This window comes from Amphiprion ocellaris, chromosome 12 (genome assembly GCF_022539595.1).
Source record: "Amphiprion ocellaris isolate individual 3 ecotype Okinawa chromosome 12, ASM2253959v1, whole genome shotgun sequence".
NCBI classification, from domain to species: Eukaryota; Metazoa; Chordata; class Actinopteri; family Pomacentridae; genus Amphiprion; species Amphiprion ocellaris.
In genome coordinates, this window is record NC_072777.1 from 35,683,998 (window position 1) to 35,828,176 (window position 144,179).

Genomic DNA, 144,179 nt, shown 5'->3' on the forward strand with positions numbered 1-144,179 from the left:
TTGAAGGTCTTTTAACCCTCCTGTTGTCCTCATTTACAGGCACCAAAAAATATTGTTTTCTTGTCTGAAAAAAAATTTAAAAATTCAGCAAAAAAATCCCCAAATTTCTGAAAATTTGCAAAACCTTCAGGAAGAAAATTCCAATAATTCCTTAAAAGTTTCCCTTAAAAGTTAATTTTTTAAAAAAAAATCCCCCAAATTTGGCAAGAAAATTCTTGTAAATATTTTCAAAAAATATCTAAAGTGATTCCATATATATCAGTAAAACTTCTAATATTTTCTTTAAGAACATTCACATAGAAATCAACCAAAATCCAGTGAAATTCACAAAGATTTCCCAGAAATGTTGAAAATGTGGACATCAGAAGTTTCACTGTGAAAATATTTTTTCCCCCACATTTTCAAACTTTAAAATGGGCTAATTTTGACCCGCAGGACGAGACGAGGGTTAAACCATCTAGTCTGAAAATGAGGCTTTTAGGGCAGCGCTGGCTGGTTTGTAGTGTTTCCACAGTTGATCAATACTTAATTAATGACCACTGTCCTCATCAATTAAACTAATAAAATCAATGAATAAAGTGTCTCATGATTAAAGCTGAAGACTATAATAAGTAAAACTAATATTTTTGATGAAAACACACATGCACAATGGTTTATTGGATGGTTTTATGAATGTTTTTATATCAAAGGTCTTACTTTTTTTGTTTGATTTTGTTATGTGATTTATTTTATCATGCACGTTAAGGACTGCACTTTCGATTCAAATCACAAAGACATTCTGATTCTGATTTTTCAGCTATATTGTAAAAGAATCCTCCATACTTCAGGATACTCTGATGTTAAATTGTGTAAAAACAACACATCTTGATATGTGTTTGCAATAAAATTACAATAATTTTGGTTAAAACACAAAAAGCAAAATGCATTCCAGATGCTTTATGATTAGTTAGTTCAGCTGCACACACTTAGACATCATTTACTTTTGCACACATGCAGATAGATACAAATTTAAATTCTTAATCTTTCTCCAACATGCTTTCTGTTGCATTGCATCCACCTCCCTCATGTATACAATGTCTCAGTAAGTCTCTATTTATTGTCAATATGTGCAGTTTGTACTGAACTTTTTAGCAATTTAAACATGCAATTTAGACATATCTACAGATGTACATGGCAGCTAAACACTCATTTCCTTTCTATAAAATGTTGGATGCAAGGGATCTGATAGCAAACCAGAATCCAGTTTCTTGTCTGTGATCACATAAAGCTGATTTAGTTTCTTATTTGACATTATTTCCCTCATTCGTCCACTGATCGTCCCACACATGGACGCCTCTAATTAATAACTAGTCTTGTTGCTGCAGCCTCTGTAGCTGCAGCGCTCGGGTCTGGCAGTCATCTGTCATTTGCTCTTCCTGTGAGCCCCTTCAGTCTGTCTGACATCTCTGAGCAAACACAGCCCAATACACAAGCCGAGGCCGGGCCCTCTAGAGCAGCCCTCTTCTAATGTTTGTGTGACAAAAAAGGCAAGGCAAATCCTCGCAATGGAATCAGATAATCACCAACCTGTGAAGAGCCTGCCCCAATCCACATCCACGCCGGCCCCGGATTAACTGTCTGTTTGGCTAATAATTTTAATCTGCTGGAGTGGGCCAAGAATGGGTGACAGAGCGCCGAATAAACATCAAATCCTCTGCTCCCCTCCTCCCAGCACTGTAGCACACATTAGAACCAAACTGCTGCTTTTCAGTCCCAAACTTCCACCAGAAGTGCTTTTTACAGCAGAAATAAGCCCACAGTGTGACAGACTGCTGCCAGACCGGCCCGGCCTGACATCGTCCGGTGGAATGCTCACCCTGCAGAGGGGAGGGAGTAGACAAGGAGAGGCCTCTTCAGGTTCACAGGGTCAAGAGATGTCTGTCTGGGACACGTGCAGCAGGAAAGAGGTCTAATTCAGGACAAATTGAAGTGTCAAGATAAAGAAACGAAGCACTAGAAATGTGTTCAGCTCCATCAAATAAACACTTAAATCGCATCAATCACTGGTTTCTGATTTAACTGAAAGTCTCACAAAAATGATTTCAGTTGGTAATGCTACTTATTTACATTAAATGTGCTAAATTTCTGCCAAAAAATCAAATAATCCTTCAACCCGTGTTCTTTTTAAGGGTAGGAAAACTCCTAAAAGAGATTCAAAGGAGTTTCCGTTGTTTCCATCATCCAAACATAATATGCATGAAGTAAATATGATTATACATATACTGTTTCATGTTTCCCATATCAAGATAAACCAACCCTGCAGTTTTTATCATTATTATGCATCCAGTTGTTTCCTTGTTTTGTAAAAATTCAGAAAAAAGTCTCAAAGGTCAAAGTGTCACCAGCCCAGTTCTTACTCTGTATGACCAATAACCCAAACATCTAATTTACAGAAAATATTGAGAGGAAAATCAGAACATTTAAAGAGACTGAAGCATTCAATTTTGCCCTTTTTGCCCTTAGAATAATCACCTGTACTTTGATCTTGATTCTGGCATCAGATACATTCCAGAACACATCAAACATACTTTTAGTGTAACTATGGAGAAATTATAATACAGATGACACTCGAGTCTAACTGCTGCTGTTTGAAGTATGGCCACTTAGATATCCTGCTCAGGATGGGGCTATAGGTCTATTGTCGCACCTTTGTTCTGATAAGGGTCCCTGCCCCCATCGACAAAGTGCGAACGACTGGGAGGGTCGCAGCAATATAAGAGGCCGGAGGAGAGTCGGGGGGGACTCTGTGTATGTAGGGTGACCTGTGCTACCGTCCTGCTGTTTGCCACGCTGAAGCTTCTCCTCATGGATTTCCTCCGCGCTTATCTCCTGGGCACCGTTCTCTTCGGAGTGGCCAAAGCTTTTACGCATGAGGATATGAAGGACGCACTGCTGCAGAAACTGGGGTTGGAGGAAGTTCCAAAGATCCATAAGAGGGATTTGGAGAATCTGGTTATTCCGGCGCATATCAAGAATAAGTACTTGTCCATGCTGAAGATGCACCACAGCAGAAGGCGCAGATCCTTACCCAGTTTGGCGGGCATCCTGAGAGGAATCCCTGGCAATGCAGGTAAAAATCCATCCAATGTTTAACAAAATATAACACGCAAACTACATAAAATAGTTTGAAAACAGTTTTGACACAGGTAATAGCTGAACCTAGCAGTCAGTCCCGTGCGTAATTGTGACGCTTGGTGCGTAAAGACACTTTTACGCACCAAAGTAGATTCATCAAATCGCTATTTTACACTATTTTAAAACAAAAACGGACTAAAATTGTTGAAATGTTTTGTGTTTAGATATTTCTGGAGAGTATGTGTACTCTGATGCCACCCGGCATCGCATGGTGTTCGACATGGAGGCGAGGATCCCGGATAACAGCGAGGTGACCATGGCGGAGCTGAAGCTCTACCAGCGCGCTTCCTACACCAAACGCTTCACCATGGAGAGGAGGCACCACCGGCCCGTGAACAACGCCAGGGTGAGCATCTACTGGGTGGAGGTGCTGCCCAACGGATCCAACCGGACGTCGCTGATAGACTCCCGGTAAGAGATCATTTCAGTCACATTACCGTGAACGCAGTGGGTCACCTTAATTATAACTCATCTGTGTTGGTCTCCTGGAAAGATCGGGTTTTAATTAATCGTCCTCATCATGTTCACAGGTTGATCCCCATTCACGAAACGGGCTGGAAGAGCTTTGATGTCACCCAGGCGGTGCACTATTGGTCCAAGACGCAGCAGAAGACACCTATGCACCTGGAGGTGTGGATCGAGGGCGAGAGACCCGGCAGCTACGCGGCAGAGATGGCCAAGAGTGTCCGCTTTACCACCCAGGAGCAGACGGACAACACCTTGGGGAAGCCCGAGCTCATCCTCTACACACTCAACCTCGAAGAGTACGGGTAAGGGCGCGAACTTTTGATATACAGGATATTGTATCAGCGTGACAATTAGCCCTCTTCTTGCTTTTTACCTGAGAGTGGCACAGGGGCGTTAGTTTGCTCATAAATTAGCAGCAAATTAGTGGCAGACACTAGAAAACAACCTGCTTGTGTGCTCTGTTTGGGTGTTTTTACCAACTAAAAAGACAAATAAATGCTTATAAAGTACAACTGTAATGCAAGCAAGGGTGCAGCTAAGTGATTCAGGGCCCCTTAGATCTTCATAAGGCCACCCCATCCCTCAGTGCCATCCCTTTGTTTCTTTGTCCAAACTGCTTTCTGGCAGCCAAACTTGCACCTTTGAGCTCTGACTTGACTATATAATCTTTAGTCACTGAATTCTCCTCATCATTTTTTCCTCAGCTCTCGTGGAGACTGCGACGTCCACCAGAACAAAGACACCTGCTGCAGAGAACAGTACTTCATCAACTTTCGCTCGCTCACCTGGACTCAGTACTGGATCATTGAGCCAGCAGGTTACCAGGCCTTCAGGTGCACCGGAGGTTGCAAGCAGCCGAAACGCAACTACGGCTACGGAGAGCGGCGCTGCACGGTGTCCGAAAGTGCACCGCTGCCCATCATGTACCTGGTGAAGAAGGGAGACTACACCGAGATCGAGGTGGCTGAGTTCCCCAACATGATAGTGGAGAGGTGTGCGTGCACATTGGACAACGTCTCCATAGTATGAAGTCAAGGGAAGCAGCTGTAGTTGTCCTGTAATCACAGAGTTATAGGAAGGTTATGGTGTTTTTTTCATTTGGGTGTTGATATATTTAAGGGTTTTGAACAACACGTCTAGTACTTTATATTTAAATCTACTGGGAGACGTTCTGCTGCCACTAAACTCCACCTCCCTCCACAAGCACTTCTATATAGTTTGTAAATTCTGATATTTTTTTAATTTGGATTTGTGTGAGCCGTGCTGCTGACGTCATTCAGATTCTGAGTTTTACTGCTGTACATAAAATGAATGAGTTTATGTTTGGAAAATAAACTGTTTAGTTTGACGTAAAGCTGCTGCCCCTCCCTGCTGCTTCTGTCTGCCTCCATTCACATTCATGACCACATTCAGATGCATCCATACAGCTGCCCGTGTCTTTCACCTTGTGTTTGCACTTATAGGAAATTGCAAAGCCGAGTAAATAATTTGCCTAATGACTGACAACGCTTGTTACGCTGTGGAGGGCCAAACCTGCTGTCATGCTTTATTTGCAGTGGGAAGGAGCTACACGGCGCCTACAGAGAAACATGAAGTGGATTCACATTAAGCCGAGCTCTCCATGCGTTTACATCAGGCTTAGGCCGGTAATCAGAGCCCATACCTAACGCCCTGTTTGCTGTCTGAGTGGGGGGTCTCGTCGGTCGCTAATATGCTGCAGATGAAGGTAAACGTACCAAAGACCAGCAGCTGTCTGTCTGGGAGGGACGTGAATTCCCATCATGCAGCGGTGAAAAGAGGAAATGCAGGTAGTGATGCAAAGAGACAGAAATACAGGAGTGAAGGAAGGATTCAGATGCTCAACTTTAGTAATAAAACGCTGTAAAGATGCTCCACTACAAGCAGAAGTTCAGCAAAAGTTTGTAAGTTTGGTTTAGAAAATGCAGTTCAACTACTGAAAGGATAGATAGATAGATAGATAGATAGATAGATAGATAGATAGATAGATAGATAGATAGAAACACGATACTTTTTTTGCACTGCAAAAAAAAAAAGTGAGTCTTCTACTGTTACAAGTTACATCATTACTACATCATTAATAATAATGAGTGTTTTTACAAATCAGGCTTCAGCTAATGACTATTTTCATCATGGATTAATCTGATTACTTTCTGAAGTGGTTCATTGTTTGGTTTGTTGCACCAAATGTGCAGATTTTTGGTTAATTAACCAGATGTTTCGGCTCTATTTCTATAAACACTTTAAGCTGTGACAGAGCAAATGCAATATTTCAGTAACTCTGCATGTCTGTTCTATCACCATGTGCCGTATTAGATCTAGTTATTTAAGATATGTTTCAATTGGGGATGTTATCGGCCCGATATTGGCATAAAAATGTAATATCGGTCAATATCGTTATCGTTTTTTTTTTGCCTATCATGAAAACAGATAAAAAAAGATGCCTGGATTTCACCGGCATTTACCGACTCATAGAGGGAGGGAGAGTGTCAACTGTTGTTTGAGACAATTAAAGAAAAATAAATGTCATTTTTTCGAGCTAACAAGGCTAATGCTACTGGATGCATTAATCATTTCAACTGAGCTTAAAGGATTTTAATGTTATTACTAATTTAGATCATGTAAGAAACTATGATGAGATTTTTTTCATGTTGTGTACTTTTATACGAAATTTACTCCCAAACGTCTACCTGACATTATTTCTGCCAAGTTAGTAGATGAAACTAGCAAGCATTAGCTACTTAGCAGGCTAGTGGCTAATGTTAGCTAGCACTTTAAACTGACTTCAAGCCAAAGAATTCTGCTTCAAATTAGCTTAGCAAAGCTGTAACTGTATCACCTAGTTGTATCTTTACATGTCCAGCTGTTTTGGATGTTATTTTCAACAAGTTGAACTTCATTTCTGTTCGTTTTGACTTCAGTTGAAGTAGTTTTCTTATTTTACAATGTTTCCATCTGAAAGCCTTGTTGCATCTGAGAAGGCATCCAATGGGGCATCACAATAAAATGAGGCCTGACGTGTTAATTCCACCACAGCAGAATTAGTTAAATAGCCCACAGTTATCGGTATCAGTTGATATCGGAATCGGAAATTGAGAGTGGGACGATATCGGCATATCGGCTATCGGCAAAAAAGCCGATATCGGACATCCCTAGTTTTGGTAATGAACACAAATGTCACCAGGTGTCGTCAAATTCAGTAGAATCAACCCTTTGTTGGCTTTAAATGTAGTAAAAGTAGCAAACTTTTTTGAGGAATCTTAAATCGGGCGGTTATTGGTTCTTCTGAGACCAACTTTTTGGTAAACATTTGGTTTGGTAAATCATAACAATCACGAGCATGGTGCTGGCGGCATCATTCTGTGGAGACAATTTCCTGCAGCAGACCTTGGAAGGCAAAATGACTGAAAACCAGTGAAATCCTGGATTAAAACAATTTGCAAACTTTTTATGACATTTGTCGTCTAGCAGGACCAAAAGCAGCCGGGAAAGGACTGAAACTTTGGTAGAGATCAGTTTGAAAATAGTTGAGTTTCTGTCTAAATTCTGTTGAATTAAAACAATTTCTAACTTGTCAGAGGTTTTTCAGAAGGTTGTTTTCAAATCTCATCATGTGCATCAACTCTTTTCTTGAGAAAGTCACATTTTCTTGCAAAACTGAAGAATTTTCTTTAAAATGCTGCCATTTCTATCAACTTTTTCTGATGCAATACTTGGAAAAACGTTCATAAAATGATATTATGACCAAAAAAAAGTCACATTAAATCAACTGAATAATGGCAATGAAACACTTAAAAACTCATACAGGCATTGCAACAAATCACAACTCCACTGTATATCAACTTCGTTAACTTTAATAGAGACAAATAAAAAAAAAAAAAAAATACAATCCCAATTTTCTTAACACAAATATTAAAAACCGTCAGATAGAAAAGACAACAAATCTGAAAATGTCTCAAAGCTTTTGCGCTGTTGGTTTAATAATAAAAGACCTGATATACAACCTGCAACACAAAGCGATAAAAATATAGTGTCTGTTGTATTATAGATTATACTGTAAACCCAAAGCTTGCATTCAGTTAGATTTATGTATCCAGAACAATAAAAAAGGAGGGCACAGACTCTCCAGACAATAAATAGAATCGACAGTTCATCACACAGCAGTATGCGGGCAAACCGATACTTCCTTAATCACAACACATTTATTACTCAATTAATTCATGGAAACTCGTGCATGGTTGAATTAGTGGTAAGTATTTACATGTTTATTGGGCATGTAAGAAATAAAAACACGGACACACCAGCAGAGTCGTAGTGGAAACGTTTGTTTTCCGTAGACATTATGGGCCGTTTGAATGGGGAGCTGCCGTTATTGTCGGGCCACACAGTCACCAACACCAACTCTACAGAGCTTCTAAAGGAACGACGGCGTCAGAGCTGGAAAGCCACAGAGTTTGAGAAGGTTTGAATGAGCGGTTGGTGGAAGTGTCGCGATGCCGTGTAGCCCTTTAGGTTTGCTGGTGAAGAGAAGCTACCCCGCCTTTGTGCTGAACTCGTCAGAAACTGAAAAAGTGGTGTCAAATCTAAAAAAAAAAACTAATCCATCAAACTGACACTGGGTGTACTGATCAGTGCTCGGCGTTTCTCAGAAGTCTACTGCACTAAAGGAACCGTTGATAGACAATCTAGAAAACATACTTCCTCCTGAGAATCAAGCGTCATCAGTGCCCCAAACTCAGCATAAATTAAACATACATGGATTAAAAAGGCATAATGCAGTACTAAAAATGGCTTATTTCTATCCTTAAAATGGCTTGGCCAAAATACTTTCTCAAAGCAATGTACAGTGGAGTAGCTAGAGGACTAGAAATGACATAGAGACAAGACAGTCGAGAGGAACACTAGTGGAGCTCGTAGCCAGGCTGAAGTCCGTACGGTTTGAAGTAGCAAACCGGGCCGTCGCCCTTTCAAAGGTCTGTTACACACCTTTGAACTGAATCAAAAGTCATAAACCAGAAAGAATGTAAAAAAGCCAACGAGTCGTTTATTGTAGGTCTATGGAGTTTAGGTTACAGGATCAATAGTGGCAACAAAAGACAGAAACTTGCCGGAATTAATCTGCTGCTTCAGGCTAACTGCTGGACTCTACGGACAGTCTAACAACATGATCAGCTATCATCCGGCCCAGAAGCCAGAGTTCCTTTCAATCATCAGGGTTTCTTAAACTTCTCATACAAACTAAGCACAAAAAAAAATGTATTTACAATTTGTAATAAAAAAAGCAAAAAAAAAAAATAAAAATCACAGCACAGATAAAATGCACAACCCTGAAAAGAAAACCTTAACATCTGCCTGACTGCTTCCTGATATCACAAATAGATCTTTTCTCCTTTAAAAGCATGTCATTTAAAAGTGGATGAGGTGGAAAGAGAGAATGAAATATACAACAAATAGAAAGGAAATAAACAGATGATTGAACGGAGCTGAACCCACACTGTACAGGTGAATAGAGATTATATAAAGCTTCCTTTACTCCTGCTCTCCTCTGATGGAATGTCGATCCACGTTGCTTTAGTCTGGGTTGGTGGGTTTCAGGTTATTAAAAGTGGGTTCTAAGAAAATTAAAAAAAAAAAAAAAAAACTCAAACAGAGGGGATGTTCCGTGGCTAGCGGTGGATCTCAGAGTCGCCACCAGTCCATTAGAACAAGAGTGTTAGTAATATCCAGGCTGGTACTGCTGGCTCCACAGCTTCTGGTTCCAGAACTGTACAGAACAGACAAGCAAGACTTTACACCGAGAACATGTTCCACAATTTACAAGACTTTACACTGAAAACATGTTCCACAATTTACAAGACTTTACACTGAAAACATGTTCCACAATTTACAAGACTTTACACTGAAAACATGTTCCACAATTTACAAGACTTTACACTGAAAACATGTTCCACAATTTACAAGACTTTAGATCATTCACCATCAGGGGAGTTCAGGGAAACACTACAAGGTCAACTAAAAGTCGCTAAAAGTAGGATTATTTTTTTTTGTATTAAACATTTTGTGAAATTTTGTTCAAAAATGCTAGAAAGAGTTCCACATTTAGAGTCAAAGGTTTTTAGGTTTCAGTCAGAGTGGTGGGAAGTAGTACTTTATAACTTTGGTGTACAGTGGTATTTATGCTTTAAAATGCGGTCTTCTTGTGAAGTGTGGAGAGCAACTACACGCATGTAGAAAACAATCACTCCGTTTCATCTGGGATGAATCTAACATTAGAACGCCCTAGTTTAACTCTTCAGAAATTATTTTTGGTCACACACCTGCCTGAGCACTACGGCCACCAATCAGCGGCTGCTGTAATGTGGGGCGTTTAGGGAACATTTGTAAATTGTGTGTCTGTCCATAAGTGACGTGTTCTGCCTGTGACCAGTTGGGAGGTGAAAAAGTTATTCTGGAGGCCTGAATGTTAACAGGAAATATTTGAGAAAACAATCCCTTAAAATATGGATCATAACTGAAATATAGCAAAACAAACACTCAAATGTGTATTTTGGATGTTTTCTCTCCACTAGTCTGAAAGGAGACATGTTAGTATTAAGAACCTGAATATTTACTGCAGAGTTTAATCCAGAAATTCAAGTTAAATCAGATTTTATTTCACCTAATGAGTCTTCAGAAGTACTGACCCCTTGTTGCCAGCTCTGGTTGAAGGCCTGGGCCTTGTCCATGCCGTTCCTGTTGCCAAAGTTGCCGCTGTTCCTGTTGTTACCAAAGTTTCCATTCTTGTTTCCGAAATTGCCACGGCCTCCACCTCTCTGCTGAAACTGTAGATACAGAAGATCAGACGACCTTTAGCAGCCCTCAGTCATGTTCACGTGTTCTCCACCAGGTTTTAAATCTGTTGTCAGAGCTACAGCCTGGAGGCATCAAGTATGAGAACTAAACCCACCTGGCCGGGGTGGCCCCTGTTTCCACCACGGTTCATGCTGGCTCCGCCTCCTCTGCTCATGTTCCCTCTGTTCATTGGACCGCCTCTGTTCATGGGTGCTCCTCTGGGTCCCATGTAGCCCCTCATCGGTCTGCCCCTGGGGGAGCCGCCCAGGCTGGGGATGGGGCCGCCCCGGTTGAAGTTTCCACGCTGGGGGAATCCTCCTCTGAAGGCTGGAGGGGGCAGGAATCCACGAGGAGGGCGGTTGAAGCCACCGCGAGGTCCAGGAGCTGCAGACAGATCAGAGAAGAGGGTAGAATTAAAGGCTCTTAGCAGCATAATGAGCTGTATGTGCTGCTAGTAGAACCATCAGACCTCCTCTGAAGTTGCCTCTGTTCTGGAAGCCTCCACGTCCACCTCCTCTCTGTCCAGGTCCACCACCACGGCCAAACTGGTTCTTTCCTCCCCGGCCGCCGCCTCGCAGGCCTCCGCCTCTCTTGGGCGTCGTGCTGCCCTGGTTGGGCTTCTTCTCAGCAGGAAGAGCCGTCTTGCTCTCCTCTTTGTACTGCTCCAGCAGCTTGGCCGCCTCCTCCTTCTGCATCTGAGCGTAGATGACCTCGTTGAAGCTCTCGCCCTCCTCAGGCAGAGAGTAGAAGCCTGCAACAGTAGGAAAACAAAACAGAATCAGCAATCAAAGCAGATTACGGATCGACTGATATGGGTTTTTCAGGGCCGATGGCAGCTGTTGGGAATCCAGAAAGGCAGAGAATGTAATGTTTTAACAGCATATGATAGTAGAGAAGCTGTCATTCATAACTAGACCTCTTCATTAATAACTAAGGATGTAAAATAGAAATAGGAGTGATTAAATTAGGGCGTTCATGTGTGATAAATTGCTGTTTTATCACTTTTACTGGCCACCAAATCTCAGCGATGATAACCAGTTAGGCTGATAATCCGTCTATCCCTACTAGAAACAACTGCATCTAACAGCTAAACCAAGGATTGGTGTGAAGCCCAGCTTGTTCTTTACCCTTCATCTTGAGCACAGCGTGTTCAGGCACTTCCTTGCCGTCGGTCTCAACCTTCTTCTGGACTCTCTGCTTGTAGTCGTCGTCGGAGGGACAGACCACCACAGCTTTACGCTGGAAGCCTGCAAACAAACACATCTTCCTCTTCTGGCCTGGAGCAGACAGGTTGGTCTGTAGACAGGAGGAAGAAACTCAATTAAACCCTGGGTTTTAACATTTGATTGTGCAGACGATGGTCAGATTCATCATACATGATCCAGGATGTAGTTCCTCTTTTTGCGGGCAGCGATCTCAATGAACTTTCCCAGGAAAAGCGGTGCTCGCTGGGAGATGGCGGTCAGCTTTGTGATGTCCTTCGACTGGCGTTTCAGGCTGTTGATCTGCATTAAGAGAGAATGAATGAAATTATTATGGAACAGAAATTAATATTTCCCTGAGATACCAGAGAGGTGGGATCAGGGCTCACCATCATCTTGTCCACGATAGTGTCGCTGCCCAGGATGTAGTACTTCCCAGGGTTCTCCTGGACGTGGTTCTTCACCCATGTGGTCTTTCCAGAGCCTGGCAGACCAACCATCACTATGATCTACAGAACAGGACAGAACTCAGATTACTGTGTTCAAAAAGACCGACATTTAGCTCTCCATTCTATTCCATCCTGTCTTTACCTCACAGTCGGCCCTGGTCTGGGGCCCCTTCAGGCCTCTGACTCGGTCGCTGACAGGAATCTGCTGCAGGAAGGTGTATCCCTGAGGCTGAGGGAAGTATGGAGTGTCCATCTGGCCGAAGTTGAACTCCACGGCACAGTTGTGGCATATGATGTGGGGGAAAAGGGCCTGGCCATTCAGGGAGTCCTTGCTGATCTGGAAAGCGACGGCCGGCTCGCCGCCATTCTTGGCGAAGGACATCTCCACTTCATCGCCCTCAAAGTCCTGAGCAAAGAACACAAGATGGAGAGTTAGTCTTTGTGGAATAAAAAAAACAGGGTGAATGAAATGAAATTAATTTTAATAAAAATAAAAGGTGTCAATTTGCTGCCATGTGTCAAAGTAAAAGTTAACCTATGAATGATTAAAAAGCTGCCTGTGCCTGTTTTAGACTTAAAAAAAAAAAAAATAATCAGATTTTCAGTTTTCTGATGGCTCCAAAACAACTTATCTGTGAGAAAAAAAAAACATTTCATCAAAATCATTCAGTTCTCCACGTCTCCTTTAAAAACTCGCCAAGAATAAACTGTTTGCTCAAAGTACAGTTTTAAATAAAAATTAAGAAACAAAGGAATTTGTGTACTTCAGCACAAATGAGAGGCCATGACGACCTTGCTAACAGACATGGGACAACTTTCAAGAACTTTCTGACTGAACTGCTGAACTGTTTTTGCAGAAACTCAGCTTTTTGTGTTTTTAAAGAAGTGGTTTGTGGCATTAAAACTTAGTCATTCTGCACTAAAGTCCTCTTCACTTCTAGCTATGGTTCTGTGTTTCTATAGAGGAACTGTCTAATGTTTATATTTCATTTGGTTTCTTCCCTTTCTGATGTACATTAAGTGAAGGAGCTTCAGAGAATAATTCGATTATCCTCCTCCATCTACATCCCACAGTTCATCTGACTGTTGGAAAACACTCCTTCTAGTAGGATACGATCAGAATTATGTCTCACAATCAGGCAGCAGATGACATCGTTCTCCTCAAAGGTTTCTCCAAAGTCCTCCGTCACACAGTTGGTGGTCTTCTTGCCTTTCCCAGAGTAAGCATAGGAATGCTCCTCCTCACCTAAACGATAAAAGGACGGCACATTAACCGACAGGAACATTTGTGACGGCTAACAGAAGCATAATATTATTCTAAATAAGACCACATTTCACTTGGATAAGCAACTCTTCTGCGTTGGCATAAGACCAGACGCGATGAAGTCATTTTATAAGAACATGCCATGCTGCTTATTAACCACTAGAGGGACATCTTCAGACAGACTATCAGAGGATCACAGCAGATTCAGATGTTTGAGGCAGGGCTGTCAAACTCATCTTAGTCCAGGTTCCACATTCATCCCAGTCTGATCTCCAGTGGACTGGACCAGTAAAACCACAGCAGAATGACCTATAAATAACCACAACTCCTAATGGTTCCTTTGCTTTAGTGCAGAAATGTTCACATTTAAGGAATTATTTTTTTTATAAAACATCATGAACAAACTGAAACTTCACAAGAAAAATAAATTTCAGCAACATTCAGCCTCAGTTCATCATTTCCACATTACAACTTCCAGATCAGAGAGTGTCTACAAAGGAACACAACATTTAGTCATCTGGAACTGAACCATAAAGGATTTACTGGAGGATCAAAACGCCAAAGTCAGACAAAAAAAGAACAAGACAAAATATTACAAAAATGAGACACAAAATGACAAACAGCACGAAAAAAATGAGAAAAAAATTAGCAAAAAAATTATAAAGTGACAAAAAATGGACAAATGACAAGAACAAGACAAAAAATTACATCAAATGAGAACAAAAATGACAAAGAGAGAAACAAAACAACAAAAAGTACACAAACAACTCAAGCAAGACAAAAAAAACAAATGATACACAAAACAATTAGAGTAAAACACAAAATGAGAAAAAAAAGACAAAAAAGAAACACAAAACAACAAAAGCATGAGACAAACGACAAAAGTCAGACAAAAAACAACAAAAACAAGACAAAATATTACAAAAACGAGACACAAAACGACGACAGAACAATGAACAATCCAGTATTTTACTTCTGATCCAAACAACTTGTCATGGTCTAGAAATGATTTTAAATTTATAGTTTTACTAATTTACAATCTGCAGTTAATGTCTTCTGTGGAATTTTTACACTTTGAGGACCGGATCGGACCCTCTGGAGGACCGCTTTTGGCCCACGGGCCGCATGTTGGACAGCCCTGGTATAAGGCGTGTAATCTCCATGTAATAAATGCCCAGTAAAACTGAGTGTGTCTATGTTTTTTACGACACCTAATGAATAACATGCAGTAAATGTTTAACCCGACAGTATTCAACATTTAATAATCAGTATGAAATTGTGAGGAATGACAGCCAATAAGATTTAAGTCCTTATGAGCTAAAAAGGTCACAACTGTTTTCTGTACACAACATGTGACGTAACCGATCACAAAGCGCCCTGGCAGCGCATTAAAGAAACGCTGCCAGGAGTAAAGGGAAAGTTACTGCTGACGTGACTTCATTCCAGAGATAGTGAATGGCGACAGTATAATATCTACAGAGCTACAGCGAGTAGAACAGCACTGACCGAGGAGCAGGGTGCCAGCAGCCAGGGACCAGCCGACCTGCACGTCATGAATCTCCATGTTCTTGGAAATATGCTTCACTGGAATCTTCTCTGTAATCTGCACAAAAAGCAAAACACACGAACTAAACATCAGAACTCACTAGTCTAAATTAAACCTTAACCCTCCTGTTGTCCTCATTTACAGGCAGCAAAAAATATTGTTTCCTTGTCTGAAAAAAATACAAAAATTCAGCAAAAAATTCCCCAAATGTCTGAAAATTTGCAAAACCTTCAGGAAGAAAATCCCAATAATTCCCTAAAAGTTTCCCTTAAAAGTTTTACTAAAAAAATCCCCAAATTTGGCAAGGAAATTCTTCTTCCAAAAATTAGTAAAAATCTTCCAAAAAAAATCCTAAAAACACCTAAAGTGATTCCATATATATCAGTAAAAGTTCTGATATTTTCTTCTTCTGCACATAAGCAGCAAAAAGTGAAACCATCTACCTGAATGCAGTGTCACTTTTTGCTGCTTACGTGCAATTTCCTGACCATATGTATTCTATTTTATTGGTTTGTATTTCATTTCATTTACCTCCCATATTGTATATATCTGGCCTCCTTTGCATATGTTGTCATTTTTTATATTATCTTGCTTTACATGTACATTTGATTTTATTATTTAATGTCGACACGTTATTTCTTATTGCTTGTTATTAACGCACCATCCAGCGGAAGCTATTTATATTTTTGTCATGTCTCCATGTATGATGACAATAAAGCCATTCTATTCTATTCTAAATATTACTTGTGTTACGTTAAACACATGAATACGCGAGTACAGTTCTTATACCTTCATCTCGAAGCAGGCTTTGCCTTTGCTCACGCCGTAGGTGGCTTTGCCTCCAGACCAAAGGTAAGCGAAACTCTCCATTGTGAGAGACGAGGCGCTGTAACGGTCCCGTGACACTTTAAAGTGCAGGTCACAGTTGTCTGGAGCACAAAAAAAGACACTCGTAAGCTTCTGTCAGAGCATATATCAAATAAATGTGGTTCCAGTTATGGTCACGGATGTTAAAAAACTTACAGGTATCCAGACAGACTTTTGTGTCGTCAAACTCTTCATCTTCCTCCTCCAATGGGGGCACAGGAGACTTAAATGAGGCCCTGAAAAGAGATGCCAACAAGTCAATTAAAGGACTTACATGACGCTGCAGCTGCATGGAACAAATAGATGCCTTGGGTACCAGTTGCTGAAAAATACAGGGGGAAAGAAGCGGAAAGACAGACTAGGGGGAAATAAAATAGAAACAGTGAACTGGGCAAGTGTGCCTCCAAACCTTTTGGATAGTCAGTTGTATTGTGGGCCTCAGCAGGACAACACTTACCTTGCAGCATCCAGCGAAATCTGAAACGTGAAACATACAGATAGAAAGCACCGTCCACTAGCTGTAGCATGCAAGGCTCTCCGTTAGCCAGAGTGATAAACTGGAAGCAGACCTCTCCCCTTTCAGATGAGTGTGTTTGTGGGGTCAGTCACTGCAATATGGGTGAAGTTATATTTAACTCCCCATGTGTCTGGAATTCTAGATGAAAAGGTCACGACTAACTTGCATGTCTGTCCAACTTTACAGTACAAGCTGTCACTGACAGCCACAGCAACTTACCAACTCTGTAGCTGGAGAATACGAACCCTACATCTCTAATGATTAATTCAAGAAGCTATTCCAGTTATTGTTAATATTTAAATGACGTTTAAGCACTGTTTCACCTGAAGTAATGTTGCAGCAGAGTAATTATTTAGCTGGTGATCCCATTCAGCCTGAACATCTCCCCAAATCCAAAGACATCTGTTGTCATATTTGCTCCAAAACAGCCCTGAATGTTTCACAAATAGCTGCTGCTGGGAGATTTCTAGTGGTTCTGGACCACACACTGCCGGAGCTGGAGCATATGGTCAAAGTAGCTGCCAGCAGGTCACACTGGCTGGCAGTCTATTAGGGGCCATTGGTTCTACATAGAGTAGATTACAGCTTAACAAGTTAATTAAAGGGGAAAAAAATCACCAATGGGAGAAGTTAAAAACTGTATTTTTAATTGAGAATAAATGGGTTCTTAACCCTCGTGTCGTCCTCCGGGTCAAAATTGATCCGTTTTAAAGTTTGAAAATGTGGGGGGAAAAAATATTTTCAGTGAAACTTCTGATGTCCATTCACAAAAAAAATCAACCAAAATCCAGCAATTTTCGCTGTATTTTGGTTCATTTTTATGTGAACGTTCTTAAAAAAAAATATCAGAAGTTTTACTGATATATATGGAATCACTTTAGATATTTTTAGGATTTTTTTGGAAGATTTTTACTCATTTTTTGAAAATATTTACAAGAATTTTCTTGCCACATTTGGGGGCTATTTTTAAAATGAAACTTTTAAGGGGAACTTTTAAGGAATTATTGAAATTTTCTTCCTGAAGGTTTTGCAAATTTTCAGAAATTTGGGGAATTTTTTTGCTGAATTTTTGGGGGTTTTTTTCCAGACAAGGAAACAATATTTTTTGGTGCTCATAAATGAAGACAATAGGAGGGTTAAAAAAAAATAGATATGAGGGGGGAAACCCACCAGTAGTCCCAGACTTCTAGCAAAAAATCTAAAGAAAAAGGAATCCACTTTGTGCCCGTCGATCCTTACAGCGTGTCAACAGCGCAATGAGAACGAAACACTGACCAGGAAGTAGGTACATGTACACACACACACACTCACTCAAACATCCGTGCACGCCATGCATGATGTCACCTACGCAAAGGTAGAAGAAGAGCCTTGCAAATGCACACGTCCGCACTCTCACGCCATGACAGTACACATGATACACGAGACAGAAATAGCATTTTGACATCATACAACCAGTGAAATCAAAAACAAAACAAACAAAAAAAAAAGACTATTGCGAGGCAAAACGATGGACGGTCAATAGCGAGCTCCTCCGTGGACGTAGGGATTGTTTTTTGTTTTTTTTGTTGCTATGTCCTTGTGCGCTACCCTGCAGCAGTGGACCCCTCCTTCCACGCCTCTCAGCTACCCCCCCCCCCACCCGCCCTCCATTCAACAGTGCACATCTGCTACTTTCCTTTGGGTTCTTGTTTTGTTTTTTGTTTTTTTGTTTTTTAATTTGAGCAGCCTTGATTCACCTTGAGGACACAACGGGCTTTTCCAAAACAATAAGTGGCATGAGGAACAGATGTGAAAATTCATAGAGACTTGATAGATGCACTTCTGCTACAGAATGCAGTCCATTAAAGACACAATGTGAGTGGGTACTGTAAGAAGGATAAATGGTAAGGCTCTTTAAGTACTCAGGGATGACCCTCAAAGCATGTGTGTGAAAGTAATGTTAATTATAAAGTAGTATAATACTTGAAAATGAGGGTTTTTCCGCTTGCTAGTTATGTGCATTGGCACTTAAAGCCAATACAGTTCAACAAAGCTATGGATGGCGTTTCAGGGATGCTGAAGGCCATTTTGCTCTGTCCCATCCTTACCAGCTGTATTTGTTCTCTTCAATAAATTCAAAGTAGCCCCTTCCATGTTCCTCCCGGCGTCTCTTAACACCCTTCTTATTCTTCTGATCAGCATTCGTGTCTTTGTCCGCATCCCCTTTGAAAATAGAACAAAGATATAGAATGAGGTGCTCCTTTTTGTGAGAGAGAGAGGTCGGACTGGCTGTGGGGTTCTGGCCCACAAAGCCCGTTCATTAGTCACATTGTGTCGACCATAATCATCATTAAAATTAAGGCTTCTAAGAGGCAACACCTCATGATTAATAGTTAATATAAAACAATACAATCATAAAAAACAGCTCTTAAAAGACCAGGTAGTAGTCATTACAATAGCAGCTGGCCCAAATGAACATCGTGAACAGTGTCTGCTGGGGCTGGAAAGAACAAGTCTCTGCAAAGTAAAGGGTCAATAACCCTGCAATAAAGGGCCTCAAATATAATGTGAGGTTCAGATACACATCTACTATATTAAAGGAGGGCAAGTCTACTGTCGTCATGCAGGGAGATCTACTCAGACCTGGATTAACCCCCCTCCCCAGTATGTTGGTACACTTACCTATGTGACTACCGCATCGTGTAAATCCATGTTTTCTATGTTAATCCAACAAAACTTGCTATTCAAACCACGGACATGCTAACCACGTGCTAGCTAGACAAGCCGGTCTCTTCTGCACAACTTTCCGTTAGCTGGATCAGACGTTCCCGGTCCAAGTCACTCCAAACACCCACTGATGGCCAAACCATTTGCTAAAACCAAAGATTTTATCATTTATTTGTGTGTTAACGAGACAGCAATGGAGGCTGCAACAAGGACGCTGAAGTTAGCTCTCCATCAGCAGCTCTCTATTAAGGGAAAGTTAAAGGAAAAGTCACTTAACCTGAAAATGCAACCAAGGGGGTCTCTGTTTATGCATCTGGACCACACCAGACTAGATCTAAAAAACCACCATGTTTAAATGATATAATCTGGATTGGACTGTCTGTAAGGGTGCATAAAGTCTTTAAAGATCATATTCTGGTTCTTAAATATATTTCATTTGTGAAAATGCAGAAAAGCAAGATTCCACAGATGTTTTTAGATGAGGCCTAGTTTTAAAACTCTTAATCATGGACTAGTCACATCTAGACTAGATTGTCTCAAGAGAGGTTGACGACTCTTCAAGCCTGATTTCAAATTTGTGAATCCTTTATTCAATACAAAAAAAGGGAACATTTTATTGCTTTTCTGCATCTGAACTACAGTAGAACAAGATCTAAAACCACTTCAGTTAAATGGGTCAAATCTGCTCTGCACTGTCTAAAAGAGGCAAAAGATTTTCCCAAACTTAATCTGTGAAAATGCAACAACATGGGTACTAATGGACTTAGATGAACTGAGCCTGGAGTAGGTCGCCTCAGAGTTTACAACATTCTTTAAATGTAACATTTAGTCAATAAAACCTTTATTTTTCCAGCAAATGTGCAAAAGAGGGAGATCTCACCTGCCTTTTCTAGCTTCAGGACCACATTGGATCAGATCCAGATCTTAAACCAGTACACTTAGATGGGTAAAATCTGGAATAGATTGTGCTTGACCGGATGTAAATTCAACCATTTTCATCAGCAAAACCGTTTTTCTGTTGGTAAAAGTGCCAATAAGGAGGATTGCACTGCTTCTTTTATCTGGAACTGGTCTAATGTAGTACAATCTCCTATTACTCCAGTCATAAAATAAAGGTTTTATTCATTTAAAAGTAGATGTGGCCTACTTTAGACCAGTCCAGATCTAAAACCACTTCAGTTAAATGGGTCAAATCTGGACTGCACTGTCTAAAAGAGACAAAAGAATCTCAAAAACTTAATCTGTTAGACCAGGTTCAGACCTAAAACAGATATACTTACATAAACCGAACTTGGAGTTGGTTGCCTCAGAGACTAAAGCATCCTAAAAATATAACATTTCATCAATAAAACCTTTATTCTTCCAGCAAATGTGCAAAACAAGCAGATTTCACCTGCCATTTTTAGCTTCAGGACCACATTGGATCAGATCCAGACCCTAAAGTATTATACTTAGATGGGTGAAATCTGACTTGAGCTTGACAGGATATAAATTCAACCAGTCACGGTTTTTCACCAGCAAAACCGTTTTTTGTTGGTAAAAGTGCCAATAAGAAGGACTGCACTGCTTCTTTTATCTGGAACTGGTCTAATGTAGTCCAACCTCCTATTACTCCAGTCACAAAATAAAGGTTTCGTTCATTTAAAAGTACGTTTCAGACAGGATTTAAATGTCTAAAAGTGTCACACAACTGAAATGAGAAGAACACGTAGAGCATCGTGTGGTTCTGTAGATTAGATTTCCCTTAACTTCACCCTTAACTGCAGAAACGGAAACTGACTACAGCGTCATCACTGCGGTGGCCATTTCAAATATTTCTCTGTCTCCTTGTGCCATTTTAAGTGGGTTGTCACAGCAAATGGTTTTTCCTTTACGCATCCCCACCCAAATATCTCATTCGTGGCCAAATGCCAATGTGGGAATCTCTGAAGGAGCTAAGTGGCTGATGGGCTAGTTAGCACTGCACCACAGACAAAGAAAATGAAGCTAGCTGGCAAGCTAACGCGCTAACCAAACGAAAGGAAAAGTCGGCCCAGGCCGATTTAATAGCTCATACCTCAACTCGTTCACGTTAATAACTGTAGCTACCGGTGTTCAGTTCTGATATAATAAAGATAAAATGATGGTTTGCGGACTTAACGTGACCGAATGGCTCGCTAGCCGGTGTGGTGACCGCTGCGGCCGAGTTAGCTGCCGGGCTAGCGGTGGCTAACGCTGGCTAGCCTGGCGGTGAGGTCACGCTATCTAGCTCAACATGGACGCCGCTATGTGGCTCCTATCTGCCCGGTCCCAGCCGCTCCCTCCCGCGGCTGCTTTACCGTTACAGCAAAAAAACCGACACCCAGCCACAGGCCATCCACCCAGCCACATTTTCATGAGCAACTCGGCCGACTCACCCTCAGCAGCCTGGTCTCCGGGCTCACCGTCCTCTGCCTCTATTTTCTCCATGTCGTCTACATCTCCCTTGAGCATGGGATCCATCTCGTCGTCCTCGTCCCCTTCCTCTTCCCCCTCACCCATCTCTGCGTCCTCGGCAACGCCGTTTCCGTCGTCCCCGTTCTCCGGCTCCCCCTCGTCCTCGTTGGCCTCCATGCTTTCTTCAATGGGGCCTTCCTCTTCCTCGCCCATGCCCTCTTGGTCGGCGGCTTGGTCGAAGCCGTCGTCGGCCGCGGTGTCCGGGTCTCCGCTCAGGGCCTCCTCGTCCAGCGCGGCCTGCAGGCGGTCCATTAGGTCGGCCTTCAGCCCCTTGTCCGACAGATTGCGCTTCTTCAGCTCGTCCTTCAGCTCGTTCACTTTCAGCTTTTTCACGTTGATGGAGCTCATTGTGAAGCTTTGACGACAAAATGCGACGGTAAATAAATAAATTGAACGCCCTTTGTGAACGGATGTAGCTCAGAACTGCGCCAAATGGCCCCCACTGTCCGACACTGTTTCACCGGCAGAGCGCTGGAGGGTGGGTGGGGGAGGAGCGGCACCGGCTACCGTAACGACCAGAAGAGAAGCGCAGCCTGCAGCCCGCCGACCATCTGGCGCTGCCATCCACCCCCACAGAATGCATTGTTGTTGGAAAAGTGGAACAAAACACAATCTTCACAATGAACACAAAGGATTGTACTTAACTTATCTTTACTTAGATTTCACAGAAATTTACAATTGTCCCACGTCGTGCTTCTAGGAGGAAAGGGGGAATAATAGGATGTAGAATACCGTAATGTAGGGATGAACTATTTGAGGGAAACATTTAATTAGAAGTTTTTAAAGCTTCTTTTAATCATTAATTTTTTTATAGTGGATTTAAAACGTTAGATGAATCATTACCACACGGGGCACTATCAAACTGATACATAAATGAAATTATTATTATTTATTTATTAATAACAATATTATCCTTTGCACATCTCAAACATCCAATAGTGTTATGTGAATTATTTTCACATTAGTGAACACAGTATTTCTATTACTTATCCTTTGGAATTGCTAGACTTACTGTTTGCTGACTTGCAGCACTTGCTTAAAAAATCTTTATACCCTTTTAAAAATTCTTCTTGTCAGTGTTTACTGTTATGCAGTCTCACAAGTTGATGGAAGTGGAATACTGAATAAATTACTGATATTTATATGTTTTAAAATACCGGCTAAAGACAGACTTCTCTTTGAGATGCCTTTGTGTTACACAGGTCAATATCAAATGCTTAAGAAACTTTAGTTTTTTTCATTTTTTGTGCATTTAAAAAATTTTTTAATGTGCAACATGTCAATATAATACTCACTAATTAATTTTAAGGTGCAATATTTAATTTAATGTTCAATATTTCATCATCATATGCAATAATTCAATTTGATTTGCAGTAATTCTTTATTGTGTGGAATACTTCAACTCTATTTGCAATATTTGTTTATCATGTGCAGCATTTTAGTTTAATTAAACATATTTCTTTATCACGTTAAATGTTTCAATTAACTTTGCAATAATGCTTTATTGTGTGTAATATTTTAACCCTCCTGTTGTCCTCATTTATGGGCACCAAAAAATATTGTTTCCTTGTCTGAAAAAAATCCAAAAATTGAGCAAAAAAATTCCTCAAATTTCTGAAAATTTGCAAAACGTTCAGGAAGAAAATTCCAATCATTCCTTAAAAGTTTCCCTTAAAAATTTTATTTTTAAAAAATCCTCCAAATTTTGCAAGGAAATTCTTGTAAATATTCTCAAAAAATGAGTAAAAATCTTCCAAAAAAATCCTAAGAATATCTAAAGTGATTCCATATATATCAACTTTTGAATATTTTCTTTGAGAACATTCACATAAAAATCAACCAAAATCCAGCAAAATTTGCAGGATTTTGGTTGATTTTTATGTGAATGTTCTTAAGAAACATTTTTAACGTTTCTTTTTTTCCATCAAAAAATGTTCAAAGATTTCCCATAAATGTTGAAAATGTGGACATCAGAAGTTTCACTGGGAAAATATGTTTTTTTCCCCCACATTTTCAAACTTTAAAACTGGTCAGTTTGACCTGCAGGACGACACGAGGGTTAATTCAGTGTGCAATATTTCATTATCAAGTGTGATATTACTTTGCTGTTCAAGTATCATTGCCACTATTACTTTTTGTACTGTAGTCTTATTTTAGCTTACTTATTGTCATTTTCACTAATATATTACTCCTTATCTTTTTGCTTTTCTATTAGGCACTGCAGTTCACCTTATGTATTTTTATTTTATGAGCAATATCAGGTAACAGAATTTGTCTTAAAAAAAAAAACCCTTCTTATATTAGTTCCTATTTGAATACTATCAAAGTGACTGGAAAATTAAAAAAAAAAATATTGATAGTGAATATTATTATGATGCTTTCTGGTTTTATTACAGGGATTTGTCTCCTCACCAGCAGCCTTAAAGAACTGTTCTGTTGCAGTAACATCTGAGGAACAGCAGGAACATGGATTGTTGATGAATCATGTTGAGAATTTCTCCCTCATCCCTTTCCTTTCTGCTCCTTACTGCCTCCCTGAGGAGGTCCTGATAACAACCCGAGCGGTTTTATGAAGTGTTGCTCCTCAGTGCTCCTCCAGTCTTCTCTCCTCCGCTCACATCTACAGCCTCCAGCTTCTCACTTTGTTCTGTTCTTCATCTAAACCTACCATGAGTGAAGTGTTTTTGCTTTTCATCCAGGGAGCTTTGGTGAAATTACTGAAAGATGCCTTCTGCCTTTGTTCGGATATCTTTTTAAATATTTACAAGTTGTCATGTCATCTCTGACTGGAAGAGGAGAGAAATTTGCCGCCTCCTCGCTCTGGGTGAGTCACATTTATTCATCATTATGGCGAGTTTTGGTTGAAAAGATGAACCAGAGTTGCGTGGAAGAGTGATCTTGTTGCACAGCTTGAAGGAAAAAAATCAGCTGGGTGTGGTTGTGGATTGATATCTGCCAAAGCCCACATGCATCCTCCTCATGACCATTTATTCCTCAGAGCCCAGAAGTGCAGCATCACTGTGAGAAAGTCAGTTTTCCTGCAAAAGAGAAGCCAACCAAGGAGCGTCCCACTCCGGAGGGCTCCAGGAGCGACCCGAGGATGTGCCAAAGAGCGCACGACGTCCCGTACAAGTCGCTGCCCGGAGCCGTGGGAGACCGCATCAGGACGTCCTTCGGCGGCGGGACTTTGTGCAGGAGCTCCCAGTCGGTGAATCCGGGCTTCGGGAGGTCTGATGGGAAAGTTGCGTGCTGTGAGAAGTGCTCTGCGACCCTGGTAGCTCTGAAGAAACAGGCGCTGAGTCTGGCTGTTCACCATCACTTCTCCTGCAAGGTCAGTCCAGAGAGGATTGAGGGAGATCAGGGATGGAGAGAGTCACAAATGGGGCTAAATGCACCAAAAATAACTTATTGTGATGTGCTTTTTGCGCAAAATACACCAAGTATAATTGAAAAAAACCCAATCTAATTTCAGGAATCCTCAGCAGGCGGTGGTATAGTGTCAGAGCTGTGCGTGTAAAACGTCCAAAATGAAAATATCCTTAGTTTTTTCCTCATATGATCACTACATATGACCATATATAATGAGAAATGTAAAATATATAAAAAAGGAAACCATTTCAGTAATTGTTTAAGCAGAAATGCTCATTTTTGGTTCCAGAAATGTGTTAACTTCCTGGTTTTGCTTGTTTCCCATGACTGGAAATCAGCAAAATTTGTAATATTAGTGATGATAAAAGAGGAAGTGTAATGATTTAAACTTGGGCTGTGCAAAAATCATTCGAAACATTTACTGTTTTCTGACATTTAACGGGCTGAACATTCAATAAATCCAAAGAAAATGCTAAGAAATCATTATATGCACCTGTGATATAAACCCACACATGCACACGTTGTAAACAATTTGAGTACATTAGATATAAAGCAATGTGAAATATACAAAAAAAACCCAATCAGTTTAAAATAGTTTTTAAAGCAAAAATGCTCATCTTTGGTTCCAGAAATGTGGTAATTTGCTGGTTGTGCTTGTCTTCTGTAACTGAGAGTCTGAAAAATGTGAGTATTTTAACTTGGGCTGTGCTAAAGTTTATGTAAAATTGTATCGTTTTCTTGCATTTAACAGGCTAAACATCCAATAAAATGTCAGAAATCCACCAGTCGTATAAAGACGCTTGCAGGCTTTGTTAACAATACAGACACTTCTGAAGGCTTTCTGACGAGTGCTCTACGTTCCAGCCTATTACCAAGTGTTTTAATGCTCATGTGGCCACATCACTGCCTCCTTTTAGTGGGATCCACATCCATACGTTCATCACCGCCAGCATCCATCACTCCCATTGACAAAGTGAACCAAGTGACATTCCTGCGCGAGTGGTTTTAAATGGGCCTGAATATTTCATATCGACATCCCCGTGTCATCTCTAACGGTCCTCTCCACTGAGGGAAGGCTATTTATTTCTGTCCTCCTTAAGTGGGATGTGACACAGTGTTTTTAGAGAGGAGACCACAGCGGGAGCAGGACGGAGATGATATCGTGGTCAGTAGAAATCTGATAAACCGGATCGCTCCTTGCAGGTTTATCGACCCAAAGCAAGCGTGATTTCTCTAAAAGCTCAGTGATATCGTGTTTTTAAGATGCTGGTCTGGCTTTTTCTTCATGAACTGGAATCAACCTGAAACTGAAGTTGATAGAATTTGTTTAGTTTGACTTTTTGGTATAGAACAGGGGTGTCCAACATGAGGCCCGTGGGCCAAAAGCGGTCCTCCAGAGGGTCCAATCCGGCCCTCAAAGTGTAAAAATTCCAGAGAAGACATTAACTGCAGATTGTAAATTAGTAAAACTATAAATTTAAAATCATTTCTAGACCATGACAAGTTGTTTTGATCAGAAAGTAAAATACTAGATTGCTCATTGTTCGTTTGTCATTTTGTGTCTCATTTTTGTGATATTTTGTCTGTTTTTGTTGCTTATTGTCTGACTTCTGTTGTTTGTCTCATGTTTTTGCCGTTTTGTTTCTCGTTTTTGTCGTTTTGAGTTTCCTTTTTGTCTTGCTTGTGTTTTTTGTCTAATTTTGTCATTTTGTGTTTTGCTGTATTCATTATGTGTATCATTTGTGTTGTTTTGTCTTGTTTTTGTCTCACTTGTGTCGTTTGTCTACTTTTTTGTCGCTCTGTTTCTCGCTTTTGTCATTTTTGGTCTCGTTTTTGTCATTTGTGTAATTTTTTGTCCCCATTTTGTCGTTTGTCAATTTTTTTGTTGCTTTGTAACTTTTTTGTCAAATTTTTTGTCTTTTTTATTTTATCGTGTCATTTCTCATATTGTTTGTCATTTTTTGTCTTGTTTTTGTCATTTTGTGTCCCATTTTTGCAATATTTTGTCTTGTTTTTGTTGTTTTTTGTCTTACTTTTGTCTGACTTTTGTCATTTGTCTCACATTTTTGTAGTTTTGTGTTTCGTTTTTGTCTCGTTTGTGATCATTTTTGTCATTTTGTGTTTTTCTGTATTCGTTGTTTTGTGTATTATTTGTGTCGTTTGTCCATTTTTTGTCGCTTTGTAACTTTTTTGTTGAATTTTTTGTTGAATTTTTTCTTTTGTATCCTGTCATTTCTCTCATTTTTTGTCTTGTTTTTGTTGTTTTGGGTCTCATTTTTGTAGTATTTGGTCTTTTTTTGTCTGACTTTTGTCATTTTGATCATAAAGTAAATCCTCTATGGTTCAGTTCCAGATGACTAATTGTTGTGTTCCTTTGTCGACACTCTGTGATCTGGAAGTTGTAATGTGGAAATGATGAACTGAGGATGAATGTTGATGAAATTTCAGGTTGTTCTTAATGTTTTGTATAAAGATAATTCCTTAAATGTGAACATTTTGCACTAAAACAAAGGGGAAAAATGGAATTGTGGTTATTTATAGGTCATTCTGCTGTGGTTTTACTGATCTGGTCCACTGGAGATCAGACTGGACTGAATGTGGAACCTGAACTAAGATGAGTTGGACTCCTGTGGTGTAGAATATCAGGGATGTTTATGAGGCTTTAATATTATTCTATGAAAGAAGTGCATTGAGTAGCTGCTGCTTCAGCGTCTTTGGAGTCTGACTGTGTTTTATAGCTGAGAGCCGGGATAGAGCTCCTCCAGGGGAACATGGGTCAGGACAGTTTTCTGGAAGCCGACAGGATGGATTGGAAAAGGCAGGGAGGGAGGAGATTCTGGATGTCGGTACATGACTCTGGAGCGTTGCTGTCAGGATAAAAAGCAAGACGACAGTTTGATGTCTGATTCCATTTAGTTATATTTGACAGTCGAGGTCCAGAATGGGAACTCAGATGTCAAAAATCTCTTTTTAACTCGTGTGATTTTAATTTTTTCAAACCTGTTGTCTGAGCTTGCTAAATTGAATCAGATTTTGACAAATGACAGGATTCTACTCAGCCATCAGTGACAGAACATCGGTCTCCTGTTTATGTTTTACAGCATGTTACTGATAAAAAATGAACATTTAGTAATTTTTCCATGCTTCTGTGTTGTTCTTCAATAATTTGCGTTGAGATTTATGACACGTTCCATCCATTTTACATGTGCAGTGAATGCATTTCTTCTTTCCCTGCACTTTTAAAGATCACAGGGCTGGCATTAATCAATAAAACTGACTCCATGATTACTCCACTAAGTGCTAAGATTGTTCACTGAGCATTATGGGATGGATCGGTGGGAGGAACAGCAGGCATTCATGTAATTCTAAAGCCACAGATGAAACAAAGCAGATTAGCTTTATTATTATGTCTTCAGTGAAAACTTGCGCTGGATCCATGATGTCATCGTGAAATTTGTCATTTAGACCAGGGGTGTCCAACATGAGGCCCATGAGCCAAAAGAGGTCCTCCAGAGGGTCAAATCTGGCCCTCAAAGTGTAAAAATTCCAGAGAAGACATTAACTGCAGATTGTAAATTAGTAAAACTTTAAAATCATTTCTAGACCATGACAAGTTGTTTGGATCATAAAGTAAAATATTAGATTGTTCATTGTTCTTTTGTGTCTCATTTTTGTAATATTGTCTCGTTTTTGTTGTTTTTTTTTGTCTTTTTTTGTCATTTTGTTTCTGGCTTTTGTTGTTTTGTGTTTCCTTTTTATCTCATTTGTTTTTTTAGTCTCATTTTTGTCATTTTGTGTTTTGCTTTATTCGTTGTTTTGTGAATCATTTCTGTTGTTTTGTTTTTTTGTCTCGCTTGCATTGTTTCATTATTTTCTTTGTCGCTTTGTTCCTTTTGTATCTCATTTTTTGTCATTTTGTGTCTCATTTTTGTAATATTTTGTCTTGTTTTTGTTGTTTTTTTGGTATTTTTTGTCTGACTTGTCGTTTGTCTCATGTTTTTCACATTTTGTGTTTCCTTTTTGTCTTGTTTGTGTTTTTGGTCTCATCTTTGTCATTTTGTGTTTTGCTTTATTTGTTGTTTTGTGTATCGTTTGTGTTGGGATTTTTTTGTCTCGCTTGTGTTTTTTGTCTTATTTTGTAGTTTTGTTTCTTGCTTTTGTTATTTTTTGTCTTGTTTGTCATTTATGTAATTCTTTGTCTCGTTTTTGTCCATTTTTTTGTCGCTTTGTAACTTTTTGTCTAATTTTTTGTCTCTTTTTGGGTTGTAATGTGGAAATGATAAATTTGGGGATAATATGTTGAAATTGATCTTAATTTTCTGCAGAAATTTCAAGTTTTTCATAATGTTTTGTAAAAAAAACATTTTTTAACTTGAACATTTTCAGAATGTACTTTTTTGCACTAAAGCAAAGGAACCATTAGGAGTTGTGGTTATTTCTAGGTTATTATGCTGTGGTTTTACTGGTCCGGTCCACTGGAGATCAGACTGGACTGAATGTGGAACCTGGACTAAGATGAGTTTGACTCTCCTGCTCTACAGGAACAGAAAAAGTCATTTTTCCAACCTCTAACAGTTGATGTCTTCTACCATTTTCTCATATTCTGCAGGACTCAAGTGATCTGTCAGCATTTCTTCATGACAACCTTCGTGTCCATAGTCGGTCCATTGCAGAGTCCAGGGAAAGAGACCGTGAACAGGGCGAGTGTGGATCCTGCGGTACGAACCTGAACCAGCTCAAACAGGAAGCCGTCCACCTGGCTCTGAACAGGGGTCAGTCTTTAGCTAAGCCTCCTTTTGAAGCTGCTGCTTCACTGTGGGGACAAACTGAGACAAACTATGGAGACAGGGCTTCCAGGGAGGCTCTGCACCAACCGCACAGTCAAACCTGTAGTCCTCACAGTCCCAGAAGCCCCAGGACGCCTCAAAGAACCCCCCAGACCCTCAGACGAAGGGGTCCCAAGCCCCTAAACCCCAACATGGATCGATGGGTGGAGGAGCAACAGCAGCTGGTGTCCAGAGCTGATGGTGTCACCACATACCATCAGGTAAAAGCCTTCTCTCAGCATTAAATCACACATAGAGCATCCCCCGGTGTGCACCCCCCTTTTAATGAGCCTTACGGGTAGCGTATGTCTTTATGGGCGCACATGTCAGCGAGCAGATGATCTACGGAGCCTAATCAGAGCCTGTTTCGATTCCTTGGCTGGTTGTGCTGTTTAAAAGTGCTTTTGCTAATGGAATGGATTTGGGTCATGATTTAGCCTGTCATAAAAGGCAGACAGTCAAAAAGCACTTGTGATCAATTGGGGGGGGGGGGGGGGGGGGGCATGTTTAACACTGTGGCTGGTGAAACGTGCATTACAGTGATGGAAGCCACTCCAGTTAGAGTCCACATCACTGCATTTAAAAAAGGGTGCAGCTGAACCTGAACAAAGGGACTGGGAACGGTTTCAGGTTTTTTAACCCTTGTATCATCCTGCGGGTCAAAATTTTAAAGTTAGAAAATGTGGGGAAAAAAATTTTTTCACAGTGAAACTTCTGATGTCCACATTTTCAACATTTTTGGGAAATTTTTGAAAATTTTTTGGTCGAAAAAAAGAAATGTTAAAAAAAAAAAGTTCCTTTAAGATCATTAAAAAAAAAAATCAACCAAAACCCAGCAAAAATCGCTGGAGTTTGGTTGATTTTTTTCTGAATGTTCTTAAAGAAAATATTAGAGTTTTTACTGATATATATGGAATCACTTTAGATATTTTTAGGATTTTTTTGGAAGATTTTTTATAAATTTTTTGAAAATATTTACAATTTTTATGTTTTGAATTTTTATTTCTTGCTAAATTTGGGAATTTTTTTTTTTTTTAATTTTTAGGGAAACTTTTAAAGAATTTTCTTCCTGAAGATTTTGCAATTTTTTTTTAGAAATTTGGGGAATTTTTTTTGCTGAATTTTTGGATTTTTTTTCAGACGAAGGAACAGTATTTGTTGCTGCCCATAAATGAGGACAGCAGGAGGGTTAAGATGTGTGCATGGGGCCAAACTGCACGCAAAAAGAGTATAGGTGGTCTAGCATACACTGTCAAAATAAAACTGTTGTTTGTACGGTAAAATTCCAGCAGCTGTGGTCGCCAGAACGCCACCGTAAAATTACACAAATTTCTTTTCTTTTTTATGGTAAAGAAAAGCATTGATACTGTTGATTTTACGGTTTAAAAATTTGCTTACTGTAAAAAAAAGTTCTAACCTTTTGAAAAAAGTTTGTTTTACTTGAAAACTTATGAAAATATCATATAAAATAAAAGTTGTGTGACCCATAATAAATATTACAGCATTTTTCCATTATCAGCACAACAGTTAGTGGATTTAACATTAAATATGTGTGTTTTTAGTGATGACATACTGTATATACAAAGATTCTGGTTATAGCTGTCATAAAAATTAAATAATATGTCTGTTATTAACACAAAATTGCATCAATTTTACCAGGACAAACTGTATTTTTACATGAAATAAATGCAGGAATATTACTTGTTATAAATATTACGGCACATTTTCGTAATCAGTTCATACATTTAACTGTGAAAACTCGACAAATTAATGCAAAAATGGCTGTATTGAATGTTCTAACATATTAAATAACTGTGCAAGTGTAGTAAAATTTTAAAAATAATAAGTTTTCTTCTGATTAACTTATTTATTCAGTGTTAAATAAACTGGATCTAACTGTTTAGAGTTTACAGATTTTTACCGTCATGCTTTGACAGTTTTTCACTGTAAAATTTAGAAGCATTTTTTACAGTGTAGGTGTGTTAGCTTCTGCTCTAACAGAAGTGTTAAACTTTAGTATGTCCACCTAAAACCTAAAAAAGTAATCCAGAGTTAATTTGAAGGCCAAGCAGCCAGATTTGTCCCACTTTGTATTGAATTTGGGGCAAGTTTACATTCAGATAAATCCATTATGTCCAATACTGCTGCATTTGCCAAACACATTAAAGTTTGTCTTCGTCTTAAAAGCTTTTCCACTGCCCAGTAATGTGAGCATCATCATCTAGATTGAAATAGCATCTTAATCTTACATATTGAATACCAGGATGAAATTAAAAAGTAATGGCAATGCTTCCATGTTTCCTACACCATCATTTCATTGTTTTTTTCCTGAGATGTGCAGCTTTACCCTCAGTTTTCTATTATTATATCATGTATGTAGATGTTGTACTTAGGTAAAAGTACTCTATTACAAGTAGAAAGTAAAGCATTTATATTTACATGTAAGTAAAAGTTAAAAAAAGCTAAAATATTAGCATCAAAATATATTTAAAGTCCCAAAAATAAAAGCTCTCTTTGTTCAGAATTGTTTATTTCAGTATAATGTTTATTTTAAAGGTGATTAAACTACTTAGTAGCTCATGAATTTCCCCTTAAGGATCAATAATGTTTGATTTTAATGTATAATGTCACACCATGATTAATTTATTGATTATATTTTGGAAAGTTACCAGTAACTTTAACTTTCAGATAAATATAGTGGTGTAAAAAAGTAGAATATTTGCCTGTGAAATGTAGTAGTAAAGAAGAATAAAGTAGAAGAGAGTAGATGTAGTTCAGTAAAGTTAAAATAACTAACAGTTGTACTCGATCACGGGGCTTGTGTAAATGTATTCAGTAGTTTTGCACCACTTGCAGCCATCTTCCATTTATTTAACAACCTTTTAACGGGATCCTGATTTTAAACATGCATTTAAATGTAACTCGTGGATCTGGAAATGAGATGTTTGCTTTTTTCTGAAATCAAGCGCACATTGTCTAAAAAATTACTAATAATTTTGGTGTCTTTTCTACCACTATAAAGTAGAATAATAACTGTGTGTCCATGGTGTCTACAGCTGTCCACAAGAGAGCATAATCAGGGCTTAAGTGAGCCGGGTGGGGCTTAATGAATGCTCATCTGGACTGAAAGAGTCTTGAGAGATTCTTGCCCTTATTGTAGCTATTACTGATAATCGATTTGCCTCATTTAATGTAACAGCAACAATCCAGCATCTTATTCAAATGAAACCATCCTGTGTGGCACAAGACTGTATAAGAAATGAGCCAGGAGGGTCCAGTTTGAGAGCAGATCAATACGGGTTTAATGTGGCCGAGGTGACATAAAGACAACTGGGAGAGAAAGAGTGAGGAGAAGGGAGAAGCGAGGGGGGAATTAGTGTGCAGATGGGAAGCAGGAGGAAAGGATGGAGGGTGGGGAAAGAGAGGAAAACGAGAATCAAAGAGAATATGAGAGCAAACAGAGAGAAAATAGAGGTTATTACAGAAGATATGAGTCACAAAGAAGAGAACATAAGAGGCAGGGAAGTATGTAAACATCTTCCGCATTACCTTCTACTGCACATCTCCTCTGGCACTAATTGGCACTTTATGGTTGGATGCTATTAAAGAAAACCAACTTGACGTTGTTATTTCGCCTTAAGAACGGGGCTGAGACGCTGACGAGACCTGGAGCCTGAGAGCCGAACACAAAGATGTGGGCTCCAAGGCCTGCAGCGAGCCTTGGTGACTTCATGCTGAGCTGCAAAAGACTCATGCTGAACAGCTCACACACGCACACGCACGCACGCACACACACACACACACACACACACACACACACACGCACACACACACACACACGCACGCACACACACACACACACACACACACACACACGCACACACGCACACACACACGCACGCACACACACACGCACGCACGTACACACACACACACACACGCACGCACACACGCACGCACACACGCACACACACACGCACACACGCACACACACACGCACACACACACGCACGCACGTACACACACACGCACGCACACGCACACACACACACGCACGCACGTACACACACACGCACGCACACGCACACACACGCACGCACGCACACGCACACACACACACACACGCACACGCACGCACACACACACACACACACACACACACACACGCACGCACGTACACACACACACACACGCACGCACACGCATACACACACACACACACACACACAGTTATGAATGCGCGCCAAACACACACTTTGGAGCTGCGTAAGCGTTGGGATATCTTTACATAAGGGTGCTTGACTGACGATGTGTGTCTACGTGCATCGACAGCAGTGTGTTCACTGCTCCTCTTCAGCTCTTGAGTCATACTCTAAACTCAGACAGCAGTCACTACATCCTTCACAAGCTATTCCTCACACTCCAAACGCAGCTCGCTCCATCCGTGATGTGACTAATGGTGTATGCTTAACCCAGTGTCCTCTCGGTGTGGATGTCCTACTTACACACACACAGCCCATGTTCCTCCCCACAGTAATTCCCGTGATAATAGCCCCTTATGGAGTGGGTGCTGGAGTACAATTACAGATTTGGATTTTTATAATGAGCTTTCCCTCCCCGGCAGGCTGCAGATGATGCCACTCTGAGCTGTGGTGATGCCGGGACTGTGCAGACGAACTCAAAGATCCCTCACATCTCCAGAGTGGTCAACATTGCCAACACTGCTGCTATGTCCTTTCTGGCCAGGTATGTATGGACTCCTACAGACGTGTGACGAATGAAAGGAAAAACCTGAACCCTTGATGCATATAATGCAGGGATTAGGTGTTGGGGGTATTTTACTGGGAATGTTTGGCTCCAAATGTCCCCTTAGAGGAGGGGTCACTGCAAATCAATGTAAAGCAGTACTGAATGACAAAACATTTTTATCCTAGAATGACAACGCCTCCATCCATGAAACATGAGGGGTCACTGAAATGATGTGAATCAAGTACAAGCTGTTCACAGTCACCACATCTCAACTCAGTTGAACATCCACTGGACCAATGTATGGACCAATATGTTAGACAAACCTTGATCAAAACACCAAATGAGGGAATATCCTTTGGAAAAATGTTGTTCTTTCCCGTCCAGTAGATTTCCAGAGCCTTGGAGAATCAATGCCATTGTGCACCAAAGCTGTTTTGGTGCTCCAAAGCCTTACAAAGACACTTAAAGACATGAACATTTTTATTCTAGAATGACAATGCCTCCATCCATAAGACACAAGGTTGATGAAAATGATGTGAATCAAGTGCTATGATGCTCACAATCACCAGGTCTCAACCCAACTGCATCTCTATGACAAATTTAGACAAACCATCATCAAAACACCAATTAATGGAATATCCTTTGGAAAAATGTTGTTCTTTCCCTCCAGTAGAGTTCCAGAGACTTGGAGAATCAATGCCATCAAGGCCTGAAGCTGTTCTGGTGGCACATGGTGGTCCAACACCTTACTAAGACATTTCATGGTTTTTCCTTGCATTTATCAACCTTCTATGTATGACGAAAGTTAACTGTAATTGTATAAAAATGGTCTTTTCTGGCTACACCAAAGGTTTCAGTAACATGACATCCCATCTCCCTCCTCCCTGTAGGGCAGCTGAGAAGCTCAGCTTGACGCTGAGGAAGAAGGGCCAGGCTTCTGATCCAGCTCCCTCTCACTTGTCCACCTGCTTCAGGGAGATCATCCAGAAAAACCCTCCACCCGTCCCCTCCTGCCTGCTTCAAGCTGCCACCAGAACCAAAGACTCACCCAGCGTTGGCAAGGTGGATGTCAAATTCTCTCACATAGAGATGCTGGTTTTTCCATTTTACAGTGGAACACAAATTTCACAAATTGAAAATTCCAATATTTCCTTGAACGTTTCCCTTGTAAATATTTTCAAAAAATGAGTAAAAACCTTTCAAAAAAATCCTAAAAATATCTAAAGTGATTCTATATAAATCAGTAAAACTTCTGATATTTGATTTAAGAACACTCACATAAAAATCAACCAAAATCCAGCAAATTTTGCTGGATTTTGGTTGATTTTTATGTGAATGTTCTTAAAGAAAATATTAGAAGTTTTACTGATATATATGGAATCACTTCAGATATTTTTAGGATTTTTTGGGAAGATTTTTGTTAATTTTTTTGAAAATATTTACAAGAATTTTCTTGCCAAATTTAGGGGATTTTTAAAAAAAATAAAACTTTTAAGGGAAACTTTTAAGATATTATTGGAATTTTCTTCCTGAAGGTTTTGCAAATTTTCAGAAATTTTTGGATTTTTTTCAGACAAGGAAACTATATTTTTTGGTGGCCATAAATGAAGATAACAGGAGGGTTAAAATAGTAAATCTAAACTGTGTAGAAACACAGAATATGTCAGGATAGGATCTTTGACAGGACATACTACCATCCTTTCCCACAAACACCACCTTGGAAGTGTTTCTACCACCCATGTTGCTCAGTAAAGAGATCACAGTCAATTTGGAGGAGATCTTATATCACTCCTCCTTCACGATACACTGTAATGTGGTGCTAATGTCTCCATCTTGGGCCTCCCCGCCCTCCTCCTCGCCTCCTTTGGGAGGGAATGTAGGGGGATCAATATGGCTGCCTGCCCTCCCCTCATCTCGTCTCCTAGATGGCCTCTTGGGTTTGGTCTAGAGTTACAGATGAAGGCTCGGATAGACCCGACCACCAGCCACACCTGCCTCAGCTCTGAGCCGTGTGCTTCTGCGTGCAGAAATATGCACGCCTGTGAGAGCGGAGGAGGATTTCCTCTGCTTGCAAATGAATCATTTAATCCCGGAAAATAGAGTTTGACACATGTTCAATAGGGTTAGGGAGCAACTTCTTGCATAAAGGTATTAAAATTATGAGGAGAGGAGGGTTAAAATCCTTCACAGACTCCGGGAAGTTATCGTGTGGCAGATGGAATATGGCTTTCAGGTTTTCAGATTCAATCAATACGGGATGATGTCATCGTGGTGTACTGCAGCGCTGCACAATTTCAAGAAAACCACAGTCGATTGGGTGTCATGGTGAAGCTCAGAATCCTGCAGACCTAAATTCTGGATGGAAATAATTTCATTATTGGCTTATAAACCTTATTATTGTGTTTGGTGAGGTGCAGGTTGGGTTGTCTTTCTGCAGACTAAGACCTGTGAGCCATGTTAATCGGTGGTCAGAGTCAGGATCTAACTTAATTTAAGACCTTAAAGCCTCTAAATCTCAGACTTTCTGAAGAGAACTAATGGAATTAATGCCACGACATGTGGAAATGCAGCAGGAGGTGTGCATCGTCATGCAGCTGTAAGTGGACAATGGAAACATGTGGTCTACTGCAGCCTGAAGAAATTAGGTTTTTGGTTCAGGTCAACCGTTTTCTTTTTGCAGGAGTTTTAAGTTCTTTTGTTCAGACATAAAGACATAAGGTGAAAGTAAAGATTTTATTTTCCCCTTATGTCTGAACAAAAGAACTAAATAAATAAAATCTTTATTTTCACCTTATGTCTGAACAAAAGAACTTAAAACTCCTGCATTAGTAAGAAGACATGATGAACATTTTTGAGCTATTTTTCTGTTTGACCGTCGGCTCATTAAAGTTTAACAAATGAGTTATGAAGCAAAAGGACAGATCACCAAAATGTTGAAGTGATGGTAGTTGTTTGAAACGGCATCATTAGCTCACCATCCTAAAAGTCAACCTTAATCCTTTATGACGCTTACCACTTTGTTCTGCCGAGGTTCTCTCAATGTTTGTCACCATCTACAATGAATAAAACAGTTCCTCAGCCTCCCTCTGCTGAGCAGCAGCAGCTCAGAGCTCAGGTCGGACTATCTCTGCGCTCTTTAGCTTGTTATATTTGATGCCAGACTCCAGAGCTAAACCCCCTGTTCTGGTAAACACAAAGTCTGAAGCCGCTACTCTTTAAAAATTAACATATAAATAGAAGTAACACCCCAAACTTTTCTCGACACGGTGTTCACAGATTCCAGGATGCAAGGGGTAAAACTTGCTGAATTTGATATGAGGATATTTTTATACCTTGCCGTTCTGAAACTCATTGTTTTTTCATAAGTTTCCTTTTGCTGCTGGGATTTATTTTCAAAAGTTAAAGCTACATTTTTGCTTCTGGCATTCTGAGATGAAGGGGTCACGAATCAGTTACATACGTGATGCTCAGGAAGAGTGCAGCACCTGTAGTCGTACATGTATTTAATAAGTCATGGAGTCTCAGAGGGGTTCAAAGTGTTTGGCCTTTTCAGAAATGTATATGTACACAGTATGTACACTCGACTAAATGAAAAAGTTCTGCTCAATCTTCCTTCAACAACTCCTGTAAAAGGCATTTAGTGAACTCCCTCCACCTGTAGCTGTCCACTGGAGGACTTTACATTAGACTGGTGCAGTGGTATGCTAGCACAATGCTAGGAACAGGAGTGCATGTTTTCTAACTGGGACAGAGCTGACCAGTTTTTCTTTAGATAATACATGAATGCTATACAACAGAAGTGAGTACACCCTTGTGCAAAGTCACCTAAATGTCAACTGATTCAATGGCAACATACTTGTTGAATTTTGGCAGTAAGCTTTGGATCATTATCATGCTGGAATATTCCTTTTTTACTAATCTTCTACAGACTTTGAGTCATCTTTATCAGCCAGTATTTTAGTACAATCACAGATATTCACAGTGCTATCTATAAAGCTCATCTCCCCAACACATTTTGCACTCAAGTGACCCAACATCACAACACTCCCACCTCGATGCTTCACTGTCAGGACTTTGCATTCACTGTGGTCATCCTGGCCATGCTAACGCCAAACAAGCTGGACCATCTGAACGAAACACATCTGTCTTGCTCTCAAGAATTTGCTCTCAACGTCCATTAGGCTCTTTTGTCCTTTAGCAAAGTTTCATCTTACAGTCTAACAAAATCCATGTTTAATTAAAGCTGCTCAACAACCAGCCACCAGCTCTGTAAACTTGTATTTGCCACACTGGTGCTTTGAGCTAAATGCTAACATCAGCATGCAACCAGGCTCTCAATGACAATGCTAACATGCTGACACTTTGTTAGGTATTTTCAAATGTGACCAACTACAGCTGAGGCTGACGGGAGTTTTGTTTTGGTCATAAATCAAACATCACAGATCAAGGTTTAAAGTATTCGGCTATAGTTTGTCCTCTGAGGACATTAATGTAAATGTGACTAGTTTCTAATATACTGTAAGTAAATGTCAACATGGTTCTCTTTTCCATTTCCTTTGGTTTACAGGTCAAAGTCGTGCTGAGGGTGAACCCAATGCTGTCGCAGGGCCAAAGCCAACCACCTGTTCTCTGGATCGACCTGTCCAAGAAGAGAGTCACCATCATGGAACCAGTCACCAGAAGCCAACCGTTCACCACCATGACGCTGGGCAGGGACAGCAAGAGTCTCCTGAAGACCTTCAACTTCGACGCTGCCTATTCCCAAGAGTCAAGCCAGGTTTGGTTCCTTCTGAACATAATTCAACCCTCTGAACCACGAAACCTGCCAGCTGGTATGAGAGACATACTGCCTAGTTACTAGCTAGCTAGTTATTAGTTATCTAATATTAAAAACATTTTTCTATTCAATGAGAAAGTCATATGAGCCTCAAAGTGTTTTTTAAACTTGAAACCTATTTTATTGGATTCCTTGACCCCCAAAATTTACACTTTGACACCAAATTCGTTATTATACTGATAACAGAAGCAAAGATATGGGCTCTAGAGTATTTTCGGTGCAATGATGGGCATTTTTGAAAAAAATTCCAATGCAAAATGTAATCTCACTTGTGTCTTAGGATAAATTTGTTTCTATGACCGTAAGGTACTTCCACACCAAAGGACACCTTAAGTCAAAGGCCTTCTTTTTGGGCTTAACCTCCCTACTAAGTGTGTATTTTTCCAATATCAGTAATGATTGTGGAAACCTGGGAAAACTACAAGTACATGTTGATTCAGTTTTTTCTGAACTTTTTAAAAATAAATAATCAAAGAAAGAGATTTTTTTCTTTATGGCATTATAAATATGCTATACTGCACAAAAGATATCTTTGAGCTTTTGACTTGCTGTTTTTATGGAGGTGCAGGACTTTATATTGCAGTGAGATGTGACAGAGCAGAATAATGGGGTTTGGAGGGCTAATATGATTTCACATGTTTCTATTTGTGCCCTTGATACCAATCTGTCTCAATGAACGTGTTTTACACCGACAGATACGTGACGGTGTAGCATTAGTCTGGTGCTTCGTGTGTTTTCTCATGTATTTAACCCTCGTGTCGTCCTGCGGGTCAAAATTGACTCGTTTTAAAGTTTGAAAATGTGGAAAAAAATAATGATTTTCACAGTGAAACTTCTGATGTCCACATTTTCAACATTTTTGGGAATGTTTTGGTGGAAAAAAAGAAATGTTAAAAATGTTTCTTAAGAACATTCACAAAAAATCAACCAAAATCCAGCGAATTTCACTGGATTTTGGTTGATTTTTATGTGAATGTTCTTTAAGAAAATATTAGTAAAGTTTCACTGATATATATATGGAATCACTTTAGATATTTTTAGGATATTTTTGGAAGATTTTTACTCATTTTTGGAAAATATTTACAAGAATTTTCTTGCCAATTTGGGGGACTTTTTAAAGAAAAAACTTCTGCAAATGTTCAGAAATTTGGGGATTTTTTTTGCTGAATTTTGGGATTTTTTTCACACACGGAAACAATATTTTTTGGTACCTGTAAATGAGGACAACAGGAGGGTTAAAATGAGCCCACAGTGAGATGTGACAGAGCAGAATAATGGGGTTTGGAGGGCTAATATGATTTCACATGTTTCTATTTGTGCCCTTGATACCAATCTGTCTCAATGAACAGATATGTGATGGTGTGGCATTAGTCTGGTGCTTTGTATATTTTCTCATGAATTAAGTGCATATTTTGCCCGTCTGTATGCTTCCAAACCATGATCGGTTCACTCTCTCTCTGTCTGATGACCTGAAAACTGAGAGGGCCTGGACGGCCACCGCAATTACACAGTCCATCAATTAGATTCAACTTTTCTCCGAGCTCTGCTTACAGTGAAAGCCCAGGGGAATGTACAGAATCAGCATGCGTCCCTCCGCTGCTTCGCCTCTGTCCATGTACTGGATGCACTTGTTGGGATGAATCATAAGACGCTGGCTGTCCTTTGTTCTGTCCGTCCAGGCCGAGGTGGGTGCCGGTGTCCTGGCTGACGTCATCCGCTGTGTGCTGAGCGGCAGCGATGGATGCGTCCTGGGTCTGGGATGTGCTGATGTGGGTGAGTAATGGGACGCTGGAAGAGGCCACAGGTTCAGATCTCAGGATGGGAGTGGGGCTCTTTTATCTCTGTTCGGGGCCCCTCCTCCTCCTCCTGCCACTCCTTTGTCCCAGTCCTGCCATCATTCGCCCTCTTCTTTATCATTTAAACTCCATTTTCTCTCTCTGTCCTTGGAGCGGTCTTAATCCACATCTCCTTTCTCTCCCATTCCATTTATCTCCTCAGCTTTTTTTTTTGTACAGTAGTGACAGTAAAGTGTTGCCGTTTTATCCTCTTCCTCCTCCGTCATTCATCTCTCACCTGTTACCCCACAAATAAAAGCCTATTCATCAATTATAAAACACGTGTGCTTTTCTAAAAGCTTCCTATTGCCTGAAATATCGACATACGGCACAAAAAGACACAAATATTTTATTGTATGTTGCTGTAGCGCTGAGCTCAGAGGGGACTGTAAACAAAGTGGACTGTAATATGTTGCTATTAGAGAGATGGAACCCTGCACTTAGCGCTGCTGGAGGGCTTTAATAGATCTGTGGTGCACACACACACACACACACACACACACACACACACACACACACACACACACACACACACACACACACACACACACACACACACACACACACACACACACACTAAGGACAGGGTCTCCTTGGAGCTGCTTTTTCACATGACGCCATCCTCCGTAAATCTGATTGAATTAGTTGGCCGATGCAGACTCCATGTGGCCCACAGCCAGCAGGACATCAATCTCTTCCACAGAATACTGTTCACTCTGAATAACGGCAGGCAGCTCGGCCTTTAATTGGAGTAAACCAATTCTCTTATCCTCATTCAATTAGAGTTTGGATAAGACCAAGAGAAGGTAAAACAGGCCCATAACTCAAAATGAATGTGGGGCAGAAGGGCAGTAGGAGACACAACATGGCACCGGTCCATAAAGACATCATTTGTGCTCTGCTGGCAGGTTACGTTTGTGGTTTGTTCTTGTATTTCCATATTTCAAGACTGCCTTACAAATATGCATTCTTCTATATCTATGTGAATGTGTGTGGAAAACAGATTTTTTTTTTGTAAATGTTTGTTTTCACCTCATATGAAATGATCATATCTACGTGCACTGCTAACTACTACTGGGAGGTTCACTCCATGCCTCAGAGGCTCAACCACAACTATGCAGACAAATTCAAGAGCACCAACCCTGACTGACTGATGACCTGTTGTGTTTTCTAGAACAAGGGATCCCAAACTTTTCAGCTTTGAGCTCCAAAATATCAGCAACTGAGTCACGCAACCTCAACTGTCACCTAAGGCAGCTAAATTTACCAACATTGAAGACATAACTTTACTTACAGACCAGAAATGCACAATCAGAAACAAGTGTCTACCATCTGCATCGTATAGTGTCTAGTGCCTGACTCTGGTTCTACCTGGGCTGCAGCATCCTGCATGTCAGCAGCCTGTTGTTGTCTTTCTCTTTGTGTGTCATTTGAAAAAAGTTGGACTTTAAGGTGGTTCTTTTATAGTCGCTGGTTAAAGGAGTGTCTTTGTCACGATATCTGATCATTTAAAGCCACACTTGACAGGATGTGGAGCAACTCAGTGGTCGAGGATTTTCCACCAGTTGAGCACAGTCATAAACAGTTTGCTAAATTAAACCCTCTTCTAACTGTAACAATAATAAGAAGAAAAGCATTCAGAGAGCGCAGTCCTCCTCCAAGACTGCTCATTCTCCCATATGTCAGAAATGCAGAATTTGTTTATTAGTTATTGATGATCAGAAATCACGGCAACATATAATGTGTCCATTTAATGTAGATGTACCCACAAACTAAATGACCTTGCACTGAACACAGGTGTGTGTTCTGCATGTGTACGTTATGTATGGATATCGAATCACGTGACCTAAATATGTAGCGGAATTGATGGGACTCAGAAACACCTCCACAATTTAATCAGTTGTTCCTTGGATCATTTCTGACAGATAAGTCCTGATAAGTCCTCAGTGGTGGATTTGTGGATTTTGTTGATATTTATCTCATGACCCACTGGGGTGTAGACCCCCATGTGAATGACAAAGTTGGAGGAAAAATATTCCCACGCTAAATATCTGCAGGTCCTACAGATGTTACCTCGCTCCACCTTAAATCCTGCACTATACGATGAACTCTTGATTTATCACTAGTTAACTTCTGCATTATCTTTTTCTTTTGCTCATGTGATCTCAAAGATGGGACTTTTTAATTTGTTTCATATCTCAACTCACCCATAATATTGCAGATTAAGAATCAACAGCATAACGAGAAAAAAAGCATTTATCTTCATTCAAATTTTAATATGTGAATAAATGTGCTAAAAGTGGGTTGAAGGGCAATTTAGAAATAAAAAAAATTATATATCAAGCCGCAATATCGTAATTATCCTTTTAAATTAAAGTATAAATTTTTAGAGAAATCAGACGTGATCAAGCAGACATGATTTGAGACGGAATAACCCAACTTCTAAATGTTCACATTTGTACTTAAAAGCATCACACAGAATAACTACAGTCTGGTTTACCATGTTGGGCTGTTTATAGAACTAAAATAGGTCCCATGCATTGATACTGTTCATCTGTGTGCATGTGTTTGTAATATAATATTATATATGGAGGGTACATACATCTCTGTGCTCTGTTTCCTCCACTAGGCTCCTGGTCCAGCATGGTGGGCAGCAGTGAGAACATCCAGAAGCTCGGGCTCATTCCTTGTGCCATCTCCTGGCTGTACAGCGGCATCGAGCGGCGCCGGGAGAAGACCTGGACCGACCTGACGGTGTCGGTGTCGGCCGTAGAGCTGTGCTGCGGGGAGGAGGACACGCTGAGGGACCTGCTGGGGGAGGTCGTCCCATCATCAGGCGGCATCCAGGACAGCCCGAAGGCTCGGATTAGACTCCAGGAGGACCCGGTCTACGGGGTGCAGGTAGGAGGACAGAGGGGGGTTAAAATCACACAGTGGTTCAGTGACCTACACTGATCAGAATTAAAATCTGGTGAGTTATTGTTTGTCAGAAATATGAACAGTCTAGTCCAGTGATGTCAAACTCATTTCAGTCCAGGTTCCACATTCAGTCCAATCTGAACTCAAGTGTTCTGGAGCAGTAAAAGCACAGCATAATAACCTATAAATAACTCCACATTTTCCCCTTGTTTTAGTGCAAAAAAATGTTCACATTTATGGAATTATATTTCTACAAAACATCATGAACAACCTGAAATTTCTTAAGAAAAATAAATAATTTCAGCAACATTCAGCCTCAGTTTATCATTTCCACATTACAACTTCCAGATCACAGAGTGTCTACAAAGGAACACAACATTTAGTCACAGCTATCTGGAACTGAACCAGAGAGGATTTTACTTTATGATCAATATGACAAAAGTCAGACGCAAAAAAACTACAAAAATAAAACTAAATATTACAAAAATGAGATACAAAACAACAAAAAAGAGACAAAAAAATTAGACAAAAAGTTACAAAGCAACAAAAAATGAACAAAAATGAGACAAAGAATTACATGAATGACAAACAAGACAAAAAAATGACAAAAGCAAAAAACAAAATGATAAAAAAGTAGACAAACACAAGCGAGACAAAAAACAACACAAAACGATACATAAAAAATTAATAAAAAGAAACACAAAATAACAAAAACAAAACAAAAACACAAGCGAGACAAAAAAGGAAACACAAAACAACAAAAAAATTACACAAACAACAAAAGTCAGACAAAAAAGACAAAAACATTCAACAAAAACAAGACAAATTATTACAAAAATAAGACACAAAATGACAAAAAATGAGACGAAACAAAAAACAGACAAAAAATTAGACAAAAAAGTTACAAAGTGACAAAAAATGAAGAAACAACACAAGCGAGACAAAAAACAAAACAACAAAAACGATTCACAAAACAAAAAATAAAGCAAAAACGCAAAATGACAAAAATCTGACAAAAAACACAAGCAAGACAAAAAAAACCACAAAACAACAAAACAATGATACAAAATCAGACAAAAAAAGACAAAAAACAACAAAAACAAGACAAAATATTACAAAAACGAGACACAAAACGACAAAAGAACAATCAGAAGTTTCACTGTGAAAATATATATTTTTTCCACATTTTCAAACTTTAAAACGGGTCAGTTGTGACCCACAGGATGTCACGAGGGTTAAGAGTTTGTCTTCTTTCCTTGTTCCAGCTACGGAACCACAACCGAGTGAAGGCCCCGACGGCTGAACGGGCAGCTTCCCTCCTGGATGCAGCCATCGCAGCCCGTCGACACAGCGATTTTGTCACCTACTTGTCCCACAGCTCCATAATGTTCTTCACTCTTCACATCCAGCCTCCTCGGACAGAAAGCAGCACCATCGGGAAAGGTTGGAATGAAACTTTCAGCTATCAGCTTCTGCCCTGGTCAAATAACAAGTTTCACCACAGTTACTACAAACAATCACTGCTTCTATAATTCACTGTAAATTCCTGTTCTTTTTGCATTTGCACGCTCCTCTGCTCTCTGATTTTTCATCTCCAGGTTCACGTGGCTCCACTAAGTTGACCATGATAGATGTGTGCAGTGGAATGAGAGGGATTAACAAAAATAAACCTCCTCATGCTGAACTGGGTCCGATAGTCGTGTCTCTCCTGAGTGGACATAAAACCTCCTCCAGCAAGTAAGAATAACTCCAACATGACATAAACAGCTGGCACAGAGTTTGTCAGTGACTTCAGGTTTACTCTTACTGTTGTCCTTGCAACTCGATTTCTTAACCCTCCTGTTGTCCTCATTTACAGGCACCAAAAAATATTGTTTCCTTGTCTGAAAAAAATCCAAAAATTCTGCAAAAAAATTCCCCAAATTTCTGAAAATTTACAAAACTTTCAGGAAGAAAATTCCATTAATTCCTTAAAAGTTTCCCTTAAAAGTGTTTCCACATTTTCAAACTTTAAACCGGGTCAATTTTACAATGAAACTTCTGATGTCCACATTTTCAACATTTTTGTGAAATCTTTGAACATTTTTTGGTGGAAAAAAAGAAATGTTTCTTAAGAACATTCACATAAAAATCTACTAAAATTCAGTGAATTTTGCCAGATTTTGGTTGATTTTTAAAGAAAATATTAGAAGTTTTACTCGTATATATGTAATCACATTAGATATTTGTAGGATTTTTTGGGAAGATTTTTATTCATTTTTTGAAAACATTTACAATTTTTATTTATTTATTTATTTATTTTTTAAATCTTTATTTCTTGCCAAATTTGGGGATTTTTTTAAAATAAAATTTTTAAGGAGAAACTTTTAAGGAATTTTTGGAATTTTCTTCTTCTACTTTCTTGTTTTTATAAATTTGGGGAATTTTTTTTTGCTGAATTTTGGGATTTTTTTCAGACAAGGGAACAATTTTTTTGGTGCCCGTAAATGAAGGCTTCCTTCGTGTCCGGAATGTAGAGTAGTTGAGAAACAATTCAACTACAGGAGGGTTAAAGTAGTCGAGTTTTGCCCATTTATGTTGTCTAAAAACCTCCAATGAAACCACATAAGAATTTGCTTGACTGGACTGTTTCTGCACAGGGCTGGTAAGTTGGCGATGCTCCTTAGAGAGTCCTTGGGTCATGCTAACTGTCACACCGCAGTGATCGCTCAAGTCGCTGATTCACTGGTAAACCTTCAAGAGACCTTCTCCACCATCCAGCTGGCTTCTCGCATTCGCAGGACGCAGAAGAGGACAAAGGTACTGTAGATATCCAATAACTCCTTTTTACAAATTTACCACCTTCGAATGGCGTCACAGTGTTGAAGGTCTTTACGTAAATGTAATCTGACTCACCGCATACTGACTGTAGGTATTTCTGCTGTGCATTTCATGTTGCATTCTTCTCATGTCTGCATGTTACCATTTCAAAATAACCTACATGCTGAAAATGGCAAGTTTTGGCAAATATTTGGGTCATGCCATTGGTTCTGTCTGATGAATTAACCATTTTCATCACCATGCTTGCCTCCTGATTTGTGAGGGACACCATCACTGCATCCTGGGCTTAGTGCCACCTAAGTGACTGTGATTGGTTAAACAAAATACAAACAGGCCAATGTATTGTTTTCTGCCTATAGCAGAATAATAATGAGGTGAAGCCAAAGCATTTGCTGGTGCTAACATGCTACTGTGGAGATCCATCTACAGCCTGGTATTGAGTCACTTTGTGTGTTAGAGGAATGCATTTTTTTAGGGCTGTCAAAATGAATGCGTTAATGCGGATTAATCCATCATGATGATTAATCTGACTAAAAATTTTAACGCAATTACGTCTCTGGCAAGGCATTTTGGGCAGTTTATCCAACATACCGCATGTGCGCAAATGGGCAGTTGATCAGCAGTGGATATATTATATAATAACAGCTACTTTCAAAGCTGTTTTGTAACCATAAGAAAACTTTGACATTGAGGGAGGGATTTTTGACCTTTTACACTTGGTATTATCCCGGGCACATTTGTGAACATTTGAATGAGTATTTGAGAAATTTGATAGCAGTCTTTTGTATCACTTGAAGTGAGTAACATTCCACATTTGGGGTCATTACTGCAAAAACTTAAAATCTTACCAAGTCTATTTGTCTTATTTTTAGTCAAAATGTCTCATCCCACTTGATTTGAGATAAATTCTCCTAAAAAATGACATTTCAGCAGATGGAGGGACTTGTTTTAAGACAATGTGTTTTAAATATCTTGTTTAGTCAAACAATCGTGAAATTATCTTGTTTTGAGTTGAATTTTACAAGAAAACTCAAAATAAGTTTAACCCTCGTGTCGTCCAGCGGGTCAAAATTGACCCATTTCAAAGTTTGAAAATGTGGGAAAAATATATATTTTCACAGTGAAACTTCTGATGTCCACATTTTCAACATTTTTGGGAAATCTTTGAACATTTTTGGTGGAAAAAAAAGAAATATTAAAAATGTTTCTTAAGAACATTCACATAAAAATCAACCAAAATCCAGTGAATTTTGCTGAATTTTGGTTGATTTTTATGTGAATGTTCTTAAAGAAAATATTAGAAGTTTTACTGATATATATGGAATCACTGTAGATATTTTTAGGATTTTTTTTGGAAGATTTTTACTCATTTTTTGAAAATATTTACAAGAATTTTCTTGCCGAATTTGGGGGATTTTTTTTTCAAATAAACCTTTCAAGGGAAACTTTTAAGGAATTATTGGAATTTTCTTCCTGAAAGTTGTGCAAATTTTCATAAATTTGGGGATTTTTTTTGATGAATTTTTGGAATTTTTTCAGACAAGGAAACAATATTTTTTGGTGTCCATAAATGAGGACAACAGGAGGGATAAAGCATCTCAAATTAGGAGGTTACATGAAAGCAAAAATCTATTCTTGAGTGAAAAAAATTTTTTTTTTTTTTTTTTAAAAGCATATCTGGCTTATTTTACGACACCTAAGCTTGACAATCCTGGTAAAACAGAGCTGAAAACAAGTTTTCCCAGCTAATTTTAAGATCTCAATATTCTAAATATCATATCTTATTTCAAGAAATCTTACCAAGCCATTTTCACTTGTTCTATTGGCAGATTTTTTGACTTATTTCAAGGTAAAAGTTCCTTGAAATAAGTATTTTTTTTCTTGTTTTGAGAGGATCATATTTTCCAGTGATTTGAGTGTCAAAATCCAGAACGGGTCAATTTTGACCTGCAGGACGACACAAGGATTAAAACTTGCTGCACAAACTGTCTCATCAGTGCTTTAGTACTCCCTTAATAACATGGTTTCTCTCTATCCAGCAGTCCACATCATGTTCTCCATACGGGAGGAGTTTGACCAAAGAAAAGAAAGGCCCTCCATCTTTCTCCCTGCGGACTTTCCACTCCACCGATGAGGTTGATGTCGACATGCGTCCTTTCCGCCTACGTGGGGAACTAGACGAACGCTCCAGCAGCGACCAGTCCTGTGACACAGTTATCCAAATAGACTGCGATGGCTTGGTTAACTCTAAAGTAGCCCCAAGGCAGGTGCAGCCCGAGTTCGTGCCCATCATACCTTCACTGCATCCTAACAAAGCCGACTTGGACGACCCAGAGTTCACCGCTCTGCTTCAGGAGCTGCTGAGAATTCCTCAGCTGCAGGCAGAAAAGAAGACGGAGGAAACAGTTCAAGGGCATCTTGAAGCTCTTAAAGCAGAGAGGAAGCAGCCAGAGAGGGACTGTCTGAAATGCGACACATTTGCTGAACTTCAGGAGCGTTTAGGTTGCATTGATGGAAGTGAGGTCATGGATGTACTCAAGTCTTCCTCTAAAAACGCTTCTCTTAATAATACCCCAACCAAATCCCAGGTCCAGAAAGACTCAGGGAAACACGCAGAAGCATCAGAAGCACCGCAGACGTTGTTGAATCAGGGGTTAGGTTGCAGCCAGACCTCTGCAGGAGAAAAGCAAACGGATGGTGCTTTCCCTGGAGACACTTTCCAGAGAGAGGACTCAGGTCTGTACGACTGTGAGGAGTGTGGTGCAACCAGCTCCAGCGAGGAACTGCTGAATCAAACTCTCAGTCGTAACATGACCTGTCGTACTGAGCCTCCTAAGACTGGAGCTCCTAAACCAGGTGATGAGCTCTCCTCCAAGGGCTTTAATGCAGATGCTCAGGGCAGTCAGCCTTCAGGAAAACAAGGAAGTCCTGAAGCTGCTGATTGGTTCAAACCGGACAAAAGGACCTCACCAGTTGGAAAGAGCACCCCCATATCTCCTTCCTCGTCCTGCTCGGCTTCAAACACTTTAACTAAAAGTGTTATACTTGGAGATGTGCTGCATAATCACCCCAAAGAGGACATTAAGGAAATGAAAGCCACGATTACAGTGACTGTTCAACAGCCGCTGGGCCTAAAAGGTCAAGATGAACTGGTCTTCTCTATGGTGGAGGAGGTGACCATTAGTGGAGCGTATGACCGAGGGAGAACAGGCGGAAACATTATTTGTATCAGGGATGCTGCCCAGTCTCAGGCAAATACTGAAGGCTCCGCTGGCTCTCAACCAATCAGGATAATCAGCAACATCAGCGAAGAATCTGCTGCAGGTTCCTCTAACACAAACAAAAGCTCAGGTATTCAGCCTGAAGCCACAAAGGCTGGCAATGAAAAGCCCCAACATCAGTACAGGAGGGAGAAAGGGTTCCTGCCTTCATTTATAAACCACATGTTGATCGACACGGATGTGGATTGTGGTTTGGACGGTGCCAAAGAAAAAGACAGTCGTCACGAAACTGAGCTCAAAAGATATAATGTTAAATGTCCAGAAAGTAGGAAGATTCTTGAGAATAAGAACGGGAACAACACTTGTTACTCATCTAGCCGCCAGATCTCTGACAACCCGACTATCCTGGAAGATCCGGGTTTCTGCAACAAATCAGCAGAAAGCAAAATGTTTGAAAAGAAACAGGTAGACAAGCATCACCTTAGAGATGGTGAGCCTGTTTGTTCCACTCAGAGGGTCTCGGAGGGGGGAGAAATCGTTAGCAGAGATGTTGGGAATCCTCCCAGGAGAGCTGGCTTCTCACCTGGTTGCCATGAAACCACCCTGGCTTCCTCTAAAACAGGCAGTTTACCTCGAGGCTGGCAACACACCAGCTGCCTGGACGGCCACCTCGGCTGTCACGTGGCAGACGACCGCAGAGACCCAAGGGGGGTGACATCATCCAGTCCTTGTAGCCCCGGGGTAACTCTGGAGAGGAGGCAGGGCAGACAGCACTCCCTCCATATGTCCTCTCCTCGGAAACACGGAGCCGAGTTTAAACAGGAATCTAGCGTTGCTCTCAGAAAGGGTGGTGGGTCTTTGTATGAGATGTCAAGTCCAAAAATGAAACACAAGAACACAAGTGGCAACGAGGACAGCGGCAGGCTTTTCAGCGCCAAACTGGAGCAGCTGGTTAGTCGGACTAATTCACTGGGGAGAACCCCGAGGGACTTCCCAACTCTGCAGAGAGGCAGCAGCAACACTTCCATGAGCTCTAAGGGGAGCTCCAAGGGAAGCGTCGAGGCTGGGGCCTGTAAGTCAGGCCATAAAGGAAATAATGAGCGGGACTGTACCTTTCCTAGAGCCAGCAGGAGCCCCAGGAAGAATCCTCGTTCAGACCAGAGTCACCACTTCTTCCCTTCTGAAAACCATGCGGCTCATTCCGGTCGGCATTCCAAGCTCTCTGCTGTTGGGAAGCTTAAAATGGCCGGCCCCAAAGTGCGCCGCCTGTCCGCCCCCAGCATCAAGAACCTCAGCATCTCCCACAAGAACCTGCAGCAGTCCATCAACCGCAGCGCCAGCCTCTCCCCGGACAATAAGTCGGTGAGCTTTGAGCGGACGTCCTCGTTTTTCTCCTCCTCCCCTCCCAGATCTTATCACTCCATCAGCCGGACTCCGAGTCAGAGCTCCACGTGTTCGTCTACAAAATCTGCCATCCAGGGGTTCGTCAACGGTCGGATTTCTGACCTTCTCAAAGACAAACCCTCCAGTCCGACAGCAGCGGCAGTACCGGACCAAACGACGGCGCTGCCCTCCCCGTACAGCCAGGTGACGGCGCCCCGCATGCCGGACCACATGAGCGGACACGCCAGCGACACGACCAGCGTGTTGAGCGGAGACCTGCCGCCGGCCATGGGGAAGACATCGCTGTATTTTTCCAATAGGAACAGTCTGGTGAGCAGCGGCTACGACAGCATGGTGAGGGACAGCGAGGCCACGGGAAGCAGCGCCTCCGCCAGAGACTCGGTCAGCGACAGGAGCGGCTCCATGCTCAGCATAGCTCGCAGCAGCAGATCATCCCGGAGACGAGGAAACACAGGTAAAACACCTGGTTAACAGGCTTTTTAGAACATCCATCCATCATTATCTGTACAACACACAGGGAGAACATGCCAACTCCATGCAGAAAGATCCCGGGAACGCCGGGACGTGAACCGGAGGTCTTCTAGCTGCAAGGCCGATCCACTGTCCCTCCATCAACCCTCCTGTTGTCCTCATTTACTGGCACCAAACATATAGCTTCCTTGTCTGTAAAAAATTTCAAAAATTCAGCAAAAAAAATTCCCCAAATTTCAGAAAATTTGCAAAACCTTCAGGAAGAAAATTCCAATAATTCCTTAAAAGTTTTCTTTAAAAGTTTTATTTAAAAAATCCCCCAAATTTGGTAAGAAAATTCTTGGAAATATTTTCAAATAATTAGTAAAAATCTTCCAAAAAAAACTGTAAAATATCTAAAGTGATTACATATATATCAGTAAAACTTCTAATATTTTCTTTAAGAACATTCACATAAAAATACATTTTTTTGTGAATGTTCTTAAGAAACATTTTTAATATTTATTTTTTTCCCATTAAAAAATGTTCAAAGATTTCCCAAAAATTTTGAAAACGTGGACATCAGAAGTTTCACTGTGAAAATATTTTTTTCCCCACATTTTCAAACTTTAAAATGGGTCAATTTTGACCCGCAGGACGACATGAGGGTTAATAACTATATTTATACGTCACCTTTTGAAACAGACTTTACATCGTGCTTTACAGACGGGTCAAAAAAGAGAAGAAAGGTCAGTTCAAACAGAAAGACCAGAGAATTAAACACGGTAAAACACTTACAAAATGAATCAACACCAGATAAAATAATAAAAGAACCAAAAATCCCACATCCGAGTAAAACAAAACAAAAAAAAAAACAGCAGGTAGAAAAAAAGAAAATAGAAGGTAAAACCATAAAGACAAGAATAGAAGCAGTAATAATAATAATACTAGTAATAGTAAATAAATAAACAAATATGTAAGCAAGTAAATAATAAAAGGTAAAAGCAGTTAGAAATAGACAAAAATATGTAGATATTGCTTAAAGCAAACTAAATAGTAATAAAAGAATCATTTTTTGTATAGGACCTTTTAGAAAACAAGGTTACGAAGCGCTATACAATAAAACACGTCAAATTAGACAGATTTACTAAATAACATCGCAAACATGCAGCCTAGCAAAACTAAACATTGTTTTTGTGACATTTAACCTGTGGTTTTACACGAGTAATTTACATATTAGGTTTAAAAGGCTACAAAATTGATATAAAAAACTACATATAAAAGGCTGAGACCCTACAGTGTTATTGATTATGTAGATTAACCTAACTGATGTAAAACTATAGCTAGACAAGAGAGCGATTTGAAATCCACCATGAATCCACTCCTCTGCTTGGATAAGGGGAACTATTTTTATGAATTACAGGTATCCCAGTCTTACTAAACCACATACTGAAGGTCTGATCTGGATGAAAACTGAATTATGCAATTTAATCTGATTTCTGAAGCCTTGTTTTCTTTTGAACAAACCATTTCCAAGATTTTATCGAATTCAACCAACAGGAGGGTTAATTGCACGTACCTGTATTGACCCAGATTCGATAGACTATATTGGTCTTTATTCTCGTACAAAATTAGATTTCAATTCATATTTAAAAAAAAATAAAATGAAATCCAATTTTGATGGAAATTTGAATCCAGTGTTAAAGTGAAGTTTTTGCATAAATAGATAAACAAATAACGAGACACTACAGTATGTGATGTCTACACTGGAAGAATTCTGCTTAAATTAGCCCCTTCTCAACACACTCTACCAGCACCAACAACAAACCTCTGACACCATCCTTACATGAATGACGGTCCCAGCTTGATGTTTCTGGCCTGTAACGGACCACATAACATATTAATGTGACATTAATTAGAGATGACACACATCTGTAGAATGCAGTCAGACCCAGTGTCCTGACTGGCATTAAAAGCCTGATTCAGTCTGCAGGAGCATCATTAACACATGAACACTCAGTAATGCAGAGACTTAATGTGAATGTTTGTCTGATACAGTCGGTTATACAGACGGGTGTGTGGATATGAACTGTCCTTCTAATGGAATCTCATACTGAGAAACCTCTGGAAGTGTTTTAGCTGGTTAATATTGTGTTACTGCTGCTAATGGAGCGATAAAAACAGAAAAAACGGCTTGTTATTGATGAGGTTATGGATTTAAAGTCCCTCAGAATAACCTGCAGCTAACTGGGTGATTAAATTCTATCTGTAGTTATCTTAAGGTCATAAAGCACAAATATAGAGCTACTATTTATATTCTCTGAGTCAGCCCAGAAACAGTGGCAGAAATCACATCTATTGTCTTGAATCTCATGAATAATGTCAAAGCTGAGCAAGCTGCATTCATCCCGAGGCTAATATTTAGCTTCAGTTTCCCAGGAGTAAACACAGCCTCTGAATTAGAGGTGAAGGAGACACAAACCTTCAGTTATCATGGATTTATTCTCACTGTAGCTTTGACTATATGACTCTATATTCAGCAGATGATCCAGCAACGACATTTCAAGTTTAATCCTAGTGCAAATTTTTTATTAAATTAGTTTTTTATTCATTTTATTTTGTAAGGAGTTCCAGTCATTAGCTGCTGCAAAGTCAAAGGAGCTACGGCCACAAATAGTAGAAGTACTGGAGATGGTGAGCTTCATGTATTCACTAGACCTAGTGTGATATGAGTTATACGCGAGGTGAAGAAGACAGGACAGGTAGGGAGGTGTTTGGTCCAGAATTGACTTCTAAACTAAATGAAACCAGTGGTGAAGCTGTCGGTATGAGAAAGGGACACCACCAGTTTATAGAGATCACAGTGATGAGTGTGGAAGGGTGGGTTAGTGGGAAAAGCAGATGGCTGAGTGATAAAGAGTGTCCAGGTTTTAACACATCATGCCTCATTTTATTGTGATGCCCCATTGGATGTATTCTCAGATGCAACAAGGCTTTCAGATCAGAAAACTACTTCAACTTAAGTTATGGAAAAAATGCCTTTTTTTTCAAATCTGTGAAACCCACTGTTGCAAAAATAAAACATCAGTTTTATTTTGTTAAATTATTACTTTCTTTTATACAGAAAAAGTTGAGCAAAAAAAAGCAAAAATTACACACACACACACACACACACACACACACACACACACACACACACACACACACACACACACACACACACACACACACACACATATATATACACATATAAAATTTATTTATTTATTTTTTGCTAAACTTTGGTGTATATATAATTATTTTTTGTTTGTTTTATTTATTTATTTTTTGGCTAATTTTTTTCCCCATATTTGGTTCTTACAGGGTTAATTGTCTCAAACAACAGTTCCCTCCCTCCCTCCCTCTGAGTCAATGTAAATGTCGGCAAAATCCAGGCATTATTTTATCAGAGTTCACGATAGGAAAAAAAAAAACAATAATGATACTGACCGATGTTACATTTTTATCCCAATATCGGTCCGATAATATCGGAGGGCCGATATTATCGGACACCCCTAATTAAAATTCAACAAAAATGTAATCCTGCATTAAATACTGTTTGATTTGTGGTCTTTTTTTGACTTGAATAACTCAGAAAGTGTCATAAAGGAAACACTGCTGTGTTTCCACCAGGTACTCACCAGCGCCGTCTTTCCCATGATGCTCCTCCGACCCTGAAGCGCTCCACCAGCGGCCTGAGGTCCCGCTGGATGGATCGAGGAATCCCAGAAGCCTACGAGATCAAAGTCTATGAGATCGACAACATGCAGAGGATGCAGAAAAGAGCAGGTGCTGGCAAACAGGTGCTGCATTTATTTTGATTTTTTAAAAAAGAGGTTAGGACCTTTATGAACCTCTTCTGGCAACCAGCTGGAAACAGACGAGAAGGATCCTGGACACAGATTTCACTTTATTAAACAGACGGATTCACCTGAAAAACTAAATCTGTTGGACAAACTTAAATTAACTGCTTCAATTAGCGACACACAATTGAATTAAGTTCATTCAAATTAAGTTAACGAGTAAAATCAATGCCACTGGTTAAATTAAATGATTTGATTTCATTGCTGCAACTTCATTCTGAAGAAGATGCTGTTATTTAGCTGAGATTATTGTTGCCAATCTGCCTAACAAGTTTAAATATTGAGGTTATGAGTACAAAATTATTAATTATTTGATTTTACCCAAGTAACAGTGTCAGAGAAAATTAATTAAAAACCTGTGAAATACAGTAATGTTGAAAAGCTGTAAAAATAATGGCAGATATCTGTAAAATAATGATATTTTTACCTGATTAAAATACAGTAAAACAGTGTAATTTTACTGTGATGTTCAAGAAAAAAAAATCCTATTTGTATACAGATTTTTGCACAGATTAGGCCTGAGTCATCATGTAATTTCATAGTTTATTTAGCTAGAAAATAGTGTCATTTAACAAAACACAGACAATTTATAAAATATTTAACATCAATCTTTAATATACATAATTTTAATAATAATCAATTATCTGTCATATAATGAGACTTTTTGCTGATTTAAACAGTACATTTAGTGTAATTCTATAGTCAAAGGTTGGTAAAGAACTAATTATTTATGAAAATGATCATGTTTGATGTGGACATTATTTACAGTTTTGGCCTTTTTAAAATTAAATGAAATTGTTTTGTAAATTAGTACTTTTTCTGTGAGTTATTATGTGTAATTTTACAAAATTGATTGTTGAGGAAGTTAGAGCCAAAAAACAGTAATTCAAGTTCATAAAGTAGTGAGTTGTGAAAAATAAGATCTAAAAGTGAGTAGAAAAAATTAGAATTATTGGCTTAAAGGTTGTAGATCATCATCTGCTGTCAGTCTAAGGAGGAATCTGTCTGGGTGAGTTAAAGACTGACTCTAATCTACTAATAAAAAGATAGTAGAAGCATCACGTTGCTGAGGAAGAGAGTTCTTAAAGAAGTGACCCTGAGTAATGAAGAGACTCCAGCTGGAATAAAGCTCCAGAGCAGAGCGTGGTGCTGAGGATGAGGAGGGTGAGGTGACGTCAGGTCCCCATGATGAGAGGTCTGGCCTCAGGAGACGACTCTCCGCCTCCTCCAGCCTCCAACACGCCAACTTTGATGCAATTTTAATGACCACATGGGGGGAAAGTGGGTCAGAGCTGCAGCCGGGAACAAAGACAGAAGCAGGACAGACACGGTGTAGGGAAAACATACGGCAAGATTTAAAAAAGAAAATGCACACTTTGATTTAATGAAAGTATCTGTTTTAGTTATTGATTGTTTGTCCTTTGGGAGGACAGAATTACTGAAATATAACTCCTGGCTCTGCAGCAATGCTTGCGTTATATCCTTTATATTTAGACGTTCTTTTTTATTTCTCTGTGAATAATGGGCATGTAGTGACCTTTAAAATAAGGTTAGAATAATCCGACTGTTTTATTTGCCCCTCCAGAGGTCTAATCTCTGCCCTAACATGGTGTTTATGAGTGTGAAGACAAACCAAACAAACCAAACATCATGCTCCAGCCCAGACACCACACACTTTATATTTAATGAGAACAAGAGAAAAGCCGACGTGGGAGGCGTTTTATTCTGGAGGAAGCTTTTTAAAACGACTTATTATTTACGAGATGGATGTTAATAAAAGCAGTGAAATGTGTGTGTTTGTGTGTGTTTTAGGGGCCAACATGCTTCAGTGCAAAGCTGAAGTTTCTGGAGCTTCGTCAGCAGAGGATCTCAGAGGTTCGATCCAAATATTCCAGCCTGAGGAGGGAGCTGGAGGAGGCCAAACACAACCTCATGCTGCAGCCCGACAAGTGGAACCGAGAGTGTCAGTAGAGTCCTGCTTCCTCCGGCTTTTACTAAACAGATCTACTGTAGAGTGAGTGGAGACAGATCAGGAAAACACAGTTTACCGCAATCTTACAGCTTTCTCATGTTTGTTACATTACAGATAATAATTAGTAAAAATAACTAAAGATGTTGACTGCAAAAAAACAATTCCACTTAAAAAGTCAGGGCTAAAAAACACCCAACCCCTCCTTATTTAGCTAGAAAGTTGTGTAATTTAACAAAACAGACAGTAAAATATTTAAAATCAATCTTTAATATACATAATTTAAATAATAATCAAATATCTGTCATATAATGAGACTTTTTGCTGATCTAAACAGTAAATTTAGTGTAATTTTATAATCAAAGGTTGGGAAAGAATAAATTATTATTTATGAAAATGATCATTTTTGATGTGATATATATATATATATATATAGATAGATAGATAGATAGATAGATAGATAGATGATAGATAGATAGATAGATAGATAGATAGATAGATAGATAGATAGATAGATAGATAGATAGATAGATAGATAGATAGATAGATAGATAGATAGATAGATATGTGTATTACAGTGTTTATGTGGACATCATTTTTTTTAAAAGCGGATTGTTAATAATAATAATGGTAACAATAACTATTTAAATATACTATTAATATTATTTTATTTTATTAGGTATAATAAAATATAATGATCAGATATTAGATACTATCCAATTATTATATTTATTGTTTATTCCTGATCCTAAATAACTAGAAGAAATCTAAAATGCAGCCAAAGCTGGGGTCTTACAAGGTTAAATCAGCAAACGTATCATTATTATCATTATTTTACAGGTATTAGCTTTTATCAAAAAGAAAAATTATGTATATACATTTTTTTAAATGGTAAAAAAAACCTTTTTGAACTGTTATTTTGCTGATTTGTTTTGTTTAATTACCAAGAACAGTCACAGAAAAAAAAATAACAGGCTCCACTGAATAATGTCTATATTAAAAAATCTATAATTTTACAAACAGTAATTTGTTCTTTTACAATGTGTGACCATAAAATTATACATTTCTACTACAAATATTATTATTTTGCAGATTTTTGGTATTATTTTCATTGTTTTCAGTTTTTGAATGTGATCGTATATTTTTAAAGTTATGTTTTTAGTGTAGTTTTTCCACAGTTTGTTTTTTTTTACTTTTCTTTTTAAGGTGCAGTATACAAAAATCTATATCACTTAGGACAGCTACTAATAACTTTTCACATTTATTTTAGTTAATCTGACAATTATTCTCTAATTGTTTTGCTATGAAATTAAAACTCACATAAGTTTCTCTTGACAACATTTTTAAGTTGTTTTTTTCCCCAGATGTGTTCAGAACATTGGACTAAATACTGATGAACAAACAGCAGAACCAGATCTAGTTCAGATCTAAAGTCTCATGTCAAAATCTCAGAACATGAAGAGCAACTGGTTGGTCAACCTCAGTACTCTAACTGGAAAATACCATTTAAAAAACAACCGAGACACAAACGATAAAATCTAAAAATCGATCCTGAAACAGACAGCAAGCCAGTGGAGAGAGGCCAATACTGAAGCTATGTGATCATGATGCCTTTTGTGCTAAAATAGAAAACAAATTGTGAGTTTTGAAATGAAGAATTCTCTGTGTCCTGAGCAGCCGTCATGCAGAAATACTACAACAAAGATCTCCCTAAGGTCCCTGTAGTCTGATCTAAACCCTACAAAGCAGTGTTCCCTACAGTACAGTGGTGTCTCAGGAGAGGTGTTACCTTGTTTTCCTTCCCCAGTCGACCTGTGGCAGACCTTCGAGGTGGATTCTCTGGAGCACCTGGAGGCCCTTGAGGTGGTGACGTCTGGACTGGAGACCCGACTGAACATCTGCAAGGCCAACGTCATGATGGTCACCTGCTTCGACGCCACGGCCAGGAGACGGCAGAAGAAGCGACGACGCAAAACGCCGGAGCAGAGAGCCATGAAGATGAAAAACTGTGAAAATTAGGACCTCTTTTAAGACGGTTATCATTTATTATGTACACTGATCAGCCACGATCCTGAAACCACTGAGAATGAGGTTAACGCTCTGGTAAATCTGGAGTCGATTTTATTCACGGTAACATTTTCTTTAGGGATGTCCGATAATATTGGCCCGACATTGGCATACAAATGTAATATCTGTCAGTATCGTCAGCGGATTTTTTTGCCTATCATAAAAACCGATAAAATTCTTATTTTTCTCAGACAATGTTTCCATCTGAAAGCCTTGTTGTATCTGAGAATGCATCCAATGGAGCATCACAATAAAATGAGGCATAATGTGTTAATTCCACCACATCAGATATGTGATGTTACCTAGAATTAGTTAAATAGCCCACAGATATCGGTATCGGTTGATATCGGAATCAGAAATTGAGAGTTGAACAATATCGGCATATCGGTTATCGCCAAAAAAGCCAATATCGGACATCTCTAATTTTCTTGGTAAATTGATTGGCTGTTTGGTAGATAAAATGTCAGAAAATGGGGAAAAATGTCCAAAATTGGTGTTTCCCAAAGGTCAAAATGGAAATCTCATGTCTTGTTGCAGATTACTGTCATGAAGAATGGAATACTCAAATCCAAGGAGCTGGAATCGGAAGATCTAGACCGATCAATCATATAGTTGGTGACTGGACTAATAATTAAACTAATAACGGATTAATAGTTGCTGCTGTGGACACCTTCTCTTGGCAACGATCTCTTCCACTAAACTGCAAAAAACTGCTCAAGAACGACTCAGGGAACACGACCAAGAGCTCAAAGTGCTGACTCAATCTGTTGGAACATACAGGAAGTAGTCTGATCCACGGGACCCAAAGGATCCACTGCTAGCCCCAAATCCACTGCGGGTCCCACACAATAACATGTAGCTGGTTTTAATATTGTGTCTGATCACTTTTAGGATGAAAGATTCAAAAAAATGTGTCTGTATTTTTCACACTTTCACTTTATGCACACCTTATGTTCAATGTGCCACACTGTCTCTGATCCCTTTAAACCAGGAGAGTCAAACTGATCTTAGTCCAGGTTCCACATTCATCCCAGTCTGATCTCCAGTGAACTGGACCAGTAAAACCACAGCAGAATAACCTAGAAATAACCACAACTCCTAATGGTTCCTTTGGTTTAGTGCAAAAATGTTCACATTTAAGGAATTAAAATTCTTTACAAAACATTATAAACAAGCTGAAATTTCTTTAAAAAAATAAGTTCAGTTTCATCAACATTCAGCCTCAGTTTATCATTTCCACATTACAACTTCCAGATCACAGAGTGTTGACAAAGAAACACAACATTTAGTCATCTGGAACTGAATCATATAGGATTTTACTGTATGATCAAAACAACACGTCAGACAAAAAAACAACAAAAAAACTAAAACAAGACGAAATATTACAAAAATGAGACACACAACATGAACTAAAACAAAAAAGAGACAAAAAAATTAGACAAAAAAGTTACAAAATGTCAAAAAAATATACAAATGACTAAAAGGAGACAAAAAATGACAAAAGCGTGAAACAAAACAAGGAATAAAGCAGAACACAAAATGACAAAAATAAGACAAAAAACACAAGCGAGACAAAAAGGAAACACAACAACAAAAAGATGAGACAAACAACAAAAGTCAGACAAAAAAAGACAAAATATTACAAAAACGAGACACAAAACGACAACAGAACAATGAACAATCCAGTATTTTACTTTATGATCCAAACAACTTGTCATGGTCTAGAAATGATTTTAAATTTATAGTTTTACTAATTTACAATCTGCAGTTAATGTCTTCTCTGGAATTTTTACACTTTGAGGGCCGGATTGGACCCTCTGGAGGACCACTTTTGGCCCACGGGCCGCATGTTGGACACCTCTGATCTAAAACTAACAGAACCAGTACTGTTACCTTCCTGTTAAACAACCTGCTGTATGTCATAAACGTCATCATTTACTGGAAGCTGATGAACCAACAGACTCCTGGTTCTTCCTTTGGGTTAAATCCTGTACAGAATAAACACTGGATGTGGGATTTCACTACAACAGATGTTTGTAAAAATCTGTGCAGGGCTACAACATGAAGCACTTTTGTAAATGTGTTCATAATTCTACGTCACTCCGTCTTTACGCTGGAAACTTGATGCATTCATCACCTACATTAGGACACCATTCACGACAAACTTTTACATTTAATGTGACGTTTGTGTTCTTTTGGTTGCTTATATTTTGATATTTCTGTCAGCCAACATTCTGCACTTTGTGGTTTGTTTGTAGTGAAGCTTCTTAGACTGATGGAGTCGTCTCTGACAGGAGGTTTGACCGTCACAGTTGTTCTCCTGCCACCTCTGATGCCATGTTGTAAATAGATTTTGGTACTGAAACTATTCCAGTTGTGTATCTGAAACCTTTAATGGGTTGATCTGAAGGATGCTGTTTGGTGAAGAAGCAGGATTGTGAATCTTTTCTTCCTCGGAGGAGGACTGATAAACTGACTGTTAAAACACATTAGTGCAGAATAAAAAATGTTGATTCCACTCTGGGTGTAATGGAGGAGTAATTACTTCAAGAGAATAACGTCATTACGTCTGAAAAGCCTCTGAGCCGATGGGATGATGCTCTGGAACCAGGGAACAATGCATTTAACCCTCCTGTTGTCTTCATTTACAGGCACCAAAAAATATTGTTTCCTTGTCTGAAAAAAATCCAAAAATTCACGAAAAAAAATCCCCAAATTTCCGAAAATTTGCAAAACCTTCAAGAAGAAAATTCCAATAATTCCTTAAAAGTTTTACTTAAAAGTTTTATTTTAAAAAAAAAAAAAAAAATTTGGCAAGAAAATGCTTGGAAATATTTTCCAAAAATTTGTCAAAATCTTCAAAAAAAATCCTAAAAATATCTAAAGTGATATTTTTTCCCCACATTTTCCATTTTCAAACTTTAAATTTGCAAAACCTTCAGGAAGAAAATTCCAATAATTCCTTAAAAGTTTCCCTTAAAAGTTTTATTTAAAAAAAAATTCCCCAAATTTAGCAAGAAAATTCTTGTAAATATTTTTTCAAAAAATGAGTAAAAATGTTCCAAAAAAATCCTAAAAATATCTAAAGTGATTCCATATATATCAGTAAAACTTCTAATATTTTCTTTAAGAACATTCACATAAAAATCAACCAAAATCCAGCAAACTGGACAAACACACAAACACTGGATTTCTGTTAGTGAATCTCATCACTCAGCATGTTGTACGAAGCTCTCGGTTTCTTTTTGTGTTTTGAAACCTTTGACTGGCAGAAATTAAAGCCGTGTGTGATGAAAAAAAGCATCTTTTCAGTTGCAGGTATATGGAGGGAAGCTTCTGGATGAGTTTTTCAGTGGAACGATAACGAAAACAAGCAGAGTTCAGCCCTGAAGCCGCCCAATTATAACGTCATTAAAGAAGAAAAAGAAACACAAACACAAACATACGCTTCTTCCTTCCCCTTTCCTCTCCTTCTGCTCCACTTCCTCGTTGTTTAACCTCGTTTGAAGTCTCAGAAAATCAGCGGAAGAAACCACAGCCGTCCATTCAGTTCTATGGGTTCTACATCCACGGTCATTTAAAACCTGAATACTCATCACATGTTGAGAAAAACATACAAGAGAAACTCTCTGTTTGGAGGCAGGCTGGCTTATTTGGTCATTTTGGGTCATTTTGTCTAGTTTGTTTGTACATTTTGGATCCACTCTGATAAAAAAAAGTGTTTTCCATTTTTTGATGCTACAAGACGAGCAAAATTAGCCCCATGGTTGGAGATCTTCACCTGGAAACTGCAAAAATACATATAAAAACCGTACGTAGGAATAAACCTGTTATTACATTTACAATTTGAATACATAATCAAGGACTTTACAACACATTGAGGCATTTACTGATGAAAATTGCATAACAGTATTTTTATTTTATGTAACTCTTTGTGCAAAGGAAGTTCCTTAAAGCTTAATAAAATTTTATCTTATCTTGTGTATCAAAAACACGTATATGAAACTGTATGTGGTACTTAAATTGGTATTACACTTTCATTTTAAACAGAATTTGGAGAACATTGTGATATTTTGGGGGATTTACCAGAGAAACGTGAATCAGATAATCTTTATTTTATGGATTTATTTACATTTTCTGAGGGAATTTGCCTAGAGATTAATACAGTTTCATCTTGTTTTATTTTGTGCTTAAAACACACATTTATGAAACATGTAAGCAGTGATAAAATCTTCATTTCAAACATCTGAGCAGAGAATTTACAACACATAGTGATATTTTTAGAGAATGATTGACATCCATCTCATCTACTGATTGTTCTGATTGTTATTATTTTACAGATTTTCCTTGTTTTGTTAAATTACAGATAATTACTATCTAGTAAAATCGTAGAAAAAAGTTGTAAACAATTATAATATTTAGTGATAATATCTAGTGATAAAATGGTAAATAATTTATTATATCTAGTGATAATATCTAGTGATAAAACGGCAAATAATTTATAATATCTAGTGATAATATCTAGTGATAATATCTAGTAATAAAGTGGTAAATAATTCATAATATTGAATGATAATATCTAGTGAAAATCATAGAAAAAAGTGGTAAATAATTTATATTTTGTGATAATATCTAGTGATAAAATGATAAATAATTTATAATATCTAGTGATAAAATGGTAAATAAATTTTAATATCTAGTAAAAATCCTGGAAAAAAAATCGTAAATAATTTATAATATTTAGGGATAATATCTAATAGAAAGGTGGTAAATAATTCATAATATTGAATGATAATATCTAGTGAAAATCATAGAAAAAAGTGATAAATAATTTATAATATTTAGTGATAATATCTAGTGATAAAATCGCAAATAATTTATAATATTTAGGGATAATATCTAATAGAAAGGTGGTAAATAATTCATAATATTGAATGATAATATCTAGTGAAAATCATAGAAAAAAGTGATAAATAATTTATAATATTTAGTGATAATATCTAGTGATAAAATCGCAAATAATTTATAATATTTAGTGATAATATCTAGTGATAAAATAGTAAATAATTTATAATATTTAGTGATAATATCTAGTGATAATATAGTAAATAATTTATAATATTTAGTGATAATATCTAGTGAGAAAATAGTAAATAATTTGTAATATTTAGTGATAATATCTAGTGATAAAATAGTAAATAATTTATAATATTTAGTGATATCTAGTGATAATATAGTAAATAATTTATAATATTTAGTGATAATATCTAGTGAGAAAATAGTAAATAATTTATAATATTTAGTGATAATATCTAGTGATAAAATGGTAAATAATTTATAACATCTATTGATAATAGTGATATTTTTGGGAATGATGGACATCTATCTCATCTACTGATTGTTCTTCTTATGTAAGAGCCTCAACTCAGCCTAGAGAAGATGTGCATTTATTTATTTTTTTTAAATTTTTTACTATTTCCTGTAATCCTGTGCTCGGTTTAGCAGCTCAGCCTCCATCAGAAGACCGTTGATCTGCTCTTACATAACCAGACTAACACCAGCAGCAGCAGTCAGGGTCCACATCTGCCAGGAGATGGCGGCCAAGACCAGAGAGCTGCGAGTATAGAAAGAAAGAAATAACCGGGACATGCAGGACTAGAGCAGAGAGAAGCAGGAAAATCCCCGGATTGGACCGTAAACAAGCAGCACGGAGGACAGAGTGAGGTTTAGGACGGAACACCGAGACGCTGTTTGGAGACAGATCCAGCTGTGAGTAAACCCTCCATCCGTCCATCATCCATCCATCATCCATCCTGATCACATGAACTCTCATCATTCTCCTGCTTTAACTGCACATTAGTGATGATTTAAAGGACTGTCAGTGGATAAAAACACCAAGTCCAGACTGCTGTGCTGTTTTCATCCACTGACAGTCCCTTAAATCTCTCCTAACTGAGAGGCTGAGGAGATAAATCTCTCTGAACTCGATGCTCTGGTCCTCAGTCGGAGATGCTGCGGTTTGTTTTTAATGCTCGGAGTGTTTTAACGTGCATGAGATGTGGGATAAAACCATGAAAGAACTGCTAGGAACGCGATCCAAGCAGGAAAATCTAATGGTTTGCACGAAACGAAGCGTCGGTGACACGTGCACGCTCACGCACACGTCGAGCACCCACATGTGGGACAGAAAAAAATTAATGAAAAACTAAACACAGCAGTGATAAACACGGTTATATACAGTGTTTAAAAAAAAAAAAAAAAGAGACCAGTTTTTACCGTTTTACTGCTGTTTTACTGATTTTCCTGTTTTGTTAAATTACAGATGATATCTAAGTGAAAATCATAGAAAAAAGTGGTAAATAACTTAATATCTAGTAATAATATCTAATAATAAAAAGGTAAATAATTTATAATATCTAGTGATAATATCTAGTGATAAAATAGTAAATAATTTATAATATGTAGTGATAATATCTAAGAATAAAGTGGTAAATAATTTATAATATCGAATGATAATATCCAGTGAAAATCATAGAAAAAGTAGTAAATAATTCATAATATCTAGTGATAATATCTAGTGATGAAAAGGTAAATAATTTATATTATCTAGTGATAAAGTGGTAAATAATTTATAATATCTAGTGATAATATCTACTGAAAATCATAAAAAAGGTACATATTTTGTTGCATTTTTCTAATTATTTACTTTAACTGTTTTGATAAACTCCAAATAGTATGTGGTAAAATCATATAGATATTATAGAAATATAATTTGTTAAATTACAGATAATATCAAGTAAAAATCATTGGAAAAAAGTATGAATTTGTCAGTGTATTTAAATTAGCAAAAAATTTTAAATTTTTACATATTTTGCAGCTTTTTGACAGAATAAAGTGTATATTAAACATTATAAAATGGTAAATAATTTCTTTAGTTCTTCTAATTATTTTACAGATTTTCCTTGTTTTGTTAAATTACAGGTAAATATTTAAGAAAATCACAGAAAAAAGTATGATTTTATAGGGTGACAAAAAATAAGGCCAAAAATGTACAGAATGTCCACATTAAAATCTATATTTTTTCAAATTGTCACTGTATTTAAATCAGCAAAAATAATAATAATAATATTTTTTACATGTTTTGCAGCTGTTTGGCAGAAAAATTCTGTATATTAAACATTTTAAAATCGTAAATAATTATTTTAGTTCTTCTAATTATTTTACAGATTTTCCCTGTTTTTATAAATTACAGATAATATCTAGTAAAATCATAGAAATATAGTGTGAACTTACAATGTTAAAAAAACTAAATAAAACAAAACATGTTACATAATGTCCACATTAAAAATATATATTTTTCCAAATCATGATTTATTCTTTCACAACATTTGACCACAAAATTGTCACTGCATTTAAATTAGTAAAAAAAAATGTTGTTTTTTTTTTTTTAAATTTTGCAACTATTTGACAGAAAAATTATGTATATTGAACACGTTAAAATGGTACATTTTTTTTTAGTTCTTCTAATTATTTTACAGATTTTCACTGTTTTGTTAAATTACAGATATCGAGTAAAATCGTAGGAAAAAGTGGTAAATAATTTCTAATATCTAGTGATAATATCTAGTGAAAATCATAGAAAAAAAGTTACATTTTTTTAGTTCATCTAATTATTTTACAGATTTTCACTGTTTTGACAAATTCCAAATAATTTCTAGTAAAATCATAAAAAAGTGGTAAATTATTTTTAATGTCTAGCGATAAAATGGTAAATTTTTTTTTAGTTCTTCTAATTATTTCAGATTTACCCTGTTTTTATAAATTACAGATAATATCTAGTAAAATCACAGAAATACAGCGTTGATTTAAAAAACTAAATAAAACTGTATAAGATGTCCACCAAAAGCAGTGATTTTACAGTAAAACAGTAAATTATTCTTTCATGATATGGGACATAAAACTACATTGTTATAACATATTAAAATCTGCTCAAACTAGATTTACTTTACTAGTATTCCACTGTTTTATTTATCCAATAGTGTCCTTGCTGCTGTTTATAGACAGGGTTTTTGTATGATGTATGTTGAATGATTTAGCAGGATTATGTAAACTCTGGTGTTGTTATTATTATTATTATTATTATTATTATTATTATTATTATTATTATTATTATTATTATTATTATTATTATTATTATTATTATTTTGAAGCCCTTTTCATCAGTCTTGTATAGGAGACACTAATCAGCATTAAAAGTTCCACAGACTTAGTGATTTACCACCTAAAAACTCGTCTCTGCGTATCAAAGTTACACATTTCGAGTTTTTTCCCATGAAAATGATCCCTTCCTGCCTTAGAACTGATTAGATGAATTCTACATTGCAGCTTCCTCTATAATGTGCAGATCTAAGAAGTCAAACGCTGTTAAACTGCTCTACGCTGCACATCACCGTAGTATCAGAGTAATTCAGTCAACATGTTGGGACTGGAAATCCAACCGGATGTAGAATAATGATCCAGAAAGTCCCGCAGTTCCTCCTTTTCATTACATATGAGACCCTGGAAGTTTTGAAACTGTCAGTGTTGACTCCTCATTCCAGTCTTCTAGTGTATATTAAAAAAAAAAAACACCATATGAACATGTTGACAAGCTAAAAAAAATGGATTTTCACTGGAGTGTGTCTTCAAGAAAGAATAAAAGAAATAATGATGCACAAGCAGAGAATTACAGAGATGAAGGAAGGTTTTTTGGAACAATATTTATACAAAGTTTAATCCTCCTGTTGTCCTCATTCACAGGCACCAAAAAATATTGTTCCCTTGTCTGAAAAAAATCCAAAAAATCTGCAAAAAAATTCCCCAAATTTCTGAAAATTTGCAAAATCTTCAGGAAGAAAATTCCCCAAATTCCTTAAAAGTTTCCCTTAAAAGTTTTATTTAAAAAAAAAAAAAAAATTTGCAATAAATAAATAAATTTTAAAAAGTTGTAAATATTTTCAAAAAATGAGTAAAGATCTTCCAAAAAAATCCTAAAAATATCTAGTGATTCCATATATATCAGTAAAACTTCTAATATTTTCTTTAAGAACAGTCGGAAAAAAATCAACCAAAATCCAGATTTTTTTTCTAAAGTGATTCCATATATATCAGTAAAACTTAATATTTTCTTTAAGAACATTCTTAAAGATATTTTTAGGATTTTTTTGTAAGATTTTTACTCATTTTTTTGAAAATATTTACAAGAATTTTCTTGCCAAATTTCTTTTTTTAAAAATTTTTTTTAAGGGAAACTTTTAAGGAATTTTCTTGCTGAAGATTTAGCAATTTTTTATGAATTTGGGGATTTTTTTGGCTAAATTTTTGGATTTTTTTCAGACAAAGAAACAATATTTTTTTGATGCTCTAAATGAGGACAACAGGGGAGTTAAAGGAGAGGAAGAGGTTGAGGAAACTTAGGCAGAGGTAGAGGAGGAAATGTTAACCTGAATTTACTACAGACAATCATCTCCTGAATCAGACTTGAACCTGATCTTCATGAATAACCCACATGAAAGCGTATACAATTCAAATGTTGTGTTATTTCTTCTCTGCAAATTCATGCTCAAGTGTTGATTTAGTAAAAAAACCTCAGAGCTGCACACAGGGTGTAGAGAAAAGACGGTAAAACGCAGCATGCTTTAGAGCAGCTCACACAGATTTCCATCTCCAACCTCCTTCTTTTCTGAGTCACTCGCTGCTCCTGGCGTTTGTTCTTTGTGTCACATTCCATGTTGCTGAATCTGTAATGTTCACATGACGGCTAACATGCAGCGTGAACTCGCAGCATCACACGGCTTTCATGCCCTCAGACCGCTCAGGCTGAAGATGTGAGTTTCATGAGGTGGAAATAGATTTATCTGCAGCTGTACGGTGAGATGAAGGAACAGTTTTTAGTCTTGGAGAGGAGCTGGTGAGTTCAACTGGGAAAATCTCTCAAACTGTAATAGAAGGAAAACACACCAAGCCTGGACAGCAGTGTGTGTTTCTCTGGACAATAATCCTAGTGACAGATCTGGCTAGAAGTCATTCCTCCTCATCATGTCAACAGTTACAGGTGGACTCTGGCGAAGATGTGAAAAGCCTTTAGGTTAAACACTGAATCCCAGCCTGTCAGTCACTGATACTCTGGATAAAACATCAGCTGGAGGCCTGTGATGGAGATTCTACACCTTTATGTGATGAGGTGTCTTGAGTTTTAAACTTCTGCATGGTTAAGGTTTCCACAACAGAGAATAGAATAGAATATATAGTTTATTGATCCTTAATAGGAAATGAATTATTAGCAGCAGCATGTTAGCATAGAGAGGAGGAGGAGTGAGGGGAGGTGGGACTGATGGAGGTCCAGAGCTAGTAGGGGATGAAGGTAGAAGGTTGGGTTGGAGGAGATGGTCTCTCCAGTCTGAACGTGTGCAGTAGGAGGAATGGAAACAACAATGGAGACGATCACAGTGAACTCCACATGGAATGATCTCTGACTGCCTGCTAACAGTTTGATGCTCTAAAGTTGTGAAAATCATGATTTTTTTCGGCAGGCTAGTGGCATAGCATCGAGTATGATAATGTTTCAAGGTTGTTTTGCCAGCAGAAACATTAAACTATTTATTTTATCTATTTATTTATTCTTTATTTTACCAGGTGAGATCAGTTGAGAATAATTTCTCATTTCCAATGATGACCTGGCAAGAGGCCCCAGCAGGAAGAAAGATAACAAATAGACAATACATATACAAAAAAGATGCACAAGTCTTTAAATAGAGGTTAAAAACAGTCTAAATTAATGCTAGAGTTCAGTGAAAACAGTCAGCGGTCAGCTAGAGTCTGCTGCAGCTTCTGATTAAACATGGAAAGAGATGGAAGAGACGACAGTTTGAGAGATTTTTAGAGGGAATTCCAGTCGATCGCAGCAGCAAAGCAAAAGGAATTCCAGCCAAAGACAGAACCTTGGAGATAGAGAGAGTTATGAGATCTCTGGACCTCAGGTGGTTGTTGTTATGGAAGGTGGAGGAGGTTGGAGGTGCTGAGGTGTCTTCATTTGATAGACAGAAAGCAAATTCTGTCTAAACATTCATCCATCCATCGTCTATACACCACTTAATCCTCATCAGGGTCATGGGGGATGGAGTCTGTCTCAGCTGACTGAGGGTGAAGGCAGGAGACACCTGGACAGGTAACAGTCTATCACAGGTTCACCTGGACAGGTAACAGTCTATCATAGGTTCACCTGGACAGGTAACAGTCTATCACAGGTTCACCTGGACAGGTAACAGTCTATCATAGGTTCACCTGGACAGGTAACAGTCTATCACAGGTTCACCTGGACAGGTAACAGTCTATCACAGGTTCACCTGGACAGGTAACAGTCTATCACAGGTTCACCTGGACAGGTAACAGTCTATCACAGGTTCACCTGGACAGGTAACAGTCTATCACAGGTTCACCTGGACAGGTAACAGTCTATCACAGGTTCACCTGGACAGGTAACAGTCTATCATAGGTTCACCTGGACAGGTAACAGTCTATCACAGGTTCACCTGGACAGGTAACAGTCTATCACAGGTTCACCTGGACAGGTAACAGTCTATCACAGGTTCACCTGGACAGGTAAGAGTCTATCACAGGGCTACACATAGAGACAATTTAGAGTCACCAATGACCCTCAGCATGTTTCTGGACTGTGGGAGAACCTGGAGAACCTGGAGAAAACCCACACATGTACAGGAGAACATGGAGACTCCATGCAGGAAGATCTCAGGAAGGCCGGGACACGAACCGGGGATCTTCTAGCTGTGAGGTGACAGAGCTAACCACTGATCCACTGTGCCTCCAAATATTCATAACTCACTAAAATGTTTTGTAAAATATTTTCTGGTACAGTCGGCAAAAATCAGAAGCTCTAAGCTGCCTCTTTTTTTTTTTTTAGAACTCCAGTGAGGTTATTTTGAACCCAGCAGTCCTTCAGACGGAGCACTCTGCTCAGCTGGCAGTCATGGTTTCAACACAAAGACATCCCATTTAGTCGGTGACATAACTGCCATTTCACCAGCAATGCTCCTTTTCTTTGCATTCCACCCTCTAGTTTCTCTTTCTCTGCTGCTTCTCACAACGTCCTGCCTGAGCGGAGCATACGTTATGTTCTCTTTAAAAAAATCTGCTTCATGTTTTGACAGCTTTCCGGGGACGAGGACGGAAGGCTGCACTGAACCCTGTGTCTAATAAAGCTCACAGGACTGGAGGACGGAGCTGGGAACTACATCCTCAGCAGGCCTGTCTTCGTGGTGGACGTCTCTAACGGCCACCCAGGAGAAGCCATGGAGGATTAAATCACGTGTTCTGCTGAGGACTCACTCAGTCTTTTCCCGGAGCTCAAAGCGGCACAAATTTTCCCAAGTGATTAACTTATCTCTCCTAAAAGGAAGCGCTCTGATAAAGGTCGCAGGCAATTAATGTTTTTCCACTGAGGGCCTGAAAAAGAAAGAACAGACCCAGCAGCGACCCTTTGGAGGGTCTCTGAGAACCTGGAGGAGAAAACGGCTGCAGTGGCTGAAAGGATGGGAAATAAAAACAGCAGCCCGAATAAAGGTCCTGAACCCGGAGAGACTCAAAGAGAAGAAGGGCTGTTCATTGATAGCACCAAAGGTAAAATACTCTTTTAGTTTTGCTCAAAAAATGACTTTTAAAATGCATGCACCTGAAAGAATCCAGCTGATGTAACGCTAAAAACCTACCATTGATTTAACCCTCCTGTTGTCCTCATTTACAGGCACCAAAAAATATTGTTTCCTTGTCTGAAAAAAATCCAAAAATTCAGCAAAAAAATTCCCCAAATTTCTGAAAATTTGCAAAACCTTCAGGAAGAAAATTCCAATATTTCCTTGAACGTTTCCCTTGTAAATATTTTCAAAAAATGAGTAAAAACCTTTCAAAAAAATCCTAAAAATATCTAAAGTGATTCCATATAAATCAGTAAAACTTCTGATATTTAAGAACATTCACATAAAAATCAACCAAAATGGTTGAATTGGTTGATTTTTTTGGTGAATGTTCTTAAAGAAACATTTTTTTAAACATTTGATTTTTTTCCACCAAAAAATGTGGACATCAGAAGTTTCACTGTGAAAATATATATTTTTCCGCATTTTCAAACTTTAAAAGGGGTCGGTTTTGACCCACAGGACGACACGAGGGTTAATAGAACGCCTCACAGAGACAGTTTTATTTCCTTTAACCGACCCTCGACTGACTTTATTAATCTCAGAGCACAGAGCAGTCGATTCAGAACACAATCTGCAGCTGACTGAAAGCAACTCAAAGCCGATCCTCCATCTGCAAACCACCGCTTCCCAATAACTCTAATGCTTTGCCAGAAAAAGCAGAGCTTAAGATGATGGGGATGATACTAAGCTGTAAGGAAGCTGTTTTCTGTACAGCTGGAGGTGACAGTTATGTAAGAGCAGCAGCGTGCAGCTACGGCTAATTGTGGCTAATTGTCAGGCTGATGGCAACCTGCTGAGGTCTGTCAGTTGGCCTTAGCATGTTCCATATCTGCTGATGACACCCACACACCCTTTAAAAACACACACTGACTTACATTCACTCCACCGTAACCACGAACACAATCAAACTGTGACTCTGAAATTCAGCGGTTTGCTTTATTTACTGTGGCTTTTTGTACCCAAAAGAGACAGTTTGTGCTGCAGTAGGACATTTTCATAAGCTGGTTAAAGAAACAGTTGAGGATTTGAAGAAAAATATTGTCTGCTTTATTTCTGAGAGTTAGAGGAGAACACTGGGACCACTCTTATGGGTCAATATATAATTGAGGGACTGTTGACTTTTTATGTTCATTATGATCATGTTTTTACAAATTTCAGAATTATTTATTATGGAAACAATCACTACAGAATTAATGGTTAATTCTGTAATTAATGTTCAGAATAAAGGCTGGAAACAGGGACAAACATCTAGTTTAGTTCAAAAGCCTCTTTCAGACGTGCTCACCTTCCATCAATCTAACGGCTTCATATCTGACCTCGACATCTTTTGCAATCTAAGTCGGACTCAGTCACATTTCTTCATCACTTTCAGCACAGCACAAGTCTTAGTTTTAGTTGTTTTTTTTTTTTTTTTTTTTTTAACACAGTAGCTATACAAGATCCAAACACATCCATTAGCGTGTGTATAACAGTACTGAGAACAGCAGCGGTTTAGAGGAGTACAGAGCTGGAGTCTATCAGATAATATTGTTTTATTAGACCATAAATCAGAAACAAAGCAAGTTATCACCTCTTGTTGTGAGCTACGTGTCCCATTTTTCCCAGAGAGTGTCCTATTTATCCTTTTGGAGTCTTAAATTGAGTCATGTGTTTGACCTGTCATCTGACTCTTGGTAAGAAATTTGATGCTGTATCTTCAAGGTTAAAGTGAAAATTTAAGCATTGGTCAAATTTCTTACCAAGAGTCAGATGACAGCGGCTTGGTCGCAAACGTTCTCTTTTATTATGAAAACAGTTCAGAGAAAAGTATTTCTGAAAGCATTTGAGGAAAGAAATAATCTGAGCAGCAGCTGAATCTGTCCTGGTTTTAGGTCACTGACGGCTAGTTTAGATGTTTGATGAAAGTTTGTCGATGCTTTGGACCTCCACAGGCCGCATCGAATCTGCATAAAGTGGAAGTTAAATCTACTTTATGCAGATGAGCTGCGGTGAGATGCACCGGATCATAGCTGGAAACGCACTGTAACCAGACCAGCATGCAACGCGTCAATGTATTTGTCTCTGGACTAGCAAGGTTTTCTTGGCATCATACAGCAGTGGTTTGCTATTGCCTTCTGCTGTCTATTTACCCATAGATGGAGCTATTGAAGCCACAGCTGGCACCCTTTCAGGTCCTACCACTCTGGGTCAGAGTGGACCTGAGAACAATGACAATTAAGGGGTTGTTCCACCTTCCCCAAAGCCCACAGGTGAGCATCGTCACCAGGTGCAGTTTAACGTCATGCCCAGGACTTTTGGACAAACACATCGAAGGCTAACACTGTACTACATGCAACGTATGACAGAGAAAAGTGGAAAGGCATGGTCGTCAACACGATGAAGCAAGACACCTAAGAAGAAGAAGATAGGCAATCACATAGACGATGAATGGGAAAAACTGGGAAACTGCCACATCAGGTGGACACGATAAGAATCCGAGATATTTTGACTTTTAGGAGCAGATAGAAGTCAAGATCCTTCGTTTCCCATAATGCGACTGCTAGCATCTCTTTAGTAGACCTCCTTTACCTGGTGCTGATCATGACTTTTAGAATTGTTAAAGAAAAAATACAGTATTTTTCTTACCAGTACAGGTGCATTTCTGTGACTGACTGAATCTCTGCAGCAAAGACACTGATCAGAGTTCACTGATAATTCTCTACAGCTTTCTAGAACATTAATAGTGAGACGTTTGAATCATTAGATATGTGTGATTCAGTTGTGATTCTAGTGTCTGTTTGTGTCTGATGTTTCCAGGGAGTGTCTTCAGAGATGCGATGCCGGGTCTCAGTCCGGAGCTGCTGGCCTCGCTGCAGACCCTTGGAGAGAACAGCGACTACACACTGCTGCCACACTCTCTGCACCAGGTGTGTGTCGAACGTCTGACAGGATGTTTTCTCCCGGATCCACTGGGAATACAGCGAGGCTTTATTTAGTCTGACGGAGAGGCTGTGTGTGGGTGTGTTTGCATCGATACGTGTTCGTGTGGCAGTCATTCTCTGAGACAAAAATAAGAAAGCTGGTGTTTCCAGAATGCATCAGAATAGCTTCCTAGATGAGCACATGCACTGAGATATGACCTGGTTTAGGATTCTAAAAGGCCGGCTGTTCAAGAAGATGCTGAAGCACAAAAGGAACATCATATTGCAGGTGTAGGGATTTGAACTGGCAACCCTCAGTTTTAGATTATTATGGTGTTGAACAGACATGCTGATTAGAGGTAAGATAAATACAGTCTGGGTCAGGATCACAGCAGCTGTGGTTTGATATACTTTCTAAACCGCTGTTTTCTAACATGATTAATTTTTCTCTGCTGTTGCATTGAGGAGTCTGTAGTTTACTTTTAATCACAGAACAAAGAGGAAGCTGGAGAGGAGAAGCAAAGGCAGCTGTATGACATGTTATTGTAGGTTTTCAGACACATTTGTTAGGCTGTTTTTTTTCTGACAAATCCAGTCTAATTGCAGAGGAGTGAGTGATGCTACATAGAACTACATGACACCTACTTGGATCAGTGTCTTCCATTCTCTCCATATTCGGTCACAGATGCTCCCACCAGCGCAGAAAATTCCAGATGTCTGAAAGATATCCAACAGAATAAGTCAGGAAAATGAAGAGGAAGAAACAAAACAACACCGAGCAGCAGAAAAGTGTCCTTGAAATACTAAATATTTATTATTTCAGGCGTTCGTGTGGATTTACACGTGAGCCTCTATTGGGATTTTTGATTAATAAATACAGAATACACCTAGAAAGTCAAACATAACAGAAAAAAATCCTTTTATGGTTTCTTTTAGTAGTAGAACATCAAGTTTTCAACCAATAGCAGCACTTAAACTTGCAGAATACTACTAAAAAAGATGCAAGACAACCATGAGCAATGCATCTCTGCCTGCAGAGGATGGAAGAACTGATTTTTTTCATGTCTTAAAGGGCCCTTCAACACAAAATATGTCTATTATTTAGTGGAATAACTGAAATATTCAGTCTGTGGATTTCTTTTCAACCAGTAAGGATGTCAAACACAGTGAGGATATAAGACATGTAGCTAAATAAATGAAGAAAGAATAAAGATTCAATTTGTTTTGATAGATAACCTGATAAAATTCCCCTTTACGGTTCCTCATAGTTTGTTTAATACGTCTATTAGCTGTTTTAAAAAGTATTTTAGGCATCAACCAGAACAGTCGCAGGTATTTTTCAAGAAGTAGAATGAAAACAATCTATAGTTGCAGCCTTAAAACTATGTGGCATCATGGGATTACAGAACAATCTATAAGGAGGCTAAACTTTCCTATTGTAAATGTACTAAATGATGCAGTCTGCTGGTGGTGGGATGGAGATTAAAGCGTCTGGATGGAAAAAGCCCTCAGAGACGTGAACTCAGACATAAGTAGCTGCATGTGACTCCGGTCTCACAGGTTGTCTGCTCAGTTCTGGTTCCCGGCATGTGATCCTCATCTCTGAAGGAATCTGGTGAATTTCAAACATGTCGTTGAACATCTAAGAAGCGTTTGATTACATTTTCTGCATGTTGAGGTGAGCTTTGATGCTTCACAGGTTAATGGTCGCCTAATGAGAGCTGTTTTATGCCACAGAATGAATCAAACTGTACCTCCTGTTTATCCCTCATGTCGTCCTATGGGTCAAATTGACCTGTTTTAAAGTTTGAAAATGTGGAAAAAAATGTATTTTCACAGTGAAACTTCTGATGTCCACATTTTCAACATTTTTGGGAAATATTTGAACATTTTTGGGTGGAAAAAAGAAATGTTAAAAATGTTTTTTAAGAACATTCACACACACAAAAAAAATCACAAAATCACAAAAATTTTGTGAATGTTCTTAAAGAAAATATTAGAAGTTTTACTGATATATATATGGAATCACTTTAGATATTTTTAGGATTTTTTTTGAAGATTTTTACTCATTTTTTGAAAATATTTTATTGCCAAATTTGGGGGATTTTTTCAAAATAAAACTTTTAAGGAATTATTGGAATTTTCTTCCTGAAGGTTTTGCAAATTTTCAGAAATTTGGGGAATTTATTTGCTGAATTTTTGGATTTTGTTCAGACAAGGAAACAATATTTTTGGTGTGTGTAAATGAAGACAACAGGAAGGTTAACCTATTATGTTTTCCTTTCAGATTGCAGAGGCCTTCTCACTCAAAGAGGACTGTATCCTTCCGAGGGCACGGCGACCTCATGTCTTTAATGCATGTTGACATTTAGTCACCAGTATTTTCCAGCTGAGTCGTGACTCAGACACACTGGGACATGTGATGATAAAATAGAAGATGTAAACTCAACGGTGGCTTTGGTCTCATTTGGTGGAAACAGGGTTTACCTTTGGTGGAGGCCCAGACTAACACTGTCTAAATCTCTGCAACTGAAAGAAATGAAAACCTTCTATCAAGTGTCTTTTTGAGTTAACATCTAAAGTGATCAGATCAATAGATTAGATGAGTGCCAGGTGTTTCCCATCATGCCCTGAGGTGGTGCAGTCTCTAAAACCTGCAGTCATCTTGATCTTGTTTTAATTGTAGGGTTTTATGTTCATGTTGAATAACTCTACTGAAAGTCAAAGACGATAACCATGAGGGGAAAAAAGAAAAAGATCGTATTCAACGTTAAAAAAGTAACTTTGTTCAAAAAAATTCAATGTAAAATGCATCTCAAAAGAGCATTTCCTGTTTCAGTGACAGAAGCTTTGCACAAATATTGACCAAACTGTCAAAAATGAATCCTGTTTAAAGAGGTTATCATCACATTGGGATTTCATCAGCTCCTCAGGTTCTTCATGATTGTTGTTTGCATGACATTAGAGGAAGTTGAGATCCACATTTGTGATGCAGGTCTGACTCGTCTCTAACAGCCTGTCATTTCTTCTCGTCCTGCTCTGAACATTCTGAGTTTAAACTAACTCACAGTGACTAAACTGCAACCTAAAAGTGAAAATCAGAATGTGAGAGGTGTTTTCCTATTTCTCTGGCTGTCAGGCCTCATCTTTATCTGTCTGGTTGTTGTTTTCCGTCCTCTCGTTGCCTCTGAGGCTCTGGGTGTTCCCTATACTTTGGCTCAAAGCTCTGAGGGTTTGCAGTAGTAGTTTCCTCTGGCGCTGTTTGTGCCGTTGTCATGGCAACAGCTGCCTCGCTGCAACAGGGGGAGGATGGTTTGTGTTTATGTGTTTGTGTGTTTGACGGGGGAGAAAGAGACAGAAAGAATTCTGAATATATAGGAAGAGAGATCTGTGAGCCAGAAAGAGGAATGCAGCCAGCAGCAGGAAAAGCCCTGCAGAACGTTGAACAATGAAGAATTTTTAATGAAATAATGTGAACTTAAGCAACAAAATGACACAACATGAACCACAGAAATCCCTCTCCCACCTCCAGCTGGGTTTCTTACTGGTTTTAACAGACGACATCACATCTCCCCTATTTTAGCTTCTCTTCATCGGCTCCCTGTCCATTTTAGAATTGAGTTTACGATTTTACTGATCACTTATAAAGCTCGCTAGACATGTTAGAGACGTCCAGGGAGGCATGTTAACCCCGTATGTCCCTACATGTCCCTGATGATCATTCTGAAATCAAGGCTTAAATCCAAGAGTGACCGGGTCTTCTCCATCAGGACCTCGGCTTTGGAACGACCTGCCTGAGGAGATAAGGCTCGCCAAATCACTAACTTCTTTTAAATCACTTCTTAAAACCCACTTTCATAGACTCGCCTTCCAGTAAAGATCTCTTTTATTTCTCTTATCACTCTCTGCCTTTTTGTCCCTTTTGAAATGTTCACTGCTTGTAGTCCCTCTTTCTAACCTCCTGATCTTTATCTATTTCTATCTTTTATTTTCTCTTCAGCTTCTCTCTTAACCCCCCTGTGATGTTGTCCTTTTACCCAGCTTTAATCAGCGATCCATTCTGGACGTTTTTGTCATTTTTTATGTTCTACCTGTCAAAGCACTTTGTGAATGTTCTTAAAGGTGCTATACAAATAAAGTTATTATATTATTATTTAGTAAAACATTTGTTTAGCATGAGAACTGTTGTCTTCAGTATAGCTTACAGAGCTTCAGATCAAACTATGAGGATCTAAACTTTGTCTCCAGCTGTGTTGTTATGGCTCAGCTCCGTGGAGGAAAAGGAAACACAACCTGATAAAAACATTATTAACAAGACAAATCAACAGAGGCCACAAAATGAGTGACAGAGGGTGGTGGATGATACTCAAATAAATGACTTACAACTACTAGTTCTACTCACCTGATCTGTAATAACAACAAAAGAACCAAATCCAAATCTAATTTAACACTGCATTGCTAACCAAAAAAGAGACTAAACCTGTGTCTGAATATTTTTACATAAACTGCAGTTTAATTAAAATGTTTCACTGCCAGACAAGTGTCCCACAGAATAATCCGTTGGTCTGCAGCGGGCAAAGTTTCTTGGCAGTTTGTCTAGAAATGAGAAAACACCAAAGAAAGAGACTAAAAAGTGCAAAGAAAATCCTAACGAGCAGCAGGTCCTTGGTATACTGTGATTGTTCACTGTGCAAATTGGTGATGGATGGATGGATGGATGGATGGATGGATGGATGGATGGATAAACTTTGTCTGTCCCAAATGGTGACAGAAATTCTCCTTTGACAGGCTCCAACAATAAATACAACACATAAAACACACTTAAAACACTTAAAGCTCACAGACATCTAAAAGAAATGTCAAAAAAAAGCAACTGATAAAAAAATATATGTAGTGTTTGGTGTCTTACGTTTTGTAAATGTTTTTAAAATCACCTTTAAATCTTACTTTCTTTCTTCTCTTAAGTTTTATTTATTCACTCAATCAAAAAAATATAGAATCATATAAAAAGATAATCATAAAAGTCTTGTGCTGCTTTGCTTGTGTGGAACATCTTAGTCCATTTTTTCCCAAAATGACCACAGACTACTTTCTGATTTATCTTAGCTAGTAGCTGATGTAATATATAAAGGACATGCTGTTGCTTTATTTTGATTAAACCTATCAAGTTAATGCTGAGTTGAAATAAAGCGGCCCTCAGTATCTTAATCCTCTAACCGATCTTTGGATTATGAAGTGACTGAGGCCTTTTACTTCATAGCTGGTGTTTTATTTAAATAGTTTTTGGGTTATTGTTTATTAAAAACTGCATCTGTGCACCATCAGGAGCCACCAGCTGCTAATTCAAGCCCAACTTTGCTTGTAGAAGGTAATTTTGGTGTCATGACATCAGCTAATGTTGTGTTCAGATTTAAAATCTTCTTTCTTTACCATCGTGCTGGATTATTTTTCGTCTTCCTCTCTACTTCAGCTCTTTGCATCGTCAGTCATACAGCTGGTTTTTACATTGATAGTAAATCTGCAGCAGCATGTGTTGAGTCTTTAACTGGTGATGCTTCAGACCAGTGGGCCATCCAGTTCCTACAGCTAGAGAAGCTCTACCACGAACGTCTGCTGTCCAACCTCGCCGCCCTGCAGGAGAACTGGGGTACTGCACACATCACTTTTACTCTTCTTTCATTTATTATCAGCAATCAAAAGCCTAAATTCAATTATGTGCTGTGAACCTTCCCAGAGAGCCAGCTGAAGGAGAGGAAGGACAGTGAGAACAGTGTGTCTGATGAACCAGATACCATCAGTCAGAAACACATCGAAACGCTGAGTCAGATGTGCAGAACACACCTCAGGTATTCCACACTCTCCCCACATTCAAACATCTCTGTCATTAACTCAAACATTTTCTATGTCTTTAAATATGAGTTTTCTTCAGCCTTCAGAAACTCACACAGCTCTCAGTGTCTCATTTACCCTCCCATTACCTTCATCGCTGTCAGAACCCATTCAGCTCCAGTTTTGCTTAATTCTAATCGATCTAATCTAATATAATCAACTAATTCTAACCCTCCTGTTGTCCTCATTTACTGGCACCAAAAAATATTGTTTCCTTGTCTGAAAAAAATCCAAAAACTCAAAAAAAAAATTCCCTAAATTTCTGAAAATTTGCAAAATCTTCAGGAAGAAAATTCCAATAATTCCTTAAAAGTTTCCCTTAAAAGTTTTATTTTTAAAAAAAAAAATCCCCCAAATTTGGCAAGAAAATTCTTGTAAATATTTTCAAAAAAAATCCGAAAAATATCTAAAGTGATTCCATATATATCAGTAAAACTTCTAATATATTCTTTAACAACATTCACATAAAAATCAACCAAAATCCAGTGAAATTCGCTGGATTTTGGCTGATTTTTATGTGAATGTTCTTAAAGAAACATTTTTTAAAACAATTTTTTCCACCAAAAAATGTTCAAAGATTTCCCAAAAATGTTGAAAATGTGGACATCAGAAGTTTCACTGTGAAAATATTTTTTTCCCGCACATTTTCAAACTTTAAAATTGTGCCTTATGTAGATTAGGACTGTTGTTGTCTTTTTGTTTTTCTCTTATGTTTGATTGTATCTTAAATTTTTAGCTTAGTTTTCATGTTTTAGGGTTAGAGAGAAATGCAGTTTCAGTTCTCTGTATGTGTACGCATGTAGCAGAACTGACAATAAAGCTGACTTTGACTTTGACTTTAAAACGGGCCAATTTTGACCCGCAGGACGACACAAGGGTTAAAGAGCCAGGCCGAGACACTGATAAAGCGTGAGGATACAGTGGAGACAGAGACGCATAGGAATGAATAGAAAGTCTATATTTCTGACAGGGCACAGGCAGATTTCGGCGGGACGGTAATTTCCTCTGGACACAGACAAACGTCTGCATGCCTGACGCTGCTGTCTCCTCCTAAGCTTTGACTCTGCTGGTATGTCGCTGCAGCCCACGGTCCTCTGATGCAGGTGGATTTAATTTGGCCGATGTCAGATATTGTTGCAAAGCCCTGATGAATGTGGAGAACAGGCTTTTAATGAGTTTAATATCAGTGGATCTTAACCTCTCTTGTCTTCTCCCTGCCTCTATCTGTCTCTGGCATCACTCAGACCATCCATCAGCATGGATCCGGTAAGATTAATGAACCTTCCCGTCCTTTCTTTGCTCAACTGTAGACTTCTGTGTCATGATCAGTTATGTTTCATTCAACAGAACAAGCTGAACACGATGCTGAAGGACCTTCAGACCAAGAACGAGACGCTACAGAAAGGTAGTACCAGAAGTCATGCTAGCAGCTCTGCCAGGCCAAACTGAGGCACAGCTGATTTTAGCTAAATGCTAACTGCATGCTAACATGTTTACATTGACATGCTGATGCAATACAGTTACTATGATAGCATGCTAATTTTGCTAAATAGAATAGCACAAAAATTACAGCAGTGGCAGTTGATGAGTTATTTTACCTTGAATCTCCATCCATAGATCTATAGTCCATCCATCTATCCATCCGTCTATCCATCCATCTATCATCCATCCATCTGTTTTCGTTCCAAACTACTTCTATTCCATATTCAGAAGAGAATACTCTCAGATTCATCTGTTCTTTATTGAGACGATGGTATACGTTCTGGTGTTTGTTTACTGATGACCTTCAGCTACTCCTTCCTGTACACAGATGTTCTGTATCCACATCCAGCAATGCTTCAGAAATAACAATTCATCTGTAACCAGTGACCTTCATGTCTTTGGTATTCCAGCCAACAAGCCCGAAACAACAAACCTGGATGAAGAAAAAGAGCAAAGCCTGAACTCAGAGACTTTCCATGAGGATGAGGATGGAGGAGAGGAGGAGACATATGAGGAAGGACAGGAAGTAGAGGAGGAGGAGGAGGAGCACTGTGAGGATACTCCAGAGGAGGAGGAGGTGAAGGTGGAGTGGCCGACAGGAGTCCCTCAGGCCTCAGACAAGGACCTGGCCAAACTGTCGCACTCAGAGGAGGTAAGAATCTGTTACCTGGATGTACACCTGACTGGTTCTACTGGAGGAACAGATGGAATAACCAATTATCTGTAGCTGCTGATATCAAACAGAAATGCAACCATGATGGGGTTTAGAAATCGCTCAAAGTGTAAAAATTCCAGAGAAGACAGTAAATGCAGATTGTAAATTAGTAAAACTATAAATTTAAAATCATTTCTAGACCATGACAAGTTGTTCGGATCATAAAGTAAAATACTAGATTGATCATTGTTCTTTTGTCATTTTGTCTCATTTTTAAAATATTTTGTCTTGTTTTTTCTCTTTTTTTGTCTGATTTTGTCTCATTGCTTTGTTGTTTTATTTCTTATTTTTGTCGTTTTGTGTTTCCTTTTTGTCTTGCTTGTGTTTTTTGTCTTATTTTTGTCATTTAGTGTTTCGCTTTAGTCATTGTTCTGTGTAGGGTTTGTGTTGTTCTTTTGTCTCGCTTGTGTTGTTTCTCCATTTTTTTTGTTGCTTTGTGACTTTTTTGTCTAATTTTTTGTCTCTCTTGTTTCGCTTCACGTCGTTTGTCTAATTTTTTGTTGCTTTGTGTCTCATTTTTGTAATAATTTGTCTTGTTTTTGTTGTTTTTTGTCAGACTTATCGTTTGTCTCATGTTTTTGTCGTTCTGTGTTTCCTTTTTGTCTCGCTTGTGTTTTTTGTCTTATTTTTGTCATTTTGTTTCTCACTTTTGTCATTTTTTGTCTTGTTTGACATTCATGTAATTCTTTGTCTCGTTTTTGTCCATTTTTTTGTTGCTTTGTAAATTTTTGTTATTGTTTTGTGTCTCATTTTTAAAAAAAAATGTTGTCTTGTTTCTGTTGGAGTTTTTTTTCATCTTTTTTGTCTGACTTTTGTGGTTTTGATCCTCTAGTAAATCCTCTATGGTTCAGTTCCAGGTGACTAAATGTTGTGTTCCTCTGTAGACACTCTGTGATCTGGAAGTTGTAATGTGGAAATGATAAACTGAGGCTGAATGTTGTTGAAATTTAATTTATTTTTCTTGAAAAATTTCAGGTTCATGATGTTTTGTATAAAGATAATTCCTTAAATGTGAACATTTTCAGAACGTGTTTATTTGCACTAAAGCAAGTGAAAATTTTGGAGTTATTTACAGTTTATTATGCTGTGATTTTACTGCTCCAGTCCACTTGAGTTCAGATTGGACTGAATGTGGAACCTGGACTAAGATGAGTTCGACATCCCTGGTCTATCATCTTCTGCGTGCATCTACCTTCCTTCCTCTCATCTGTTTTCATTCTCCACTACACACTTTCCGTCTGCAGAAACTATTTGTTCCACATCCTGACCGGCTCTTTGCCGTTGCCGGGACACTCCCATGAATTATCCCTTTGGCCTCTCTGTGAGATCATCGTGAACCTCCACCCATGTTCGCTGGTGTGGCCTCACACCAGGGACGTCTATCCTGCCAAATGTGCTAGATTATTGAGCATCATGTGGTTTAAACACTGAGGGGGCCTGGTTCTTCCTGGAGGTGTGATGTAATCAGAGCTCTTCCAAACATTGGTGCAGGCTGCAGGCTGATGGGGTGAAGATCATGGCTGTTATGTAATTCGGAGGAGCTTTGACCGGGTGGGGCTCATTTTCTTGCAAATGTTGGATTGCATTTCACAAGGGTTTGGGAGTTTTTCTACTTGACAGATTGCATTTTTCCCATTCTCAGAACAATTATACAACAATCTTTAGAAATGAAATATTAACCGGGAGCAGGAATGCATTTCAGAAGAGATAGTTCATGCAACAGACTGACCTAAAGGCTGAATTTGAGTTACTTGCGCTATTGGTTTTGCTTTATGAGCATAGGACAGTCAACAAATCTTCCACACATCTGGTGGACTTTTGACTAAAATGAACAAAAAAAGGATTAATTCAGAAACATGTCAAACCACTGCAGCTCTGTGCTCATTCAGTCCTCATCAGGACACACAGCAACCAGCAGCATTAGCTTCTAGCCGGTACAATGGATCTCTGTTGATAGAGTGATATGTGAAAAGGCCAGACTGTGTCCTCTGAGAGCACATTAACCCTCTGAACCCTGGACAGTTTCTGGCTGTTTCTTTGCTCCTGTCACATTTTTCGCTGCAATATAAAGTCCTGTACTGCTATAGAAACATCACAACCACGGCTAGAGCTAAAGGGAACTTAGAAATATCTTCTGTGGAGTAGGACAAAGTAGGAAAGCAACAAATCATCCATCCATCCATCCATCCATCCATCCATCCATCCATCCATCCATCCATCCATCCATCCATCCATCCATCCATCCAACCATCTTCTTTTTTCCGGGGTCGGGTCGTGGAGGCAGCAGATGAAGCAGGTCATTCCAGACGTTCCTCCTCCCAGCAACACTTTCCAGCTCTTCCTGGAGGATCCTGAGGTGTTCCCAGGCCAGATGAGATATATAATCCCTCCAGCAGGTTCTGGGTCTACCCCGGGGTCTCCTCCCAGGTGGACGTGTTCAGAAAACCTCCAAAGGAAGTCTCCCTGGAGGATCTGAATCAGATGTCCAAACCACCTCAGCTGGTTCCTTTAGAGGTGAAGGATCAGCAGCTCTACTCTGAACTCCCTCTGGATGTCTGAGCTTCTCCCCTTATCTCTAAGGCTGAACCCAGACACCCTACTGAGGAAGCTCATTTCAGACGCTTGTATCCACGATCTCATTCTTTGGGTCACTACCCAGAGCTCATGACCATAGGTGAGGGTTGGAACGTAGATGGATGGTAAACTGAGAGCTTCTCCTTGTGGTTCAGCTCCCTCTTCACCACGACAGTTCGGTCCAATGCCTTCATTACTGCTGACCCTGCACCAATCCTCCTGTCCATCTCTGGCTCTATTTTCCCATCACTCCTGAACAAGATCCTGAGATACTTGAACTCCTTCTCTTGGGGAAGCAACTCCCCCCCAACCCAGAGGGAGCAATCCACCTGTTTCCATCAGAGAGCCACGGCCTCGGACTTGGAGGTTCTGATCCTCATCCCCACCGCTCCACACTCGGCTTCAAACTGCTCCAGTGCTGCTGAAGGTCTGAGGAAGCCAACAGAACCACATCATCTGCAAAAAGCAGAGATCCTGAGGTCCTCAAACCAGACACCCTCCTCACCCCAGCTGATCCTTGAGATCCTGTCCATGAAGACCACGAACAGGATACAAGGGGCAGCCCTGGAGGAGTCCAACACCCACTGGAAACGAGTCCTTCTCCAGATCATATGTGGACTGGCAGGTCAAACTCCCATGACCCCCTCAGCAGCAACAAATCATAAAAAAGAAAAACTAAAGTTTAATTTCTTTGTTTGTTTACAAAAAAAACTTGTGCAACATTTTTCCATGACACCTTTGGATTCTCCACATACCGTAGCCTCATTACTACTTAGATTAATTAACATGCAATTTTCAACATTTAAGGTCCCAAAAGGATAAATACTACCAACTTTACTGACTCCCCGTTTTCCTCTTGCATGATCCAGAGGTTAACTTTTGTATTATTGAGAGAAATAAAAGCTCTAAAAGAGGACGAGGACACATGATAAACTGACATTTTATCAAGAGAAAATCCAGATTGTCCAAATGATCTACTAATGTGGCTGTGCATGGCATCTATATGTAACTGAATGTGATGACCAGCGCAGTATCCAGCCTGCTACTGACCCACTGTCCTCACAGAACAACTGACCTATATATGATGGCAGCAGATGAGGCTGACAGCTTGAGATTAATCTATTTCAGTAGTATGAGCATGTGAGTGTGCACCGCGTTGTTTCTGCTCCATGGTTTGTTCACAGATCGTAAACAGGTCACACATACGCTCCATGGATGTTCATGATAAAAATGCAGCACTGGCTTCTACTCATCTAGCAGACCCTATCAGGGAAGACACCTCAGCACCTCCAACCTCCTCCACCTTCCATAACAACAACCACCTGAGGTCCAGAGATCTCATAACTCTCTCTATCTCCAAGGTTCTGTCTTTGGCTGGAATTCCTTTTGTTTTGCTGCAGTGATCAATTGGAATTCCCTCCAAAAATCTCTCAAACTGTCGTCTCTTCCATCTCTTTCCATGTTTAATCAGAAGCTGCAGCAGACTCTAGCGGACCGTTGACTGTTTTCACTGAACTCCAGCATCAATTTAGGCTGTTTTTAACCTCTGTTTAAGCATTTGTGCGTCATATTTTGTATATGTGTTGTCTATTTAACTAAACTCATCTTAGTTCAGATTCCACATTCAGTCAGATCTGAACTCAAGTGATCCAGACCAGTAAAATTACAGCGTAATAACCCAGAAATAACTCCAAATTTTTCTCTTGTTTTAGTGAAAAAAACACGTTCTGAAAATGTTCACATTTAAGGAATTAACTTTATACAAAACATCATGAACCTGAAATTTTTCAAGAAAAATAAATTAAATTTGAACAGCATTTAGCCTCAGTTTATCATTTCCACATTACAACTTCCAGATCACAGAGTGTCTACAGAGGAACACAACATGTTGGACACATTATGTGCATGTTTTTTTTCCTGGCTCAGAAATGGGGCTTTGGGGGGAAATTGTGCATGAAAATAAACATTATTTGTCCATGTGCAGTAAAGGCAGTGAGTCTATGAATTTCCTTGTTATTTCTGACCGTTTTATAAACAACAACCTCCATGTTCTTTGAATAGATAAAACCACAATTAACAAAACAAGTTTAAAAAGTACATTTTGTTTTTACTCTCTTATCATTTTGGCTCTACTGGTGTTCCTTTGGCTCTCGCTAAAACCACTGGAAGGTGCCAAAAATTCCTCCATGCAGGAAAAAACACATCTCAAAACATGCCACAATGTATGATTTTGTTCCTGTTCAAATAAAAACCTGTAGTTTGTTGTGTAGTTTTCAGCTTATTTTTAACTGCAGTTAGGAAAAATGAATGAGTAAATGAATGCATCAGGAACAGAAGTGACGTTATTTGTTTACTGGATACACAGAATGACTGAATTTACTGGCAGTGATCAAGAAGATTTTTAGTTCTTTAGAGATTAATGACTATCAGAACATCTTCTGGTCACAGAAAGCCAAATGAATTAATGCCAAAAAAATCTTAGTACCGTGTTCAGGAGCCAGATCTGAGTTTGGAGCTGTTATTTGTTATTATTTACATTTCTATATTTAGTCGGGCTGGCAAGGCCTGCTGTGAATAACCATATTTTCTTTGGTTTTGAGAACATGTAAAACCACACAAATGTCCATCAGGGCTACTAATGAAACTTAATGTTAATGGCTGACTGTATCCTTCAACAATATTCTCCTTTCTATGCCGTTTATGAGCCATGTTGCATTTATTTTGTTGACTGAGTGTTTAATTTTTCTCTTAATTTTTCGCCTGCAGTTCAGCTGAAAAGTCCTTGAATTTTTGTCCTGAGACGGTTGGTTTTATCCGAGTCCATCATGGCTCCTCAGTTCAGCCGAAGAATGCAGAATTTTTGCTTATTTATTAACAAAGATAACAACCATAAGTGGAAAAATTAAAAAGATCATATTCAACATTAAAAAAGTAACTTTGTGCAAAAAATTCAATGTAAATTGCATGTTAAAAGAGCATTTCCTGTTTCAGTGACAGAAGTGTTGCACAAATATTGACCAAACTGTCAAAAATGAATCCTGTTTAAGGAGGTTATCCCTCACATTATGATTTCATCGGCACCCCAGAAAACCTACCCAGAAATTAGTCTGATCCTTAGACCCTGTGAGCATTTACAACCCCGTCTTCATTCCAGATCTGGACCAGATTCAGCACCTAACCTTTGTTCTAAACCTGCACCGTTTAAAGCCTGCATTCACTTATTATGCAAAAAAATACAGAAAACCTCATTCAGTAACATTCAATTTAGAAAAAATCTTCTTGTTTTTTGAATATGGTGCAAATAAGGAAGTGATGTTGATGAAATGTGACTGTTTTATGCTTTGATTTGGCTCATTTTTCTGATGAAACACATGAGTTCAAGGACTGTCAGAAAGTTAAAAATCTGCTAATTCTTTCAGTTTTTACACTTTCCAGCTCAAAACAATTTTGTACATTTGAAAAAAGATAAGGATAAGGATAATGATAATGATAAGGATAAACTTCATTGATCCCACAGTGGGGAAAGTTCACCGTTACAGCAGCTCCAAAGAAAAAGTATAAAGGCAGTGCAGGAATGGATAAGAAAAAGAAACACAGTGCAAAAGTTGCAGAAAAAACATTATATACAGATGATTTTTTTTTCTTCTTATAAATATGTAGAAGATTATATACAAGAGGATGAGGTATCAGTTATTGCACTGATGAGGTATCAGTTATTGCACATAAGTAGGAGGATGCGTGTCTAAAATGGGGGAAGAAAAAAGAAAATAAATAAATAAATAAAAAATAACATGCCTTTAAAATAACATGCCTTTAAAACCTCATGGTGTAGTTTGAGGTTCTGAAGGTTAAATATATTTTTTTTCTCTTTCAGAACTCCTCCCCAGACGGTTTGGTCTCCATTCTGAAGAGGAGGAGAGCGTCGTTGGATGGTTTACCTCCTCCCAGCACTACTGTGACCAAACAGAACTCCAAACGCAAAGTTCGCTTCAGTGAACCAGACGACGGCATCGAGCAAGGTACAACATGAGCAGTATTTTATTGTGCTGATTAAATGAAGAAAGCAGGAGTCAACAGCGTGGAGGATCCCTTTAAAAATGCACCACTGATGACGGAATCTGCACGCTACAGAAGATCTAGATATAGGTTATAGTCAAAGTAATGGAAAAAATAAAGCTAAATAAATAAATAGAACATAAAGTCAGAGGCGGTGTAAATAATCCTGGCGACTCGTTGTGAATCAGTTTGGTATTGTTTTTCTAATAAATCCAATAAAGGTGTTGGCAAAGTGTCAGTGTAGGTCAGGTAGGGCTGTCAGATCTTCAGAAAGGTGTTGTATTCGTTTCTCAGAGTGTACGGAATATTTTCTAGTGGGTTGCAGCCGTTCATTTAACCATCTATCTATGGGGAGATGAGAGACTTCATTTCACCGTTATACACTTCTTGGCAGAACACAAAGCTATTCCAAAAAATCAATCAAGTTTTTTATTATTAATAATAATAATAATAATAATAATAATAATAATAATAATAATAATAATAATAATAATAATAATAATAATAATAATATATAAACCCAAATATAGAAGAAAATGAGCAAAAAAACAACAACATATATATATATGATGTGTGTATATATATATATATATATATATATATATACATATATATATATATATATATATATATATATATATATATATATATATATATATATATATATATATATATATATATATATATATATATGATGATGTTGTATTTCTGCAACAGTGGGTTTTACGGGGTTAAAATGTGATTTAATGGTTGTAAAGTTTCCCAGTAGGCAAATTTGTGGGTCCAATGGGAAGACAAATCCTGCAAGTTTTGTCATAATGTCATTAAATTTGTGCCAAAAAGGTACTAAGTTTCATACATGACCATCTAAAACATGTCTGGTAGCTCAGGATTACATTTTTCTGACCTCTGTGGCGTCATATAGACTTGGAGAAGAAAGTTATGATGGATTAATGTGTATCTGGCATTAGTGGTGGCTGACAAACTGTTCTGACACAACTCTGACCAAAGCTCTGCATCAGTCGTTATATTCAGCTCAGACTCCCGTCTCTACAACCCTCATTTTGAAGTTCCTCCATCAACAGAACATAAACTTCAGAGCTCATGAAGCAGGTTTTCTGTTCCACTGAGCACAGGTAGAGCAATTTCAGCTGCTCCTAGATAGGATCTCAGATAACCTGTCTTCATATTTCTCTATAACGTGTCCTGTTCTTACCTGTAGATGAGGTGGGTGGAGACTCCTGCCTCATCCTGCTGCTGCTGTGTCTGGTGACGGTGGTGATCAGCGTGGGAGGCACCGCCCTCTACTGCACCCTGGTGGACACCTACTCCAACATCTGCACCGACTTCACCCACAACGTCGACTTCTATGTCATGAACGTACGGAGGTTCCTCGAAGGCCTCGGACGCTGGCTGCCCCTCCGGACTTAAGATGCTCTGTTTCACCTGCGTTCAAGACAAGACAAGAGCTGCTTCAGACGTCTGAGCTGACGGACGGATTCTGATGCTGCCGTCCAGAGATTAAAGGATCTATGCTCTGAAAACAGCTTGCATCAGATGGACTCTACGGTTTCTGTACCACTAAACGGGTGCTTAAAGCGACACCAAACACTAAAAACTGTCAGAAGTTCTTCACCTCAGAAGACAAACGTGTGCATGTTGTGTGATGTGAAGAACTTGTTTACTACTGTCAGTGTGGACGTTCAGACACCACACCAGAGGGCTCACAACCATCAGCTATATTTATACTGAACCAGAAGATGTAGTTAATCTGTGTAGCCGTGTTTTCCTCCCAGGTGTAGCAGCTGTAACTGTGGAAGAGTCTGTCTTATTGAAGCTTTCCTGTTTTAGACTTCTATACGAATCAATATGATCATACATGTGTGACGGTTTTATAATGATTAATGGACCAATGATGAGTTTTCTTCACCTCACTTTTAATTTTATCTTCCCATTATCTCTCAGTGTACGCTTATCACACACAGGAGAGCTGAACAGAAGGGCAACCATGAAGTTCATCTCCAATTCTGATAGATGATTAATCAATTTGCGTGACTTTTGGTTTCTTTACTCTTCTAGGACAATCAACCCATTAACCCTCATGTCATCCTGTGGGTCAAACTGACCCATTTTGAAGTTTGAAAATGTGGGAAAAAAATATATATTTTCACAGTGAAACTTCTGATGTCCACATTTTCAACATTTTCAAGAAATCTTTGAACATTTGTTGGTGGAAAAAAGAAATGTTAAAAAAAAATGTTTCTTAAGAACATTCACATAAAAACCAACCAAAATCCAGCAAATTTCACTGGATTTTGGTTGATTTTTATGTGAATGTTCTTAAAGAAAATATTAGAAGTTTTACTGATATATATGGAATCACTTTAGATATTTTTAGGATTTTTTTTGAAGATTTTTACTCATTTTTTGAAAATATTTACAAGAATTTTCTTGCCAAATTTGGGGGAATTTTTAAAATAAAACTTTCAAGGGAAACTTTTAAGGAATTATTGGAATTTTCTTCCTGAAGGTTTTGCAAATTTTCAGAAATTTGGTGATTTTTTTTGCTGAATTTTTGGATTTTTTTTAGACAAGGAAACAATATTTTTTTGGTGCCCGTAAATGAGGACAACAGGAGCGTTAATTGAGTTCATTATTCGAAGATGAAAACAATCATGAGTTGCCAGTATTTCACATTTTTAAAAAGCACAACAGCACAAAGACTTTATCATTTTGTATAAACACTGATTCCTGATATAGACAAGCCTTTTAGGATCCTTTTACTAAAAATTATGCTTTCATAACTGCACATTTACCTCAGTACAGGTGGTAACTCTAAACATTCCTCTCTTCAGATTAATGTTAAATACAAGCGCAATCATGTGTTTGACATTTAGTGCTCTATTAAATGAAGATGCCGTAGCATTTTACAGACGACACACATCCAACCTACAGCTAAACACTGTAAAGTTATCATTAGTATGCAATAGAGTGATTCACAGCCGCTCCACAGACTCAGGCACTTCCTGCTGTTCAGTGTTTTCATGTTCATCCTCTCACGTCACCCTGAAGTTTCTGTTCTACTGCAGGATTTATGATTAACCCTTTCATTACTACAGATATACAGTGATAGTAAAAGAAACAACATTCACTTAGATTGGATGGATGGATGGATGGATGGATGGATGGATGGACAGTTGGAAAGATGATGGATGAATGGATAAATAGATTCCCAAGGGAAATTCAAAAGAAGAAAATATCTATCTATCTATCTATCTATCTATCTATCTATCTATCTATCTATCTATCTATCTATCTATCTATCTATCTATCTATCTATCCATCCATCCATCCATCCATCCATCCATCCATCCATCCATCCATCCATCCATCCATCCATAAATTCACACACAATCTAAGTGAATGAATTGAACATCAGATCACTTTCTGAAGCTTTATGGAGCAGTGGTTGTGTTTTCTGGCTGGTTCATGAACACAACAGAAAACTGGAATCACTACATATCATTAGATGGAGAAAATGAAATCTGACCAGCATGTTCCTTTATCCGTTTCTTACTTTGTGCTTCAGGTCTTTCTCTCCTCCTGAACTCCAGATGTTTGCGAAGTGACAGATGTTCCCTCTGTGTTGTCGCTGTGGATGCTGTTTATGAGTGTTGCATTATGCAATCCACCTTTCTAGGTTTCAATATTTATGTTAATTTGTGTCCACAAGGGAATACCAAAATCTATTAAATAAGAAACGTTTGCACTTGTGTTTTCTGTTTTTCATTCATCCTTTAACAGTGATAATAACGTGTTGTATTTACTGATCATAAAGATTTTCCTGAGGATTCTAACGTTCAGTTTATTTTCAGAGCTTTGCCACTAGATGTCTCTCCACACCACAGAATCCATTTCATCTAGAAACTTCACCACATTCTGCTGCAGTACTGCAACAGCAAATTCAATCTGTGGGTGCAGACAGAGGAGGAGGGCATACATCCCTTACAATGTGTAGAAAACACATTCTAAACACATCTGAGCTACTAAAGTCTAGGGATTTATAAGTTCATTAAAAGGATTTAACCACTGACGGGAATAGAGATTAGTGGCCCAAACTAAAACCCCACAGTGGACAGGAGCTTCATCCAGCCTGTAAGCTTTCTGTTGACTCAGCCAGGATCATATTAAACTAGATCTACGGTGGTTAAATACTTAATGCAGTCAGACCATACATACTGCCCTTATGTTCACTTATATTGTAATTTGTCTCCTGGTGCCAGAATTTTGTGTTTTCCTTCACATAGAAGACATTTACAGAACAAAATGATGCAGAGACGGAGCAAAGTGGTGCAGAAAAAAAATCAATTTCTTAAAGATCAAACGATGGGTGCAACTACAGGTGGTGCTAAGTCCTGTCTATCAGATTTCACTGTACTGACTCTATACTGGTTGTTTGTAGCATAACAGGACCGTGATGACAGATGCTAGACGGCAGTTAGGCCTAATGTCTGATTATCAGCCCTGAACCTAAATAGCTCCTTGGTTAGTTTGTAATTTGCTTGAGACAAGTGTCTCATGAAGGGAGAAATGTTTTTATATTGCAGCCCTTGGATACAAATAAAGGCCATGATAATATACGGGATGCTTTTGTTAACACTAAAAGGGGAAGCAGAAAACAAGAGGAAAAAATATATAGAATAAAATTAAGAATAGAAATAAAACCAGGCGTTTTTTAAAAAAGGTAGATAGGACAAGAAAGAAAACAAAAAACAGTCACACAAAGGAAACTTTTAACCCTGTAAAACCCACGGTTGCAGAAATACATCAGTTTTATGTTTTTTAAATATTTTCTAATATATATACATATATACACATATATGTATATATACACATACATATACATATATATATATATATATACATATATATGTATGTGTTTGTGTATATATATATGTATATATGTATATATATATATATATATATATATATATATATATATATATATATATATATATATACATATATGTATATATGGTCATTTTCTTCTATATTTGTTTTTTTTGTTCATTTTCTTCTATATTTGGGCTTATATATTATCATTATTTATTTTACTTGCTTTATTTTTATGTCATTATTATTATTGATACTTTCAAGTTGTATTTTATTTTTTGTTCTTTATTTTATTTTTTTGCTCATGTTCTTCTATATCTGGATTTATATATTATCATCATTATTATAGTTTTATTTTTTATATATCATTTTCTTGTTTTATTTTTTGCTATTTTTTCCATATTTGTTTTATACACACACACACACACACACACACACACACACACACACACACACACACACACACACACACACACATATATATTCTTTTTTTGTTTTATTGCTCATTTTCTTCGATATATGGGTCTTACAGGGTTAAGAGGAGATATTTTTGAGATGGTAGTTTCATCTTACATTATGTTTTATCATATCAATCATTTACATTTGGCTTCAGTGGATCCAGCATGAGGTTATCTATTCTGAAGTATTGTGATACAGACAAACTTCTTCACCTTACCAGCACCATTATTTCTTCTTTGGGGGTCGATGAACAATATTAGCATCAAAAAAGCATCATAAAAAAACCAAAATGTGCATTAAATATTTGTATATCAAAAATACCAAGCAAAAATTTGGCAGCTCTGTTCCATCTAAGTGGTTCTCAAACCTTTTTATTGCTAGGTACACCTTTATAAATAATTACGGCTGTAAATCATCATACAGTTTGAGGTCTGGTTTGATATTAATGTGGAATATTGACAAAGACCATTACCTGGAGCAGTCTGTTTCATATTCTCTATTAATTTTACTCCGGAATGACTTGAAAATTGTGTGAATATCTAAAATTATCAGGTTAAAATCTGCACATTTGTTTTTCTAAGCTAGCACCTTGTGGGTTAAAATGCTAACAACACGTATTTAACTTTATAAATGGTCGAAGAAGAGTGAAACAGTTCACTTCCGGTGCGTTTCGCCGCTCAGCCAATCAGCGCATGCGCCAGGCGAGACCCCTAAACTGACTCGTAAACAATGGCGGCCGTGACAGCTGGCAGACCGTACCACATTATCGTCTTCGGCGCCTCCGGCTTCACCGGGCAGTTTGTGGTGGAGGAGGTCGCCCGCTGCGCAGCGGAGTGTCCCGGGAGCAGCTCTCTCAAGTGGGCTGTGGCCGGGAGAAGCAGGCGGCGTCTGGAGGAAGTGTTGAAACAAGCCGCGGGGAGGCTGTGTATGTGCGACGGGGTGTTCTGTAGCGAACCGGGCCGGACTATCTGGTGCCAGCCGCCTAATGGTTAAATGTCAGCCCGCTGTCAGCCCGCTTCACTGCCGCAGGACAGAGGCAGAAGACAGAGCTGTTGTTGTGGGTTTGTTTGTGGTGTTTTTAGCCAGAAGTGAACAAGTCTGAACCTGACCTCTAAGTATGAGCTGCTGTTGTTCTGCTCCAGACCTTCCAGCTACATGTAGAGGAACACAGGTCATGTTATTGAGCAGCTTAACTCTCAGTCTGAGGCACCACAAGCAGTTTAAAATAATAAATAGACGTTTCATATTTATGCTGTAGATGACCCTTAGAAGCTCATACAGATATATAGATGTCAGTGAGAAAATAACATTTGTATTAGTGTTGTTAGGAAACGTTAACGACTCAGCTCAGCCCAGTAGTCTGTAGATTTTAATCTCTTACTTACACATTTTTTACATTTTAAGTTATTGATGGATATTGGTGAGCGTGCCAAATTACAACAATAAATCTATAAAAGAATAAGAAATAAAAGTGGAAATATAAACACAAATAAATGAAATAAAAAATGAATAATGTTGCTATATTAAGAAATATTATTCAAAATAATCCATAGAAGGCTAATAAAAGTAGAAATATAAAGACAAATAAATTAAAAAATAAGAAGAAATGTGCTTATGAATAAAATTAAAAATAAATAATGTGGCAATATTAATCAAAAAAATGAATCAATAAAAGAAAAGGCTAGTAAAAGTAGAAATTTAAAAACAAAATTTTTAAAAATGAGAAGAAATGTGCTCATAAATAAAATCGAAAATAAAGTTGCTATATAAATAAATATTAATTTTAAAAAATGAATCTATAAAAGAAAATGAGAATAAAAGAAATATAAAAGCAAAGGAAAAGCACATTTCTTCTTATTTTTTAATTATTTTATTTATTTGTCTTTATATTTCTTTCATTAATCTTTTCTTTTATGGATTCATTTTTTGATTAATAATTCTTCATATTGCCACATTACTTTTTATTTTATTTATTCGTCTTTATATTTCCACATTTATTTGCTTATTCTTTTATAGATTTATTTTTGTAATTTTGCACTCTCACTATTCCATAAGACACTGCTCTACATTGTAAAACAACAAAAACAGTGAAACTCTGGCAGAAAATTTGCTCTGAAAAAATGCTCTAAAAATAGCAATATACTGTAACATTCAGAAGCTAAAACTATTGAAAACAACAGCAAATATATGTGAAATAACAATATATATTTTAGCTGATTTAAATCTAGTTAAACAATGTGATTTTATGGTCATTCACTGCAAAAGCACAAATTATTTTGAACTGTTTCTCAGGTTTTTAATTGTGGATATAATTCAAAGTTTTTGCCTTTAATTAATGCTTAAATTAATTATACTTGTTTCTGTGATTTTACTACTAATGGGAAAAATTAGTAAAATAATAGTTTAAAAATGTTTACCATTCTTCAGTCTTTAATATACATAATAGTTTATAGTAAAGTAATGTTATGATCAAGCTTTGTAAAAGTATTTTTTATGATTAACATTATTTTCTGTGATTTGAACATGCTTGTATAGTTTTGTTTCTGGTCTTACCTACGTTTCTTTTTACCTCTAGTTTTACTGTTAATTTTAACTTTAGCAGCATCAGAGGCAAAGTTGCACATCTGTAAATGCATTCATAGGGTAATAATTGTGTAGAATTTCCAGCTGGTGAAAGATGATCTCTTTTTTTCCCCTCTCAGCCATGCCTGAGTTGAGGACAGACATTGAGATCATCGTTGCAGACGTGTCTATTGAGGAGTCGCTGGCCATCATGTGCCAACAAGGTGTGGTGATCCTCAACTGTGTGGGACCAGTAAGTATCGTTATCGAAGTTTCTTCAGGGCATTTAAAAACAAACTTTCAGATAACAGTCCAGACTGGGGTTTTTTTGTCTGACTGGAGCTCTTTATTCGCTCTTTCTCTTCCAGTACAGGTTTTATGGTGAACCAGTGGTCAAAGCTTGTGTAGAAAATGGAGCTCACTACATAGACATCTGTGGAGAACCTCAGGTGGCTGGAGTTAGAAGTCCGTCTCTCTGGATTGATTATGTTCATTTTGTTGTTTTCTTATATTTGATTAGCAATGCTTTTTATCCCACAAAGTCAGTAAGGGTGAGACACGTCATCAACACGTCATCATCATGCGTCATTAAACGTCATCAACATGTAATCAACGCATCATCACACGTCATCAACACGTCATCAACAAGTCATCAACACGTCTTCACACGTCATCAACACGTCATCATCACGCGTCATCAAACGTCATCAATACATCATCACACGTCATCAACACGTCATCATCACGTCATCATCACGCATCATCAAACGTCATCAGCACATCATCAACATGTCATCACACATCCTCAACACCTCATCATGCATCATCAAACGTCATCACATCAACACGTCATCAAACGTCATCAACACGTCATCATCACGCATCATCAAACGTCATCAACATATCATGACACATCACACGTTATTAACACATCAGCACGACATCACATCATCAGCACGTCATCATCATGCATCAAAAGTCATCACGTCATCACACTTCATCAATATGTCATAAACACGCCATCAACACTTCATTACACATCAACATGTCATCAACACAGCATCAACACATCATCACACAACATGACATCAACACATCATCAACATGTCATCTTCACGCATCATCACGCATCATCATATGTTATCAACATGTCATCACACATCATCAACATGTCATCAATGTCATCACCACGTCATCACACATCATCACCACATCAACATGTCATCAACACGTCATCAAAACTTGACCACACATAACACGTCTTCAACATGTCATCAACATGTCAACACGTCATCACACGTCATCAACACATCATCACACATCATCGACACGTCTTCAACATGTCATCAACACATCACGTCAACACATCACATGTCATCGACACGTCTTCAACATGTCATCAACACATCACACATCATCAACACGTCATCACCACATCATCACATGTCATCAACACGTCATCAAAACGTGATCACACATAACACGTCTTCAACATGTCATCAACATGTCAACACGTCATCACACGTCATCAACACATCATCACATGTCAGACACGTCTTCAACATGTCATCAACACATCATCACACGTCATCAACAGTTCAGATGACGCTCTGAGGAAGACCTCAGATGTAGTGGAAACACGTCAGCAGGGTACAATACTCACCCTCACTAACTTTGTTGGATAAAAAGAATTGCTAATCAAAGTCCGTTTCTCTGTTTCTAGGAATCAGTATGCTGCTTTAGTGTATTGAACAGCTGACATGTCTGCATTTGTTTTTGTGCATGCGTGTGGATAAACGTCCATCCTCTGCAGTTCTTAGAACAGATGCAGCTCGAGTACCACAGCAAGGCCTTAGCCAGAGGAGTTTATGTGATCGGCAGCTGTGGATTTGACTCCATACCGGCAGACCTGGGGATTCTCTACACACAGAGGCAGTTCAAAGGTGGGAAACTAAACGGCTCATTTAGCAAAGACTTCAAAATCTGAGTCACAACATTGGAATGGGAAGACTAATCACACCCTGTCAAATTTTACACTCAGAATGCCTGAATATTAGATTGTTTTTGCAAAGATGTTTGTTCATTTCAATGATTTCTGTTGTCTGAACTCACTGAATTTGAGTGCGTTCTCTCCGGTTTTCGGATTTCAGGAACTCTGACAGCAGTTGAGAGCTTCTTGGACATCAGCAGCGGGTCTCAGGTAGACCAACGTTAATAGTAAAGTTTTAAATAAGTCAGCCGACACTTTAAAAATCCACTGTGTTGTCGGTCTAACAGTGGATGTTATGGAACAGGGGAGTCAAACTCATCTTTGTTCAGGTTCCACATTTAGCCTAGTTTGACATGAAGTGGGCCGGAGCAGTAAAGTCACAGCATAATAACCTATAAATAACCACAACTCCTAATGTTTCCCTGAAATTTCTTCAGCTATCTATATAGTATTTTACTTTAAGATCAAAATGACAAATCAGACAAAAAATGGCAAAAATCAACAAAAACAAAACAAAATATTCCTAAAATGACATACATAATGACAAAAATGAGACACAAAATGACAAAAGAGCAATGAACAATCTAATATTTTATGATGAAAACAACGTGTCATGGTCTAGAAATGATTTTAAATTTATAGTTTTACTAATTTACAATCTGCAGTTAATGTCTTCTCTGGAATTTTTACACTTTGTGGGCCGGATTGGACCCTCTGGAGGACCACTTTTGGCCCGTGGGCCGCATGTTATAGATTAAAAATGTCACAGTTAAAATACTTTTTTGAGTCAATATCCTCCATTTTACTTTTTCCGGAGTGAGTGAAGCGGTCCCAGGTCACTTGAATCTGTCAGAAATAATCTGTTTATTCAAATGAAGCCTATTATTGGGTAAACTGAAAGGACTCCTGGATAACGTCGGCTTTCTGTATAGCGACATGATTAAAGCAGCTCTCACCCTCTGCAGGGGTCGTCTGGCCACGATGCCACTTGGCAGTCTGCGGTGTATGGCTTCGCAGACAGCCGATCTCTCTGCCAGCTGAGGAAGAAGTTTGGCCACAAGCCGCTGCCCGTGGTGGGAGCCAAAGTCAAGAAGAGGTGAGGCCATTACCGGGCCATTACTGTCTGCTGAGAACACTTCAGTTTATGTAGCGGCGTTCTGGCAGCAACAAGCCAAGAAAAAGACATGTTTCCTCAGTGCTCAGCAGAGAGGGATTTCCCACTGAAACTGGAGTCTTTTGTTTTTCTACACTTGGCCTGAATTTCAATAGTCTGAAGTAAAAGCTGGAATATTTCTGTAGTTACTGTCGCCTTCATTTTAGTTGTAGAGCTGCTTGAGGAAACGCAGGAATCACTAAATAAATGCAACAAAGTGAAACTTTGACTAATTAGTTTAGCCTGTGGGAGCTCATATTATACTCACTTAGAGGCTTTAAATTTTTACAATATGTTTACGTGCTCTAATAAAAAAAACTAAAGGCGTTGTTTTGGTCTTACTGTAGCTCCTCTTCTCACAGTTTGTCTAAAACCTTTTAGCTCCAGTCTCTTTAACACTCAGCATTCAAGCTTCTCTTTCTGCATTTATTGCTTTTTAACCCTCCTGTTGTCCTCATTTATGGGCAGCAAAAAATATTGTTTCCTTGTCTGAAAAAAATCCAAACATTCAGCAAAAAAATTTCCCAAATTTATGAAAATTTGCAAAAAAAAAAATTTCCAATAATTCTTTAAAAATGACCCTTAAAAGTTTTATTTTAAAAAAAATCCCTCAAATTTGGCAAGAAAATTCCTGTAAATATAAAAAAGAGTAGAAATCTTCCAAAAAAATCCTAAAAATATCAAAAGTGATTCCATATATATCAGTAAAACTTCTAGTATTTTCTTTAAAAACATTCACATAAAAATCAGCCAAAATCCAGCAAAATTCGCTGGATTTTGGTTGATTTTTATGCGAATGTTCTTAAACATTTTTTTAAACATTTCTTTTTTTCCCACCAAGAATGTTCTAAGATTTCCCAAAAATGCTGAAAATGTGGACATCAGAAGATTCACTGAGTATATTGTTTCCTTGTCTAAAAACATCCCAAAATTCAGCAAAAAAATCCCCCAAATTTCTGAAAATTTGCAAAATCTTCAGGAAGAAAATTCCAAAATTTCCTTAAAAGTTTCCCTTGTAAATATTTTCAAAAAATGAGTAAAAATCTTCAAAAAAAATCCTAAAAATATCTAAAGTGATTCCATATATATCAGTAAAACTTCAAACATTTTCTTTAAGGATATTCACATAAACATTTATTTTCTTGTGACTGTTATTAAGAAACATTTTTAACATTTATTTTTTTCCACCAAAAAATGTTCAAAGATTTCCCAAAAATGTTGAAAATGTGGACATCAGAAGTTACACTGTGAATTCACAATTTTGACCCGCAGGACGACACGAGGGTTAAAGACACTTATGACATATTTTGATGCTATCCCAGTACATTCTAGTGGTTATAAGGATTTGGTTTTACTTTATATATTTAAAAAATGAGGAATAAACCCCTAAAACCTCACTTTAAGTGTGTGCATAAATGGCCAGATGGAGTGAACTGTGAAAGCCTTGAATAATAAAAACCTTTATCGAAACATTAAAATCCAGTCTGCTCTGACTGGTCAACTGGCCCAACAGAAGCAATGTAATGTCGTTGGCGTACCATAACTCCAGATCTATAAATGTTTGGATGATTAAAGTGAACCGATAAGGACTTGTAAAAAGATGTCTTGTACATTTTCTGTAATTCCTGGTTATGCCACCAGGTGGAGACTTCTAGTCTTTACTATTATAATTACATGAGGAGGTGGTCATTTGGACTACCAGCAGTTGGCAAACAGAGAGCACTGTGGGAGTTTAGCTCATAAAGTACCACCATGAGGAAGTCTCTTGTGACACTTAATGCCTTTTGAACAGAGTTTTTATTTTGTGTTCTGTCCTCTGACCGCCTCACTGTGGCCAATAAAGCGTCTACATCAGGTCATGCAGTGATATCCACTGAGTACATATCCTGTTAATGATTAATCAAGTAGCGGTTGATAAGGCTGTCGATTATTTGTTAAGGAAATTGTTCAACATTTGCATCACCTACATTTAGCTCCAACAGAAATGGCTCTACTGAGAAGATAATGCTTGATCGTTTAACCCTCGTGTCGTCCTGCGGGTCAAAACTGACCCGTTTTAAAGTTTGAAAATGTGGGGAAAATATATATTTTCACAGTGAAACTTCTGATGTCCACATTTTCAACATTTTTGGGAAATTTCTGAACACTTTTTGGTGAAAAAAAGAAATGTTAAAAATGTTTCTTAAGAACATTCACAAAGAAATCAACCAAAATCCAGCAAATTTCACTGGATTTTGGTTGATTTTTATGTGAATGTTCTTAAAGAAATTATCAGAAGTTTTACTGATATATATGGAATCACTTTAGATATTTTAAGGATTTTTTGGGAAGATTTTTACTCATTTTTTGAAAACATTTACAAGAATTTTCTTGCCAAATTTGGGGGATTTTTAAAAAATAAAATTTTGAAGGGAAACTTTTAAGGAATTATTGGAATTTTCTTCCTGAAGGTTTTGCAAATTTTCAGAAATTTGGGGAATTTTTTTTGCTGAACTTTTGGATTTTTTTCAGACAAGGAAACTATAGTTTTTGGTGCCCGTAAATAAAGACAACAGGAGGGTTAAAGACCAAACCAGCTGCTGGTCAGACGCTATACAAATGTGATCCATGGTGAATTAAATACGTAACAGAAGAAAAACCTGGACTTTAAAGGTTCAATGTTTTCCTTTGTAAGTGTCTAACTCACTGAAGGAGAGGAGCATAATATGGGCTCTGTAAGTGATTGTATAGAATCTAACCCACACAGGTACACAGTTTCTGCAGGATCGCTGTAATTTGCAGACTATTACTGTCTGGCAGAGTGACTTACATCCAGTGTAATGAGGTTTTATTGGAACGTGGAGCCTGGCAGCGATGGAGAGGCAGATTTAGGAGACTATCAATGGATGAAATGAGCTTGAATACTTCTGTGCTGAGGCTGCAAGCAGGGAGAGACACCACTTTGCTTTCTCTTTCAGTAACTTGTGTTTGTGTGTGTCCAGGGGTTTTTTGTTTTTCAGCAAGGAGCTGCAGCAGTACGTTATCCCGTTTATGGGCTCCGACCCCTCAGTCGTCAGGAGAACCCAGCGTTTCCTTTACGAGGAGGAGCAGCAGTCACCGGTGAGATTAGAACAACACAGGAACCATGTTTCCTGTTGGTTATCACAGCAGAGGTCACCTGCTGGTGGAGCTTTATTCTACCCACAGTTACAGTTGTGCTCATCAGTTTACATCCCCTGGCAGAATTTGTGATTTTTTTTTTTGGCCATTTTTCAGAGAATATGATTGAAAAGAGAAAAAAACTTTTCTTTCACTCATGGCTAGTGGTTGGATGAAGCCATTTATTATCAAACAGCTGTTTACTCTTTTTAAATCATAATGACAACAGAAACTACCCGAATGTCCCTGATCAACAGTTTTCATACCCTGGTGATTCTGGCCTGATAATGTGCACACAAGTCGACACAAACAGGTTTTAATGGCTACTAAAGGTAACCATCCTCACCTGTTTGCTTGTAATTAGTGTCTATAAAGCTCAGTGAGTTTCTGGGCTCCTTGCATCTTTCATCCAGAGCTGCACTGATGTTTCTGGATTCTGAGACATGGGGAAAGCAAAAGAAATCTCAGAGGATCTGTGGAAAAAGGTGACTGAACTGTATAAAACAGGAAAGGAGAATGCCTTTCAGCAGAGTTCAAACCCTAATTAAGAAGTGGAAAATGAAGGATTCTGTTGAAATGAAACCACGGTCAGGTTAGAACAACAATTTCAGCCACAACTGCCAGGAAAACTGTTCGGGATGCAAAGAAAAACCCACAAATAACTTCAGCTGAAATACTGGACCCTCTGAAAAAAGTGGTGTGGCTGTTTGAAGATGCACAATAAGGAGAAAAATGGGCTACATGGTCGAGTCGTCTGAAGAAAGTCGTTACTACCACAAAGCATCCCGCTTACAATCCGCCAAAGAGCACAGAGACAAGCCTCAAAACTTCTGGAATAAAGTCATCTGGAGTGACGAGACCAAAACTGAACTTTCTGACCACAACCATAAACGTTCCATTTGGAGAGGAGTCAACAAGGCCGATGATGGAGGTCCACCATTCCTACTGGGAAACACGGAGCTACAAAGGCACAGGAAACAAGATGAACGCAGTGTGTTACCAGAAACTACTGGAGGAACATTTAAAGCTGAGCATGAGACGTTCCTGGACGTTCCAACATGACAACGATCCAGAACACAAGTGGACCTGTCATCGGCTACAGCAGAACAAAGGGAAGGTTCTGGAGTGGTCGTCTCAGAATATTTTTCAGCCTCTCTGGGAGATCTCAAACATGCAGTTCATGCCAGACAGCCCAGGAATTTACAGGAACTGGAGGCTTTTTGCCAAGAAGGATGGGCAGCTTTAGCATCTGAGAAAATAAAGAGCCTCATCCACAATAACCACTGAAGACTTCAAGCTGTCATTGATGTTAAAGTACCAAGAACTGGGGTATATAAACTGTTGATCAGGATCATTTGAGTAGTTTCTGTTGTCATTATGAGTTAAAAAGAGTAAACAGCTGATTGACAATAAATGGCCTCACCCAAACACTAACCATGAGTGAAAGAAAAGTTCCATATTCTCTAAAAAATGGCAAACATTTGCAGAGAGATTCTTTTTAAATATCTTCTAGTTTTTCTGGTGTTCTGCTGACATTTTCTGGCACTAACTTTAAATTAGTGGAACAGAGGAATGTCCTGTAGTGTGGTGCATCTCTAATCTAAGAACCACTCTGAATTACTCGAACACCAAATAATCAGATCACATTTAAACAGCGCACAGTCTGAGATCTTCAGTCTAGTCGTAGATTTGTTGGACGGTAAACAGAGTTAGCAACAAACCAAGCAGAGAGAAATAATTAATTTATGTATTAGTCTGGTTTACATTCTAGTTAGTAATTACCATCAATATATTAGCTTCTATTAGTGTATATTTATACATAGGTAATACGTAAAAAATGACCTATTTAAACGGAAAAAGGTCCTAATTGTCTTCTCAGCCATGGCGTTAACTGCTCATTTCACTCATGATGTCTTCAAGCATTTCAAAAATATCATATGACAACCAAAAAAGGCTTAATTTCAATTGTATGATCTTTAAATGTAGGCTAAATTTGACCGTTATCCTGTCACAAAGTTGTGATTTAAGCTCTTCAGCAGTGTTTTCTACATTCCTGTAATTGTCTATACTGTGGAAATTGGACAGAATGGTAATATTTATGTGAACAGATTCCTCTGTAATTGCGTTTTAACACCACAGGTCACAGCGACTTGTTTGCTGTGATACTGATGTGGCATAACTCAGAGACCTCGGTCACATTTACATCCATCTGCAGCCGTGTTATGAGGCTTACAATCAGCTCCTCATCCGAGCTAATGGGAATTTTTCTAATCCAACAGATCGCTTCGTTTCTCTCCAGACTGTTTATTCAATAATTTTGCATGCCCTGTTCAAGGCAGTAAATAATTGGGGATGCTTTGAAATGTGTCGCCTCAGGACCAGAAGGATGGAGAAGGCTGATATCTGTTTATGCGCTTTAGGAACACCGTGTGGTACGCTGCATTAGAGGACACAAGGCTTTAATATCTAACAGTAAGAACACACACTTCTACTTCATACTTGGACTATTGGTAGGACCAGGACTGGTTATTTTAACTGAGAGGTTTCTGTGTGTTTCTAGGAAACAAAGCTGATGTTACGTACTTTAATGAACTGAAATCACACTGTGATCAGATCAGATGAAACTACACTCGGTCAGTCCTGAAACAAGGATTTTCCTGTGATTTTTTGGTGCCTCCAAAAGAGATTTTAGTTGGTGGCAAAGGCCCCACAATGCTAAGACTTGAGAATATAAAATGCAGTTATTTTTAAATCAGTTTTGGGACTAATAGACAAAGGACAGCGACTCCTTCACGAAATCCAAACCCCCCCATTTAAAAAAAAACAAAAAACGGCAACAGCAATGGTACATGTTGCTCTTCATGGAACTTGGCAAAATAAAAAAGCCACAGACCGAGCAGCAGGTGTACCATCGCCTCCATATCCTCCATTGTTGTGTTGCCTTTGTGTCGCACACAAATGATGCTAAAGGACTTCTGGGCCGCCATGATACGACAACTCCACCATGGTGAGGAGGTACTCAATGTAATGAAAACCACCTAAACCGAGTCAAGCCGAGTAGGTGCTAGTGGAAAAGCTCCAATAGAGAGTTAAACAGTGCAAGGACGTCATTCTGCACGACTCCCACACTTAACAGCATTTACTTTAGATTTTTGCTTTCATGTAACCTCCTAATTTGAGATGTATTAACCCTCCTGTTATCATTTACAGGCACCAAAAAATATTGTTTCCTTGTCTGAGAAAAATCCAAAAATTCTGCAAAAAAAATTCCCCAAATTCCTGAAAATTTGCAAAACCTTCAGGAAGAAAATTCCAATAATTCCTTAAAAGTTTCCCTTAAAAGTTTTATTTTTTAAAAAAATCCCCCAAATTTGGCAAGAAAATCCTTTTAAATATTTTTCAAAAAATTAGTAAAAATCTTCCAAAAAATCCTTAAAATATCTAAAGTGAGTCCATATATATCAGTAAAACTTCTATTTTCTTTAAGAAAGTTCTTTAAGAATCTTTCTTTAAGAATGTTCTTAAGAAACATTTGTAACATTTTTTTTCCACTAAAAATGTTCAAAATTTCCCCAAAATGTTGAAAATATGGACATCAGATGTTTCACTGTGAAAATATATATATTTTTCCCACATTTTCAAACTTTAAAATGGGTCATTTTGTCCTGCAGGACAACAGGAGGCTTAAGTGATACAGAATCAGATCTATTTTAGATAAATGTCCGTTCTGTTCTTGTATTAGTTGTATTTTATGTTTTGCATCGTGGTAAAGCTGTTATAATGTGCTGGGTAGACTCCATAGCTGGACTATGTGGCATCTAAACCCTCTGCTGTAGCTGCTGTAACTGGGTCAGCCACTGCAGCAGCTGTTTTGATCCCACACCTTAATGGAACTCTCTCATGATGCTGTTTAGACCGCTGTCTACTAGCTGAGTGGAAGTATGATGAGTCATCCGTAGGATTCATCACTTTCCCCCCTCCCCACTGTTGATTACTCCCTTTGACATCTCATCTCGGCCTCCCGTCGCCCTGCTCTGCTTTTTATTTTCCTTCCTCCAACTGTCCCTCTTCTTTTTCCTCCCTCAATCTGCCTCCTGTTCTTTTTATCACTTCCATTCCTCATCTTTTTATCCTCAACAAACCACTTTCTCTCCATGTTTCACCTCTAATCTGCATCCCTTTATCGCTTCCCCTCTCTGTCACCTTTAACTTCCCTTTTTTATTGTCTACATCAGGGGTGTCCAACATGCGGCCCGCGGGACGACTTTGTAAACATTTTTTGTTTTTGTTGTTTTGTGTTTCTTTGTTGTCTCGCTTGTGTCGTTTGTCCATTTTTTTTGTCGCTTTGTAACTTTGTTGTCTAATTTTTTGTCTCTTTTTTTGTTTTGTGCAGTTTGTCTCATATTTTGCCATTGTTTCTTGTTTTTGTTGTTTTGTGTCTCGTTTTTGTAATATTTTGTCTTGTTTTTGGTGGGGGTTTATTTGTCTTTTTTTTTGTCTGACTGTCGTTTTGATCATAATGTAAAACACTATATTGTTCAGTTCCAGATACCTGTGATTAAAATCAGGAGTTGTGGTTATTTCTAGGTCATTCTGCTGTGGTTTTACTGGTCCGGTCCACTGGAGATCAGACTGGGATGAATGTGGAACCTGGACTAAGATGAATTTGACTCTCCTGGTCTACATGCTTCCTTCCTCTCCCTTCCTTCCTCCTACAGGTCCAGTACAGCGCCTATGTCGGGGTCGGCGGCCTCTTTTCGGTGTTCAAGCTCTTCTGTGGCGGCCTGCTCTTCTGGTTCATGGTCAAGTTCAGCCTCGGCAGGAGACTCCTCACTATGGTTGTTGTTGTACATTTAATCCGAGTCTGTTTGACATGTTGATTTGCAGAGTTGCTGCAGAAGATTTAAGACTTTAGATGGTTATTCTGAGCATTCAAATATGTCACAATTACAGAATATGTGTAGCTAAAAGGCAAAGCTGTTAATGTCATGCAGAAGCAGAGAGATGTTTCCAAACATAGTGGATTTTACAGCTTAAGGCCTTCATTTATCAGTGCTGCACTTTACACAAAATTAAAGTAGAATAAATGCAGTCAGTATATGTTGGTGTAATGTCATATGTAGAGTTAATCGTAGTTCATATTTCTGTTACACGTGTGTATAACTGGCTTGACTAACTAGCTTTTTGTTCTTTCCCAAAGTTTCCATCGTTCTTCTCCTTCGGTATGTTCAGCAAGGCTGGTCCCACCATGAAGCAGGTACTAGCAGACTTTAATATACTTATTGGTATCATGTTTGTATCTTGAACTCAACTGAAAGTGCCTTTAGGGAGCGTACAAAATGGCTGTTTCACATTTCCTGCAGTTTGGAGCTTTGAACAAGTGAGAGAAAATATACAGGAGGTCCTCAGTTTATGACGTCCTTGACCTACAGCGTTTCATCGTTATGTCAGAACTGGTTGACAAGCGAAGCAGATGAATACTGATCAGGGTTGCTTTCATTTCATGCTTATTCTGAGCAGGAAAAACCCTGAAATTGATCAGTTTATGTGAGATTTTGAGATTTAAACCTTTAATAAATAGCACCTATGAATGCTCTTTTCATAACTCGGCCTTTGTAAGCACAAATGCATCATCTATCGTCCTGCCAAATGAAACTAACTTGAGCTGCTGTAAGTCATACAAAAGAAGATATATATTAGATAAATGTCTGTTGTGTTATTATGTTAACCCTCGTGTCGTCCTGCCAGTCAAATTGACCCAATTTAAAGTTTAAAAATGTGGGAAAAAAAAATATTTCGACGGTGAAACTTCTGATGTCCACATTTTCAACATTTCAGGGAAATCTTTGAACATTTTTTGGTTGAATAAATGAAATGTTAAAATGTTTCTTAAGAACATTTTTAAAAAATCATTTGAATGAATGTGAATGTTCTTAAAGAAAATATATATTTTCACAGTGAAACTTCTGATGTCCACATTTTTTGGTGGAAAAAAATCAAATGTTTAAAAAAATGTTTTTTTAAGAACATTCACCAAAAAAATCAACCAATTCAACCATTTTGGTTGATTTTTATGTGAATGTTCTTAAATCAAATATTAGAAGTTTTACTGATATATATGGAATCACTTTAGATATTTTTAGGATTTTTTGGAAGATTTTTACTCATTTTTTGAAAATATTTACAAGAATTTTCTTGCCAAATTTGGGGGATTGTTTTTAAATAAAACTTTTAAGGGAAACTTTTAAGGAATTATTGGAATTTTCTTCCTGAAGGTTTTGCAAATTTTCAGAAATTTGGGGAATTTTTGGGGGGAATTTTTGGATTTTTTTCAGACAAGGAAACAATATTTTTTGGTGCCCGTAAATGATGACAACAGGAGGGTTAGTTGTATTTAATGTTTTCTGTCCTGGTAAAGCTGTTCCGACACATTCTGACCGCTCTGTTGGTGTTTCTGCTCTCATGTGTCTGTATTTATTTTGCTGGAGTTCTGTTTTATCAGCCAGGACGCTGCACCATAAAATCTTGTTTAATTTGCTCCCTCGCTGTTTATCCTCCTCTCAGATAGAGGACACCTGTTTCAGCTTAACGTTTTACGGGGAGGGCTACTCGGAGGGGAGGGATCCGTCACAGGGACGACCTGACGCCAGAATCTGCACTCAGGTGTTGGGAGCAGGTGAGACGACTGGAGACCTCAACTGGTTAATTATTATACAGTTTCTATGGCATTCCCTAAAACAGCTGGACAACATAGCTTCTACAGAGCATTAATTAGTCTGGAGGAAATAAAGGATATGTTGGGGATTATTTTAAATGTTAAATTATTTTACAGTCTGTGGGATTTAGGCAAAACGAAGTACAATCTCTGTGTTTGTGGTAATGAAAGAACTTCATAATGGATGATAATGTAGCTGAGAGATAAATTAGTCTCTGGATGCTTTTGTTTTGGTTTGTTTGACATTATAGGAGAACATGGAGAATAACCAGGTGTCACCGTCCTTCTAGCACATTATGTCACTGGTTTCTGTGCTGTAGACTAAATTTCTAAACACCTACAAACTTTTCTGTGCCTTTTAAGCTCCGTGTTTGCTTCCTGTTGTTGACAGAACCTGGATATGTAGCAACGGTTTCTGCGATGGTCCAAGCAGCTGTAACCCTACTGAACGAACTGCACTCTCTGCCCAGAAGGTCAGTGAAGGTTTCCTTCTCCTTGTTGGACCTTTGGTTATCTTCTATCTACAGCTCTTTACAGACATCAGATGTGTAATACTGCCGCGTCATTGGACAATACACAGGATTTCTGCAGGGCATTAAAAAGCATTAACAGTCATTAAATTGATTTTGTGAAAATTAAGGCCTTAAATGGTATTAAAAATCATTAAATTTGATTCTCGGTGGCATTAAAAATTCTTTGTACAGTTTTCAAGAAAAATATTTGATAATAATATAATTATAGACTGTGATTTGTCAGATATGTGCATCTGCGTAAACATGCCGAAGCATTGCAACAATCGCTCCGGCTGGTCAGGAACAATTGCCAAAAGCTGCATGTTTTTAAAGTGTCCGGCAGGCTGGACCAGGTGGAGGAGAGCTGGGAAATGCAAATTCCACCAAAAATGGCTAGAAAACGTGGATTTCAGAGAATGACTGCAGCCTGTTGGTGGTCAGGGCTGGTTTCTGGATTCAGAAATAGTGAAATGTAGGGACAATTTTCATATAAAAATCATCTTTTACAAAAAACCAAACCCGTGTAATTTGGTGAGTCCATGGTCGTGGCATTAAAATGTCATTAAAAAGCATTAAATTTGACTGGCTGATTTCTGCAGAAACCCTGTACTGAGACATTTTTACAGGAAAGTAAAGAGAGTGCCTGTCTGGTCTCTTCCTGCCTCTTGCATTCATTTATTAACCCACCTTTTCATCTCCAGGGGAGGGGTTTACTCTCCAGGATCTGCCTTCTATAAGACCAGCCTGATCGACCGCCTGCACAGCCACGGCATCATGTTCTCAGTCAGAAACTACTAGTGACCCTCCAACAGTAGCTCTGTAAAGGTCTCATGTTGTGTTTGTCCCAATGTCTGCTGGAGACGCTGTGACCTTTAATCCAGACGTCTTTTCACCACCAGTGTCACTGTAAAGTCCCTGAACCCTGCAACTGTTGTTGTTGCCGTTTTTTCCTGTCACTCTGAGCTGTGTAATTTATCAAGGGACCACTGATGCAGAGAGCTTCGTAGTTTTTGCTCAAGGACTCTTCAGAAAACAGACCGGCGGCCTCCCGCTGGGGACAGCTGGGCCTTTCACAAGCTCCTCTTCCTAAGACGACATGTTTTCAATCTGGGAAAATTCTAAAGTTTACTCAACATTCTGAGGACGAATGATGCTCATTTCTAGATTTATATTTTAAGCCTACAGTTAATAAAACACTAGAGCTATTTACACATTAAATTTTGAACTTTGCAGTTCTGAAAATAACCAAAGTTTTTAAAAATGAAATGAACGAATTGTAGAAAACATGCACATTTGCACTTAAAACCCCAAAACATCTATCACTAATAAACTGAAGCTGCTTTAGAGTGTTGATTTAAGTAGATTTATTTTATTGTATGCTTCATAAATTATCCAAAATGTGCTTTACAATCTGTTAACTTTCTGCATGAGACTTAAAGACTTTAAGCTGTTTTATTCACGTGGATGTGATCATTTAGTGCATTTATCTACTGCTAGAATGTGTCATTGAAGATATTTTAGTGGGAGAAGCCCACCCATGTAAATACTAAAACAATGAGCCTGAATTCTGCTTCAGTTTTTGCTGCATACATGAGTTTTAGAGGTTTTACCAAAATGCTAAGAATTGAGAATAAAAACTAAAAATAAATTTTTTTAAACAGGTTTTGCTCGTTGGTGTCTCTTTTATTCCTGTATATCAGGGGTGTCAAACTCATCTTAGTTCAGGTTCCACATTCAGTCACCTGGAACTGAACCATAGAGGATTTTACTGTTCAAAATGACAAAACTCAGATAAAAAACCCAACAAAAACAAGACGAAATATCACAAAAACGAGGCAAAATGAAAAAAAAAATCAGACAAATGACAAAAATGAGACAAAAAATTCACAAAATGACAAAGATAATACACAAAACAACGAATGACACTAAACACAAAATGGCAAGTCAGACAAAAAAGAGACAAATCAATAAAGACAAAATATTACAAAAATGAGAAAAAAAATGACAAAAAATTTGACAATAAAAGTTACAAAACGACAAAAAAATAGACAAGACAAAAAAAGACACACAAAACAAAACAATGTGACAAAAAACAAAAAACAAGCAACATAAAAAGGAAACACAAAACTTTAAAAACATGAGACAAATGACAAAAGTCAGACAAAAACAACAAAATATTACAATGAGACAAAAATGAGACAAACGACACGTAACAAGACAAAAATATAGACAAAAAAGTTATAAAGCGCCAAAAAAAATGGACAAGCAAGACAAAAAAAACACAAAATGACAAAACGATGCACAAAACAAAGCAAAACACAAAATGACTAAAATAAAACAAAAAACACAAAATGACAAAAAATGAGACAAACGACAAAAGTCAGACAAAAAACAACAAAAACTAGACAAAATATTTAAAAAATGAGACACAAAACCACTAAAGAACAATGAACAATCTAGTATTTTACTTTATGATCAAAACAAGTCAGAGAAAAAAAGACAAAAAAACAACAAAAATGAGACAAAATATTACAAAAATGAGACACAAAATGACACGAAACAACACAAAAAAGATTAAAAAAAAGTTGCAGAGCAACAAAAAAATGAACAAATGCAAAAACAAGACAAAAAGACACAAGACGACACAAACAATACATAAAACAGTGAACAAAACAAAACACAAAATGATAAAAAAAAAACAAATGAGACAAAAAGGAAACAAAATGACAAAAACGAGAAACAAAACAACAAAAAACATGAGACAAACAGCAAAAGTCAGACAACAAAAGTAAAAAACACCAAAGACAAGACAAAGTATTACAAACATGAGACACAAAATGACTAAAAACATGATTAAAAAGACAAAAACAAAATCACGACAAAAATATTACAAAAATGAGACACAAAACGTTATCATGACGTTTTACTTTATGATCCAAACAACTTGTCATGGTCTAGAAATGATTTTAAATTTATAGTTTTACTAATTTACAATCTGCAGTTAATGTCCCTATAATTCCCAGCTGCGGACTTTAAAGCAGGCGTCCCGAAAGCTGGAAAGGAAGTGGTACTCCACTAATTTAGAGGAAGTTTATGTAGCTTGGAAAAATAGTCTAGTAATTTATAAAAAAAGCTCTTGGTAATGCCAGGACAACATATTATTCATCTTTAATAGAGGAAAACAAGAACAACCCCAGGTTTCTCTTCAGCACTGTAGCCAGGCTGACAAAGAGTCAAAGCTCTGTTGAAACTTGTATTCCTTTAGCTTTGAGCAGTAACGACTTCATGAGCTTCTTTACAAATAAAATTATTACGATTAGAGAAAAAATTACTCTGGCCCTTCCTGCAAATGTCACAGATGTATCATCGAGTACAGATACTTTAGAATTGGCTGTAAGACCAGATGGATATTTAGAATTTTTCACTCCCATACATCTCTCTGAACTAATTTCAATAGTTTCTACATCCAAACCATCCACATGTCTTTTAGATCCTATCCCAACTAGACTGTTCAAGGAGGCTTTACCTTTAATTAATTCCTCAATGTTAGATCTGATTAATCTCTCTCTAGTAACAGGCTATATACCACAGGCTTTTAAGGTTGCTGTAATCAAACCTTTACTTAAAAAGCCCACTCTAGATCCAGATGTTTTAGCCAACTATAAACCAATTTCCAACCTCCCATTTCTCTCCAAAATTCTGGAAAGAACAGTTGCAAATCAATTATGTGAACATTTACAAAGGAATAGCCTGTTTGAAGAGTTTCAGTCAGGCTTCAGAGTGCATCATAGCACAGAAACAGCTCTGGTGAAAGTTACTAATGACCTTCTCATAGCGTCAGATAATGGACTGGTCTCTATACTTATTTTGTTGGACCTTAGTGCAGCATTCGATACAATCGACCACAAACTTTTATTACAGCGACTAGACCATTCTATTGGCATTAAAGGGACAGCACTGGACTGGTTTAAATCCTACTTATCAGACAGGTTCCAGTTTGTGCATGTCAACAATGACTCTTCTGAGCATACTAGGGTTAATCATGGAGTTCCTCAGGGTTCTGTCTTAGGACCAATACTGTTCACATTATACATGCTTCCCTTAGGCAACATTATTAGGAAGCACTGTATTAATTTCCATTGTTATGCTGACGACACTCAATTGTATTTATCTATGAAGCCAAATGAAACTAATCAGCTAGCTAGACTGCAAGATTGTCTTAAGGACATAAAGACCTGGATGACCTATAATTTCTTACTACTAAATTCAGACAAGACTGAAGTCATTGTATTTGGCCCCAAACATCTTAGAGAATTGCTTTCAAAGCATATAGTTACTCTGGATGGCATTACATTGGCCTCCAGTACTACTGTGAGGAACCTCGGTGTTATCTTTGACCAGGACATGTCCTTTAACTCGCACATAAAACAAATCTGTAGGACTTCCTTTTTCCACCTGAGAAATATTGTGAAAATCAGGAACATCCTGTCTCAGAGTGATGCAGAAAAACTAGTCCATGCATTTGTTACTTCTAGGCTTGACTACTGTAATTCCTTATTATCAGGTTGTCCCAATAGCTCTCTGAAACATCTACAGCTGATCCAAAATGCTGCAGCCAGAGTACTGACGGGAGTTAGCAAGAGAGGTCATATTTCTCCTATACTGGTTTCTCTTCATTGGCTTCCTGTTAAATCTAGAATAGAATTCAAAATCCTTCTTCTGACATATAAAGCTCTTAACAACCAATCTCCATCATATCTTAAAGACCTGATAGTACCATATTATCCTAGCAGAACTCTTCGCTCTCAGACTGCAGGCTTACTTGTTGTTCCTAGAATCTCTAAAAGTAGAATGGGAGGCAGAGCCTTCAGTTATCAGCACCTCTCCTGTGGAACCAGCTCCCAGTTTGGGTTCGGGAGGCGGACACCCTCTCTATTTTTAAGACCAGGCTTAAAACCTTCCTTTTTGACAAAGCTTATAGTTTGGGCTGACTGGGTGACCCTGACGGGGTGAGCTGGTGTTTTCATTTGCAAAACTGACTTCCCCTCTTGACATCCCTTTAGTTTGCCCCTAGTTATGCTGCTATAGGCCTAGACTGCTGGGGAACCTCTCTGGATGCACTGAGCCCTTCTCTATCTACCTATGTATTTACTATATATACCATTATTGCATTACATTCACTCTGTTTCTTTCTGTGTCCTTTCTCCGAGTGTCCCTGGTCCCAGAGCTGGATGCTGGATGCTTCAGATGTGTGGCTGTGTTTTATGGTCCTTGTGTCCCACCCCCCCACCTCTCTATCTCTACCCCTCTATCTGTATCCCTCTATCTCTACCTCTACCCCTCTATCTCTACCTCTCTACTTCTTCTGTCCCTCTCAACCCATCCGGCCAGCAGGCAGATGGGTCCCCCCACATAAAGAGCCGGGTTCTGCTCGAGGTTTTTTTTCCCTGTTAAAAGGGTGTTTTCCTTGCCACTGTCGCCTTTTGGCTTGCTCTGGGGGTCAGGCATATGGGTTCTGTAAAGCGTCTCGAGACAATTTGACTGTAATTGGCGCTATATAAATAAAATTGAATTGAATTGAATTGAATTGAATGTCTTCTCTGGAATTTTCACACTTTGAGGTCCAGATTGGACCCTCTGGAGGACCGCTTCTGGCCCACGGGCCTCATGTTGGACTCCCTGGTGTATACCCAACATATCAGTTTATCAGAAATAAGAGGAAAATGCAGATTCCTGTCAGATCAGGGAGTCCAGACCCACTGCCTTTACTGTTTGTGTTTATTATCAGTCAGTCGTCCTCTAAAGGCTCCTCTGAGCAGCAAAAAACCTGGTTTCAGTCCAGATGTTGTTCATGTCGGTCACACAGTCATGGTTCTTGGGACACATGGAGAGAATTAAACCATATCTGATGTTATCAGTCACACCTGGGAGTTCTGGCTGCTGGCTGTCAATAGAGACTCCTAACCTTTTTCTGTGAATCATGGAGCGTTTTCTCTTTTTCACAGCTCACATTTGGACTTTTAGAGCCAGTCAGCAACACAAAAACCCTGGAACCGCTTACCTAAACACAATTAGTTTAATGCTGTTACGACTGTGAGATGAGCCAAAATCAGTTTGTTTTTTTTAGACTAGCCAGTGCAGTTGGTTGGGATTACTAGAATAAACAGTATTATTTCTAATACTACAGAATATTAGCATACATGGAGTGTTTTTACAGTCTACCTCCTCCCAGGAACCTCTGAAGCTCATATATGATCTAATCTAGTGTGAAGTCTCTGTTGACTGATGACTGACAGCGTCATGATTGTTATTCATCTGACGGCTCAGAGCATCACACACATCGAGAACTGTAGCAGAGGAAACACACACTGTGTTTGAGCCATTAGATCTGGAATATTTTCCTAGAAATTTAGGTTTAACTTTTATACTGTTCTAAAGTTTAGGATCACCCAGACCATTCCATGTTTTCCATTAAACTCCCACTTTTATCCATGTGCTAACATAACTGCACAAGGGTTTTCTAATCATCAATGAGCCTTTCAACACCATTAGCTAACACCAGGGGTGTCCAACATGCAGCCCGTGGGCCAAAACCGGCCCAACGGAGGGTCCAATCTGGCCCTCAAAGAGGGCCGCTCTTTTCTGTAATTATGGATCATTTTCGAGTCTTTTCGGACAATTTTCTTTTTGTTTTCAACACATTTTCTGTCAGCTTGGTTCTTTTCTCGTCATTTTGGATCATTTCTGTGTCTTTGGGATATTTCCGAGGCATTTAGGACAAATTTCATGTCATTCTGGACTAATTTTCTGACATTATTGAACCAGTTGTTTGAAATCTTCTCTACTTGTGGATGATTTTCTAAAGCCGAACTCTTTCCTACCACCAGGTGTCAGTGTCTCCTCTGCCTCGCATCCCTGACTAATATTTCCAGTGACACAGCCCAACATGACAGTGGAGGTCATTCCATGCCTTTGAGGATGCAGACAGGGAGCTGGGCCTTTATTAAAACACCGTCATGACTCACCGTTAAAACCGGGAGAAAACAGGGACACCGTCACTGGAAGGATACAGCGAGGTAGCAGACATCTCAGAGCTATTTTTGGGATGTCAAGGTCAAACGAAGCTGCAGGCTATTGTCTTTTTCTACCCTTTTCTGTGGGTCTCATGTGCCTCCCTCCCCCCTGCTGCCAGCATCACTCCAACAAAGCAGCAAGAAAACACAGAAGGAGCAAACAGACAGGAAGCATCACTGGGGTAAATATCAGAGAGATGAGAGGCCGTTGGAGGGGCAGGAAGGCAGGTGGGTGGGGTGGTGTATGTGTTTTATTGCCCTGCGTTAGAGCGGGGCAGAGATTGCAGTGGTTTCCCTTTGTGTAACAGCCCCACCCCTCCTGCCCTGCTGCAGATATTCCCGTCATGTCCTCACCTCAGCAGCTCACATTCTAATTAGTTTTAGCGGCTCCACCGTCATTAAGTACAGTTTGGCTGCTCACTCCAGCAGACGGCATCAGAACTCACACCCATGAGGGTTTACGTAACAGACAGGTCCATGAAAATAACACTTAATAAACACTAGAAATGTCTGCTGCTATGATAAGACTAAAACAATATCTAAACAGAGCTGCTATATCACTCCAAACTGGTTTAATTCAGAAATAGTGGTGGGAAAATAGTCCTACCAATTGTTTTAGACCCTCATCTTAAATTGAATCCCCACGTAAAGAAGATCTGAACTGCTTTAAGGTTATCAGACATCATATTCCTGCCCAGGCAGCCCTACTGTACATAAACACTGGGATCTTCTCCCAGATCTCTACTGTCTGACAGTTTGGGCTCAACCATCTACAGTAAACACATCAGTTCATTCAACAATCAAGCTCTGAAAATTATCACTGTCTTATTTCTTTTAAAAAAAAATACAATTTACTAAGTTTTGAAAGCTTCATCAATCTTTGTTTCATCAAATGAATCTTTAAATGAATCAATAAATCATCCAGAGACAGGATCCACCTACAACAAATATAAAATATCTGAACTACATCTGGACAGACTTTTCAATCCAAGGCCGTCACATCTGGAACGCATCACCAAAGGAAATTAATATGATAGCAGATTTAAGAACTTCTACAGCAAAAGCTAAGTATTCATGCTATACATTCTATATGCAAGACATCAGATGTTTTCTATATTAACTGCATGGTCCCTGATCAGATAAAAGAATCAATAAACAATAAAATAGATGCATTCAGGAGGGTGATGGGGTTAAAGGGTCGGTTCAGGTGTTTTTCAGTGAGGTTGTTTAAGGGTCTCTGTGTTTTACCTACAAGCAAACAGGAGCATTGACACTAAAAAAACCACAGCACACCTTTAAAAACATCAATACCAGTTAAAGAGCTGGCTAAATTTAGAGTATTTTCACTGCTTTACCTTGAAGTCAGATTGGCCTTTCTGGAGAGAGACTGGAGCTGTGATGTTCTCTTCAAAGCCACCAGATTCCTCATTTTAACCGACAGGATGCTTAGTTTGTCACTCAAACTAACACATTAAAACAGCAAATAAGTAAATAAATTAAAACGTCCCTGCTGCACTAAACTGTCAGAATCAGATCTAATGTGTATGCAGAGCTCATTGAAGGGATGTTTGGAGTCAAAGGAAGCTTTTTATTGCTGCACTGTTCAAGGATAAATCAGAAAAGAAGTCGTGAGAACTGTTCTGGAGCTCCATGTATTAAATACTCTGATTAAAATTAGTGCGATGAGTAAAATAACAGCCTTATTTGCTGATATACACTGCAAATCCCACTTAAATACTAAAATGTAAAGGTTGTAGCAGACAGAAGTGAGTTAAACAGAGTCAGGCACCAGACAGCAGAATAAAATCAAAAATAACATACTAAACCACATGAGATAGAAGAGAACCAAACACAGAAATATCTCAGACAAAAGTCCGTTCAATCAACAGAAGCAAAAAAGCCTGGAAACCACACTGACAATAAATAAATGAATAAATAAATAAATAAAATCTGCAGAATAATGAAAAGATGGAGCAAAAAAAGAAGTTAAAAAAGTGATGGAATACTGGAACATTCAAATACTGTAAAAACAATAAAAATAATGTAATATATCTATAAAATAATGGTATTTTAAGCAGATGCAAATACAGTAAAACACTACAATTCCATGTTTACATAATGTAAAAGAACAAATTTTCAAAAAACTGTTTTTTGATGCTATGATTTTCTCCATGGAAATTAGATAAAATCTGTAATTTATTAAAACTGGAAAAATCTATAAAATAAACTTAAAAAATATTTCATACTTAATATAAATAATTTGGGGAGTTTTTGAAACACAAAATAATTCTATTTCAATTTCTTGGAAAAAAAAAGAAAATCAAAAGTTTCTTAATTAAGAAAAAAAAATCCAAATATTATCAGTTCAATAAAGAATCATTTCAGTTCATTTCAGATTAATTTTAGTGCAAAAAATAAAAAATAAAAGTACTATTCTGTCTGGATCCTGAAGTAGCTCAGTCAGATCTTAACATCTTTGACAATTCAACTGATATTGTGCTCACGATAAATATCCTTCATGATGTTGGCTGATTTTTGCACCATGTAACCAATGTTCCCTGTAATTTTTCCTGAGTGTGAGCAAACACACAAACTCCCTGAGCGTCCCTTGGACCACTGTGAACAACATCAGACGTGTGCACTGTGGTCACACCAGCATCACATCCATTCAAGTTACATGGTTCATTAAAAGAATCAAATTACAGCATTTACATTTCTGTTAAAACACTTTGTCAACAGGAGCCAGTTGAAGGCTGCAGTGATTTTAGTGACACTACAATGTATAAGAGTGAAGTTATTGAATATTTGTCTCTCTTTACTGTTGCAGCGGTTTTGCAAATTGCAGACGGACCCTGTTCACTCCATAGACACCAATGTTATTCCTGTAGCTTGAAAGACAGCTACTTTTGATAAAACTGGGCTTGTAGCACATTGTCTGCCTTGCAACAATGGGAAAGAGGCACCGTTTATGTTTTGACAACCTATATCTAATGAGTTATTGATGCTGGAAGTCTGAATCTGTGAATATCTTTCCAACTTTACTGAACTTGGGGCCACTACCACCTAAGGAGTGATATATTTAATTTTGAAAAAAGCATTTAGCCATACTTAAAGCTTTAAGTGCTTTATTAACACGGAACTAAAAATTTTGTATTGTTTTATTATCACAGGTTCTGTCTGAAAAGAGGTGGCATCATTTTAAACAGTGAAATCAAACTAACAAAATGTAATGACCAACCAGTGAGCAATACTGGATTCTGCAAAAACATAAACAACTTTTTAAAAATCTAAATCTTATCTTAACACAGTTAATGTATTAACTTATTTATGTGTGTATGCATGTATTTATTGATTTATTTACTACTGTTAGCATAGAGTTCTGAGTGAATTTTTCTTGAGAGGCAAAGGCCATTTATTGATCACATATAGGCTGTTAAATGTTTATTAAAAACTAAAAAGCATTTAAAAAAAACAACTTAGGCATTTATTGAGTCACTAAAATACTGTAGAGTACAGACCACATCAGCATGATTATAAGCATCCTCTGGTAAATTAACAACCAGATACTGATGTCTCCTCACCATATGGACTTCAGGAGATGATTAGATGATGATAAACTGTGACCTACTGGTTGGGTTCTCTCTGTTCTCATGTTTCTTACATGTTTGTCCCCTGACAGCCGGGTCCTAATGTTTTTTGAGCAACACACCATACTATGATGTTTTTACAATGATGGTTCTACTATGAAACCAGTTTGACATGTTCAGGTGTTCTTTGTGTGAAAACTCAGAGATTTCAGGTATCAGAAGGTGGTTTTCAACTTTCTTTGTTAACTTTCTGCTTCAACTTTAAATTCAATTTCCTTCACTAACCCAGCCCTCTGGACTTCCAGGAAGCTGTGTTCCTATTGGCTGTCCAGGTGGCTGCTAGGTGTTATCAGGAACACCTGAGCAGCTCAGTGTCTTCCTGCTTTGTTTAGCTGCAGACAAACATTTCCTCTGCTTCTGTTCACCACTGGACCTGGTTTGGCTCCATTGCTTTAGTTTGTTCTTTAGGCGTTGGCTTGCAGCTTCCAGCAGTAAAATCATCTTTAATGTGTTTCTTAGTGTGTTTTAGGGCTTTGTACTGGATAGTTGTCTTGGTAAATGAGGTTCTTTAGCCACAGTTAGCACATGGTGCTAATGTGTGCAGTGATTAGTGGATTTGATGCAGCTGAGTTGTGTCTTTATCTTGGCTGTAGTGAGTCTTCAGAGGTTTCTGGTCAGACACATTCTGTATTCTTGTTTGAGAACCAGCGTTGGTTGTCCAGAAGGTAAGAGTTCCTGTCCTGATTCTCTGTTCTCAGAGGTTCTCTGGTAGGCTGCAGGAGACTTTAGCGTTTGGGTTGTGCTAGTTTGGTTTTTGTATGGTTTCATCTGGACGACTATCTTGAGGCCCCTCTATGTGGTTTAGTGAGGTTTTCTGGAACAGTTCTACAAAGCAACCTGCAGCAGAAGAGACTTTGAGAGTTTTTAGGAAGTTCTGGAGACCAGACTTTAGAGCAGCAGAAACATTTGTCAGCAGTTTGAGCAGGAGAAGGTGAGCTTCAGAGTAGAAATGAGAAGGAAACCTTCTTGACCCGTGTGGTGAGGTCCTGTACCAAGAGTTTGAGCAGGTTGTGAAGAGTCTGTAGTTCTTTGGTCTGAAAGCACAAGAAGAGTCGACTCATTAAAGGAGAAAACAGGAGATATTGTTGGTTCTTCTGTTGCTCTGCAGTTTCCTTAGACTGAATATCAAGTTTATATTTTAAATGATTTCCCATGTGAGCCCAAGAAGACTTCAATAAACTCCCTCCATCCCCTGGACACAACACGTTTCATTACCATGTTAAATCTTTTTTTTTGTTTTTTTTTTAATGTTTTTGAGTTTTAATCATAGTTTTTTCTCTTTGCTTGTTTAGTTTTGTCATCTGTGTAAAAGGTGCTAAACAAATAAAGCTGAATTGATAAACTGAATAATTGACTAACTCATGATTGTGACAACAGAAGTATTTTCGTTGTGATTTAAGGGTTTATTTCATTTTTAAGGTTGGGGTTAAAATCTTGACAGAAAAAGATTAAAGAAATAAACTACATAACAAAAAGCAATTAAATCAAATGAAAAAAAATTTAAAACAATAAAACTTTTAAAAAGTTTTATTATTAAAAAGATTTAAGAAATTTAAGATGTAATTTTCTAATTAAACATTTAATTTTTTTATTAAATGTTTTGTCTTTTTAAAGGTTTAATAATCTAATTAACTGTTTTGCATTTTTTAAAATGTTTAATATTCTTCTTGTTTAATTGTATTTTTTAAATGTTTAATTCTGGAAAATATTATATCTGTAATTTTGAATATTGGTATTTTAAAAATTTTGTTTAATTTCATAATGACATGTATTGTATCGTGTTGAATTATCTAATTCAATATTTTGTCTGTTTAATCGAGTTAAACATTCAATACAATTAAATTATATGTACATATACCACCTTTTAATGTTTAGTTTTCTTTTTAAATGCTTCATTGTATTTTCTGTTTAATTCCTATTTGAAGTTTTATTGTCTTTAAGATGTAATTTTCTAATTAAACATTTAATTTTTTATTTAAATGTTTTGTCTTTTTAAGGGTTTAATAATCTGATTAAATGTTTTGCATTTTTAAAAATGTTTAACATTCTTCTTGTTTAATTGTATTTTTTAAATGTTTAATGATGGAAAATACTTTATCTGTAATTTCTAATATTTGTATTTTTAAAATTTTGTTTAATTTCATAATGACGTATCGTGTTGAATTATCTCATTCAATATTTTGTCTGTTTAATAGAGTTAAACATTAAATTACATTAAATTATATTAAACAGACAAAATATTGAATGAGATAATTCAACACGATACAATACATGTCATTATGAAACCAGGATGAATTGAAGCAGGAGCAGGTGGAACCGGGACTGAAACAAAGGAGGACAAACAGAGTTACCAGGACAACGAGAACTTGGAACTGTGGCTGGAGTAACATTCAGAACTCAGTACTGGCTGTGTCACGATCCAGCGCTGAGATTGTGTTTCAAATCAAGTTTAGAATTCTTGAGTTTCTCATTTTGTACCTGGTATCTAGTGTATTTGTGAATTGTAGATTATGAATCTGGTTTTTGCTCCTAGAGTTAGTTTGATGTTAAAAATGATCTTCCTAGTAGTCTCGGTTATTTTTGGACTATCATTCAGGCTTCCTAGTTGTAGCTTCGCCTTAAGTTGACCCTTTTAGTGTTTTCGTTCTTATATTAGTGAAGCTTTCTTGCCTGGGTGTTACCCAATGTGAGTCAGTGCATTTGAGTTTTGGTATTTAGTCCTCCCCGCCTCTAGTAGTCGCCAGGAGATTATCTGAAGGCTTGCATTTATTTCCGGTTTGTAGTTTCTCTTGTAGAAGATCTTAGTTTTCATCTTGCAACCCTTTTTTGAGGTTCTGTAAATAAAACTTCCTTTTTGTATTAAAACTTACCTGTTCATTTCCTGCGCCTGAGCCTCCTGGACAACCATAACAGAAACATGGTGTCTGGAGAAGGAACCTTCAATCCTGAGACAACTGGAGCAGTCTGCTGATGAGGAGTGGACCAGAATACCTGCTGAGAGGTGCAGAAGTCTCACTGACAGTTACACAAATGGTTTCATTGCAGTGATTGCCTCAAAAGGTTGTGCAACAAAATATTAAGTTAAGGGTACCATCATTTTTGTCCAGGCCTGTTTCATGAGTTTATTTTTTAAATAATTCTGTTAAACCACGGTTCAAAAGCAATGTCTGATTTTCATTAGTTAATTTTCATAGAATTTTTGTTTCTTATTACTTTTGTCAGATTCAAATGATTTGTGACAATTGTGGGTTTTTCTTTCATTAACTGAGGGGTACCAACAATTTTGTCCACGTGTGTAAATGGAGCCTCCAGGTCTGTGTCATGTGACGCTAACTTTGTTTTTTAATCAGAAATTAATCAGTCGGTTGGACGTCTCCTGTGTCCTCAGAATGGGAATATAGTAGATGAACCTGTGAGTCTGAATCAGCTGTCACCATCTAAAAATGAGTAAAAAAGAGAAGTGTAGCACAGGCAGGCCATTATGTCCCTAATTCTGAACAGCTTTAAGCCCTAATAACATGTAAACAGGATAATATAGTTAAAGATTCCAGGATACAACTTTCACATCACATAAAGGCAATTGTTGCATAAAAAACAGTTCTGTCTTTTAATATGAAACCTAGACTAAACATTTTATTAAAGGGTTTTCACAGAAATCTGACATTTATTGTCTATGGGCATAGATTCATTCTCAGGGGAAAATCACAGCGTTGCAATGAAGGCATGCAAAAACATTGACAAAAACTGATCCAAAAATAGATTTTTTTAAAAATGTAAATTCAGATTTTTTTAAAATTTTAAATTCTCACCATAAAAGCTGATGCTGCTCTAAATCTGCACAAACTGGAAAATGTGACATCATGGGATTCAGTATAAATATCACACCACATTGGACACATTTTCTGTCATGTCATTGCATTTTAAGCTTTTTGTCCATCATTTTATGACATTAAACTCATATCCAGAATAGCTGAGGTTAGGGTTGAGTCCTGATGACACCAGGCTGGAGTCTCTGCAGTGGCAATGGATAAAGCAGTCGACAGGAATGACCTGAAACTGATCTGATTGCAGCAGAGTTGAACAGTCCTCCTACTGTAGTCTGACCTGGAGGCTGTGTGGGTGGTGTGGAGTCTTGTCCGTTATGCTTTTGTCATGTAGACATACTAACGTCACTTTAACACCAACCCTTAGTAAAAAGAAGGCTTCAAATAAAACCTGAGCAGTAAAACATACAGGTTTAAATAATTAGTGTAAAGTTGCGAATGTGCACGGCTGTAACACCTCTGTTTGTGAGTCTGTTTGTGCTGCAGGAGGTTGCTGTTTCTACCAGCGATATTTGCTGACTCTGATAAAACCGAAGCCCAGACTGTATCATCGACTGAGAGCTGCAGACACAACTCAGCTCAGAGAGGAGGGAGGAGGCTGAGGACGCTGATGAAAAAGGAGTGCTGGAAACGCTGCAGAGGGGAGGAAGGGGCTGAAGATCCACACAATCAGAGGAGGAACGACAAATAAGACGGTGAGAGAGGCGAGGTGAGGAGAATGAGGGATGCTGCTCTGGGGATCACCTGCAGACAGATACAGTATAGGAACACTAATCCCACTGCAGGACCAGATTTAGTGACTGAAACTCACCTTCAGGACAGAACATTCAGATTCTACCTTATAGATCAACCAAACTGACAGCAAAATTCACCCACTTTCTGATATATATGTTGTTATTATTACGTATATAATGAAAATAATCAGCATGCACCCCATGTTCACACACAGTCTATAGACAACATACATGTACAGCACTTATAAAACACATTCACCTCCTTGAACATTTATAATGTTTATTAATTATTGAAAACTGAATCATGGTCAACATAATTTAGGTCAGTCCATAACTGAGGGACTTTCAAAGTGCATGGGATATATCTTGAATACATTTTTATCAAAAGTAAAAAAAACACTAATGTACAATTGTCTTTACAAATTCCATAATTATTTATTATGGAAACAATCACTTATTAATAAAAATGACTGGATATCACTAAAATGTCAACTAAATAACTGTCTGAATTTAATACCAACCACCTTCTAATGAGCTAAAAAGTAATAAAATGAGCTGATTCAGAAATAATTTGGATTGTGTTCTTTTGGTAAGTTGAGATAATCATGACAGATATATAGTTTTTGGCAATATGTCACATTTTATATGGAAAATAATAAATTGTATCTGTGTCCCAGAAATCACTTTCTCGGACACAGTCTCACAATTATCTATTGACTCATCCTGAATGACTTTAAAATGATCCATAATTACAGAAAATGAGTCCAGAATGACATTAAATGTGTCCTAAATGACTTGGAAATTATCCAAAAGACACAAAAATGATCCAAAATGATGAGAAACGATCCAAGCTGATATAAAACTTGTTGAAAAGGAAAAAAAAATTGAAAAATTGTCCAATATGATTCAAAATTTTTTCAGGTCAATCTATTACTGAGGGACATTTAAAGTCCATGGGATATATCTGCATACATTTTAAATAAAAGTTAAAAAAAAAACCAAAACTAATGTTTTTATGTTCATTATGATCATGTTTTTACAAATTCCATAATTATTTATTATTGGTCCGTGTATATTTTGGCAATTGGATTTTCCGTTCTGAAACGGTTATTGAAAAACAAAAAACAAGTGGTTATTTGATTTTCGTTTAAAAATACAAAAAATAAAATTGAAATACAAGGCGTTTTTCCTTTTCAGGATCAAAAAGGGATACACAAAATTTTAAAAATGCTTTGGTTTTCATTTTATATTTAGAATAACAAAAAAGTAAAATCAGTAAGAGACAGAAATGAAAAAAGCTCCGTGTTTTCATTTTCTGAGACCGGAAGTGGTCATCAGCAAGTGTGGAGCCAAACAGAGTACGGTGCATAGACTGGATATAATTTTTTTTTCATTAGTTTTCATGGTCAAAATGAGAGATCAGGTGGTCGATCTTAAAATAGATCAATATTCAATTTTTATAGAGCGTTAAAGTTTTGCGAAGTCAGGGGGCGGGGCTACTTGATTGACAGTCTGGTCTGGAATGATTGACAGGTCCTATGGAGGAGGCAGCAGAGACTCTGCTCTCCTCGTTTGGATTAATTCTGATATAATAACTGTTGGTTTATTTATCGGTGCAGCAGCAGAACCTTCTCCACAGACAGTTTTCCTGCCCGTTGGCTTGTTTTAACCAGTTTTCTACCTTCGGCTGATTCTACCAGCAGACACTGAAAGGACTCTGATTGTTCGGTAAGTTAATGTTTATTTTCGTATCGGTGCCGCTTTTAATGCACTTTATATGCAGCTTTAGTGTCAGATATAATGTGTGCCATGCACTCCAGATGTTGGTGGAGTTTATTTCTGTGTGTGTTGACCAGAGAAGATAGTTAGCATCCGGTAAATATTATTTTTAATGTTAGCGATGCTAACCGAGCTAGCTGAGCAGTCCTGATTAGCAGCTAAATGTAGCATCAAGCTAACGATGTTTCTGTTGTTTCCTGTCAGCAGCTGAAGTGTGTTGTGTTCCTGTGATGTGGTTCATTAAACTCATAAAACTGTGGCTGGTTGACGTTAATCTAACGTTCAGGAAACTTAAATGTGATTAAAACAGTAACGTTAATGTTCTAGTTGTCAGTAATCAGCTTTAATTTGACACTAAAACAGACTGATAGTTTTAAATGACATCAGTTTCATGAATTTGTTGAAAATTGTCTCATTTGTTGTTGTGATGTTGCTGCTGATTCATTAAAAGCAGATGATCCATGTTGAAGACACGTTTAGTTCTAGTATCAGAAGTACAAGAAGGAAAATGGAAGTTTAGTTCTGCTACGTCAAAGATTTCAGGAACAAAATAACTAAATGAGTCTTTATGCCTCAAACTTTATTTTACAATAATGAAATAATGAAATAATCACAGATAATAAAAATATAAATAGCAGAGAAAACCTGAGAGAATAATTTCCTGAAAAGTCTATGAAGGAAAAGCAGCTTTTTATCCTGAAAGATCAGAATCAGCTCCAACATCTGCATCTGACAGCATCAAGTCAACCAGAAAGAAAAGAAAAAAAGACTTCTTTCTGATCACATCTGTTCCGCTGCTCAAGGGCTGCTGCTGCTCACATTCTTCACATTTATAGTCCACTTTTAAAAGTTCAGCAGACAGGTGCTCTGCTTTGGAGTGTGACGATGTCGTCAGTGATGTGGAGAGTGAAGTTTCTGTTTCACCCACAGCGTGCTTTAGGGCAGCTGGGTCGGACTTGATGTTTGAAATACTGACCGACAGCTCAGATTTAACTGTCTGTAGTTCCGTTTTGATGGATGTTAAACTTTCAGTCAAAGCCACCAGGAGCTGGGTCTTTAAAATAACCGCCGTCTCGTTACAGAGTGAAAGTAGCAGTTCCTCCTGAAGGTCAGAGATTGCAGCATCTGAGGGCCTCTTCAAAAGAAGACGTAGTTGATGAAGGCGTTCTGGAGCAGGACCAGAAAGACCACGACCAAGCAGCCTTGAGATCTTAGACAGCGTCTCCCTCAGGTGGGTGTCAACGGTGTTCACAGTCAGGTCTGTGGTAATCCTGTCAAAAAACAAAACAGAAACAAATCTAGATTATAAATCAACATGTAACCAAAGCACTCTGTGTATAACGCCATAGTATAGGATGTAGTTCAGAAAATGTCAAAGTATAGTATACTTTTCAAGAATAACATAGTATGGCCTGTAGTTCATAGTATAGCATGTCGGCAAATAAAAACCCCATAGATTATTATGTGGTTCAAAAAGCGCAAAATGATAGGATGTTGCCTAAAATTGTCATGTATGATATGTGGTTCAAAAAATGTCATAGAATAATATTTCATTGCACACAAAGTAATTTTTAAAACTGTTCAAATTCTTATATGTTGCTAAAAAACAACAAAAAAACCAAAGCAAAGAAAAGTCATAGTAATATGTCAATTTAAAAAGCCTATAGTATAGCATGTCGCTCTAAAAACATCATAGAATAGCATGTCGCTCTAAAAACTTCATAGTATAGCATGTCGCTCTAAAAACATAGTATAGCATGTCGCTCTAAAAATGTCATAGCATAGCATGTCGTTCTAAAAACGTCATAGCATAGCATGTCGCTCTAAAAACGTCATAGCATAGCATGTCGCTCTAAAAACATCATAGTATAGCATGTCGCTCTGAAAACGTCATAGCATAGCATGTCGTTCTAAAAACGTCATAGCATAGCATGTCGCTCTAAAAACGGCATAGCATAGCATGTCACCCAAAAAACGTCATAGTATAGCATGTCGCTCTAAAAATGTCATAGTATAGCATGTCACCCAAAAAACGTCATAGTATAGCGTGTCGCTCTAAAAACGTCATAGCATAGCATGTCATTCTAAAAACGTCATAGCATAGCATGTCGCCCAATAAACGTCATAGTATAGCATGTCGCTCTAAAAACGTCATCGTATAGCATGTCGCCCAAAAAACGTCATAGTATAGCATGTCGCTCTAAAAACGTCATCGTATAGCATGTCGCTCTAAAAACGTCATAGTATAGCATGTCGCTCTAAAAACGTCATAGCATAGCATGTCGCCCAATAAACGTCATAGTATAGCATGTCGCTCTAAAAACGTCATAGTATAGCATGTCGCTCTAAAAACGTCATAGTATAGCATGTCGCTCTAAAAACGTCATAGCATAGCATGTCGCCCAATAAACATCATAGTATAGCATGTCGGTCTAAAAACGTCATAGTATAGCATGTCGCTCTAAAAATGTCATAGCATAGCATGTCGTTCTAAAAACGTCATAGCGTAGCATGTCGCTCTAAAAACGTCATAGTATAGCGTGTCGCTCTAAAAATGTCATAGTATAGCATGTCACCCAAAAAACTTCATAGTATAGCGTGTCGCTCTAAAAACGTCATAGTATAGCATGTCACCCAAATAACGTCATAGCATAGCATGTCGTTCTAAAAATGTCCTGGTATAGCATGTTGCCCAAAAAACATCATAGTATAGCATGTCACTCTAAAAATGTCATAGTATAGCATGCCGCTCTAAAAATGTTATAGCGTGTCGCCCAAAAAACGTCATAGTACAGCATATCACCCAAAAAACGTCATAGTATAGCATGTCGCTCTAAAAACGTCCGAATACAGCATGTCGTCCAAACAACGTCATAGTACAGCATGTCGTCCAAAAAATGTCATAGCATAGCATGTCACTCTAAAAACGTCAGTTTAGCATGTCCTTCTAAAAACGTCATAGTTTAGCATGTCGCTCTAAAAATGTCATAGTATAGCATGTCGCTCTAAAAACGTCAGTTTAGCATGTCCTTCTAAAAACGTCATAGTATAGCATGTCGCTCTAAAAATGTCATAGCATAGCATGTCGCTCTAAAAACGTCATAGCATAGCATGTCGCTCTGAAAACGTCATAGTATAGCATGTCACTCTAAAAACGTCATAGCATAGCATGTCTCTCTAAAAATGTCATAGCATAGCATGTCGCTCTAAAAACGTCATAGTTTAGCATGTCGCTCTAAAAATGTCATAGTATAGCACGTCGCTCTAAAAACATCATAGTTTAGCATGTCCTTCTAAAAACGTCATAGTATAGCATGTCACTCTAAAAAGGTCCGAATACAGCATGTCGTCCAAACAACGTCATAGTACAGCATGTCGCTCTAAAAACGTCATAGTATAGCATGTCGCTCTAAAAACATCATAGTATAGCATGTCGCTCAAAAAACGTCATAGTTTTGCATGTCGCTCTAAAAATGTCATAGTTTAGACTTAAGTCCACAAAATGTTGTTTTGTCCCAGCTGTCTGAAGTAAGTAAGGAGCAACACACAAACAGTCCAAACGCTGGTTTCCAGAGGGTTAGACGAGTATGTATTTGAGTATGTATTTGAAAGAGTAAGTTTACAACAACTTTGGGTTAAAAGCAAATGGGTGTTAGTAAAATAAAAATAAATCAACAGAACTAAAAGTGAACTTCACGTTGACATTGATGGGCATTCCAACCAGGAACAAAGTAAAAGATAATCAATAGGAAAAAAAACTCTTCCTGTTCACCCCTTAAAACCCAAAAACACACCGCAGTAGCACCCTAAACTAAAACTACCAATGGGTTCCCTGTTTTCCTTTGTGAACAATTCAAAGGTCCCTCTCTATCTCCTCACACATCCACCAACCACTGGAACACATCTCCAAAGTTCTGCTGGACCAGCTCAGCTTCCCCTCAGAAGTGCTGCCACCTGCCAGATGAAGGAGCCTTTTGAGAGGCAGCTGGCATCGTGATTGGACTGTACTTTGGTCTGTTCCAATCCAGCTTCAGCTCCAGAGACGGCAGGCGGGACGAGTCAACGGAGGCCTGATGGACGAAGGCATGCAGCTGAGTACAATCCAGAAAACAGCAGAGGAGGAGTGCAGCAGCCCAGAGCCAGAACAAGCAGAGTAGCATCGTATGTCTCTTAGAAAACATCATAGTAGAGCCTTTGGTATGAAAAAACTCCATCATATAGATCGTATATTGTACAAAGTAGAATTGTAGTAATTGTGGGCTGACTGATTTACTGATTATCAGTATTTTATTTTTTACTGATTTACGGTAATAAATACATTTAAAAATGGCGCTACTTTGGCTCTGAACCTTAATCTACCTGTGGTCGCTCTGTCTTCTGGAGTGATTTGATTGGTTATACGTCACGAATAAAACTACTTTAACTTAACATCTGTAAACAAAACAAAAACGTATCAACAAAGTTTTCTGTTAGAGTTTGTGTTCTTCAAAGTTTAACTCCAAGATTTTAAATACTTTCATTTACTGCAAATGAATATCTACTCCAAATGTCTCACTAATAATCATTATCAGCCTCAAAAACCCACAAAACACCCCTCTATACTTGACCACACTTAGTACAGTCCGGTTCCCCCTTCTATAAATCTGCTTGGAATCGTCCACTTCCTGTTTGTCAAAGTGGCCTTCTACCTGGACAGGTTTTGTTGGAGCTCATGCAACAAACATTTTGGGTAACTGCACTTTAATATGGATGGATGACACTGAATTAGAGTCTGTTTTAATGAGACTGAGTTAAGATGTGTAGCTCTGTCATTAAATAGTAAATTATTTCCAGAATTCACAGAGAAAAGTCTGAAATGTTTGCTAGGTTAGCGTCCCACACGTTCTTTGGCTCAGCTAAAGCTAACTCTCTCCAACTTCTGGATCTCTTGAGTTGCTTGTTGTTAAAATATCTTGCTAGAGGTGCTGAAGCTCAGAAAGTCTGAGATGTTTGTTCAAAATAAGCTCATTCTAAAGTCTGATCTGAACTGTCCTCTTTTGTTTGAACTTTCCCTAAACTTAGGAGTTAATGACAGAGCAGCACATCCAGACTCAGTCTCATTTATGTAGAGATTAAACTTCAGTGTCATTCATTGATGTTAAAGTGCAGTTTTTCAAATGTTTGTTGCACATGGTCCCGACCAAACCAGTCCAGGTGGAAGACGATGTGAAGAGAAAGCTCCAGAGGATGAATATCACACATTTACATTGGAAATAAATGTCCTTTAATTAGACATTGCCATGCAAAAGTTGGATTTCCCTTTAATGATGTTCAAATCTTTGTTGTGTTTTGTTGATGTTGGTTTCTAAATGTTGTTTGACACTCGGCCCCAAAGATTAAAACCTTCTACGGCTCACAAGCTGCAACAATTCACGCATTATCAACTCTCTTTCTGACTAAACTAAGATAAAAAGTGAAAAACTGCCTGATTCCTCCATCATGAATGTAAATCTTTTTGGTTTTTATGACAGTAACTGAATATATTTGGGTTTGACATTTTGTGATCCAAAAGAAGAAATGAATTAGTGGAGAAAACAACAGATAAATGGACAAAGAAAATGTGTTTTACAACATATATGGCTGAATTACTCCAACATTACAAGATACATACAATTTTAATTCAGTTTTATTTATATAACACCAATTACAGGTCAAATTGTCTCAGGATGCTTTATTTTTATATTTTTTGTCATATTTAAAATATGACAAAGTAAGAAATTTACCTCTTGACTAATCCAATTTATTATTTGGGTTTTAAGAGACTAATGGACAATTAAAATAAGTTTCTCCACTAAAACTAATAAACATGAGGTCAAATAGAAGGAAGAGTTTTAAATACTGCAGTCCCACAACGACAAGAATAAAGTTTGTCAAGAAAAACTAAATCTGCTGGTGGATTCCATTAAAGTCCTAATAAATGATAATAAAGTGTGATACTAAAGGTTTGTGGTGCTAAAAATCTCTAAGTAAAGATATGAAGTTGAACATGTGGATGGAGGTTGATAAAAGTTGACGTCCCTTCATTTCTCTGGAGTCGACTCCATGGATTTTATGGATGGTGGTTAAAGACCTGCTCTTCTAGTGGTCTTCCTTCTAGTCGCTGTTAAAAGTCAGTCCATCCTGGCCGACTTCAACACCTCTTCATGACAAGTTGTTCTGCCTCCGACCTGGAAACTCCAGAAACTCGGGAAAACCTGTGGAGACTCGAAGAACTCGTGGAGACTCGAAGAACTCGTCGGGCGGGGGAAGGTGTGGTGGGTGGTGGGGGGAGGTGGGGGAGTAGAGGGGGGAGGCCGCCACCCACCTCCCCGCCTACTCTCCGCCCTGACTCCACCCAGACTCCGCCTTGGCTCCGCCCATGTGGTCACTTCAGGAACTACGATGCCAAAGGGACGACGAATTTATTTCTTTGTATCTGATCTGTAGCTCAGTGAGTTAAGGATTTGCCTATGGAGCTGCAGGTCGCTGGTTCAAGACCAGACACTGCTTAAACTTTTGAAAATCCTGACAAAGACAAAGAAAGAAAAAGGCCGGTGGTGGGACTCGAACCTGCGACCTACCACTTGGTAGTCCGTCTTCTTATCCCCTGAGCTATTCGCTCAGATACTAATTCTTCTTTTTTTTGCGCATTTATCATCTATTTTTTGTCGTTTTCGAGTTTTTTTTTAACTCGGGTCTCGACTCGACCGTTTTTCTCAGGAGGTTGTACTTCAGCCTTTGTGCTGGAGGGTGGAACCCTCAGTTCCAAGACTTTCCAAAGCCTCCACACCTCCCGAGTCCTCAGGACCTGAGCTTTCACACAGTCTGAGGGCTGAAATTTTCTAAGTCCCACAGTAGATCTCTGTTAGTTTGAACCTTCAGACAGTCTGAGGGCTGAAATTTTCTAAGGCCCACAGTAGTTCTGTGTTAGTTTGAACCTTCAGACAGTCCAAGGACTGAAATCCTCTAAGTTCTTGAGTACTTCTCTGTTAGTTTGAACCTTCAGACAGTCTGAGGACCGAAATCGTAGAAGTTTCTCAGTACTTCTCTGTTAGTTTGAACCTTCAGACAGTCTGAGGTCTGAAATCGTAAAAGTTTCTCAGTACTTCTCTGTTAGTTTGAACTTACTGGTTAACAGAAGCCTTAAAACTTGTGACCATGAGTCTTGATTTCACATTTAGATCATCAATCTGAGTTCTTCTCAGACCTTCACCTGTGGGTTTTTTAGAAATCCTCAACAAACTTTGATTCTCTTCACTGAACAGTAAAGTTTGTGGAGATCAGAAGGTAACATTAGTTTGATCGATGCCTTCAACTACTAGTAGACTTTATCTGGAAAGCAGTTTTCTGAAATGAGTTCTTAGTAAATCTGTCCACAATCAAACCAAGAACATAGAAAGAGGAAATGTTTGAAGAAACAACTTGATGTTTTCATGTCAGACTAGAAAACACTTTAAGAGCTTTATCTGTTTTTGCTCTTTCTGATCGTTTTATTGTCTCTTCTGTTTAATTTGATCTTCTAAAGTCTAACTGGTGTCTTTTCAAATGTTTTGTCTTTAGTTTGATTCTTCTTAAACGTTTAGTTTTGCTCTTTTCTCACCTTTTATTCTTTTCTAATGTCTGATTTGATTTAGAAATGATTTGTCTTTTTAATGTTTAATTGTTCCTTCTTCAAATGTTTTATCGGCTTGTTTGAAAAACGTCCTTTTCTTTCCCAATGTTTAATTTTTCGATTAAATCTTTAAGGTTTTTCTTTTTAAATGTTTTACCACCTTTTAATGTTTAACTTTCTTTTTAAATGATTCATTGTATTTTCTGTTTAATTCCTATTTGAAGTTTTATTGTTTTTAAGATGTAATTTTCTAATTAAACATTCAATTTTTTAATTAAATGTCTTGTCTTTTTAAAGGTTCAATAATCTAATTTAATGTTTTGTATTTTTTTTAAAAGTTTAATATGATTCATGTTTAAAAAGTATTTTTTAAATGTGTAATTATGTAAAATACTTACATGTTTTGTATCGTGTTTAATTATCCAATTCAATATTTTGTCAGTTTAATAAAATTAAACATTAAATACAATTAAATGATATTAAACTGACAAAATGTTGAATTGGATAATTAAACATGATACAAAACATGTAAGTATGAAATTAAACAAAATTTTTAAAATAACATTATTAAATATTACAGAGAAAATATTTTACATAATTACACATTTAAAAAAATACTTTTTAAACGATTTTTAAAAAAGTGTTATTGTATTACATGTTTTTTCCTTTGATTTAATTGGTTTTTGTTATGTAGTTTATTTCTTTAATCTTCTTTTTCTGTCAAGATTTTAACCCCAACCTTAAAAATGAAACAAACCCTACATCACAATGAAAATACTTCTGTTGTCACAATCATGAGTTAGTCAATTATTCAGTTTATCAATTCAACTTTATTTGTTTAGCACCTTTTACACAGATGACAAAACTAAACAAGCAAAGAGAAAAAACTATGCCAAAACTATGATTAAAACTCAAAAACATTTTTAAAAAAAAGATTTAACATGGTAATGAAATGTGTTGTGTCCAGGGGATGGAGGGAGTTTATTGAAGTCTTCTTGGGCTCACATGGTAAATCATTTAAAATATAAACTTGATATTCAGTCTAAGGAAACTGCAGAGCAACAGAAGAACCAACTATATCTCCTGTTTTCTCCTTTAATGAGTCGACTCTTCTTGTGCTTTCAGACCAAAGAACTACAGACTCTTCACAACCTGCTCAAACTCTTGATACAGGACCTCACCACACGGGTCAAGAAGGTTTCTGTCTCATTTCTACTCTGAAGCTCACCTTCTCCTGCTCAAACTGCTGATAAATGTTTCTGCTGCTCTAAAGTCTGGTCTCCAGAACTTCCTAAAAACTCTCAAAGTCTCTTCTGCTGCAGGTTGCTTTGTAGAACTGTTCCAGAAAACCTCACTAAACCACATGGAGGAGCCTCAAGATAGTCGTCCAAATGAAACCATACAAAAACCAAACTAGCACAACCCAAACGCTAAAGTCTCCTGCAGCCTACCAGAGAACCTCTGAGAACAGAGAATCAAGACAGGAACTCTTACCTTCTGGACAACCAACGTTGGTTCTCAAACAAGAATACAGAATGTGTCTGACCAAAAACCTCTAAAGACACTACAGCCAAGATAAAGACACAACTCAGCTGCAGCAAATCCACTAATCACTGCACACATCAGCACCATGTGCTAACTGTGGCTGAAGAACCACATTTACCAAGACAACTATCCAGTACAAAGCCCTAAAACACACCAAGAAACACATTAAAGACAATTTTACTGCTGGAAGCTGCAAGCCAACACCTAATGAACAAACTAAAGCAACGGAACCGAACCCGGTTCACTGGTGAAGAGAAACAGAGGAAATGTTTGTCTGCAGCTAAATAAAGCAGGAAGACACTGAGCTGCTCAGGTGTTCCTGATAACACCAAGCAGCCACCTGGACAGCCAATAGGAACACAGCCACCTGGACAGCCAATAGGAACACAGCTTACTGGAAGTCCAGAGGGCTGGCTTAGTCAAGTAAATTTAGTTTAAAGTTGAAGCAGAAAGTTAATAAAGAAAGTTGAAAACCACCTTCTGATACCTGAAGTCTCTGCGTTTTCACACAAAGAACGCCTGAACATGTCAAACTGGTTCCATAGTAGAACCCTCATTGTAAAAATGTCATATTATGGTGTGTTGCTCAAAAAACATTAGGACCCGGATGTCTAGGGTCGCAGAGGAGCAACAAAAACAGGACAAACGCTGGTTTCCAGGGGGTTAGGAGGCTATTTATTTGAAAGAGGAAGTTTACAACAACACATGTGAGCAGAAAAATCACAAAGTCTGTCTTTAGTTCAGCTGAAAATATTAGTTTTTGTCTTTTTTAGTGACCAAACTTTTCAGGAAGTAGATGAAGAATAATTAAAGCTCTCATGTAGAAGTCCAACTTATTTTGGATCCTTGTGGAGAGTTTAATCTTAGATTTTGTAAAGCTGTTGAGTTTTCAGAGTCACATGGATTGTTTTGACATTTAATAACCGAGTCCTGAAATAAAATTACAGTTGTGGATTTCTGTCATTTAGTCTGGACTAAACAAATAACAGCAGCATAAATCTCAAACGTCATTATGAGGAGTCTGGATTGAGGTTTCTCACTTGATAATGGTCAAAAGATGAAATTTAGGTTGATTTAAAGGAATATTCCACCTTAAATCTTTGAATGTTGACCTAAAATGTTGGTTTCAGGAAGTATTCCACCGACAAGGTCCTCACACGTCCACCTTAAAGGAACCAAAAATCCTTAGACATGCACCTAAAATGTTGGTTTAACCGAGTATTCCATCCAAAATCCTGGTTAAAAGGAATATTCCACTTGAAATCCTTCAATGTAGACCAAAAAAATCTTGGTGTAAAGGAGTATTGCACCTTAAATGTAGACCTAAAGGATGGTTTGGAGTAATATTCTACTCTAAAATCTTCCAATGTAGACCTAAAAGGTTGATCTGATGGTATATTCTACCCAACATCCTGGAACGTTTACCTAAAAGGTTGGTTTAATGGTATATTCCCAGAAGAACCCTTGAACATTGGGCTTAATGGTATATTCCACCCTAAATACTTGTACGTATACCAAGAAGTCAGTGTAAAGGAAATATAGACCTAAAAGGATTGTTTAAAGGAATATTTAAAGGATTATTTTCATTATTTAATAATCTGTTATCAGTCAGAACCTTGGCAAACTTATTTTCATTGATTTTTTTTTCAAAGAAAACCTTTCTGGAGTGTTTTTCACGGCCTCCTTTACATTATTTCATCATATGGCACGTTTTTACAACATGTTTGAAAAATGTCTTTTTTTTTTCGACATAGTATAGTAAGGCGTTTTTTGCGCCAAAATTCATGATTTTTTTTTCAAAGAAAACCTTTCTGGAGTGTTTTTCACGGCCTCCTTTGCATTATTTCATCATATGGCACGTTTTTATAACATGTTTGAAAAATGGCATTTTTTTTCGACATAGTATAGTAAGGCGTTTTTTTGCGCCAAAATTCATGATGATTTTTTTTTCAAAGAAAACCTTTCTGGAGTGTTTTTCACGGCCTCCTTTACATTATTATTATTAACAGCTGTTTTAAAGCTAAATAAAAAAGAGAATTCTTGTTTTTTTAGACATATGAAGGTGTTCATTTAGTTTTATGGTGTCTTTTATAATCAGAAAAACTAATTTTACCTTCATCAGTGAGTTCATTCCCCGTTCTTCTGTCCATCCATTCTTCATTCTTCATGATCGACACGCCTCGAAATGTTCAAACTTTATTGTGAAGCTGATGAGAAATGGTTTAATGTTGACTTCAAACATGTAGACCTTATTATAGCCACCAAACTTCTCATTTTTTTCTGACATTGAAGCCTTTCATGTTTTGAATTTAGGCTCCTGGTGTGAAAAATGAAACTGGTGTAAACTACTTTACCCTGCATTCTTTCTAACAGCCAGTAGGGGGCGACTCTTCTGGTTGCAACAGTCTGTGAGAAAACAACTCAGCTTCTCAGTTTATTTGTTATCTCAGGAAACATTTTCCTGATGGGTTTATGGACTCAGTCACATGGTTCATGTCTTTTTTACTTCAGCTTGATGTTCATTTAGTAAATTATGGTTCCATTTACAGGAAAATAGACTTTAAAGAAGGGAATGTTTCAGGATGTGGTGAGCGACTTCATATGGATGTTCAGTGTCCTGAAGTCGGATTCAGTTGGATCCACTCTTCAACTGTCAGGAACCAAGATGACGACAGATAACTTTCAAAATAGAGGATTCAAAACGGAATCCATCCATCTTTTTTATATCCAGAGAATGTAAAGTTTGTATTTTACCAGAACAACTGAGGCTCATACAGTTTGAAAGATCTGAAACTTTTAGTTGTATACTGATCAAATCTAAGTTTGTATTTTTATTCTTTGGTCTTGTGCCGATTAAACACATTAAACTTCTTGTATCTTTTGAACTTCAGAGGTGCTTGTCAGTGGATTTTTGGTATCTTTGGTGAAAGCCAGGTTATTTCCACATTTACAGGACTAGATTTAAGTAAACTGGCTGCTGGCTTCAACATTTTATTCAGCATACCAACAACAAACGTATTTTTTAGGGTTAGAAATAGAGACAAACAGAGTGTAAACAGGGGAGTTTGACTCATAATAAGACACGAAAACATATTTAGTGATATTTTAGACGATCTCTAAAACATCAACATGACGCCAAATTCGTCATGCACTTTTATTTTTCTGTATCTTTATTGTCATGTTGTGAAAAGAGAGGCTGTTATTGATGTATGATTCATGCATGGTGGTGACTAAGTACTGATTCACTTTAATAAAGACACCAGCTTGTAAAAACAAACCCTCCAGCAGCTTCTATGTTTCATCTGTTTTCCTGTTATTCATGTCAATATTAATATGAATAATGAGAAATAAAAGCTAAATCTAATGTTTAATCTGTCCTGTAGTTTCACACCGTGGACAAAAATACTCTAAACCTGCTTTTATTCTGAACATGTGATTCTGCTGCATCATTCAGTCCATCAGAAAAACACCTGATGTCAGGAAATTAAAAGAAATCAGCAGAATTATCTAAATAGATGTGAAAAAATAATACATTTGATAAATGCTACAGCATGTAAAAGACAAGAATTAAGCACTAAAATACAAAATTAGCTTGATTTTTTCCAGTCAGATTCATACATTAGGAAAATGATGTAAATAAATAAATACTTCTGAATCTTTCTTCTTTCTTTCAGGAAGCATTAAGCAGTAAAATAGAGGATTAATGTAATTTTTTTCTGTCAAATTCATAAATTATGAACAAATGAAACACATTTTCCAACTTGTGACATCAATTTCTGTGCTGATTTTCTGCAGTTTTAGTTATTTCAGAAAGATTTCTGATTTAAATGGGGTGTTAAACATCACCGTCAATGTGTCAAAGAAGTAAAAACAGATAAATGTAATGATGTAAATGAGTATAAATAAATACCTATGTACAGTCTGTAAAAATGAAGTAGCAGCAAGAATTAAGCAGTAAAGACAAAGATTAATGTCATTTTATTCTATTAAATTCATAAATTCTAATGATGTAAAAGAGTATACTGTATAAAAAAAAACATACAACCTTTTTTTTCTCACTGTGTGACATTAAATCAGATGAAAGTTTTCCTGTTTTAGGTCAGTTAGGATTAGTAAAATTATTTCTATTTGCTAAATGCCAGAATAATGAGGGAGAACATTTTTTAGAGAATTTTAAAAACATTTACTCTAATTTAATGTCTGATTTAATGTAATGTTGTGGCTTTTTATACAGTTTATGTAAACTTCTGGTTTCAACTGTATGTTTGAAAAATACGTCTAAATCAGTTTTATATGATGTGTGAGAAATTAAGCAGCAGGAAGAATTCTTTCCAATGGGTCAAATCGGAAATAATTCTGAACAAATGTCTATGCTATCTGTCTTTAGTTAGAGATTTGTGTGTTTATTTGTTTCCCAACCAGTATTTATTATTTAGTCCAAAAAAATGTCTGCAAATATTTAAACGGGGCTTCAAACATCATCTTAAACTTGCTGTTTGCTATCAGAATGCCTTCGTTTACACTTTATTTCTTGTGAAATAATCCTGTAGCTGCACAATTTTATTTCATTTAATCAGAATATCAGTGCGTCAAAAAAGTAAAAACAGATAAATGTAATGATGTAAATCAGTATAAATAAATATCTATGTACAGTCTGTAGAAATGAAGTAGCAGCAAGAATTTATCAGTAAACACAAAGATTAATGTCATTTTATTCTGTTAAAGTCATAAATTATAAAGATATACAAGAGTATAAATAAATGATATGTTTGAAAAATTCATCTAAATCAGTCTATTTTGATATTGTGTGAGAAATTAAGCAGCAGGAAGAATTCAGCAAATTTTTAATTAATTCAAGAGAAAAAATTACTTATTTTTTTCTGTCAAATCGTAAATTATGAAATAATTAAATACATCTTCCAACTTAGGAAAGTCAGTTTCTATGTTAGAGATTTTTGTGTTTATTTGTTTCCCAACCAGTATTTATTATTTAGTCAAAAAATATTAATGTAATTCTTGCATTGTTCTTTTGTTGTTTTGTGTCTCATTTTTGTAATATTTTGTCTTGTTTTTGTTGTTTTTTTGTCTGATTTTGTATCATTGTTTTGTCCTTTTTGTCAGATTTTTGTCATTTTGTGTTTCTTTAGTCGTTTTCTGTCGTTCTTTCTCTCGCTTGTTTGTCTACTTTTTGTCATTTTCTCGCTTTTGTCATTTTTTATCTTGTTTGTCATTTATGTAATTCTTTGTCTCATTTTTGTCCATTTTTTTTTCGCTTTGTAACTTTTGTCTATTTTTTTGCCTCTTTTTTGTCATTTTGTGTCTCATTTTTGTAATATTTTGTCTCATTTTTGTTGTTTTTTTGTCTTTTTTGTGTCTGACTTTTGTCGTTTTGATTTGTGTAAATCCTCTATGGTTCAGTTCCAGACTTTAGGTGGACTTTATGGGACTTTTTGGGAGATAATCTCCATGCACAGACGGCTAAAAGTGAGTGGTGTTTTCTGTAAATGTCACCCCGGACTTTAGAGACACGAAAGCCTCTGAACAATAACGACAGACACGACTAGGGTTTATTACTTTTAATCAATTCAGCTAGCTACAAAATGTCCACCACTTCACACACTGACAGGATACAGAGAGGGAGTCTTTAATATTACATGCGTTGAGGACATCAATCTCACAGTTTAACCTATTGTGTCATTCAGGTTTAGGTATTTAATCACCTTACTCTAACTACTCGACATTTTGGCGATTTGGTGTGCATAGCTCTAAAGTACAGAAGCAACAAAAAAAACCCTTTTGTATGTATTTTTTTGTTCCAGAGTATAGTTATCATCGTTATTCAATAGCATCATTATTTTTACCAATAACAAACCACACGGGGAGAATAAACTTACAGATACAGTCTTCTTATAAAAGTAAGGTCTTTCAGAAATATGCGTCTTTGCTTTACATTGCAAACGTTTATTTTTTTTCAGAGCATCCAAAACCTATGATACAGTACACAACCAGCCCTCATCTCTCACCACAGAGTCGACATCTTCATCACTGAACTGCATAATCATTTAGAAAACAGGTCTTTTTTTAGTTTTTTTTTTTTTTGCAATACAACCCCAAGTCCTCGTATTTTTTTCAACTCCATCTCACTTTTTTGATCCCTTTTGCATTTATTGTACAACGAGATGGTCACAGTCGGTAAATATATCGAGACAGAAAGAGTGGCACTATTGCAAACTTGCAGGAGTATGGAACGATCAACTGTGTCCTAATACTGA

General features: G+C 37.8%; 6 protein-coding genes and 1 long non-coding RNA gene across 14 annotated transcripts in view; 4 read left to right on the forward strand and 3 right to left on the reverse strand.

The window, feature by feature from the left end:
• The first annotated feature begins 2,844 nt into the window (after positions 1–2,844).
• On the forward strand, positions 2,845–4,677 carry lft1 (lefty1). Its single transcript, XM_023266008.2, has 4 exons — positions 2,845–3,109; positions 3,339–3,585; positions 3,705–3,944; positions 4,347–4,677. The coding sequence occupies exons 1-4, from the start codon at positions 2,845–2,847 to the stop codon at positions 4,669–4,671; spliced, it is 1,077 nt and encodes a 358-aa protein (XP_023121776.1). The 3' UTR covers positions 4,672–4,677.
• Positions 4,678–7,498: 2,821 nt separating this feature from the next.
• On the reverse strand, positions 7,499–21,989 carry hnrnpub (heterogeneous nuclear ribonucleoprotein Ub). Its single transcript, XM_023266000.3, has 14 exons — positions 21,439–21,989; positions 18,424–18,538; positions 15,976–16,055; positions 15,742–15,881; positions 14,913–15,009; positions 13,276–13,388; positions 12,285–12,548; positions 12,083–12,202; positions 11,868–11,996; positions 11,619–11,787; positions 10,961–11,242; positions 10,607–10,875; positions 10,344–10,481; positions 7,499–9,424 (listed from the first exon to the last, which is right to left on the reverse strand). Exons 1-14 carry the CDS (start codon positions 21,863–21,865, stop codon positions 9,374–9,376), a joined length of 2,394 nt encoding a protein of 797 aa, XP_023121768.1. The 5' UTR covers positions 21,866–21,989; the 3' UTR covers positions 7,499–9,373.
• Positions 21,990–24,207: 2,218 nt separating this feature from the next.
• kif26bb (kinesin family member 26Bb) lies at positions 24,208–62,403 on the forward strand. Of its 4 annotated transcripts, XR_004846999.2 has the most exons (16): positions 24,208–24,341; positions 24,516–24,848; positions 29,496–29,933; positions 34,337–34,458; positions 35,352–35,523; positions 39,029–39,238; positions 40,978–41,071; positions 43,763–44,034; positions 45,318–45,495; positions 45,651–45,789; positions 46,692–46,851; positions 48,912–51,951; positions 55,620–55,789; positions 57,662–57,812; positions 59,626–59,921; positions 60,423–62,403. XR_004846999.2 is itself a non-coding variant. In XM_023266006.3 (15 exons), the coding sequence occupies exons 1-15, from the start codon at positions 24,291–24,293 to the stop codon at positions 59,835–59,837; spliced, it is 5,742 nt and encodes a 1,913-aa protein (XP_023121774.2). In that variant the 5' UTR covers positions 24,208–24,290; the 3' UTR covers positions 59,838–62,403. The 4 variants fall into 4 exon arrangements, 3 of the variants coding, with proteins under 3 accessions (XP_023121774.2, XP_035802203.2, XP_035802204.2); XM_023266006.3 differs by having other exon boundaries at positions 59,626–62,403; XM_035946310.2 differs by having other exon boundaries at positions 48,915–51,951; positions 59,626–62,403.
• On the reverse strand, positions 24,699–91,607 carry LOC129350187 (uncharacterized). Its single transcript, XR_008603511.1, has 7 exons — positions 91,470–91,607; positions 76,183–76,254; positions 59,608–59,824; positions 55,831–57,856; positions 55,628–55,719; positions 43,736–44,021; positions 24,699–24,841 (listed from the first exon to the last, which is right to left on the reverse strand). It is a non-coding gene; the product is annotated as an uncharacterized LOC129350187 (long non-coding RNA).
• On the forward strand, positions 65,478–94,022 carry cnstb (consortin, connexin sorting protein b). 2 transcript variants are annotated; one of them, XM_055015902.1, is made up of 12 exons: positions 65,478–65,654; positions 72,092–72,560; positions 74,773–74,886; positions 75,434–75,543; positions 77,825–77,855; positions 81,098–81,184; positions 81,272–81,383; positions 82,671–82,692; positions 82,774–82,831; positions 83,319–83,560; positions 90,072–90,216; positions 91,476–94,022. In XM_055015902.1, the coding sequence occupies exons 4-12, from the start codon at positions 75,454–75,456 to the stop codon at positions 91,682–91,684; spliced, it is 996 nt and encodes a 331-aa protein (XP_054871877.1). In that variant the 5' UTR covers positions 65,478–65,654; positions 72,092–72,560; positions 74,773–74,886; positions 75,434–75,453; the 3' UTR covers positions 91,685–94,022. The 2 variants fall into 2 exon arrangements, with proteins under 2 accessions (XP_054871877.1, XP_054871876.1); XM_055015901.1 differs by lacking the exon at positions 74,773–74,886 and having other exon boundaries at positions 65,480–65,654.
• Positions 94,023–96,316: 2,294 nt separating this feature from the next.
• Positions 96,317–113,337, forward strand: LOC111572213 (saccharopine dehydrogenase-like oxidoreductase). 3 transcript variants are annotated; one of them, XR_008603506.1, is made up of 13 exons: positions 96,317–96,530; positions 98,308–98,420; positions 98,536–98,616; positions 99,981–100,110; positions 100,318–100,367; positions 101,123–101,253; positions 104,292–104,409; positions 106,869–106,920; positions 109,167–109,286; positions 109,649–109,705; positions 111,013–111,124; positions 111,555–111,636; positions 112,377–112,433. XR_008603506.1 is itself a non-coding variant. In XM_055015893.1 (12 exons), exons 1-12 carry the CDS (start codon positions 96,335–96,337, stop codon positions 112,471–112,473), a joined length of 1,287 nt encoding a protein of 428 aa, XP_054871868.1. In that variant the 5' UTR covers positions 96,317–96,334; the 3' UTR covers positions 112,474–113,337. The 3 variants fall into 3 exon arrangements, 2 of the variants coding, with proteins under 2 accessions (XP_054871868.1, XP_054871870.1); XM_055015893.1 differs by lacking the exon at positions 106,869–106,920 and having other exon boundaries at positions 112,377–113,337; XM_055015895.1 differs by lacking the exon at positions 106,869–106,920 and having other exon boundaries at positions 96,387–96,662; positions 112,377–113,337.
• A 30,131-nt stretch (positions 113,338–143,468) lies between these two features.
• Positions 143,469–144,179, reverse strand: part of snap25a (synaptosome associated protein 25a) — a 50,993-nt gene continuing 50,282 nt past the window's right edge. For both annotated transcript variants that reach the window (XM_055015904.1, XM_055015903.1), the window contains exon 8: positions 143,469–144,179. This exon is cut by the window's right edge and continues 913 nt beyond it. The gene's annotated coding sequence lies outside the window, so the exon portion shown is untranslated.

Excerpts from the sequence above, each read along its gene's own strand:
- LOC111572213 (XM_055015893.1), top strand. The coding sequence starts at position 96,335 with ATGGCGGCCGTGACAGCTGGCAGACCGTACCACATTATCGTCTTCGGC. Across the intron at positions 100,111-100,317 it reads CACACAGAGGCAGTTCAAAG|GAACTCTGACAGCAGTTGAG; the intron begins GTGGGAAACTAA and ends TTCGGATTTCAG. Across the intron at positions 100,368-101,122 it reads ACATCAGCAGCGGGTCTCAG|GGGTCGTCTGGCCACGATGC; the intron begins GTAGACCAACGT and ends CACCCTCTGCAG.
- kif26bb (XM_023266006.3), top strand. The coding sequence starts at position 24,291 with ATGTCATCTCTGACTGGAAGAGGAGAGAAATTTGCCGCCTCCTCGCTC. Across the intron at positions 44,035-45,317 it reads ACCCGGTCTACGGGGTGCAG|CTACGGAACCACAACCGAGT; the intron begins GTAGGAGGACAG and ends TCCTTGTTCCAG. Across the intron at positions 46,852-48,911 it reads GGACGCAGAAGAGGACAAAG|CAGTCCACATCATGTTCTCC; the intron begins GTACTGTAGATA and ends CTCTCTATCCAG.
- cnstb (XM_055015901.1), top strand. The coding sequence starts at position 72,473 with ATGGGAAATAAAAACAGCAGCCCGAATAAAGGTCCTGAACCCGGAGAG. Across the intron at positions 75,544-77,824 it reads TGCCACACTCTCTGCACCAG|ATTGCAGAGGCCTTCTCACT; the intron begins GTGTGTGTCGAA and ends TTTTCCTTTCAG. Across the intron at positions 83,561-90,071 it reads AACTGTCGCACTCAGAGGAG|AACTCCTCCCCAGACGGTTT; the intron begins GTAAGAATCTGT and ends TTTCTCTTTCAG.
- hnrnpub (XM_023266000.3), bottom strand. The coding sequence starts at position 21,865 with ATGAGCTCCATCAACGTGAAAAAGCTGAAAGTGAACGAGCTGAAGGAC. Across the intron at positions 15,010-15,741 it reads AAGCCTGCTTCGAGATGAAG|ATTACAGAGAAGATTCCAGT; the intron begins GTATAAGAACTG and ends CTTTTTGTGCAG. Across the intron at positions 9,425-10,343 it reads ACCAGAGCTGGCAACAAGGG|TTCTGGAACCAGAAGCTGTG; the intron begins GTCAGTACTTCT and ends TGTTCTGTACAG.
- lft1 (XM_023266008.2), top strand. The coding sequence starts at position 2,845 with ATGGATTTCCTCCGCGCTTATCTCCTGGGCACCGTTCTCTTCGGAGTG. Across the intron at positions 3,586-3,704 it reads ACGTCGCTGATAGACTCCCG|GTTGATCCCCATTCACGAAA; the intron begins GTAAGAGATCAT and ends TCATGTTCACAG. Across the intron at positions 3,945-4,346 it reads CTCAACCTCGAAGAGTACGG|CTCTCGTGGAGACTGCGACG; the intron begins GTAAGGGCGCGA and ends TTTTTTCCTCAG.